General features: G+C 42.5%; 8 protein-coding genes across 22 annotated transcripts in view; 5 read left to right on the forward strand and 3 right to left on the reverse strand.

Moving 5' to 3' along the window:
- Positions 1–1,437: 1,437 nt before the first annotated feature.
- Positions 1,438–30,565, forward strand: jag1b (jagged canonical Notch ligand 1b). 4 transcript variants are annotated; one of them, XM_061689742.1, is made up of 26 exons: positions 1,438–1,801; positions 2,064–2,372; positions 10,140–10,191; positions 12,195–12,452; positions 12,909–12,969; positions 14,878–15,008; positions 15,100–15,219; positions 16,355–16,468; positions 16,871–16,984; positions 17,096–17,209; positions 17,596–17,642; positions 18,264–18,437; positions 18,798–18,948; positions 19,927–20,091; positions 20,184–20,297; positions 20,388–20,501; positions 20,670–20,783; positions 21,164–21,280; positions 24,124–24,151; positions 24,534–24,619; positions 25,198–25,311; positions 25,403–25,512; positions 26,342–26,578; positions 27,508–27,639; positions 27,840–27,981; positions 28,362–30,565. In XM_061689742.1, exons 1-26 carry the CDS (start codon positions 1,745–1,747, stop codon positions 28,847–28,849), a joined length of 3,663 nt encoding a protein of 1,220 aa, XP_061545726.1. In that variant the 5' UTR covers positions 1,438–1,744; the 3' UTR covers positions 28,850–30,565. The 4 variants fall into 4 exon arrangements, with proteins under 4 accessions (XP_061545726.1, XP_061545727.1, XP_061545728.1 ...); XM_061689743.1 differs by having other exon boundaries at positions 12,201–12,452; XM_061689744.1 differs by lacking the exon at positions 16,355–16,468.
- A 1,540-nt stretch (positions 30,566–32,105) lies between these two features.
- Positions 32,106–74,107, reverse strand: slx4ip (SLX4 interacting protein). Its single transcript, XM_061690693.1, has 8 exons — positions 74,056–74,107; positions 73,861–73,917; positions 64,007–64,096; positions 63,561–63,687; positions 46,237–46,314; positions 45,143–45,231; positions 33,061–33,167; positions 32,106–32,983 (listed from the first exon to the last, which is right to left on the reverse strand). Exons 2-8 carry the CDS (start codon positions 73,885–73,887, stop codon positions 32,221–32,223), a joined length of 1,281 nt encoding a protein of 426 aa, XP_061546677.1. The 5' UTR covers positions 73,888–73,917; positions 74,056–74,107; the 3' UTR covers positions 32,106–32,220.
- A 493-nt stretch (positions 74,108–74,600) lies between these two features.
- Positions 74,601–77,899, forward strand: mkks (MKKS centrosomal shuttling protein). Its single transcript, XM_061690757.1, has 4 exons — positions 74,601–75,600; positions 76,484–76,665; positions 76,764–76,874; positions 76,942–77,899. The coding sequence occupies exons 1-4, from the start codon at positions 74,616–74,618 to the stop codon at positions 77,371–77,373; spliced, it is 1,710 nt and encodes a 569-aa protein (XP_061546741.1). The 5' UTR covers positions 74,601–74,615; the 3' UTR covers positions 77,374–77,899.
- A 27-nt stretch (positions 77,900–77,926) lies between these two features.
- srd5a2b (steroid-5-alpha-reductase, alpha polypeptide 2b) lies at positions 77,927–85,328 on the reverse strand. The gene is made up of 4 exons (XM_061690758.1): positions 84,874–85,328; positions 81,564–81,724; positions 78,660–78,810; positions 77,927–78,578 (listed from the first exon to the last, which is right to left on the reverse strand). The coding sequence occupies exons 1-4, from the start codon at positions 85,146–85,148 to the stop codon at positions 78,512–78,514; spliced, it is 654 nt and encodes a 217-aa protein (XP_061546742.1). The 5' UTR covers positions 85,149–85,328; the 3' UTR covers positions 77,927–78,511.
- A 3,004-nt stretch (positions 85,329–88,332) lies between these two features.
- On the reverse strand, positions 88,333–102,923 carry memo1 (mediator of cell motility 1). Of its 2 annotated transcripts, XR_009769479.1 has the most exons (10): positions 102,528–102,923; positions 100,718–100,799; positions 100,561–100,629; positions 99,921–100,033; positions 99,573–99,684; positions 98,111–98,253; positions 97,939–98,015; positions 97,668–97,772; positions 93,944–94,070; positions 92,569–92,654 (listed from the first exon to the last, which is right to left on the reverse strand). XR_009769479.1 is itself a non-coding variant. In XM_061690572.1 (9 exons), exons 1-9 carry the CDS (start codon positions 102,586–102,588, stop codon positions 92,523–92,525), a joined length of 894 nt encoding a protein of 297 aa, XP_061546556.1. In that variant the 5' UTR covers positions 102,589–102,923; the 3' UTR covers positions 88,333–92,522. The 2 variants fall into 2 exon arrangements, 1 of the variants encoding a protein (XP_061546556.1); XM_061690572.1 differs by lacking the exon at positions 93,944–94,070 and having other exon boundaries at positions 88,333–92,654.
- A 2,046-nt stretch (positions 102,924–104,969) lies between these two features.
- On the forward strand, positions 104,970–111,817 carry spast (spastin). Of its 3 annotated transcripts, XM_061690508.1 has the most exons (16): positions 104,970–105,327; positions 105,410–105,493; positions 105,559–105,642; positions 106,838–107,004; positions 107,082–107,194; positions 107,270–107,363; positions 107,442–107,516; positions 107,645–107,716; positions 107,823–107,898; positions 107,996–108,087; positions 108,206–108,285; positions 108,365–108,407; positions 108,491–108,570; positions 108,653–108,723; positions 111,545–111,585; positions 111,661–111,817. In XM_061690508.1, exons 1-16 carry the CDS (start codon positions 105,210–105,212, stop codon positions 111,784–111,786), a joined length of 1,416 nt encoding a protein of 471 aa, XP_061546492.1. In that variant the 5' UTR covers positions 104,970–105,209; the 3' UTR covers positions 111,787–111,817. The 3 variants fall into 3 exon arrangements, with proteins under 3 accessions (XP_061546492.1, XP_061546493.1, XP_061546494.1); XM_061690509.1 differs by lacking the exon at positions 107,645–107,716; XM_061690510.1 differs by lacking the exon at positions 108,653–108,723 and having other exon boundaries at positions 111,661–111,749.
- A 16,201-nt stretch (positions 111,818–128,018) lies between these two features.
- On the forward strand, positions 128,019–134,692 carry opn6a (opsin 6, group member a). Its single transcript, XM_061690201.1, has 6 exons — positions 128,019–128,253; positions 128,990–129,195; positions 131,093–131,192; positions 131,946–132,050; positions 132,129–132,352; positions 134,092–134,692. The coding sequence occupies exons 1-6, from the start codon at positions 128,115–128,117 to the stop codon at positions 134,560–134,562; spliced, it is 1,245 nt and encodes a 414-aa protein (XP_061546185.1). The 5' UTR covers positions 128,019–128,114; the 3' UTR covers positions 134,563–134,692.
- A 4,417-nt stretch (positions 134,693–139,109) lies between these two features.
- Positions 139,110–143,665, forward strand: part of vit (vitrin) — a 30,668-nt gene continuing 26,112 nt past the window's right edge. For 3 of the 9 annotated variants that reach the window (XM_061689508.1, XM_061689506.1, XM_061689513.1), the window contains exon 1: positions 142,893–143,112. The gene's annotated coding sequence lies outside the window, so the exon portion shown is untranslated. The other 6 variants (XM_061689515.1, XM_061689511.1, XM_061689507.1 and 3 more) reach the window with 5 other exon arrangements.

A 143,665-nucleotide genomic window follows, 5' to 3' on the forward strand; every position in this document is an offset into this window, starting at 1 on the left:
CGCTCTTAACCAGTCGTCCACCGTGCCGCTTTGAAGGTACGTATGTTTATTAAAATCTTAAGTCTTTTAAACACTTGGCTCCATTTTCCTTTACCGCTTATCCTCACAAGGGTCGCTGGTATACTGAAGCCCTTCCCAGCTATCCTCGGGCGAGAGGCGGGGTACACCCTGAACTGGTTGCCAGCCAATCGCAGGGCACTTGGCTTTATTTTTTATTATTTATTTTTTTTTACAGTATAATAGAAAAGTAGTGGAGTTAACTGGTAACTTTGATTTACAAGAAACAAAAAGAAGACACGTACCTTTAAAGGGCTCCGCCAGTGACCTCAACTGGAAGGAGTTGCTGTTTTGTATTGCTGAGTGTGAAAGTGAAACTTATCAAGTTTTGACTTGTTTAGTTGGGCGGCTGTGGCTCAGTTGGTAGAGCGGGTCGTCCAGTGACCCAGGGGTCGCGGCTTTGGGCACTGTGATGGTGTAAATTGCTATATTAGGGCAGTCCATTTACACATTTTAACGGTGGCTGTTATGCTCGCAGCGGCACGGTGAGAGCGACTGGTTAGCACATCTGCCTCACAGTTCTGAGGACCGGGGTTCAAATCCCGGCCCCGCCTGTATGGAGTTTGCATGTTCTCCCCGTGCCTGCGTGGGTTTTCTCCGGGCACTCCGGTTTCCTCCCACACCCTAAAAACATGCATGGTAGGTTGATTGAAGACTAAATTGCCTTCAGGTGTGAATGTGTGTGGGAATGGTTGTTTGTTTCTATGTGCCCTGCGATTGGCTGGCGACCGGTTCAGACTGTACCCCGCCTATCCCAGATTGCTGGGATAGACTCCAGCACACCTGGTGAGGATAAGCGGAACGGATGATGACTGAATGTTATGCTCGAATTAAAATGTGAAATTTATGACGTTAAAACGGGGAATTTATCATGTTATAACGTGAAACCTTTCAAATGTATCTTGTTAAAACGTGAACTTTATCACATTAAAATGTGAAATTTGCCCCGTTAAACCATGACATTTGTCCCATTATAACATGATAGTGGACTTTTTTTTTTTTTTCTGGTGTGGAAGCAATATGCTTCCGTAGTTTCACATTTGTGAAGAATAAATCATAAATTAATCAATCATAAATTACTCAGCTGGTATTCAATACTCCCCCCCTACAAGTACTTACTCTTGCTGAAGTAATTATTTGGAGGACTACTTTTGACTTTACCGACAGTATTGTCACTTGAGCCCAAACTTTGGCCGCTGTGCCGATCTCCGCCGGTTTGTGACGTTCCTCGTGTTTGTTCCGAAAAGTTCAACCTCGGGCGTTTGATGAGCGCGGTGGTCCGAATGGTGGTGGGCGGGCTCTGCGACTCGCTCATGAATATGATGAAGGTGGAGGTGGGCCGTGCTGGGTTGCACACTCACAGGCGCAGACACTCCCTCTCGCTTGAACTTGTGCAGGCTGCCTCGCTCTTCATTCGCAGCAACTTCTCAGTCAGTCAGCAAAGGCGGACCGCCGCATGGCTTCAACTTTTCCTCACTAACAAGTGGAATCTTGTCTCCCTCCGTCCCTCCCACCCACCCCGACGAGGAAGGACAAAACCGCGGGGCACAGCTAGGGAAGAGGATCCGGTGCCCGGCTTGAATCGTGACGTCTTTCTGGCGTGTCGTGCATGTTTAAATCGGAGCGCCGTGGTGCCGAGTGTCGGCCAGACGAGTAGTTCGAGCAGCGGCCACCTCAGTCCGCAGGCATGACTTGGAGAAGGGCCGCCGTCCTTGCTGCCTTTCTACTCTCGCTTCTCCTAAAGGTACGCAATGGTGTTGGTGCTGGTGGGCGGCTGTTGCTGCTTATTATTATTTTTATTATTATTATTATTATTATTATTATTAAAAAAAATTGAGGGGGGAAGGGTCACGCGGTTCAAGCTGGGTTCATATACTTTGATTGTCGCCTTAATGCGGCTATGCTAACATGACATGTAGCGTGCAAGAAAAACCCCCACAACAAGTAGTTTTTCGTGTTTTTAGTACTGTGCTAACGCGGCGCTTTGACTGCTGTGTCGTCAACAGGTGTCAGACGGATCGGGACAGTTCGAGTTGCAAATGTTGTCGGCGCACAACGCCAACGGAGAGTTGCTGAGCGGCGCGTGCTGCCACGGCGCACGGAGCGCGGCGGACAGCAAGTGCAGCGCACGGGGAGAGTGTCGTACCTTTTTTAAAGTTTGCCTCAAGGAATACCAGTCAAGGGTTTCGGCGGCGGGGCCTTGCAGTTTCGGAATGGGATCTACGCCTGTCCTCGGAGGGAATACCTTTTCTTTTAGGGGCTCGGTCAGGAATGACAAGGCCAGGATAGTTTTGCCCTTCAGCTTCGCCTGGCCGGTAAGTTAGAACGTTTCATTTCTGAAAAGAAACTGCGCATTGTTTACAAGGCAATTGTGCGCAATTACTGTCGGTCAATCACTTGCTTTGCAAGAAAGCACAACAAAGTGAATGTGGTGAAGAAGGACCCCCCCTGGTCCCATTATCTGCACCAATTAACCAGGTGCAGCTGTATTTTGTTTTTTTTTCCCCCAGAAGGCCTCAGGCTGACAGGCTGCTGCTTCAAGGTTCATTTTAGATAGCAGTAAATTATGATTTCTGACAATTGCCTTTTGTGCCTAAAAAAAAAAAATTAGTTTTTCGACTTGATCTATGGATGAGTAATGGTGTCGCATTATGGGGATGGTTCTCAAATATTGGACTTTTTCTTGAATAAATAAATAAATAATACAATGATGTCCCCAAAGTTCATAGAACTTTTAATAGGACTCTCCCTTAAGCTCATGCTGCCGCCCAGCCTTTATTGAGCCAAGGCACATATTTGAAACAAAAAAGTCACATGGCCTGCCTCCCAAAAAAAATTGTGGCAAAATGTGGATACGCAGGTTATAGATTCTGCCATCTAGTGGAAGCACATTTAATTGTTCTGTCTGTCAATATATGTCACTGGCATAGATGAACAAACATACATTGTTTGGCATCAATCATTTTGACCCAATTAAGTGAAATTAGACACTTTCCTGTGGTACTATGTATTTCAGCTTGGTGTTCACGTGGGATTTCTATTGCATTGTAAAGCAACTTTCCAGAGTGCAAAAAAAAAAAAAAATGGCAGATGCTAAAATATACTGCGACGTGTAACCAGCGCTTTTTTTTGCCTGACATTTTGGCCACAGGTAGCATTTCTTTGCAATCACATGCAATTTGTAGTTAAAAGAACAACACTGGTTTTCCAGTGCCGTGTCAATCCTCTGCTTGCCTGGAAGCTGGTCATGTTCAAAACAGTGAAACCTCAATGCCTGGTTTCCTCAAGTGTCAGCTCTTTCTCACAGCTCGGCCTGTGGGAATGTTGTAGCTTTGTGCAAGATGATTTGCCATGGTGGAGTGCATTTGAATGTTGACTGCACAGACTGACTGGCCCCACAGCTTGGCCCGCAAACAACTTACACAGCCACAGACACACACACGCACGCACACACACACACACACAGCCTGATGGGTGAAAGGCCCAAAGGCGCTGTGTATGTGTCCAATGACATCAAAACTATTTTTGTCTCAATTGAGGTGGAACTGGGTTTAAAAAAAACAAAAAATTGTTGACTACTGTGAACATCATTGCCACATTGAGTGAAGTGGAAGACGGCATGATTCCCTCTCACATTGTACTTTTTAATGTGTGTTTCAGCAGCCAGTTATTACGTGAAGGCAGATAGACATTTGCTATGATCTAATAGTCAGTTAAACAATGTTCACAGCAGGGTTGCGTGCTATTTGATATCTTCTGGCGCCTAACAATTTTTTTCCCCCACCATCTGTGAAAGAATTATAGTTATCATGTTTAAAGCATGTTCCATCCTTACACCCTAGTTTCAGTCTAGTACCTTTTGACTGAATTTGTTAGATTGATCACACAAGCTACCACCAAGTACTAAAACTTCAATGTGGCATTTCAAGTCTTGGCTGACACACGGTTCCCGTTCATATACTATTGTTTGTTAACTTCGATAAGTATGGGTGATTAAGGACACAATATACTGTAAGTAGTTGATGGTACAGTTTAGTGGCCTTAGTGACATTTCATTATGACAACTCAGCAGTACTAAAGGTAAAAAGACAAACGTCTGTCTCTGTTTAGGATCCCTTCATGGTAACACTGAGGTAACGTGCAACTCAGTGCCAGATTAGTACTGTATTAGTGGTTGAAATTCAATTGTAGGGGCATTTGAAATGCATCTAGACAAAGGGAAGGTTCCTTGGGTTCTGTATTCAAATTGATGCCCTAAATGGTTTGAATTCCAGTGTATTTCCTCTTCGAATAAAGCGTTTTTGGGAATCAGGAGGAGGAACAGTTCAAAAGATAAGCGATTCTCTTGATAGCTTCTCTGATCCATCACTTCCAGTGTTTTACCTCAGTGCACATCAATTGTCAGCGTAGGTATGATATCACACTTTTCATCAGTTGATTGGCTGCTGTGAACGGATGGCAGTGTGGTGCAATCGAGTTGTTGGGAACCTCGGGTTCATGAAGCCCCCCCCCCCCCCCGACCCCTTCATTTTCTCTCAGAGCCGCATGAAGTTGGCCTCTTGTCCGTGCAGGGCTTTGTTTAAGTCACGCTCTGTTGGACCCCAGGCATTTCATCACTTTAACCTCGCCACCCACAGCAACTGCCGCACTTAATGAGGCTGCACACATGTGCTTGGATCAGGTAGGGTGAGAGCCAAGCATCCAGCTCCATGCCATCGGCTGGACATCTTTTAACAAGAGTTGCCACGCTGCCCTGTGTTGATTCGACCGTTTAACGCCGCACTTTCATTCAGCGTGTGAGCCCAGCCAGCCGGACCCTCGCTGTGTATATAGCCGTGAGACAATGGTGTGCCCTCGATGACTACAGTGAGGATTACAGAGCACAATGGCGACAGTGCAGTTCTAATGCCAGTGCAGGACAAGCAACAGGAAGCAGTTGTAGTGGACTCAGCAGTGATTGATATTGGCTCATAGGCGCACTGGAACCTTGTCTCTGAAATCTCTTTAGCATCTTGGACCATATCAATGAAGTACAGAAGATCTTTTAAATTGGATTTATCTGAGTGCAGCTGTTCAAATGGTTAGATTTAAAGGTACTGGTTTACCTACGTTTAGACATTTTCTGCTAGGGTCAAACTGTAGTGTACCTATGCCAAGGGTAATGGAAGAGATTTAAATGCTCATCCCTTGTTTGTATGTTGCCAGAATAATCCTATACATTGCCACAGAACTTTGTGGAGAAACCATGACATTTTAGTGCAAATACAGGAATTTATTTATTTGTTTTTGCTTTCCCCATCAATCAATCTGAAAACTTGGAAGACAAGCGAATATTCCAAATCTGTTACGATGACTTTGAGTAATCATGCTTTTAATTATAGCATAATTTTCTGCTGTATCGCAATGTCTCTGTCTTGTTTTGGCATTTCAGTGATTGATGAACTGGGACTAGTCAGTCAATAGTTGGCTCAACCTTGAGGGGTGACCACCTCTGGCAACTGGGGGGAGTAATGATATGTTTGTTTTCTATAGGCTGCTCTGATGTGTTGCGAAAGTGCAAATGACTCCAGTATAAGAGTAAAATCTTTCTTCAACTGGGCCATTTTTAAAGTGTGCTTGTGGTGTTGTGACGGTTACGCAATAGCCGCTTCACGGGGGGGCTTCAAACTGCATGGAAACGTGCATAGAAAACAACATGTTTAATTGGGTTCAGCTGTTTTTGTTTCTCTATAAGCCCAGTGACCCTCAAAGAGGACCAAGGGCCATGCTGCTTTTTTTTTTTTTGGTTAAATCATTTATATGGCTTTCATTCCTGCTCCTGGGTTCAGGGCTCAATGGCCTGGCGTTCCTTGCGGAGCATTTTTGCTTTTGTTGGCACAAGGAGAGATCCTTCTTTCTCCCAACTCAGTTGATATACATTTAAAGGGATGTTTAGTAAGCTGCTGAATTTACAACATTGTTTGTCTTCCTGCCAATTCCTTGTTGTGATGAAAATCTCCGTGTAAACTAAACGTTCCTTCCTGCCAGGCCGTCAGTGCCATCGTCGGCTTTGTGGGTGATTCTCTGAGTTGCCTTATCGTGACTGAGCCTGACTGTAATGACAAATACTGTGTGTTACTCAGTTGCCTCGATCATTGGTTGGATCTCCGGTTGATGCTTCTGAAGTGATTGACTCCGGAAAACCGATGGAAACGTTTAACATGTCTTTGTCACAACTGTTTACATTTCCTCTGAGGCAGGACGTGGCTAATCTGTTGCCTTTATTTGGTCCTTTAGCTGTGAGCAGTAAGTATTACCTTGCTTTTATTCCAATAAACTACCTTGGGAGAGTACATCAGCTAGATCCAAGAATGGTGTTAGCGTTGAGAAAAATCCCCTTCGTAGTGAGACTCTCGTTATATTTGTGGTTTGAACTGGAGTGATCTCGGCAGCTTACGGTATGTAACCTGTCTTGTTGGGTAGTGGCTGTTTGGACAGGAAAGATAAGGAGGACTCACTTTGCTCGGGAGTCTGCACGCTGCAGTTCAAAGAGGAGCTACGAGTCAGCTGGGTGTCTGGGAAAAGTGAACCTGGCAGTGGCAGACAAGCTGATAACGGCCCCGGAGTTACGGTGTGATGGAGTGAGGGCCTGGTCCCTATCTTGGTTTCAGCAAGCGTTTATTTGGTCTGCAATCACATTAATGGCAAAGCTACTTAAGATTAAGGTACTGCTGATGTTGTTCACACTGAACTTTGCCCATGTTTGTATACACATTATTATTGCTGTCCAATGGAAAGTATCTCCAGAAAAAATTCACCAAAAAAGTTATTTGGCTAAAAAACAACAGCAACCTTTGAATGAACAGCACATTTTGGAGACATGCTTTTAATTGGGCAGTGCAGACCGTTGCTAATGGATAACGTTGTAAATTTTTGAAAGAAAAAAAAAATCTGAATTCTGGAAAAAAAGAACAAATCCCTGAGATGTTGTCTAGGTATAAGCATCTAACTCAGTCATTTTTTTGGGAGATGTGTGCTTTTCATTGGACAGCGCTGGATAAATATTGTCAGTGTTTTGCTAAAATTGTAGTTAATCTTTTTAATTTTAACAATCTGTAAACCCAAATTTTATAAATTTTTTATTTTTTTATTTGAGTCAGAAAACGAAATCAAGTATAAAGGAAACGATAGAAATAGGGGGGAAAATAAGTCGTAAAGTTGTTTCTCAAATATAACTCCTCGCAAAAGTTGGAGGTGCATGCTTTTTCTGCCCTCAAGGGTGATTCTTGTTGCCTGTTGGAAGTGTTGGATCATCCTGGTGGAGCTTTGGCAAAGGCCCGATCACTTTATAAAGGCATCTGTTTTTAATTAATTATGTTACCTGCTGCCAGCCTATCCCAATCTTCTGTGAGGTGCAAACATAATGTTGGGTTACTTCAAAGTTTTGGCTTCAGTTTAGTTGAGATATTTTGGGTGTGTATTCCCAAACCTTTCAGCAATTAGTTGAATAGGGAGTTTAATTTTGCAGGTTTGTCATGTTTGCACAAGTGCCTTGAGTATATGTTTTTGTTTTGGACTCTCACGTCAAAGTGGTGGGAATTGATGGTGGCACAGCTCTCTTGCCTCCATGTTGAGGCAAGTCTTCAGTGGCGAAACAGAAAGGAAGGGTGTGTTGGCGAGCGGCCTTGAAAAGGAATTTCCCAGTAAAACATTAAACATTGTGCACCATGATGACAAGCCCCCTCAGTGTTTGTGTTGTTTTTATTCATTGGAAGTGTAACTAGGAAGTTTCTGTGTCGGGTTCATGTCCTGCACCCTCAGAAAAGATTTGGGTTTGGCCATTGTTGTGCTTTAGTAACACGATAGTCCTTCAAAACCAGATCCTAAGATTTGTTTCAGAACCACGTTAAGGTCAACTATAGAAAATCCAGCAGTCATTCCTGTTTTTTTATATCAACCACAGCTACGTCAATGAGGATGTCGCAACCATGACTGATGTTGATATTTTTGGGAGATGGGTGATCTTTGTGGTTTCTGTATTGATTTTTTTTTTTTTTTTTTTTTTTTTTTTTTTTTTTTTTTTTTATAAAGGAACACATTGACAAAACAGTATCACAAATATAAATGAAAGGGATAAAGCTTAGGAAGATGATTAGTTAACTAAGAACTACAATTGTTTGCACCTTGAGATGAATTCTAAGAGTCCTTTCTAAGGCTTGGCATAATATCTATTAATTGATCTTTAAGAATGATTCATTAATCTTTGAAGCGGTTGGGTCAAAAAGGAGTGCATACTTGGATGCAACCAAAAGAGGGGATAGGGATTTAATTATTGATGTTGAGTTTGAGTCTAAAGAACAACCTGACGTCAACTATAGGAAGTTGAGTGAAATCCGTGCAAAACTTTGCTATAGCTCAACAATTCAAGGCAGCATTTTTCTGCCCACCACTTGTATCAAAATAAGTATTCAGAACAATCAGATATTCTCTCACTAAATTAAATAAATAAAGTAAAGCTATTAATTGATTATTTTCCCAGTAGTCATCAAGGACATTTAAATGCCCATCCCTAGTACCTTGATGTATGAATCCATGTTTGGTTGTATAGAAGCATTGCTTCGATGCTCATTTATTGTTGAGTTGGATCGACGCAGAATGTCTCCTGTGGTGGAAAAAAAAAAAAAGAAGTTGTAGTCCAAGAGGCTAAGTGAGAACATATGAGGGGAACACCAAAGTAGCAACCCTGTTAAAATGTTAGTGGGGAGGGGAAGAGGACTAGGGGACCCTTGTTTCTATTAATGTAATGTAGCTACATGCTGGGCAGCAATATTTGTTGATTAGGTCTTGTATTTCCATTGTTGCTGCCTGTGTGTGTTGTGCTTGCAGCCAAGCTGTGAGTCAGAGTCTGCCATGCTTGGTGATGATGAGTGCTGTGTTTCAAATAATAGCCACTCTGATTGCAGGAGACGCTGGCACATGATGAGACAAATGTCTCCTGGAGAGATGGAAAGTTAAATGGCTGACAAAATGGGGCAAAGCAGTGAGAGAAAAAAAAGGGGTGGGTGGGTGACTCATTGCCACTCTCTCTCCGCTCAAAGCCGATCAGGAGTTTTCCTCAGAGCAGGTGTGTGCGCCATGAGGTCATCGTAGCGTCGGCGTGTGCCTCCAAGAAGAGTTGTCGGGGTGAAAATGTGAGAATTAAACCTTTGTGTATTTGTGATCACACCGTTGTGTGTTCCCTCGTGAATGTGGTGCAGGGTGGTGACTCGTGAGAAAGTGTAAGCTGATATTGGTGCGAGTGCTACCGATCCTGATCAGTCCTCGTGCTTTGGGAGTGCGGACAAGCCCGCCAGAATGCAGCATTCTTTTCCCCATATTCCTTCTTTAGTTATCATCCTCATTATTATTTCTTCTGCCTGTCTTTTTGTCACACTCATCTTTTTAAAAAAAAAAAAAAAAAAAAGTGTCACTTATAGGTGGTTCCCAGCCTTCGTAGCGCCACATTTTAAATTGGCATTAAATTGCAAATCTCATATAGACTGCAAAACAGACCTGCTTTCTCGGAGCTTTGGAAGTTATCCACTGACGTCTCTGGCCACATTTTGTAAACATGTGGAAAACTTTATTTTGGGGTGAAAATCAGTTTTCAAAAGCAAGCAAGCTTTCTGTGGCTGAGATGAAGACATATTTTTGGCATGGCCATCTATGTTATCCCTCTTTGTGTACTTTTTACTTTATTATGACTTGTTAAAGTCATTATTCTAAAGTCTGTGTCGTGTCATCTGGCTAGGTCATTTGCTGCTTTGGTTGCCGTGCATTAGACTCCCTCGTGCAGGGTTTGTCTGCTCATCTTTCCTGCCGTTTGTCTGCTTTGCCTCCCCCCACCCCCTCCCCCACACAAAAAAAATGTAATCTTATCCTGCCTTAATCAAATCAACAAAGTTGTTGTTAGATACACAGCTGGTTGCTTTGAAAGCTCTCAATGTGAGGTGAAACTTATTTTGTGACGTGTATTTTAATCATTGCTAGGAAACATTTTGACTGTGTTCATAGAGATATTTTTAAATGCTTTCTAACAATATAATTTTCTCTTTTTTCTACAGAGATCCTACACTTTGATAGTAGAAGCTTTGGACTTCAACAATGAAACCAGCGGTAAGATATGTTGAGCCCCACATTTCCTTCTTTGTAACTCTTATTCTTCATGGCGTCTGCGGGGTTAGGAATGGAAGTAAATATTTTTTCTGTGCCCCCTACCTACCCGCTTTCCACACAGTCTCTTGGGCGAGCACGTGTCTGAAAGAAGAAAGTGTGTTGACGGGTAGATGCAAGGAGCGAGAGCAGGAGATGGGCGAGCGAAAGGAGAAGAAATGAAGTGAAAATGTTTGCATTCTGCCTCGATGACTGATGGCAGGTGCTGCCCGCCAGGGTCCGGGTCACGCAGTCTCACTGTCACCGGGGCGTGAAACGCTGAGTTTATCCGGCTACCCCCTGGTCCGCCCCTACTGCCGGCATGCTCACTTAGAAGAGAAGGAGCAGGCAGTTGTCTTGATCAATATTACCAGCTTGTTGTTAGTCAAGGTAGGCTACAGAAAGGTGGACATGCAGTCAAGCATCACGTCGGTTGCTATTTACTGTCCCGACTGTTCGTACTCATTGGCGACGGTGGGTGTGGTGACCGCAGCTATAGTAGATTTTGAGCCCATGCTTGTTTGTCTCTCTCTGTGTGAGGTCAACAAGGTTTCGGTCTTTTCTGCCGTATTTGGCGCTTCTCAGAGAGCCATTAGGGCACTGGTGTGAAGAGCCCCGAATGTACATTCACTCAGTACTGGTGAAGCCCCTCTGCAAGCAGGTTACTTTCTTACATCAAACTTAGTCACTAGTAATTATTTCATTGGCAATCTTCAAATGGATTTCAATGAAGTATGTGGACAAAATAAGGTCCTGTTTGCTCTCAGAAGTTATCTTCTGAGTGCTGTGATGTTTTGTGTTGGAGTGTGGCCTCTACAAATTTGTCTGGTCCATTTTACGCTCTGCCTCGAGCGCGGCAACACTTAGCAAGGATGTGCTACCCCCAACACCGCAGGCCGCTGCTCAGTAGAGAAGTGCCACATAGCTGAAGCACCAGACTCCAAGCCCCTGCGAAATGTTGCCAGTCACTGTGATTCCAGTACTCAAACACCGCCTCCCTGCCATCCCATACACACCACTAACGTGGTAAATAAATGACAGCGAGCCACCCTTTCCACTCTGGTTCAGCTGCATTGCATCATACTGCACAGAGGAGCGACTCACCCCCTGGTCAACCCCCTCTGCTCGTGTGAGCGCAGTAAATAACATCTCGGACACATTTTTCATTCTCTCCCAGGTAAAAGATTCACAAGAATTGTGTACGTGCGTACAGTATAATCTCTGTGCTGCGCTCCAGTGGCTTAGCTTAGTTTAGAGTGTTTGCTATGGGGGGGGGGGTCGGTCGGTGTCGGTGTCGGTGTCCAGTCCAGTCCACTCCAGTGTCCTACCTCAGTCCTTGTCCTCTTGACAGAGCCATGACCCCCTCATGTTTGAACAAAAAGTCTGTGTGTGGTATCGGTGTAATGTTGTAAACAACATGGTCAGGCACTTGTTAGAGAATATTGGCAAAAAAGGTTGACATTAGACAATTTGAAAAATGTATGTGAGCTTGGGTAAAAAGTGCTGATGGGCACGTTGGCTTTTGCCCCAGCACTGAATGTGGCCTTGGTGTCTTTACACTGTAATTTTTGGCGACTGCGGATCTGTCCTGGCCCGAGCAGACGCAAAGGGCATCATGAAGCTGTGAACCTGAGTTGGAAACCAACTTGGGACAGTTGGTAAGGGAGTTTGACTGAACGGGGGGAAAAAATGTAGTTTAAAGTGCTCATTAAAAGCCGCCTTGTCTTTTTTGTATTTCCTGTAACCGCTCTTGCTCACCAGTACACATAGTTGCTTTGATTACATATAATCAGCTATCTTCTCGCGATTTGTGCTCAAGCATTTTCGGTTAGCCACTGCAATATCCCGTTGTACGCTTTGAAAATTCATGGTGCATTCCAGCGCTACTCTCACGGAATCGTGTTGGATTCCGTGCACCAAGAACCTTGCAGCTGGTGTTGATGCAGTAACTTGTTGTCGTGTTCAAGGTGCAGATGGGAAGGTGATAGAGAAATCTTCACACTCGGGCATGATCAACCCCAGCCCACACTGGCAGAAGCTGACTCACAATGGCCCCGTTGCTCAGTTTGAGTACCAGATCCGGGTCAGCTGTGATGAGCACTACTATGGCTTCGGCTGCAACAAGTTCTGTCGACCCAGGGATGAGTTCTTTGGGCATTACACATGTGACTACAACGGGAACAAGACTTGCCTGGAAGGCTGGTCGGGACCAGAGTGCAACACTGGTAAGAAGCCCGGAATTGTCCATGTGGACTAATGACTGATAGCACTCCACAATGTATTAACTGAACTCTAAAGAGAAGCTTGAGAAAGTCTAAATTATTTATGTGTTATGAAAGAAGCAGCCAGACTGCAGTATGACTCATGTTGATACATGGTTGCTGGGTCATTGCTACTGAATGGATGACTTTGTTTATATAAGTACTCCACCAATCCCCCCCCCTCCCCCCTTTCTATTTCCATTCAAATGTTGTCATCAGCATGACTAGATAAACTTCTCCTAATTTTCTGCTTTGTTTTCTGAGTCCAAAATGTTGTCACGTGAGGGATCTCTTGGAGAATAAATGTGTATACATGCTCAGAGACGAAAGTGCTAAACATACAACATAGCTAAGCTAAAGCTGATGAGTTTGTATTTTGTTGCCAGGCAACCAACATGAACTTTCTCCTCTCTCGTTTAGCAATATGCCGACAGGGCTGCAGCACCGAACATGGATCATGTCAGGAGCCAGGTGGATGCACGTAAGTGATCCAAACTGCCCAGTGCCATCTATTATTGTGTGACTGATATTTTCTTCACTGCATTGAAATAGATGATCATCTCACTTCACCGATCCGCTTATTATTGAGGTTGTATTGCATCACGCTGAGAGGCATTTGTAATATTGTGGTTACTTTATTTCCCTACCAGCTGGGACAAAATATTACAGAGTATGATGCAGCACAAAAGTACTAATATAATTATCTCTGATCAAAGCTTTTGATTGTGCAGGTGTTGTCTTTATAGTAGGGGAATTATGTGCATTGCTCAACGACACCAAGAGTGTGTGAGAAGTGAAATGGCATCTTTTTTTCACTAATTAACCAGAAAATTAAAAACCGAAAAGAAAACCGATTAAGTGACAAACACAGGTTGAGTTACTTGTAAACTCTGGGAATAGCCTGTTTGGGGAAAAACTGTTAAGTGCTAAGAATCCAAGTTGGAAATGTTTTTTTTTTTTTTTTTTCCCCCCCTCTGATTAGGCTGCCGTTATCAGTCAAATCATGTGTAACATTTGCGGTGGGCTTTTTTAAAAGCATATTGTTTGTGCAGCTAATGGCTTCCTAATGCTGTTTATGCACACAGCCAGAGGAAGAGCAAGGCACAGATTGGTATCGGTGCAGGAGCATTGTGTGCATCATCCTGTACGAGGCCCCCTGCTCCATCACGCTCTCCTTGCAGTCGGACATTAGTTGCTTTCTTAGTTGTCTGCTTTGGCTCCAAATCAAGTACAGGGAGTGTGGGGTTGGTTCACTTTCTGAACAAGCGTTGTTGTTTTTCCTCCAAGCTTTTGAACTCAATCAGGTTTCTTGTAAGTGCCTGTGTGGCCACTGGGTGAACAAGAGGTTGAAATGTTTTCCCACACAGGTGTGGCTGTTTTGCATTGAACATGCCTTCAGGGGCAGCCACCACCACTCATGACACTGTGGGAATCTTGTTGTCACAAAATGGATTGCTAACGTTGTAGCTGTAAACTCTGCTTTGCAAAGAATTAACTGTATTCTACCCATTTACTGTAAGTGCTCCATGTTCCCATGTTGAGTAGTGTGCGTCAGAAGTGCTGCACAAAGTAATGCTGCATTCCCCAGTAATTTAGCTGCGTAATAACGAAATAATTTAGGAGCCTGCTGGGGAATCCTCTCCCACTACTAATTGATAGATTAGCACACTTTTAAGAATTAGCCTCTTTAATCACAGAGTGAGGTTGACTTAACCACAGGTTTTTTTTTTACAGTCCTTTTCTGGAGGCTAATCACCATGCAGCTCTCCCAGAGAGGACAATCTGTGTCCTGTCGCTATAGCAAGCAGCCCCATCTCCACTCAGCCACCTTTTTAAGGAGTGCAGCTATCAGCCAGGTTTTATTATGGAGCCTTGGGAAGCAAAAATAGTGCAGCATTATCTGTGTAATTATGGACCTGGACATGTCAGCGGTCAGCAAGAAGGACTGCTTTTCTCCTCCTCCTCCTCTGGCCTGAGGCAAAAGCCTAACTCTTGACTCATGGGAACCAGGACCATGAAGAGTCTGGTGGGATCAACGCTGTTCTCTGGTGCTGCTGCCAAGACACAAGCACACTGTCAGTCAGGAGGATGTGTGTTGTGACACTGTTGTTAGCCATGGCAAAGGTCTTTGGAATTAAGTGTTTGGAACCAGGCAAAGCAGAGTTGTTGCATAAGAAGTATGCCATTTAAGTTGTGGCATTTTAAGATGCAGCAGTTGAGACTAATACTGCCTCTTTGTTTGCTGTGCAGCACTAGCTAAATCCAGATTATTGTTGCTTGTTAAGCAATGTGTTCTAAACAAACGATTAAACTACGGGTTTTAGATTTTGTTGTTGTTGCTTTCATGTGTGTGCATAGTGTCTGATAGCATGTGTTGTGGTTCCTGCAGGTGTTTGTATGGCTGGCAAGGCCAATACTGCGACAAGTGTATCCCCCACCCCGGCTGTGTACATGGCACCTGTGTGGAACCCTGGCAGTGCCTGTGCGACACCAACTGGGGTGGACATCTCTGCGACAAAGGTTCACATCTTGGATTGCAGCGCCCTGATTTAGAAACCTTTCATTTTGTGCCAGTACAAACTAAATCCCCGTGAACTCCCTCGTTTCCCAGATCTGAACTACTGCGGCACTCACCATCCGTGCATGAATGGAGGGACTTGCAGCAACACGGGACCGGACAAGTACCAGTGTTCGTGTGCTGAGGGCTACTCTGGAGCCAACTGTGAGAGAGGTGAGTGCCACGAGATTACTGCGGAGTGGAGCCATAATGGGAAAACTGTGCTCAGATGGTGTTTATAGTCTTGTGAGAAATTTCAAAGGCAATGCCAAAAGATGCTCTTTTTTTGTAACCGTAGTGACAGATCATTTGAATGGCTGCCACTCAGTGGAGTTTTAATTGTTGGGAGTAGTTTTTGTGTAATCCTGCTGGCAAGCAAACAACGGCAATGAAAGTATTTGGTCCCTGGTGGAGTTGATTGATTGATCTGATCTCATGTAGCTATGAGAAGGTTGAGGTGATGTCAGGTCTGAGGTGCTTGGAGTCTGCAATCGGATGACTCTGAGTCTGCAGTAATCCGTATCCACCCCTGCATAAGTGCCCCCTCCCAAATCAGGTAATCCACAGTGTGATCCTCTGGGGCCGATCATCACGTTTACCCCCCTTCCACATTAAAAGCAGACGGTAATGCTAATATTCAGCTGCTGCAAACACTTACCGTGGAGATGATGTTTCTTTGCTCATTAAATGTGAGCCTCGCGGGGTGCTGACAGCTTAACTGCAGACATGTGACGAAACCGTGCCCTCCGTGACGGGAGGTGTGCAGTGGAGGGGGGCGACGTCTATGTGTTGGACCAGAGAGGATGTGCTCTTACCTCCTCGTTGACTGATCAGCTTGATTGCCTCGTCGTTCCCTGACTAAATCATTCATTTGGGATTAATTTAGTGACTCGCTCATAATGAAGTAACTCAGGGGCAGATGCTCCCCACGCCCCTTTTTTTTCTTCTCCATTCTACTGGCCCCCCACCCTCTGCTTTGCTCTCTCCCCACTCTCATCTTGTGCCCCCACTCAGGAAGAGATCGGCAGGCAGTCACAGCGCATGAAAGATGATTTCCAGTTGTGCGGGTAATGAGTGTGAGATTTGAGGCAGGAGTTAGGTGATAAATAGAAGGTGTTCTGTTTGATTCAAGAGTCGCTGGCAAGAACTTTGCTGGTGTTTTGGCTGGAGTATTTGTTTTTAATTGAACGGTCCCATTCAAAGAAATGTCATTACAGAAAAGAACATTTTACTTGAAGGTGGGGGCAATGAGTCAGAAGGGTGTATTCTGCTTGTGCTTGATTGTGTAACCTGTCCTTTTGCTTTCTAGCGGAACATGCCTGTTTGTCCAATCCCTGCTCAAATGGCGGGAGCTGCTCAGAAACCAGTCACGGTTATGAATGTCATTGTGTGCCAGGCTGGAGCGGTCCTTCCTGCACTCTCAGTGAGTAAGACTGGCACTTGCAGCCTTGGCACCTGCGGCTCTAATAATAAATATGAAATACATGGACAAAGGTATTGGGACTCATTACACATACAGGATGTGAAACTGGAAGAAAAAAATACGGAGTTGGTCTCCCAATTTTGTAGCTAACAGCTGCCACTCTTTTGGGAAGACTGCCTGTGGGAAGGATTGCTCATTGTTCAGCTTAGAGGTCAGTGTTGTTGGACCTAAGAGACTGAATCAAAATGTCTGTTGTAGTTGCATTTCCAAAGTGTCTTTGGAAAATGAATTAAGATTCAGGCAGGACTACGGTGATAAATTACAGGGCGTGTCCCAAGACTTTTGTTCAAATATATATACCTATATCTTGCTATATAACCTGACTGCACTTCTCCCATGCAGACATTGATGACTGCTCTCCAAATCCTTGTAATCACGGAGGGACCTGCCAAGATCTTGTCAACAGCTACAAGTGTCTTTGTCCCTCACAGTGGACTGGGAAGACATGTTTGATAGGTGAGCCTCCCCCTGAAACTCTTTTTACTTCACTCCGCCTCTACATAGCTGTCAACTGCACATGTAAATACCGACCCAACGTCCTTCTCCCCCCCCCCAACCCCCCACTAGATGCCAACGAATGTGACGCCAAGCCCTGCATGAATGCCAACTCGTGCCGCAACCTGATTGGCGGCTACTTCTGCGAATGCATCCCCGGTTGGACGGGGCAGAACTGCAACGTCAGTAAGTTGTCAGCTGCAGCTGTGGACCCTACCGACAGCCCTGCCTTTTTTTAAAATCTCTTTCTGCTCCTGCCATAGTGGCTGAATAAAACTCCTGCCTTGTTCTAATAAGAAAGTCAAACAGTAACACAAAGGCAGTCGGTCTCTGCCGCACAAACGAAGCTGTGGTATTGCGATCAGGCCCTTGTGAGGCCCAGATCTGTGGTTTTAAAACAATCCCAGGACTAGTTTCGCTTGGCCACAGAAACGGATTGCTCAACACTCCATGCTGTCTGCAGCCACGTTGCGCTTCCTCACCCCAACAATTCCACAATATCTGGAACTCCTTTTCCCTTTATTCAATCTGGGCCTATTTAACGCTCCAAATGTTGTTTTTCCCCCACGTAGATATAAACGACTGCATGGACCAGTGCCAAAATGGGGGCATCTGCAAGGTATGTGCCAAAAACATCTTGAGAGTTACCATCTTGATATTTATGCTGAGTTTGCAAGATTGTTTTGATGTCACCACCACCTGCGAGGGAAATGTTTTGTGTGTGCAGTTTTTCAAAACGGTATATGAACGCACAAAGAGAGATGTGTGGGAGGGGCAGCATTAATGGTTTTGTACATGCAACCCCAGGAAGGTTTGCTTATGGGCAATTCATCAGCGCTTCGTGAGTTAAAAGTGGTCTCTAAGCCAACCAGTCCCATAATCTGTTTTTTGCATCTGGTGCATGTGCTAAACTCAAACTTTTGTGGCCCACTAAAGCAAATCAAGCATAACTAGAACTCATTATTTATATTTGGTTGTCACATTGTTCAATGACTTATGATTACAAATTCAGTTTGTCATATGTAAATTTATGTAACAATTGAATGCATCATGTTTTATACATAATGATACCGGTATAATTTCCACTGTCATAATGGACCTCTGAGGTCAACCATAACCACCATGTGAGCCCTGATTAAAATTAGTGGTGGTTCTTGAACCCGCGACCTTCTTAATTCAACCCCCTAGAATTCAACCTGTCAAAGCACTAAAAGATGGCGTGTATTGTTTATTCAAACAGGACTTGGTGAACGGGTATCGCTGCGTGTGTCCCCCTGGCTTCGCCGGTGAGCACTGCGAGAGGGACCTCGACGAGTGCTCAAGCTCGCCGTGTCTGAATGGCGGGCGCTGTCAGGACGAAGTTAACGGCTTCCAGTGTCTTTGTCTGGCCAGATTTTCGGGGAATCTCTGCCAGGTAAGACACAGCCGCCGTCATCTCTGTCCACACGCAGGCCCTTTCTCTGCCAGCGTTAAGGTGTCTTCCCACCCTCCTACATGGCTGCCCGGCAGTATTTTTTAAAGGGAATGCTTTGTTGAAGCTCCCCCTGGCTTAAGTGGGATGCATTCCTCAGTGCTGAAGCCCAGACTCTGAGGACGGCTCCTATGTCTATGGCTTGTTTTTCCCCTTCCTCCATGTACTTTGTGTGTGTGTGTATTGTTTCCTGGCACGGCCTGTAGGGAGGATGCTGTGGCTTTTTGCTCTGTTTAGTGTAGCCGAAACTGTCAGCTATCAGGTTAACTTTACTCTCTTTATTCTATACTTTTCCTGCCCTAGCTGGACATCGATTACTGCTCGCCCAACCCGTGTCAGAATGGAGCAGCCTGCTTCAACCTGGCCACAGACTACTACTGCGCTTGCCCGGAGGACTATGAGGGCAAGAACTGCTCCCACCTCAAAGACCACTGTCGCACCACCACGTGTAAAAGTACGTCCTCTGTCCTCCACAAAGGCTACACGCCTTTAGGCCTTTTTCCTGGAATTTCCTGTAAAGGGATACACTACACTTTTCTATACACTGAATAAGAGAAGATTGGAGCACTTTAACTATATTCTTCCCATGAGTGCGATACCCGTTTTTTTGTTTTTTGTTTTTTTTAGTTCCTGTGCTCAGTTTTCTTGGCCAAGGTGAGCACACCCCACCTCCATCTCCTCCGCAAAGCTTTTCCGTTGATTCCCCTCAGAGTTCCTGAAAATCTGGCAAAAGGCAGATCGTACTGTGTGTGTGTGTTCCTGGGAGGGACTTGGTGGGCGACCGCTTCTTTTTCCTACTCAATGAATCTGCACATTGTGTGTCCGTGTGTGTGTGTCTAATTGAGTGAGGGGACCAACCACGGAGTCAGATACCAGACGGTGAGATTCTTTCTGGTCTTGGCAAGAATTAAGTGATTACAGGGGAGCACATTCAGCCCACTCTCCTAACCTGATCAGACAAGGAGAAAGGAAAGGATTTCAGTGTAGAGTGGCCCAGATCACTGTGGAATTGTTTATGATAGCATAACAATTTATTGGTCTTTATTCTATTGTATCCTTTTCACATTGTGTGCTGAGAATGGATCGGAAAGAGACTTGGTAATTAACACTGTTATCCACACCGAACACCTACCTCGTATCTTAATCCAATCATACCTTTTTATGGACTCTCCACAAAGATGGAGACTAGCAGTTGACCCAAATTTCTGGAGTAAAGTGGAACTGAGGGGTTAAATGCAACTCCTGACTGATGAATCAATTTGAGTACCGGGACTTTAACTTTCTTTTTACACAATCCCGTGAAAAAACTTTGAATGAATGATTCTCCAATTTCAATATCAGTATGGAGCGGTAAGCCATCTTTTGTTGTTGTCTGTTTCGATTGTTGTCATAAAAGTAAGTCCCGAGTGTTTGTGCCTCCATCTCTGCGCAGTGATAGACAGTTGCACAGTTGCGGTGGCATCCAACAGTACGCCGGGAGGAGAGCGCTACATTTCGTCCAATGTGTGTGGACCTCATGGCCGGTGCCGGAGCCAAGCTGGTGGCCAGTTCAGCTGCGAATGTCAAGAAGGCTTCAGAGGAACCTACTGCCATGAGAGTGAGACCTCTTAGCTAACATTGACTGAAATGATATTCATTTTATTTCATTTGCATTAAGATTCATTCCAATGCTGTGTTTTCTCATATAAGATATCAATGACTGCGAGAGCAGCCCATGCCGCAATGGTGGCACCTGCATTGACAAAGTTAGTGTGTACCAGTGTATCTGCGCTGATGGCTGGGAGGGCGACCACTGTGAGATCAGTGAGTACATGACTGCATCATCAAAGACTGCTTAATGATGCTTTTGAGGTGCGGCGCATTCATTTCACCCGTCTCCCGTGCGGCACACAGACATTGACGACTGCAACACCAATCCCTGTCATAATGGTGGGACGTGTCAGGACCTGGTGACTGATTTCTTCTGCGAGTGCAAGAATGGCTGGAAGGGGAAAACGTGCCACTCCCGTAAGATCCCGCCCCGGTCCCTCCCGCCCCCTCCCTTTACATGCGTGTAGTCTGCCTGTGCAAGCTTGTTGTATGTGCTTATGGCTGCAGAAGTGCTCAGTCTACAATAGTTTTGTCTATTTGGTGGTAGGTACCTGCAACCTAACCATTTTGAAATGCTCCCTCCAGGCGAAAGTCAGTGCGATGAAGCAACTTGCAACAACGGAGGCACCTGCCATGATGAGGGCAACACGTTCCAGTGCAAGTGCCCCCCGGGTTGGGAGGGGACAACGTGCAATATAGGTGAGTCCCACCTTCACAGCAGTCTGGTGAAGACTCTTGTGTGCTAGAGGTCTGTCTTCTCTCACACACTAGTCAGATCCCAAAGCAGATTTTAGCCTTTCACTCTGTCAATGCGCTGTCTCTGCCCATTTTGCCCTCCCACGAGTGCTGAAAGACAGATGCTTAAACACCCTCATTGCACTGACAATACCCTTCAATGTTTTGAAATTCAGACTTCCCCCGGATCCCTGGCCAAAATAGTACAAACCAATAGCAATGTGCTGTGATGTTGAAGTCAGAATAGAGCACCCTGCGTAACTTAAGAGCACAGATTACTCTTCTGATAAACTTCTAAGTACTCCCAGACATAACTATATGCTTAATTTTTTGTTTTCCCACAGCAAAGAACTCCAGTTGTCTTCCAAACCCTTGTGAGAATGGAGGTACCTGCGTGGTGACAGGGGAGTCTTTCTCTTGCGTCTGCAAGGAGGGCTGGGAGGGTCCCACGTGCACCCAAAGTAAGTCAATGTTTTTACCATTTAACCTGTGAAAATGCATTTCTTTAATTATATCACTTATTTTTTTTATCTTCCTTTACTTACTGATCCGTACCATATTACCACTATAATTTCCATCTAAACATGGAAAACAGAGCTGAGTACGTGGGTATGAAATAAATACTGTACAATAATAACACCTCTCCAGCAAACTATACATTTACAGCGGCGCCCGCATATTCACGGATTCACCGGTTCGCAAGTGTTTTACCTTCTTTTTTTTTTTTTTTTTTCCTCCCATAATTGTTTTCCTTTCTTTTTTTCAACACCCCCACCCCCAAATGCTTATTGGCGGTTTATCCCCGCTTATTCAAGAATTTTTTGGGTTCAATTAAAAAAAAAAAATAAAAAAAAAAATAATTTTTAATAGCCGTCGGTTATCAGCAGATTTTCGCAATTCGCCGCCCGGCCCATATCCCCAGCGAATAGCAGGGGTCCATTGTACCACACCCAAAACTGTGTCCAACCTAGAGATACAGGTATTAATTAATTGTACATATCAAACACGAAACCCATGTTTCATTTTATTTTATTTGTCTTATCGACTCACTGGCATACAGAATGCAGCATTATTAGTTTTTGAAAGTCGTTGTGAACAGATTGTTTAACAAGGCTGTACTCTCAGTAAAACACACAAAGAACAAGGGGGGGGGGGCAATCAATCAAATCCAGAATTTGAGCAAAATAGTGGGTTCCTACATATGCATGACAAATTACAGTTGGTCTGTCTGACAGGAGAGAGTCGGTGTAACCGGAAAGTATTCACAGAGCCTAAAAATAAACCAAGAAATCACATGTACATAAGTATTCACAACCTTTGCTCTGTACTTTGTTGCTGCACCTTTGGCATCAATTTACAGCCTCAAACATTTTTGAATATGATGCCGCAAGCTTTGCACACCTATATTTGGGTGATTTCGCCCATCCCACTTTGCAGCGCCGCAAGCTCCCATCATGTTGGATGGGGGGCATCGGTGCACAGCCATTTTCCGTTGACTGGTCTTCGCATTCAAGTCGAGACTCTAGCTAAACTCAAGAACATTCACAGAGTTGGCCTTAAGGCGCTCCTTTGATAACTCGGTTGTGTGCTTAGGCTCGTTGTCCTGCTGAAAGATGATTTCATGTGGTCGCCCAGTCTGAGGTCAAGACTGCTTTGTTGTTGCTCTCCCAGTTCCTGCCGCTCAAAATATCCCCACAGCATGATTTTTGTCACCGCCATGCTTCAGTGTAGGGGTGTTATTGGTCAGGTGATGAACTGATTCTGGTTTCCTCCAACGAATGATGTCTCGCATTCACACCAAAGAGTTGAATCTTTTTGTTTTATGAAACCTTTATGAGAATTTGGTCTCTTAATGTCTGATGCCTTCAGGCAAGCGGTGGGCTGGCATGTGGCTTCTGTCTGGCCACTTCACCATACAGGCCCGATTGGTGGGTTGCGGAGATGGTTGTCCTCTTTCCACAGAGGAACGCTGGCTCTCTGACAGAGTGACAATCAGGTTCTTGGTCACCTCCCTGACTAAGGGCCTTCCGCCTCGATCTTTCAGTTTAGCCAGCAGTAAGGAAGAGTTTTGGTGGTTGCCAACTTCTTCCACTTCCCCAGAACTGTGACTCGAGAGAATCCTGTCTCGGAGGACTATAGACAAGTTCTTTAACTTCATGCTTCATGCTCTGACATGCACTGTCACCTGTGGGACCCTTCATACAGTGACGGGTTGTGTGCCTTTCCAAATCACGTCCAGTCAGTTGAAGTTATAGCAAGTGGCCTCCAATAAGCCGAATGATGATCAGTGGAAACGGGATGAAACGAAGTTCATTTTGAGCTTCATGATGAAGGCTGTGAAGATTTATCTACATGTGATTTCTTAGGTTTTTTTCTTTTTAATAATTTTCGCAAAAATCTCAAAGTTCACATTGTCATTGTGGGGTGTGAAGAGTTTAAGGAAAAGTGACTTAAGTGAAATGGAATTTTCTATTTTCAATTCAAATTCATGATCGGGTTCAAATCTGGATGAAACTTGGTTTGCCCAGCTGACCAGGTCAATAAAATATTACATTTATTAAAAACAAACAAGAATAGCTAGATTACAGTTTAGTTCTTCGGATACATAAATAATTGGGATATTATCAAGTGTGGAAGTGTGTGAAGTATCACTGAAATTCAATGGGAATCCTATAAATCTTAGTTGCTGTATTAAAAACTGTAGTGATGTAGAATTGGCACACAAACAAAGAGCAAACACCCAAATGGACAAACCCTGAGAGATGCAAGTCCTTTTTGGTGTTTATATAAATACAAAATCATAAATCGCCCCCTGGCTGCAGAGAGTAGAAAGAGGAGGGAGAGAGCGGGGCTCAAGCTTAGGAAAGTGGAGACAGATGTTTCTCCCCCTTGTCCAAATCACACCCCTCTCTCTCTTTCCTTGTTGCATTCCTGTCCAAACAGTGACATGTCTGCTTGTTCTGCAGCCCTGCTCTCTTTCACCGGCCGCCCTGCCCCTCAGCTCATGCACTCCAAAACAGAAATTCCCCGACATTTGAGGAAAAAAAACAAAAGGAGGCGAGGGGAAGAGTGTGGTTGTGAATCTGGGTGTGTGGAGTTGTTGTGGTGACGGTGGTGGAAGGGAGGGGTGAGCTCTCACTGTGTGGTTAATAAGATAGAACCGAAGGGCGGCGTGGGAGCCCGGACCCAATGTGCACACAAGCCCGGACGTGCTCTTTGCCATTTTGTATACCAAACACTCTTGCATGAGCAAAAGAACAAAAGACAACACAACACACTCATTACTTTCAACTCTCTCTTTCAGACACCAACGACTGCAGTCCCCACCCATGGTAAGTTGGCCCAGTACCAAATGATCTGTGGGCTGCGGCCCCGTACTGGTCCACAGCCACGTGGTTGAGGATCACTGGCCTAAACGAATAAGTATCGCCTTTACATAGATAACACTTTAATTGTGAGACAAAGCTCTATTGTATGTGTTAGCCTTAATAAGCGCTATTGAATGAAAACCTCGCTGACGGTGTCACCGAAAACTGCATTTTCCTAATTGGTCGATGTATTTGCTGTTCTTAGGGTATTACGTGATGTTGATTTGACTAACTTTGAGTCCCATGAGCACAATTTGGGTCTTGAACTGTAGTAGTTTGAGATACTCTTGTAGTAAATTGTTTAATATTGGAAACATGGAAAAATAACCTTCTGCCTCTTTTATAGCTACAACAGTGGAACCTGCGTCGACGGAGACAACTGGTACCGCTGCGAATGCGCTCCGGGCTTCGCAGGTCCAGACTGTCGGATCAGTGAGTATTTAAGCGCCGCATCCACCCGCCTCGCCAGTATCGCTCGTCCCTGATCCGCGTTTGAGCCGTCACGTACAGCGCAGGCGGCCGACGGGCCCGGTCCGAATGGCAGGTCTAGCCAGCCAATTATCTGGGCGTTGGGCTACAGGCCACGGCGAGCCATTTCGGTGTCACTACGCCAGGCCCCGCTGCTGTCTCGGGGGAAACCAGCTTAGTGTGCCAACAGCTAATCAGCCATGCTCTCTGACACTGATTACACAGATTGTTTTCCCTCTTAAAGGCTTTCAGATGGCCACATTCTTTCCCATTGCGAGCCCTTTGTTCCGTTAAGTCCAGCCTGTAACTCCTGCATACTAGCGAGCGTTGCTGCTTGCTGAATAAGATGTGTGTGTGTGTGGGGGGGTATTTTTAATTTATTTTTTTCCTTTTAACTATTGTGCTGCGTTGTTTGCTGTTGAAATGACACATGACCTTCGTGAACTAGAATTAGTTGTTTGTGGACTGATTAATCCAATGTTTTCATTCTGTCTGGAAGTCTTTATTCCACTAAGGAGCCTTTTCTTCGTTCTGTGCTGCAGATATCAATGAGTGCCAGTCCTCCCCATGTTCCTTTGGCTCGACCTGTGTTGATGAAATTAATGGCTACCGCTGTCTGTGCCCGCCAGACAGATGTGGAACGCACTGTCAAGAAGGTACTTCCTTCAAGATAATGGGCCCACCATCGAAACCAGTGCTCTATTTAGGCCACATAGTTATTGTTTTTTTTTTTTTTTTTCAATGCAGTGTCAAGAAAAGCCTGCTCAGTTAATGGACACGTGATCTCAGATGGGGTTAAATGGGAAGAAGACTGCAACACTTGCCACTGTTCCAAGGGGAAAGTCGTATGCACAAAGGTATGTGAAGCGCGGACCGCGTGCGTGTCACAGTGTTAATGTTGTCTATTGGGAGAATGTGTGTGAACAATGACAGGATTAGAAGCAAAGTCAGAGTGGGTGTGAGGCAGCATAAAAAGATCTTAGGCCAGGCCGCTAATATTCAGTCAGGTGGAGCAGCTTTGCTCTGCAATGTCACATTCTCGACTGCGATGATGTCGTTTGTTTTGAAAGGAAACACAATGGCACGGGTCATGTGCCAGTTTCACATCTCCCACGCTCGCGCTGGAGGAGGAGGAGGAGGAGTCATTTGATAACAGACGAGGCCTGAAGTGCCGTTCCCGTTCCCATCCGGGCATTAAAAGAAACAATGGTTCAATATCCCCTCCAGAGCAAAGGATCATGGGGTGAAAGTGATCTAGAGGGATAGGCGATGTCCTCATTAATAAGAGAAAATGTTCCTTTTTTGTAAACTACAAAATTGATTCACTTCATGATTGAACACACTCCATTTTACAACCAATTAATGAGCTTTCATGGCGAGAAAAGCGAGTTTGATGCCTTTTTACCATTTGAATCCAAGAGTAGAAAAAAAAATTGAGGTCTTGGTCTTGGTGCTTTTATCAAGAGCGTTATTAGCAGCATACTGACAAACTGCCGTTAAAAAGCCCGTGCAATATAATAGCTGTATCAAAAAACTGCCAATGCAAGATAATCGTGCTCAGTTCTGATGTAACACTTATTTTTTTTCAGCTTTAGAATCAGCCAAAGAAAAAAAACGATGAGACAATATGTATACCTAGTGTTGCTTTTGCTATTGTTGAATCGGGTGTCATTCTGTTCTCTCCAGATGTGGTGTGGTCCAGTGGCGTGCCACTTCGGTGCAAAAGGTCGAGGCGGGTGTCCTCCTGGCCAGAGTTGCATCCCCATCAGGGAGGGTCACTGTTTCGTCAAGCCCTGCCAAGGACTCGGGGAGTGCTGGCGCTCCAACCCGCTGCCAAGCCCCAAATGTCACCCCGGCGCCAGTTACCAGGACAACAGCTGCGCCAACATCACCTTCACCTTCAACAAGGACATCTTGTCTCGGGTGAGCTGCAGTATTAAGTCACACGTTAAATACAAAGTTTTTTTTTTTGACTGTCTTCTATTGATTGATCCGTTGTAGTAAAGCACAGTGGTACCTTGACTTACAAGTTTAAGTTGTGCAGTAACCAAGCTCGCAAGTCAATTTACTTGTATTTCAAATCCATTTTTCCTATTGAAATGCCATTAATCCATTCTAGCCCCCCAAAAACCACCAGTTAATAAAGAAAGCAAAGTATTGTGAAATACCAATATAAAACAAAAGAAATTAATAAACTGGTTTTATAAAGTGTAATTAAGATAAAAGTCACACCCACTTTAGTATTAGTGTTGACATACTTTATATCCCGATAATGATATATGTCCTCATATAATACTTAAAAAATTCCCATGAATCTCATTTAATTTTATTTTTTCTCCATGCATCTATAAAATACATATTTTATATAGATGACACAATTAAATGAGTACAAGATTAATTAAAATTAAACAAATATCCAGCGGCCAAATAACTAGCATTCTATATCTGGTAGTACCACTTTTCAAAGGAATGCAGTACAGAGAATTCAAATAAATACAATACTGTGCTTCAAATAACTTTTCAAGTATCATACGTTAGACGTTTTATATTGTATCTACGATATACTGTCTACGCTTGTATCGCACAGCTCTATGTTGACGTGTGCGTCTCAAGGGCCTTGCCGAGTGAGTGCTGTCGCACGACTCTCGCCACATGGGCTCATCACTCACAAGCATGACAGCACATACGTTTGTGCTCTCCAATCTCAACCAGCTAGCTTGTCGAACGTACTGCCAAAGCATGTGCCGGGCTCTTCCCTTCTTTCGCTCTCTTCCCCCCCCCCCCCCCCCCCCCCCTCTTTTTCTCTCACAATTTGCATTAACATTTGCTTCATTGTTCCTCCGGGTGTGCAGAGCTTGACTGTGGAGAATGTGTGTAACCAGCTGAGGCGCTTGTACGTCGTCAAGAATTTCTCCTTGGAGCATTCCATGTCCATAACCTGTGACCCGTCATTCTCTGCAAGCAACGAGATCCATGTCTGCATAGTGAGTAACTCCTCCCGCTTATCGTCAAACTTAAAGCGATTAGTCGTATTTGATTGACGGCACGCAGAGTCGGTGTGATGTCTTCAGGTTTAAACGTGTCGTGATAGCAATGATGCAATCAGACGCAGTTGGCCGGGAAGCGAAAACTAATTGTCTGTCTTGTTCCTTTTTTTTTTTTTTTTTTTTTTTTGCACGTGCAGTCAACAGAAGACCATCGTTTGGACCGGAGCCCGATAAAAGAGATCACAGAGCGGATAATTGACCTGGTTAGCAAACGCAACGGGAATAACACCATCATCGCCTCCATCGTGGAGGTGCGCGTGCCTAGCCCCAACAAAACTGGTACGAACCACCGACAGCAAAAAACACACATCCCCCTGAGGTTTTTGTCAGACGCGCACACACGTGCATTTGAAATAAAATGGGCAGCAGGAGCAGCCACACATTCCTGCCGCTGACTGCTACATCATGTTAGGTGTAATTGAGTTTGAAAAGAATGTAGTCCAAACGGGATGGAAAAAGCAGAGCTGCTTGGCTTTGCTGGGCTCGTAAGACTCCCACATGTCCGCCATTCATCAATGGGGTGACAGCAAAAATAATCCCCTCCCCCGCTCACGGCTCAGAGGTCAGGTTGCGCTGGCAGGAGCACTAATACATGAAAAGCCCCGTTATCCTTTTTCACTTTTGGATCTTACTGACCGTTAAATTTCTTCTGTCTCCAGACTACCTGGTGCCCCTCCTCAGCTCCATCTTCATCGTCCTCTGGGTCCTTCTGCTCATTTCCGTCTTGCTGTGGTGCATGCGTCGCCGGCGGAAACAGAGCAACCCTGGCGGCGGCGGCGGCGCCGGCGGCACGGCGGCGGCCGGCTCGGAGGACAACACCACCAACAACGTGCGCGAGCAGCTGAACCAGATCAAGAACCCCATCGAGAAGCACGTTGGCCTCTCTGTAGCTATCAAAGACTATGAAAACAAGAACTCCATCATCGCCAATATAAGGACAAATCACCCCGAGGGGGATGAGGACGACAAGGAGAGGCACCTCCAGAAGGGTCGCTTTGCCAAGCAGCCGGCGTACACGCTAGTGGAGCGGGATGAGAAGATCTCCAGCCCCAACTCCACATCCAAACACCCAAATTGGACTAATAAACAGGACAACAGAGACTTGGAGACGGCAAACAGCATAAACAGAATGGACTACATAGTATAGCAGACAGCTGTGTTGCTGTGCAACCGAGCCTTAAACGTCTTCACACCCCGGTGGTGGGTGAACCAGGGGAGCTTTGGCATGCCTAGTTGGTAAACTGTCATGTCATGTCACTCGTGACCCTGCAGTATTTTCCCCGTGTTAATTTAAGTTTTGACAAGCTGGCTTACACTGGCAGTGACGGTTGCTTTGGTTGGCTGGAAACACAAAGCACTGGTATACATTTCACTGTAGAATGTTGAGTTTACTCCACTACATTTCAATCCCACATCCAGCCTGCCCCGCCTCTTTTGTCTTTTTTTTCTTTTTTAATTTAGTGGACACATGGAATGGGCTCCTGTTGTAATTGTTGTACAATGACTAAAACAACCCTGTTGTGTTCAGCAGTAGGGCTAATCATTTTAGTGTGTGTTCTTTGAATTCTTTCTAGTACCGTTGTGGAGAAAGTGCCTTTTTCAGCTTTAGACTTTGCCACTGTCAAATGAGGAAAAAAGATCAACTTTATTATTTATTTTTATTTTGGGGTCAGGGGTGGGTTTGTCAGCAATTGCTGCCAATATGAAGAATTTATGTTGATTTAGAACATGTAGATATGTACATTTTTTTTTTTTTATTAATCATTGTGTATATTTGATTTATTAATTTAATAATCAAGAGCCTTAAGATATCATTCCTTTTTATTTATATGTTCTGTCTAGTTTGAAGGTTTTGATAGCTGTGGGAGCTCACCATTTCTTTCAATGACTGCTTCCTCCAATGCGCTCTATAAAGCCAAATGTCAGAATTTCAAAGACAAACAAACAGGCACTTTTGGCCTGAGACTTTTTGTTTGTTGTTTTTTTTTTTTTTTTAAATAAAACGCATTTGACATTTCATGAATTTTTTTTGCCAGGACATTGACAGAAGGCAAGTGTCGATCAATAAAGGCTGCGTCCTGTGAGGGATGGACTTTGTGGCAGACTTTGCTTGCCATCAGGCAGTAAATAATTAACGGAACAATAATGTCCTAAACAGCCTCCAAATTTTCACTCACATTTCAAAGGCTTTCGAGATCCACCGACGCAGGTCACACGGCCTACGACAAACGAGAATTCCCATCCGCATTAGTCGGCATGATATCTTGAAGCTTGACTGTGAGTACTTGAAGAGTAGATTGGCGATGGGAACACTGTAGAACCACATTAAATACTGCCTCCCTTGACAAAAGTCATTGTTTGCATCTTTTGTGCACATTTCTTTGTAACGAGGCTCTTAAAAGACAAACGTTTATCTCATTTGTTGACCCCTTTTGAGATCATGGCAACATTTTTGTCCATTTTTGACTTGTTTGAACTTGAGAACAATGTGTTGATCTGGCAATATATTTTTGAAAGTTGTATTTATTAAATATTTTGTATGAAAAGAGAATTCAAGATGTCTTTGTTCTGGGGAGTGTGTGACGAGCTTGAGTCTCTCTGGGATTTGGGGTTTAAATGCATTTACAGCACTGGAAAATATTAAGCGGTCACTCCAAATTTTCCTAAATGAGCATATCAAAAATAAATGGCTTCCATTCCACTGTCTGTTGCATTCCATTCCATTCTACAAACCACATTGTCTCACACCTACTGTGAAGTTTGTTGGAAGCTCTCTGACTTGGGGGATTTTTCACACTGGAATCAAACACTTGTCTCGACTCAAGCCGTATACAAAATTGTCCTCGGGGGCGGGGGGAAGCTTCCTAACTCATTTACTCATTTCTGAACTCTATGGTAAAACGTTGGTGTTACCTCAGTTAAAGATGAACTTGTTTTTGTATTTGAGATCTGAAACTGCACTGTAATATCAGTAGTATATATTATAGAAAGCTGCAATATAAATGGTAGAAACTGAGCATTTTGTAGTGGTCTCCTATTTTGTTCTCGAGCTGAATAACTATGTTGTTGTAAGACATCTTCCATTATAAGCCAGTTCGAAATAATATAATTCTTAAACAATGTTGTCATCGTTGGCTTGATTTAATAAAACCTCTCAGACTCGCGAGCTTGAAAGTCTTTAGGGAGTTCCTATGCTGCTGTAGATTCTTTTAGGGGTTAAAACCAAGGCGAGAGATTTTCACAACCTCTTGAGAACAATTTAAAACATAGAAAAGCTTCAAACACTTGGGTGACTTTCCTAAAAACACCACATTTGCTCTTTCTTCATACAAGATTTAGACTCTGTATGTTACCCAGCTCCAATTACATCAGCGCCTTCTGAGGAAGCCACCGCTGATCTGATGGTTAGTGTTGGACATACTTTCACTGTCAATGTGCTATGAGCATCGGGCGTCTGGACAGCATGAGCGAGACATTGAACAGATCTCTATCATATATCACCATGGTTGTTTTCCAATGACAACTGGACACTTTACGTGCCTGTGAAAGATGCGTTTTTCTAACCTGGGGAAAAGGAAAAGGAAAAGAAAAAAAAAAAGAAAAAAAAAAACAACATTTATTCAGATCATAAAATATCTGTCCAGTAAAACAAAGGTTTATTTAAAAGAGTATATTATAGGGTGACATGTCATCAAGTAGACCGTAGAGCATCGTAAGTTTTGAATTTGGACTGTCGTTGCTCTGCAGTCTATAGGGACGTGTGTCTCTTTGACAGAATCTTTGCTGGCAGTGTCAAATGCTCTGGTATTAGCAAATAAAATCAATAACATTTCAATACTTTGCATTTGCTGTGCACTTCTGCACCGTACAAAGACAACCGTAGGATACATGCAAATTTCAACCCAGGCTCGCTTTCTCATGCTGCGTAAAGACTGGTGAAGATACTGTACGTTTCATGTGCTTGGAATGTAAATACAGAAATGAGCATTCATGGGAATTATGCATGAATGAAAATGCTCTAAGAATTTCAAAAAGAAAAAACAGACCTGAAATAAATCTGGAAACAGCAATCAATCACAGCAGAGCTTCAGCAGGCAAAGCGGACAGTTTACAGACACTTGGGAGCCACTATTTCAGCCTAACAGCCATGACGTACTGCATGGCTCCTGCCTGTCTGAAATCCCCAATCTTTAACACAAAACCCGAGTCTAAACTCCAATTAAGGGTTTTTGACTTTCATTTGCAAGCCTCTCTTGACCACCACTACTTATGGGTGGAGGCGAAGTCTGTTTCAAGTATTTGACAAAACATAACTCAAAACCCTCATGTATCAATTATGTGTTCTGTATTGGATCTGCCTGTGTGGCTTTGTGTGAAAAGACTCACAATTGTAGTAAAAGGCCATTTGTGTGTATAAATGCGAGGGAGGGTGGCAGTGAGGGGGATCATGAGGCCTGACACAATTTCATTTCTGTCTCGATAGCGTCAGGCGTTTTCACTGTAGCTCCTCTGTCCCCCTCAGGACCTCTTCAGTCGTCGTAATCTCGAGGTTCTGGGCACATTTTTACTTCCCTCCTCCCCGCCTGTGGATCTGGAACTCATAGAGGATTCCGAGGATGCAAGCTTGACAGATAGGCCCTTTCGACTTGTGGCCAGCCTGTTTTGATTCGTCTGTGTTGTGTTATTGCTTGTGAGGGGGAGCCTCTGGTCCCGTTTCCCTGGAGTAAGCAGCTCTACTTCCACTGTGGTTTTCTTGTACTCTGAGACCGGGAAAGCCTCGGACCCTGCCTTGGTTTCGTCTAGAGGAAGGGGCGGCAGAGGAAGAGGGTCGTGTTTGGATATTTGTGTGAAGCACTCAGTGGAGTGAGTTTGCATTGTGGCTGGAGTTCCATCAAGGCTTGTCCTCTTGGCCTTCAGTGGCCGAGGGTCTTCTGAATCGCTGGGTTTAGTCCTCTTGCTCCGCCTGCTTCCTGGACTGATTTCATGTGGGCAGACACCTACTGAGGGCATGTTTGGCTTGATGCTCTCTAGAGGAGAATTATCAGTTTGCCTCTGAAAGGTCAGGCCCTGGTTCTGAATCACAGCATCGGGGCACGGTACCTCTTGCTCTATGTTTTTACGGGCCGTCCTTCCAGCACTAGAGACACTACCTAATGAGCTTGTGTCTGAGTGTTCATCTCCACGTTTCCCTCTTTGGTCTTCAACACAGGCTCTCTGCTCAATTTGCTGCTCGCCCACAATGGGACCCCGGTGCTCTTGCTGGACATTGGATTTTTTGGCTCTGAACAAGACAAGCAGATACTTGAGCATCCTGTCTGACTGGAGGGGTCGGAAAGTTCTGAATTAGATCATACTTACATCTTTTGAAGCACAGTTTTCTTTATTTTTGTGGTGCAGTTGAAAGACTCTTGGATTTCTCCCTCTCTGGAAAAATATTCTGATCTGCTTTGTTCGCACAGCTCTGTCTAGAGAGGACAAACAGAATCCGTGTAAACAAAAAATATTATCCCTGGCATCCTTTGGAAAGTTTTGGCTCCACTGCAGACAGCTGTCATCTTCTGGCAGTGTCAGACAACATTCAACAGAATGCAGTAAAAAAAAAAAAAAGAAAAATCTGAATGCAATTAGATCAAGTCAAACACAAAAGGCTGTATTGTGAAGGAGTATATTACTGAGGAACCTCGATCAAACAGACGCAGATATAACGGGTCTCGGATCAAACGGACTGAACAATGTGTCAAAAATACTTTCCATTTGTCACTTAAACTGCCATTGACAAAGTCTGTTAGTTCCAGAATTGCCCGCTGTTGTTTACTGGTGCTGTGGCTCAATGCAGGCAGAGAATGGGACCACTGACTACATGGCGGCCATGTTGAATGTGGGGCATTCACACGGCGGCCATGTGACGATGCTTCTATCTATTGTCTATTATACATGGGGCGAGTGAGAGCGGCATGGCAGAGCCATACAAAACACGTCTTTGGAGTCTGCAACATACTATTTTTGGTACAGTAACCAAGTTTGTTTTGTCAAGCCATTCGCCGTTGCCAATGGATTTGGAACTCGAAAGCGCACTAATTCCTTACGGCTCATGAAAGCGACTCACCTACATTGAGTATTGTATGTCAACAATGTCACCATGACCAAGGCCACTGGCGTAGTAAATTTGGATAAAATCTTAAATTTTCAAACATTTTCAAGCTTTTTTTTATATACTTATTTACAACTTTGTACTTTACTGGACATTTTAGGCTACGGAAAAAAACCCTACAAAACAATCATTTTGCACTGTACAGTAATATGGGTGCCTATGGCTTAAAAAAATGCTTCAATGTAACAGACAATCGGCTATATCGGATGCCCCTATTAGTCCGTTCTATCAAGGTTCCACTGTACTTACTCCAATTCAAAACATCTACATTTCAGATACCGTATGTAGTTTGACATATATTGCAGCCACAGACTCAGCATTAGAGGAAACTGTGATAAAGTCTCACAACAATGATTCCAATTATGTCTTTATGACAAAGTCATTGGATTGTGGAGCATAAATGAAAAATATAATTGGATAAAGAGCAACTAGTTGTGACATGACAGAAAATAAATTACAATAATGAAATAGTTGGTGCACTTATATTTAAATCACAAATTATTCTTTCTTTTTTTTTATATTTGTATTTAGTGAAGGGGTATCTTTTAGCTGGAAATGACAAGTGGCAAAAATCTTGCTTGCATTTTCAAAAAGAGCTCTCTGTCCAAAATTCTCCACAAAGGCACAGCCAGTGTTGAAATTTATATTTGATTAGAATCCTCTTAGGCGGCACAGTGGACGACCGGTTAGAGCGTCTGCCTCACAGTTCTGAGGAACGGGGTTCAAATCCCAGCCCCGCCTGTGTGGAGTTTGCATGTTCTCCCCGTGCCTGCGTGGGTTTTCTCCGGGTACTCCGATTTCCTCCCACCTCCCAAAAACATGCATGGTAGGTTAATTGAAGACTCTAAATTGCCCATAGGTGTGGATGTGTGCACGAATGGTTGTTTGTTTATATGTGCCCTGTGATTGGCTGGCGACCAGTTTGGGGTGTACCCCGCCTCTCGCCTGAAGATTGCTGGGATACGCTCCAGCAACCCCGCGACCCTTGTGAGGATAAAGCGGTACAGACAATGGATGGCTAGAATGCTCTTCATGCGCAAAGCAGCAAACTGCTATCGTAATGTACTCAACTTTTTAAATATATTAGTGACACTAAATGTCACTGGAACATGAAAGTCAGAATTGAAGCCTTGTGAACCATGAGTGTTTTAAAAAAAAAAAATGAAAGTACCAATGCAGTAGATTTTATTTTAAGGGTTCATAGATCATTAAAATTAATGCTGCCATTGCAAATGTCACAGTCACCCAGCGAACAGCCAATATTTAAAATTAGAACAAATGTGGCATCCACAAAAGCCACATTTGTGGATGTACTATACAATGACAATCCAATTACATGTTGACATAATTCTCTGTCCTCAAACCAAATAACACACTACGGTTAAAACATAATTTTTCAGATGATTGTTATTCTATGAAGTGGTTGGTAAATTGATCAATCCAATATGAGAAAAGCCAATGTGGTGAGTTCTGCCTTGGCAACAGTCTCCAAACACATCAGAGGAAAAATTATTTGTGACAGTTACATTTAATAGGGGAAGGAGTATGTGCATAAACAAAGTGGAGCATGGAGGCTTTGCCCGAAAGAGACTTAAACTGCGCTCTTATGTTTGTTTTGCGCTCGACTGGGTGTTGAGGAGACAGGGGGCGAGGAGTGGGAATGGTAATGGGGGAAGGTACGGACACCAAGAAACAAAGGGACAAGATAACACAGAATGAAATGGAAAAGTGAGATTGAGAAGAAGAAACTCCCAAAACAAAGGTACTCCCTGTACAAGCATGCCCGCAAACACAATGCTCACACTGGAAGTGTTTCACAGATTGCCTTTTGTATACACATTGGAGTGTAGGCAGAATGTCAGTCTTTTACACTTGTTCTGTTAGATACAGGGGTATGACCGCCTATGGATTGGGGATCCAAACACATGCCCACCAAACACACCAACAACAATTCAGAAAAAGGTGCGGGTGCAGTGAATTGCATTGCAATGCCTTGATATGTGCTTTCGTCCGTTTACTATGAATAAACGCCGTTTGAAAATAAACTTGAAAGAAAAATCAACAAGAAGCCAAAGGGAGGTTCTCGGAGAACATTTTGATGCCTGTCTGTTTCTGTCGGCGCACCTTCAAAAGAATGAAAGAAAGGAAGCAAAGACAGAAAGATGTTGGATATATATACAACCCCAATTCCAATGAAGTTGGGACATTGTATTAAACATAACTAAAAACAGAATACAATTATTTGCAAATCATGGTCAACCTATATTTAAGAATACACTACAAATACAAGATATTTAATGTTCAAACTGATAAACTTTGTTTTTAGAAAATAATAACAAACTTAGAATTTTATGGCTGCAACACAGTCCAAAAAAGCTGGGACAGGTGGCAAAAAAGACTGAGAAAGTTGAGGAATGCTCATCAAACACCTGTTTGGAACATCCCACAGGTGAACAGGCTAATTGGGAACAGGTGGGTGCCATGATTGGGTATAAAAGGAGCTTCCCTGAATTGCTCAATCATTCACAAGCAAAGATGGGGCGAGGTTCACCTCTTTGTGAACAAGTGCGTGAGAAAATAGTCTAACACTTTAAGGACAATGGTCCTCAACGTACAATTGCAAGGAATTTAGGGATTTCATCATCTACGGTCCATTATATCATCAAAAGGTTCAGAGAATCTGGAGAAATTGCTGCATGTAAGCGGCATAGCCGAAAACCAACATTGAATGCCCGTGACCTTCGATCCCTCAGGCGGCACGGCTTCAAAACCCGACATCAAAGGATATGTAAAGGATATCGCCACATGGGCTCAGGAACACTTCAGAAAACCAATGTCAGAAAATACAGTTCGGCGCTACATCCGTAAGTGCAACTTGAAACTCTACTATGCAAAGCAAAAGCCATTTATCAACAACAGCCATAAACCCCGCCGGTTTCTCTGGGCCCAAGCTCATCTAAGATGGACTGATGCAAAGTGGAAAGGCGTTCTGTGGTCCGACGAGTCTGCATTTCAAATTGTTTTTGGAAATTGTGGATGTCGCATCCTGCGGGCCAAAGAGGAAAAGAACCATCCGGACTGTTATGGACGCAAAGTTCAAAAGCCAGCATCTGTGATGGTATGGGGCTGTGTTAGTGCCAATGGCATGGGTAACTTACACATCTGTGAAGGCAGCATTAATGCTGAAAGGAACATACAGGTTTTGGAGAAACATATGCTGCCATCCAAGCAACGTCTTTTTCATGGACGCCCCTGCTTATTTCAGCAAGACAATGCCAAACCACATTCTGCACGTGTTACATCAGCGTGGCTTCGTAGTAAAAGAGTGCAGGTACTCGACTGGCCTGCCTGCAGTCCAGACCTGACTCCCATTGAAAATGTGTGGCGCATTATGAAGCGTAAAATACGATAACGGAGACCCCGGACAATTGAACAGCTGAAGCTGTACATCAAGCAAGAATGGGAAAGAAGATATTTACAGTACTACGTTAAAAGGCACGCGACAAGGCTAAAAATAAACTACCTTTTGGATTCAAATATACTGTGCACGGGGCAACGCGGAGTAAATGTCTTTTGCGGAGCCGATCAATGAAGTCATTGATCTCATCGGCAAATTATGACATTTAAGCCGATCAGCATAAAATTCTAAATATCGGCCGATACCGATCAGCCCGGTCAAATCGGTGTAAAGTCTAATATATATTATAGTAAAGAGAAAACCATCAACTGCGGTTACAAACGGGACATACAGCAGGAGGGCAAAATTGAAAAGTCTGGAAAAACAGCAAAGAGAACAGAAGGGAATGAATCACTATTTAAAAGGTGCTCCAGTAGATTCTTATAACTCTCGATTTCTTGAAACAACTTTAAAGAGGAAGCCAACAAGTGACCCCACAAATGGCATCTTAGATAAAGCTAGGAATAGAGATTACAGTATATTGCTTATCTCGTAATGTTGCTACACTACAAAGTAATGCACAAATAGGTAAATACTCCACTGATGCACAAAATGACTAAATGCCCTTGGTATTAAAACACATTGAATATGTATTATCTAAAACTATATATGTTTTTGCACGAGACATTCAACTTGTCAATATGAGTTTTTACAATACCTTACAAATGTCAGTTCGAATTGATCTTCAACACCCCTGAGGCTTGTTAATGCAAAGAAAAACTACTGGTAACTAAAGTCGGTATATCTTTGATAAAGATCATATAAAGCAGGCAAGGAGAATAACAGGAACCTGTCAAATACATACATATACACACACACACAAGTGCAATGAGTCAAACATATTGGAATGTTTTAATCCTTCATACAATTGGAGTTTTGAAATTAAATTATTGCTTTTCTTTCAAATGCTTAAGAGCGGAATGATCATGGCAAGTAAACAAAAAGCTTAAATTGGTACAAAGAATAATTAAAAAAAAACATTCAATGCTGGAGCAGAAATTATCCCCTGCAAAGAAATGAGTCCACGAACTCCGTTCCTCATCCTACTGAAGAAGAATGCCTTGTTAGTCTAAGCTCACCACATCTCCCCTGCAAAAAAAAAAAGAAGAACATGCACGGGCATGGACTTTGTGAAAATTGAAGACGGTTCTTATCCCTTCAACAATGAGATTTGTGGATACACCCATATTGTGAGGATTTACGTAAACCAAACAGTATGCGGTCATGCTGCGCAAAACAATCAAGGTAATCAAGTATATGGCATGAAACGGGACAGAACCACGTGTCATCTAGCCCTGCACTTGGCCCAGATGGAGAAGATCGCATGCTCCAGTCCCTTGGGAAAGTTATAGCGCTGGCTGTTGTGAGACAGGAACAACTGAGGCGTGCTGAGGTGATGAGTAAACACAAAGGGAGAGTGCAGAAGAAGTGTGTGTGTGTGTGTGTGTGGGGGGGGGGGGGGGTGCGGTGGGGAGGTGGGGGTTCTGGAAACACATCTGCTCTGCCTTTGATCCAAACTGCAGCCCAGCACGCCACTCACCTCCGCTGCCCACTCTGCGCCAGACTAGAAAACAACGGCCACAATCCTAAACACTTGCTCTTCCTTCCCATGCTGCCCTACCCACTGCTGGTGCTGACTCACCATAGGAGCAACTCTTTAAACAGGATTAGAGTGTAGAAAGGTCAAGGGAAACTCGTTTACTAAAGTCTGTGTCTTGAGTGTCCCAATAGCTGCACTTCTCAAGTGCTTTTAGATAGACTTTACACCGATGTAATCGGCCTGATCGGTATCGGCCGATAATTAGCATTTTATGCTGATCGGCTTTATTGTCATAATTCGCCGATCCGATCATTGACGTCATTGACATTTACTCCGTGTCGCCATCGTGGACAGTATATTTGAATCCAACAGCTGGTTATTTTTAGCCTTGTTGCATGTCTTTTGATGTAGTACTGTAAATATCTGACAGCCAAGAGAGTTATTAAAAGAAAAGAAAAAAAAAAAACATGTAAACGGTGTGAGACAGACAACACGTAAAGACAACAAGACAAATTTGGTTTCTCACGATTCCACTATGTTAGACTACTGGAATAAACTCATGTATCCGCATCCCATTTTTTACAATCACTGGGCTTTATCTTGTCAACCCAAATGGGACCGGATACACTCGTTACCATGGCTACGACAACAACAATGGATCGCGTCGTGTGTATTATAAGAACAAAATGGCGGAAAATGTGTGCTGGTGGTCACTGGTGCTCGGGAGAGGACTCTAATTCAAGGCTTGATTGAGGTATGTTCAAGTACTTATAATACGATACGGCTCGCAAGCAGGCAGCAAAACGCAATGTAGCCCAGTAAGCTAGTGCTAGCAATAAAGGCCTCTTAATACTTGCGCGGGCGGCGACCGTGCTGACGTCACTGCGGCTATCCCGCACGCAGTTTGCCTTTATACTCGAGCGCAACCCGCACGTGCAGTTTTGAAAATGTACTGCGGCTGGTATTGGCTAGGACACCACAGGATGGAGTTTCCGCTGCATATTTTGGCCATTTCCGGTAGCCGTTTTTCCTTTCCTTTCCGTAACAAGGAACAAAACAACAACAATGGCGACCGTGAAACAGTGTCTGCTAGAACAAATGGACCTAGATGACACGTTTAATTATGCTGCAAAATCGATCAAGAAGGCGGCGGCGTAAATGGTATGTAGAAGCAAGGGGCATGCTGAGTACGTCATCACAGCATTAAAACAGACCAATGACGAGAGATGATCTTTGCGGCGTTCTACACGCAGCAACAATTTTTAACGCATGCGCGCCAAGTGACGCAGAGGGGCCGTGCGGGCCAATTCGTCTGTCACGTGATGCAATGCGGGCGTTGTCGGCCGTGCGAGCGTGGGAGTATAAAGCGCCCTTAACGGTTGAACCGCCGTTCTGTCGAATCATGCTCTAAGGTTTAAATGTGTGTGAATTAATTTAATTACAATAAAGTAATTTAATTACAGTAAGTCAGCACCCATTATTTCTGTCATGTTGTAATGTTGGTTTGACCTGACTGATTAGAATACATGACCTGACAAGATATTTTTAAAGAAACTCGGTATGCAGTACACAAGTATATACAGTAAATGAACAAGTCATTTAAATAGACACATTGCTCCATCTTGTGATCGGATCGGTTATCGTTGTTTTTTTAAACTTGCTAATCGGCCCCAAAATTCCTGATCGTGTAAAGCCTACTTTTAGATGAATCCACCAAAATAGACTTCCCCCACAGAGGGGAAGTCTTTGACTTTCATGCATGGCACTGCAACTGCTGAAATCCCTGTCAAAGTGTGAAGCTCTCTTAATCAACGGCATTCTAAAATCTAAATTGATTGTCTCATTTGTCAGCCATTAACTAAGCTCAGACAGTGCTGCTGCTAGGGTTAGGCTAGATAACACATATTAGTTACTGTACTAACACAACATAGTTACTGTAACACATATTTGTGTTACAGTAACCTATAGCTATATCACTGTTCACTGCGGATTCAGTGCATCACAGATTTAAAAAAAAAAAAAAAATCACATTTATATTGCTGATAATTCACATTGTCACAGGATTTCCTTACTTAGTTTTTTAATTGTCATGGTAAAATAAGCTTTTTCTAGCCTTAAACATTAAAAAAAAAGAAAAGAAAGAAAAGTAATTAAAAAATATAAAGAATAAAATACCTGTACATAATGTACAATACAGTACAAGAGCGCAGTCGTGTTGAGCACTGACATTTCTGAGTCTTTGAACGCATCGCTGACAGAGGGTTATGGCTCACACTGTGAGCCTCACAGTACAGATAGAATGAATGTTTCATTACTTTGTCCATAAACGTGAGATAAATAGACTAACTTCTCGTCGTGTATCATTGGAAGACAATACAATATTTTATTTTAGTGATGCACCAAACCTTCGGCCGCCGAAATACAGCGTTTCGGCCCAAAATAGCATAAGAGTGCATTTTCGGTTTAGGAACGAAAGACTTGTCACCGAAAAAAACCCCGGCCAAAACCGGATTTTGTTAAGATGCAAGCTAAAGCCACAGCCAATGCACAGTCATATACACGATCTTGTAAAAATAAATACATAAAAAAACAGCACATCTACATTGAACAGTTGCCCAACCTTGCTGCTTTCCGCAGTTCGGGTACTAAGGGGAATCCTTGTTGCATGATAGTATGCGCCACCCCCAGCTACCTACGAGCTACAGCTAACACGGCTAAATACGATAGCGAGCTGCGGAGGCGAATGGGTGGAATGCTTGTTGTATGCTATATTGCAGCAAAATACGTTGCTGAGCCACGGAAACGAACGTTTGAATTGCTAAGCTATCGTCACATGTAGTCGTAAAAACAACAAAATAAGTGATTGGGTGATACAGTACACCTGTCACATTGCTCTGGCTGGAACCGCATTATAGTGTAGAGTAAACAACTTTGAAGAGCAGGCAAATTAACAAGTGTCGAGAGAGAAAATGCTGTAATACAAGGATAACACTAGACAGCCACACAGGGACCGGAACCAGAAATGAATTATCCATCCATTTCCTCATCACTCATCCTCACTAGGGTCGCCGGCGTGCTGGAGCCTAAGTCAGCTATCTTCGGGCGAGAGGCGGGGTACACCCTGAACTGGTCGCCAGCCAATCGCAGGGCACATAGAAACAACACACTGTGCCTCCAGAAATGAATTAGTACCAGAAAATGGGCCTATGAGGTTAAAAGTACATTAATATAATATTTACAATACAAGATATCCTTTATTAGGCGGCACGGTGACCGACTGGTTAGAGCGTCTGCCTCACAGTTCTGTGGACCGGGGTTCAAATCCCGACCCCGCCTGTGTGGAGTTTGCATGTTCTCCCTGTGCCTGCGTGGGTTTTCTCCGGGCATGCCGGTTTCCTCCCACATCCCAAAAACATGCATGCTAGGTTGATTCAAGACTCTAAATTGCCCGTAATGTGAGCGCGAATGGTTGTTCTGTGTGCCCTGCGATTGGCTGGCAACCAGTTCAGGGTGTATCCTGCCTCCAGCCCGAAGATAGCTAGGCCAGGCTCCAGCACGCTCGCGACCCTTGTGAGGAGAAGCGGCTCAGAAAATGGATGGATGGATATCCTTTATTAGTCCCATAATGGGGAAATTTGAATAATTTCAGCAGGAATAGTGGATACAGGAAATACAAAAAGAGCATGCAACAAGATATTTGGCTGCAAATGCATCAGCCATTACAAGGTTGATGTAATAAACACTTTAAAATAACAAATATTGAAGCCATAAGAGTATGGTCGAGGTTAATAATAGTGTGGTAAGATTAATAAGTGTGGGACTGGGGAGATTAAATAAAAAAAAAATTAAAAAAACATGGCCGTCACATCGTGGATTTTACTTATCATGGGGGTGGTCCAGAACCTAACTCCCGCAATAAATGAGGCATCACTGTAAAATAAAAACTTTGACTTAAATGTTGGCCAGTTTACCAAATCTTGGGCCAAACTGTACATTGTACAGTATACTGTATACTCCAAATTATGAATTTACTTTGTCAAATTCACACGCAGTTGGAGTTGTCTTGCAAGTGCACCTCGCCAGTGCAGTGTTGTTGTCTGTTCAAGGGCTTTACGGACTCCTTCAAACACAAGGCATCCTTTAGGATTGAACTGCCCAGAGATACCGTTGGATATAAAGACAACTTGTCTTGCTTTAACAAAGATATAGACCACAAAAAGACGATATTAATTTTAGACAGCACGACAAACAAGCCTTATAGCAACTCTAAATGTCCCTGAATTGTTTTCAACAAATATTTAACAACACTGAAAAGATACATGAGAAAACGGCTTGTGACATAAGCAATTGTTTTGACAACCATGTTGGAAGTTAGTTAAGTGCGAGGTCCACCACAAAACTCCTACTCTTCAATTCCACTGTATGTACTGTATCAGCCCAAGAACCACATCCTGGGGAGGGGAATGCCATCAAGAGCAATGCCTCCTTGAACTGAAAAATTGGTTACACACTGAACTTTTCACTGATGACTGTGCTCCACTAAAAATATTACAATCGCCGCTTTCATTGAAGGCCAAACTGCCGAGAGTGCAGAGACATTTCAAAGGGAAACAACAGAAAAAAAAGCTCACAGAAAGCAGCAGGCTGTTGGTCATGGAATGTAATGGGAGCGATGTCTGTCCTTGATGTGAGTGCCAAGGTGAGAAGCTACACCAGTAATTCTCAGAATACACTGGGGAGTTTGAGATCAAATGTGCACTGGCCAAAGGATTGCTATCCGTAATATGAATGGACAAGAAAGAACTTGAGGGGCTTATGATGTTGGCAAGAGTGCAACCATGCTGCATGCACTCCAACAGGAAAATACTGCAACCAAACCACATGATATCTCACTTCAGCCAATTTAATTTGCCAAATTCTTCTTTTAAAACAGACTACAGTATGTATTGTATATTCAAAACACAGATGACTTTTATAGGTCCCATGTATCCTGTATTCTGCTATGGATTATGACATTCATGGGGTGAATGGACAGTTGGCTATTACCGTGTATATTATGAAATGTCTTATGCATGTACACATGTAGGATAAATTGTTGGTACCCTTGCGTTAAAAAAGTCACTGAAATAACTTGAAACTGTCAAAAGTAATAAAAATAAATGTTCCTTCTTTATATGCTTCATTTTTGCATCTGTAAACATAGAGCTGATGTGATCTGTCAAAATGACATTTTCCCAGATGTTTTGTGGTATGTCAACCAGCATTTTGTCTCAGCAGTTTTAAGTTATTTTAGTGTTCATTTTCTTTCTTTTACAGATCATGATTCTCTTGAATCTGTACAAATCTCAAGGTATTCTGAAGCTAAATGTGCGGCCAAGATTGATTTCAGCTGCAGGTTATTTGTCCGCTCGTGTCTAACAGGATAAAGGCCCAAAACACACAGCGAAAAAACATCCAAAAGTAAGAAGAATATGATGAGCTCTAAATCTGATTAAAATCTCCAACTGCGGAGGGCACTGAAAATGCATGCATGAGGCAAAATACCTGTCAACCGGTGCAGATGTCTCAACTGACTGAAATCATCTGATTACAATGACTGCCTCAGCAGACTGTACAAAAGAATATTAACACATGGGTCCAATAATTTTTGCCCAGGCCAATTTCAAATTATTTCCGCACCCATTATTGTTTTTTCTTTGATTTTATTTTCCTCTTCTTGACTTGGAGAACATTATCATGTGTGAGATCTGCTCAAAATATGGAGCTTGGTTGCTGCGTAGATCCTTGCATTAAAGCACCCTCAACTGTTTGAGCTACAGTATGATAGTTTGCTTATTGTGTTCCCTTGTGTATGCATGTGTGTCTTGGGGTGAGTGCCTATATGATTGTAAAATAAAGCAAAAACACTGTGAAATGATATTTCCTCTTCTTCATGTATAACAGCCTTGCTGTTTCTTGCCACCGCTTTCTAAGCAGGGTGCAAATTCCTCAATCTTCATGTACACAGAGTCACTCCTAGGCAGAACTGTTTTCAATTAGCGTCATCCTCTTTTTCTGCGCAGTAATGTTGAGGTTTTGAATTTTAAAAAAAAAAAAAAAAAAAAAAGACAGGCACAGGTGATTGGCAGGAGGGACTTTTTTCAAACGTCTGACTCCAATTATCTGTCAATTTTACCCCCTGTCTAGATAGACCACGATATATAAAATGACAGCACTGCTTGGCAACTCGAGTTTTTTGTAGTATCTTCTGCCAGGCGCCTGAAAGAGAAAATATAGTATAAACAACACTCACTGTGGTTGAGCTTGGTTTTGTATATTGCACTGCGGCATCCTCTGGACGGCTTATACACACAACGTAGCGCTCAGGAAACACACGCAACTCTGCAGGCAAGGAAAGTAGTAACAGAAATCACAATAGTAAATACTGTGGTCCCAGCTTTAATCATGAGTCAATGTCAGACAGAAGGAATTGTGGTGGTAGGGACAAACCAATACTGGTTACTTTCCCTCAGAATAAATAGAAAATGACAGTGTATGGCTATAGCTGCAAAGTTTTATGAGCATGAAATATTAGCTTTCGAGAGTGATACTTTCCATCATTTAAAACTAAACTGTATTGCGACAACTACCTTAGATTTATTGTTTTTAGTTTAAAATAATTTTAATGTCTATTCATTTTGGATGAAGTTATTTGAGAATAACATTCATCTACAGTAAATCCTGGTTGTTTTATGCAAGTGACATGGAGTTTAAAAGGTCTCAAAATGATGTTTATGAACAAATATTTACATGACATCATAACATTACTTGTCTTCTGGTATATAATGAGAATAACTGGCTAAACAGACCTGTATAATGTCAGACAAAAAATGTAAATAACCTGACAACAATGTACCGTACATCATTGTGGGCCCAATTAGACAACTTATGACCCCAGAAGACTGACCAATTTGATGTGTAACAGACCTGCTGAGAAAGCCATCATCTCAGTCTGCAGCAGGTCAGTACTGTCTTTACATCCCCTCCCCGAGGGATCAGATATTAACTTTACTGACAGGAAGAGAGAGCTGTGTCGGTCCCATGAAAAGGTGGTTAAGGATCACAGACACTACATGGGCCATGAAGCTACATTTTCACTGCACTCAGATAATTTCTCTCGCTCTGACTCACAGTGGCCTCTCGCGGGAACCACTTAATGTCTGCTGGTTCCCAACATCACCCAGAGCAGGTAGAGACAGGACATAAAAATAAGTGAGGGGGAGAAACATCAACATGTAGAGCCCAAATGACTTGGTCTTTCTCTGGGAAATTGCACTGCACATTAGTCATTGAAAGGTCCATTTCTGATTCAGTGGAAATTGATTTGAAAACATATAGGTCACGTACCACCATGGTGCTGCTTGACGACACATCGAAGGTTGATGTGGCGCTTCAGAAAATTGGCCACTAGGTTGAAATGTTTCCCTAAAAGGAAAACAAAAAAAAAACAATCGCACTGAACACAAAGGGTCAAGTTAACATAACACAGATGATTTCATAGAACAGAAATAAGTATGGAAAATTTGAGTCACTTACGTTACATTATTTGTGGATGACTAACAGACTGAACAGCATAAGCACTACAGAACATGAATGAGTGGATGATTGCTTCATCCAGTGAAACTCAGCACACAGAACAGATTTTGGAATATGATTAAATAAGCCTGATCATCGGCAAATTTTTACATTTCGAAATGCGGGCACTGCTGCATACGAAAAGTGCTTAATTTGCAGCAGTGCCCGCAACCTAGTCAGCCAGCCACCAGGGGGCGAACGTTTATGGTTAAGGCTTTGTTAAGCACCGGCACCGCATTCCGGGCCAACTTCAAAGTTAAAGCCTAAAATGGAATTGATGTCTAATCTAGTAATATATGAAGCTTTTGAAGTTGGCCGTCTCAGCTAGTTCATTCATTTTGCACTGAAAACTGTTACATATTGTTTTTTAAAAAGTAGTTCAATAGAAATAAAGATTTTTCTCAAACATGAGGAATAATCGTGATTACAATATTGATCCAAATAATCAATTATTTTGGCCATAATTGTGCAGCACTACCCAACACCGAACTAAAAGTTGTATTCATATCATCCATCCATCCATTATTTGAGCCGCTTATCATCACAAGGGTCGCAGGAGTGCTAGAGCCTATCCCAGCTATCTTCGGGCTGGGGGCGGGGTACACCCTGAATGGTTGCCAGCCAATCGCAGGGCACACATAAACAAACAACCATTTGCACTCACATTCACACCTTTCGGCAATTTTGAGTCTTCAATTAACCTACCATGCATGTTTTTGGGATGTAGGAGGAAACCGGAGTGCCCGGAGAAAACCCACGCAGGCACGAGGAGAACATGCAGACTCCACACAGGCGGGGCCGGGATTTGAACCCCGGTCCTCAGAACTGTGAGGCAGACACTCTAACCAGTCGTCCACCGTGCCCCTATTCATATCATATTACATTAAAATATGTTCCCTTCATTTTTTACCATGCCAACCCTTCCACTTGAGAACTTTATTTCTAGGTTGGCTGCCCTGCATGTGTGCTGTCATAGATTTTTTTTCCCCCAGGAATACAAATGTAACATTTACTCAATTCAATATCAAGGGATACAACTGCTTCTGTTAGCGTAGACATGATTTTCCTGGTCAGGCAAAGGTGCATTAGACAACATAAAGATGATTCCAAATCAATGCATGTGGTGAGCTTCACAACTCCTACTTCCAGATTATTCATAGATGGTGCTTTCCCAGTATTATTACACCCCAGCAATATCCATCCCCTGCCCAGAACATTCTCTAATAATTGCTGAAACCTTTTGTTGTCATATAAACTGACCTAACTGGTAGGAGTGGGATTAGAAACCTTTTCCAGGGCCGCAGCTCTATTTCTCATGGAATGTTCCTCAAGGTATGCAAGATGCGCTGGGTAGAAACAGTGGCCTGTTGACTAATCTGGTTGGAATTTATTGACTAAAAGCAAGGGTTCAGCTAACACGCTATACAGTCGTTCTTTGTAAACTAGTCACCAGTTCTGGATAGCTAAGTATGCCAGCTCATCTCATGGAAAAGCCAAAGTACCTGAGTAAGTTAAGTGAGTTAAGCTTCTTTGTCCCTGGTTCTGTTCGTATGCTAGGGTTGGGCGATTAATCGAAATTTAATTGTGATTCCCATTTTGGCGTCTAACGATCATAAAAACGAGTAATGTGCCGCGAATGGTTGTCCGTGCCTATATGTGCCCTGCGACTGGCTGCCGACCAGTTCGGGTTGGAGTCCGCCTTTCGCCCGAAGTCAGCTGGGATAGGCTCCAGCGCCCCGCGACCCTAACCAGAATAAGCAGCGTTGAAAAGCGATGGATGGATTATTTCAATTGTTACTAAACTATTTTCTGGCTAGAAAGAGAGCCGTCCTGTGATTCTTCGGATAATAGTGGGCAATTACACAGATAGCATGCCACAAAACTGCCACAGGTGTACAGTTAAGTCCACTGTCTAGTGATAAATGGCAACTGTTTTTCTTTTCTTCTTATTCATGAGTATGTGGCAGAACTCAGAGTAGCCATTTAACAATGTCACGGATTAATCAACATTGACACTTAGATTGTGCACGTTTCCTTATTGACCGATCCTATACATCTTGTTTCCTCCCCAAATTTCATATTAAAGTGACAACCTTACACATACAGTATTTTCATTAAAATGTGATTGAGAGTATAGAAGTGAAAAATGTCACTACTTTAAGGGTTACCTCTACTGATGATAACTGTGATAATAATCATATCAATTGCTCTGATAGAATGAAACAATCCCTGATTCAAAAGGATAAGTAAGACACGAACACTAAACTCCTAATACTCTAATTGAGGAGGATGAGAATTCATGAAAGAACAAGTTGATTTTAAAATTTCTGTATACCATTAGAAAGACAAGAATAACTGCCATCACTATGCTTTTGTTTTCCCCAGGTAACAGTCTAGAACACGTCAAGTTACCCCTACTGGAATGTTTCTGATCACTTCAAAGTTTTGGGTGCAACTTACGCCTAGAGCTAAACTCGAAGTGGAAAGTTCTGTCAAGAGTTATGAACATACAATATTAGCCCCCAGAGACAGAATACTATTTCTTTGCTCAATTAAGATGAAATTCCCAAACCATCTTTGAAGATATGACAGGGGAAATAATTGTACGTAATACTTGTGTGTTTGTGGTAAATGATGACAGTGACAAAGCACTCAAATTCACACCTACGGGCAATTTAGAGTCTTCAATTAACCTACCATGCATGTTTTTGCGATGTGGGAGGAAACCCACGCAGGCAAGATGAGAACATGCAAACTCCACACAGGAGCGGCTGGATTTGAACCCGAGTTCTCAGAACTATGGGGCACGACCACCGTGCCGCTCATTCATTCATTCATTCATTAAATCATTCATTTTTCATACCACTTATCCTCACTAGGGTTGCGTGTGTGCTGGAGCCTATCCCAGCTAACTCCAGCCAAGAGGCAGGGTACACCCTGAACTGGTCGTCAGCCAATCGCAGGGCACATACAAACAACAAACCATTCGCACCCACATTCACACCTACGGGCAATTTGGAGTATAACCAGTCGGCCACCGTCCCGCCCATTCATTATCCCTCCAAATTAAATAATGACATATTATGTAAGTAATATTATTGTGCTCCCAAAAAGGGTGGCCTTTCAAGGTGGGGGCTACAATGACATAACAAAATGGAACATTTAGATTAATTTTCACAGCAGTGGCTAAATAAAATAATTACATGATCTCACATGTAATGAAAAAAAAAGTATACGATTCAGCTTCTGCCAAAATGATGGATGACCAGAAGTGACATCATCGTTGCCGGAAGTGTACCAGGCGTGACGTCACCACATGGTGCCGCGAGTGAGCCGGAAGTGACGTCGTTATCTGTTGCCGGAAGTGTATCGGAAGTGCCGTGATTGTTGCGGGACGTGGACCAGACATTGTGTTGCTGCCGGGAATCTAAACCGGAAATCGGAAGTGACGTTAGCTATATTACAATATTTAATCATTTTTCATGTTTATCAACTAACTAGGGTTGGGGCTTTTTTGACAGTTTATGCATATTTCCTACACAATTTACTGCATATACATGACTACTGCTGCATTTAAACCACTTTACTACAGTACGATCTTACATTATTTAAAATAAACAGATTACTGTTACATGATGCATCATATTGTAATAGACTGATTACTTTTTAAAAGTAAGTATTTCTGTACTTTTTTCTAGAGTCATATTTTGATTTTAGTAACATTCGATCACAAGTTTCTTCAGACCAATGAATTACTACAGCGGGATATTATCATCGTAAATATTGCCAAGGTAATGTATGCACACAACTTAGCCTCTTTATTTCTCGCAGTATGATTGTGTTAGTATCAAGGTGTTGCGTTGCTAAAGGTGTTAAAAAACAACAACAACCAAGAAAAACATTAACATCAACATGTTGTGATGGTGCTCTTCATATAAAACTGGTAAAGACCATATTCTTAAATTTGAAAAATACCCCACTTGCTGGCTAATCCATAGCATATGTATCTCGAAATGTTGTGATAATGTTTGCATTCTATCAATTCGTTTGAAACTCACCCGTGGTCAAATGGCTAAACCAATATGTCAACAGATTGTTTACAGGCGTGATGACTGAGTAACTTTTTATACTTGTATTCCATGTTCTTATAAAGCATAGCAAATAGCAAAATCATCTTAATTTTTCTACACGACCGGCCTCAAAGGCGTGTCTATGCATGCGCAGTCTTTAACCTATAGCACTGCTGACACAATATTTAGACATATTTATTTTCACGTTCTTTTGTTACTTTCAATGTATATATCTACACAATGTCATATACATTAATCCGGAAGCAATTATTCTGCTCACTTTACTCCAGTACGATATTCTTTTCATCCTTGTACTCTGTGTTCTTACAATCATAAATATAGTGACTTAAATTCTCTGGAGACCTCCAGGCTTCACTTCTGACAGAAAGAGTAATTATACGCCTGTGTGACGCGTCCTTTTTTCCACGCCACCTGGGTGGTCAATAAACGGACAAACAAGACAAGGTCTTGTCACACACTTGACTCAGGGTAAGGGATCCATTGAGTTTGGTCTTTTTTGGAACGAGGCTGTACACCACTAAGGCTGTGATGTTCAACGGGTGCGTGTGTGCGTGCGTGTGCGTGCGTCCCTCCCTCCCTTAGGATGAAAGTGAAGTCATGAGACTTTCATACATAAGCTTCCGAAATTCCAAGGTCTCCAACCCATCCCCCACCTGTGTACATTATAGCCAATATATTTCCAAGCTACTTCAAAAACCTGCTAAGGCTACTTATGCCATTAACTAGATTTTTAACATCAACATCAATATCATGTTTCAAAATGAGTAGGTTAATGCAGTACGTATAAATAGTCTAGCTAGCCTTAACCTAAGCGTAACAGATGTTCTCAAAACGGGGTTACGTCGATACAGTATGATCAAAAAGTTGTATTATGTTACGAATTGAAATTTCCTAGTTTTCTATGAAAATAAAACTCAATCAGTAATTAACATTTTACCTGTAGTTTTAAACACAGACTGTAAAGCAACAAATGAGTGGTTGAATCATCGTATTTATTAATGCAATTAGTACACATATGCTGACTTACTATAACACCCATGATTCAAGTTTTTACACGTTTTGACGGGATTGTTTTTCACACCTGAACTTCTAAAATCAGTATTTTATAATTTTAAATTGAAAAAATACAACTTCCATGTTACCTGCATCTGCAGAGTCTTAACAACACATCTGTTACATTAATGGCATTTAACAACAAATGTTTAGTTCATCATTTCAAGCTGAAATAAAATGCTAATTATCGAGCGATACCGATCAGGCCGATAAAATCGGTGTAAAGTCTACTATTGACCATTCTGAATGTCTATTCAACTACAATGCAGATTTATACTTCTGTGTAGTTTTCCCTGCCCATAAAGGCAACTGGAATGGTCGGGAAGCAAGTTTCTTTGCACATTCCTGTCTTTGTATGTTTTTCCGAAGCTTTAATTTAATCCATTAGTTTTATGTTTACTTCTACAACTATTTTCATTGCATTCCCCGGTGGGTTGAGTTTGCCAATTCCCAGGACAAGTTTGACGGGGATGTCTGGACACAGAGTTGGGAACCAGGGAAAAAGCATGGCCCGAGATATCAGCTGTTCCTCCAACTTCATAACGCTTTGCACATCACAGAATTGCCCTTGGCCCTCTGCCTGGGTTCTCTCATGCAAAGCTTACATTCATGTTTCCCTCCCACAAACACTTTCTTGGTCCCGCCTTTGACAATGTTAGGTCCCATTCTGTGGCAACGGTAGCCCACAGTGGTGAAGAATGCAAAAATGCAGAGCATAGCCTTTGTTTCATTTGTACTTTGATTAAAAAATGACAGTTGTTTAATTGTTTTGAAACCATGTACACAACAATATTATGCTGGGTTAATCAAACTGTAAGTAAGCCATCACGCCATGTTTTTAGTAATGTGGTAGATAATGTTGTAACCACTCCTATGGAAAGACTCCTGCCATGGTGTAATATACCACAGGACAAATACAGAAAGTCCACTGGTGCCAAGGCTTAAAGACTGTACTTGAGGCACACATACAGACAAACAAGCACAGATCCATGCAGCTTTCACCACTTCCTTGAAAAACAACCAGAGGAAAGAAAAGTCAACAAACCAAAAGCCAAACAGACTGATGAGGGCAATAAAATAAAATGGACATAACACAGAGGCACTCGTCCTCGGTCAAAAGCAAGGAACAAGATCAAACTTCATTTGCTTCAGTCATATCCGGATACATTTTAACGCAGTCACAGCATACTCTGTATGTCACCACGCTCATTCCTGCAAGATCCTGTTGCAGTTACAACTCATTCTGTGGGATAATCTGAACACAAGGTGTGGGTTTTTGAAGGTTCTTTTTAGTTGCCTGCTTGTCTGCTGGTTTGAGCTGTGTGCAGCACAATCAGTTTGAGTGAATCCTTTTCGAGACACCTATGTAGGCATGTCTTATGATCTACATAAAGCACCCTTTAAATAGCAGAATTTGTCCTTGTCTTGCACCAGTCACTGTTGGCAAATTTGGGGGGCAGGGGGGGAGTCAATGGCATAAATATTTTGCAATGCTGCAAGATACAATTGCACTACCAATGTGTCTGACCAAACATTATTTTGAGATCAACACGCCGATGAGTGCTGAGATGATAGCAACAGAAACGTGGGTGCTAGGCAGAAACTGGCGTAGTCATAGTGCTTGGCTCTAATGGCCTTTGTGCTGGCCACATGATTTTTCCTAACCTAGTTTAAACATTACATGGTTGTTGAGTAAAATCTGGTTGAGTCACATTCTATTAGCCATGTAAATGCCTACAGGCTCCCCAGATGAATGGTCACTAATAGCCATAGGAGAGGGCTTTTAAAATGAAGGTTTTTAAAATGATTATGTAGAAGAGCTAATGTGAATGATGAAAGTTCTGAAACTTGGCACATTCATAGCACTGCAAATAACACATATTTGACCTAATGGATTGGAACTAAAACAAATCGGTAAGATTTTTATAGGTGAAGATAACCATATAAATGCAGGCTTTAGATAGTTTGACTATGGAAAAGTAAGTTAAACATTTACATTTAATGAATGTTTCCAGTATGCATGAAAATGTTATGACATGTTGGGAAAACAAAATCATGTGCACTCCTTTATGAACAGGAGTTGACTCAGCAAGACAGTCAGACTTCAGCACCTAAGAATCCTGTTCTTTGACATATCAGCTTTGAAGTGGACCCCCTACCTCTGTCCTCAAGTATGGGTGGAGAGTTGCAGCTTAAGGCTTCTTTACACTCGCACGGACGGCGACCACACTGACGTCACTGCGGCTATCCCGCACGCAGTTTGGCTTTTTACTCGAGCGTAACCCACGCGGGCTGTTTTGAAAGTGTGCTGCAGTTCTCCTCCAACTCGGGGGTGTCGCTACGGCTGGTATTGGCTAGGACGCCACAGGGTGGAGTTTCCTCTGCATTTTTGGCCATTTCCGGTAGCCGTTTTTCCTTTCCTTTCCGTAACAAGGAACAAAGCAACAACAATGGCGACCGTGGAACAGATGCTGCTAGAACAAATGGACCTAGATGACCAGATGATACGTTTAATTATGCTGCAAAATAGATCGAGAAGGCGGCGGCGTAGGTGCTAAGTGGAACCAGGAGGAACGCTGATTACATCATCACAGCATGTGACTAAAACGGACCAATCATGAGAGATGATCTCCGCGGCATTCTACGAGCAGCAACAAATTTTGCCGTGTGCGCATCAAGCTACCCAGAGGGGCCACACGGGCCGATTCGGCGGTCACGTGATGCAATGTGGGCGTTGAGTATAAAGAGGTCTTTAGAGTGACTGAGAACCGATGGAGGGAAAGATGAGAGAACATGAGGAAGTTACCCACAAGGAAGTGGGGGCTTTCCTGGAAGGACATCACCCTCTGTGTGCAACTGTGCTGTAGCAGAGCACTCTGCCTTATCATCCTCCAACCACCTGAATCAATATTTGCACGAGTGCTCAATTTAACATTGGGATGACCGCCTTTGACACAGTTACAAAATACGCCCCAACATGGTGGCTCAGGCCAGCCCATAATGCAGCATGTGACCAAAGTAGTGGAGAGTATTTTGCAGCGTAAAACAATTTTAGAAAATAAAACTGTTTCTGTGATACATAATAGTAGTTTACCCCTCCTTGAGCTGTCACCTTATCGTGGTGGAGGGGTTTGTGTGGTCCAATGATCCGAGCAGCTAAGTTGTCTGGGGCTTTATGCCCCTGGCAGGGTCACCCATGGCAAACAGGTCCTAGGTGAGGGACCGGACAAAGCACAGCTCCAAAAACCCCTATGATGACAAACAATTCAGGAAGACTTTTTACCTTGCCCGGACGCTGGTCACCGGGTCCCCCTCTGGAGCCAGGCCTGGAGGTGGGGCTCGAAGGCGAGCGCCTGGTGGCCTGGCCTGCACAGTGGGGCCCGGCCGGGCACAGCCCGAAAGGGTAACGTGGGTCCCATGGGCTCACCACCAGTGGGAGGGGCCATAGGGGTCGGGTGAAATGTGAGCTGGGCGGTGGCCGGACGCGGGGACCTTGTCGAGGCGATCCCCGGCTACAGAAGCTGGCTTCAGGGACGTGGAATGTCACCTCTCTGGCAGGGAAGGAGCCCGAGGTGGTGTGTGAGGTCGAGAAGTTCCGTCTAGATATAGTCGGGCTCACCTCCACACAGGGCTTGGGCTCTGGTACCAGTCCTCTCGAGAGGGGTTGGACTCTCTTCCACTCTGGAGTTGCCCACAGTCAGAGGCGCCAAGCAGGTGTGGGTATACTTATTGCCCCCCGGCTCGGCGCCTGTACGTCGGGGTTCACCCCGGTGGACGAGAGGGTAGCCTCCCTCCGTGCTCATCACGGATTGTCCATAACAAACACCATTTTCATGCATAAGGGTGTCCACATGTGCACTTGGCACCAGGACACCCTAGGTCACAATTCAATGATCGACTTTGTAGTCGTGTCATCGGACTTGCGGCCGCATGTCTTGGACACTCGGGTGAAGAGAAGGGCGGAGCTGTCAACTGGTCACTACCTGGTGGTGAGTTGGCTCCGATGGTGCGGGAACATGCCGGTCCGACCTGGCAGGCCCAAACGTATTGTGAGGGTCTGCTAGGAACGTCTGGCAGAATCCACTGTCAGAAGGAGTTTCAACACCCACCTCCGGCAGAACTTCTCCCACGTCTCAGGGGAGGCGGGGGACATTGAGTCCGATTGGACCACGTTTTGCGCCTCTTTTGCCGAGGCGGCCGACCGGCGCTGCGGCCGTAAGGGATGTCATGGCGGCAAGCCCCAAACCCGTTGATGGACACCAACGGTGAGGGATCCCGTCAAGCTGAATCTCAGATTCAGGATCTCAGAGTAGAGCCGCTGCCCCTCCACATCGAGAGGAGCCAGATGAGGTGGCTGGGCCATCTGATTCGGATGCCTCCCGGACGCCTCCCTGGTGAGGTCTTCCGGGCACGTCCCATCGGGAGGAGACCCCGGGGACGACCCAGGACACGCTGGAGAGACTATGTCTCTCGGCTGGCCTGGGAACACCTCGGGATTTCCCCCTCCCCCCCCCCCAGGAAGAGCTGGATGTAGTGGCTGGGGTGTGGGAAGTTTGGCCGTCCCTCCTAAAGCTACTGCCCCCGCGACCCGACCTCGGATAAGCGGTAGAAAATGGATAGATGATGGATGGATGGATAATAGTAGTTTATATTGTGAAAGTTTGTACTACAACGATAAGGGAGGGAGGACTAATTTTGTGCAAAGACGTTGTGAGTTGAAGTGAGCTTAAATTATGCACGGTATTGCAAATTTGCAATTGAAAACTCATATCTAGGTGTTGTTGGATCAGGATGTCTCTTCTTGCTGGGTCCATTGTGAAACTGACTAACTGACTAAGGCTATGATTATTTAGTCCAGTGTTTCCCAACCATTAATGAGCCAAGGCACACATTACACACTTGAAAAAGCTCAAGGCATACTACCAAACAAATATGTCACAAAGGTACAGAATACATACTAAAATAATGATGATCTCGTCTCAATTTACTCACAAATTGACTTACTCCGCGTGAAATTGGAGAGTGTTTAATTGAACATAAATCTGATCTATGCGAAGGAAGCCATAACATTCTGTTGTATCACAGGCAACAGGTGACTCCAGTTTTATTGTACCTTCTGCCATCTAATGGAAGAGCATTCAATTATTTTGTCTGTCACTATTCAGTATCTCCCTGGCATAAATAGATGAACAAATATACATATTTGTAATTAAAAAAAAAGATCATTTTCTGACAAATTAAGTGAAATTAGTTTTTTAAATTTACCGCAGCACCGTGGTGATCTCTCTCTAACTTACGTTAGTTCAAAAGAGTGTGTGCAGTACTCCCAGATAGTTTGTGGTGAACAGTCACATGAATGTGATTCGTGCTATGGCTCAGGCTCTAATTATATGGGAAAAGAGTGTAGTGTGACAGCTATGGCAGGGATTGTGGTTATGTGCTAAGAAACTGCAGTTGACCCCATGCCTGAGGTTAAGAAGAAAAGTGAGAAAACTTAAAGTAAGGACAGGAGAGAACTTGGAAATATGACACTGACTAGGAGGAGAGGGTATGCCCAAAAAGCGCAAGTGGCAAAAAAGTGAACGGTGCATCAGAATATTCACTGGGAGTGGTCAACAATGGAGTCAGGCTATCCTTTTAAGAAAGACAGTGCACATACAGCCAAGTTTTTAAGAGCAACATCAACACCACATAGCAGTGGGAGGAGGGGGTTGACCAGCGGGGGCCAGAGACAGGAGGGTGAGCAGAAAGAAGGGAACGCACGCTGCAGCGGCTACGCTGATCAAGATCCATTTTGAGCCTAGGCCTTGGAATTCCTTTGTTCCTGTCACAGGTCTCTGTTTCACCCTTGCCTTAATCCCAGGCTGCCATGCGCCCAGAGCAAGGCAGGTAAATCTGCCACTGGCATGCTTCTCTATTTACAGACAAGTCCCTCACATTGCAGCCACTGACGTAAATAGTAAGAGTTTTGGTGGCTAAGGGAGAAACAATGAAGAACACAATCGGAAGAGCTGAGTCTTTATTCCCAAGAAAACAGACCTCCAGCACATAAACAATGTGGGTTACTCAACAGTTTGCTCTGTTTGTTTAAGGGATATAGAAGGGATCTGTTGGCCATGAAATGGGAGGCATCTTTTCTTTTTTTTTCTTTTTTTTTTAATTCACATAGAATAACAACACATGGGTGTGTGCGAAATGGTAATTTGTAACACATTTTCCATGAGTAAAGAAATCCAACAACACTTGTGCTTTTCCTACAATGACCATGGTCAGGCTGCCTTAAGCCCCCTTCATAGGGCTGCCAAGACAAGTCAGTGGTACACTGTGCAGCAGTCGCAAAGCCCTCTCCCACGGCTATTAGTGACCATTCATCTGGGGAGCCTGGGAAAATGCCTTTCTAGCCTGTAGTGACCATGGGGAAAGCGATTGGCAGGTGTTCCCTCCCCTCTAAGCCCTGGCACCTGTGCAGGAAGAGGAAGAAGTACCCAGGTCTGCCATGGGCTGAAATGAACTCTACTGTAAGTACCACCAAGAGTCATTGTCACACCTACTCTAGCACGGGTAGGACAGTTCTCAAACACAAGGTTACATGTAGAAAGAGGCCTTATGTTGGAAGACCACCTTTGGTACATCATCATATACTGGTATAGCAGACAAAATACATCTAGTAATGTGGTTGGCAGTTGGATATTTGCTAAATCTAAGTAGATGTGCCTTAGTAAGTTGTAATACCTGACTAAGTTTGTTAAGATGTGTAAATGGACTTGGTAGTCTCGTATCTACATCTACATGAGGATGGCTGTAAAAATCCCTCTCGTCCTTACAGATCATATAAGATAACGGAACTGTAATGCTTGCGGCACAGAGACCCCACTCATTACTGATATGCAATTACTTTAAAATAACTAAAATAATGACCAAAAACGTAATTACTAAAAATTGTTGTGTTCACTATGGTGCACCAAGGAGATCGATGGCCTCTCCCAGGATCTCATTTTCCTAGCCTTCTAAAGGTTTTGCATGTTCATTCTGCTTGCACAGAGCCAAATAGTTTGGTGGGAAAAGTTCCCTCTGTTCCTCTCTCTAAAAACATAAATAAATCACATCACTATGAGCTAATCACTGAGTCAAGTACCCTGAGTAAAAAAAAAAAAAAAAATTTTAAAAAAAAAAGGGGTAATGTTCCCCGAATACATGGACAGGCTCTTATCAGACACAATTTAGCTGCATACTCCGACAGAGTCAAATACAAGAAACAAAACATCAAAACGAGAGGATATAAGGGGGTTGCATATTGTTCAGATGAGTATAAAATGAATCTTTTGTCATTCCCAGATATTAACCAGTGATTGGGATCACTGTTTTTGACCTTATTTAACACAATTATCAAAGAAGGAGGACCTACTTTTGGAAGAATATTGCTCCATCCGATAAAGTTCCACGGAAAATGCAATGGAATCTGTGGTCAGAAGCATTAAAAAATTGTTTTTGTTTTTTGTTTAATTTTCTTTGAAACAGATTTTCTGCTGCTTATTTTCTTTTAGTATGTCATCTATCTAGATACTCTGACTAAGAAACTCTTGCACTGGAGGTCCTTGGAATGTTAAAAGCTGTTAATGGCTTATTTGAAGTGCCAACAGCTGAAGTTTTTACACTCCCCTTATAGCTGGCATTAGCTCAAATACTACAAGAACAACAACCCCACTTAATACCAACCTCTGTTGGACTATTGGCAAAGTGTAATTCCACTTGACACCTTTTCTATGTACAACAATGTACGTGCATGTCTTCTAGTATCGAGTATGTCATTCTAGCTGTTGTGCTCTCAAATAAATTTACTATAATCAGGCTCTGTGCAGAAAAAAAGATTTGTGCAGGAAACTAGCTTCCACTTGCAACAGACAACCTCGAAGGACTTATGTGAGCGGATTTGTAGGTTAGCATTTCACCTGTTTGCGGAATTGACGACCCAAAAACTTAATACCTACTCTGGGGTTAGGTTGGCTAAACCTAGTCTGTCCTCCCTTTTTATGACTCCTGCCTGCCTGCTCACTTCTCACAGCCTCTACCTTTACTGTTCAGCAACCTCTCTCACAAGGGACAATAAAAAGGGTAACAACGTCATTACGCTCACTTAATCATTTTTACATGCATATTTCAGTACTGACACACTATTAGTCCCCTTGTTCACACAATGAAGAGTGTGTTTTTGTGCCCGTTTGTTTTCAAGGCTTCTCCCTGTGATCTTCATCATTAGAGATGTCTGTCTCTCTTCAGTCTATCATGAGGAATATGAGTTTCAGTAACCTTACACTGTGAGTCTGTTCACACCTTGCCCAGTGGGAAGATAAACTGTAACTCTTTAACTCACTAGCACTGTCCCTTGGACTTGCAATTGTTCTGGTGAGCACACCCAAAGATGCATGCAAGTACATTTTAATCAGCGTACCGTTGCCTATTTAATGGATGTACTGTATATTGGCATAAAGTGGAACTTCCGAAATCAACTACAATCGATTAATCTGTCAATTTATTTTTCGATGAATCAATGATTCAGATAAAAATACATTTTAAAATGTCCATTCCTTATTACAAAAAGGCCATTATTTCAAATTGACAGTGCAGAAATAAAAACATAATTGATTCTGATTCAGTTATTGGGTTGGTTCAGGGATTTGGACAATTTATGGGGTATTATCAAGTGGAAAACGAGGGGCACCAGACCCAAAAACAAAGAAGAAATGACAGCAAGCATCAAGGAAATCTGGGCTTCCATAACTCCCAGGCAATGCCACGGGCTGATTGCCTCAATGCCACGGCGCATCGAGGCAGTGATTAAAGCAAAGGGATTCCCAACCAAGTACTGAAGATTAACATATCATTTTGAAAGCACCATATTATATATATTATCGTATAATTCAATGTGACCCTAATTTATTTTTTTTGCTCCACAAAAACTGAGAAGTAAATTGTGATTTCTGCACAGTATTCTAATTTTTTGAATTCCTGATTTTGAGTTTTATTAGCTGGAAGCCAAAATTAGGTAAACATAAACAAATAAATACTTGAATGTTTTAAATTGTGGGCCCTGAATCTATAATCTATGAAAGTTTAACTTTTTTGAATGGAATTATGGAAATAAATGAACTTTTCCATGATATTCAAATTTTTTGGAAAGGGTCTGTAGTTCATCCTTTATTTAACCAGTTAAAGCTTATTGAGAGATAAAATTATACAGGCAGCCGAAAATATAAAGTGCATACCACAACAACATTCATACAATGAATAAAAATAAAGACTTAAAAAAATAATGATATTAAAATGTATGACATCCGATTTAAAAGTAACAAAGCCCAAATGCTTTTGAGTACATACATGTTTTTTTTTGTTATTATTATTCATTCAAATTTGGAAGGCTTTAAGATATTTTGGGATCTCTTTAGTGGGTTAATGACTCTATACCTATGTGCCAAATGTAATGCGTAACGTCCGTCAGAAAATAGGCAAAAATATTGATCATTGTTTTATAAACGAAAAGCAGATGTTTGCGCATTTCTTATTTTGATTAAACACAAAGATATGCCGTCTGCTTTCATGGAGGTGTACAGAAATCTGACAATAGTTACTGTTGAGTGGCTGAAATCAGAGGATTTCAACGATTTTAAAACAATTCATCGATTATTAAAAGAGATGTTGATTAATTTGCTAATCGACTAGTTGTAAATTAATTGATTAATTGTTGCACGTCTAGTTGAGTATAATGTCATGTCTAGAAAAAGGGTCAAGTCATGAAGAGTAGCATGAGAGGCTGTGCTGTGGCCACAGAGCAACTTTATGGGCTGACTGCTCTATAATCCCACTCTCACAATTGGGGTTGGTCTGTTGAGTGAGCTCAGTTAAACTGCCCTTAACTGCTACCTGTGAAAACCCCGCCTGCAGTATAACATGCAGCTGGGGGAAATGGGTGGGATCCTCTGAAGGTAGTGGATCAAATATACAGGTATATGTGTGGTGGTTGGGAACTAGCACAGATGAATATGTAATTAGAGGTGCAACAATTAGTCGATGAATCAACAATTGATCAATTATCAAATTAAGCGATAATGAGTTTTGATAATCGATTAATTATTAAGAGACGTTTTTGAACTTAAAATTGTGTAAAAATAATAAAGCCGGAAATAATAAATAATGTTTTTTTCTGACATGTAAGTGAAATTATTGTGTTTTCTTTTCTAAGAATGTTTTGACTGTCCATTTCGTAATATTACCAATGAGTAACTTCTGATTTTTTTGACCACAGCATGAACATAAAAAAAAAAAATAATACAAAAAATTACAGAATAAAATGTGAATGTGCAATTTCTGATGTTGCTGTGTGTGCGCGGGTGCATGTGTGTGTGTGTGTGTGTGTGTGTGCACAACACATCTGCAATTTACTGCACGGTGTTTTCAAAAGTTATAAGTGAGCTGAAATATCCACGTTTGGGCAGACAGTGCCAGACAAATACTACAATACATGAAAGCTGTTGTTTTTGTTCATCTAAATGTAAACAAGAGGAGCGCACCGTTGCCTTCATGGTAATGATGACCATCCCAAAATGGTGGCCACTTAGGCACGACGATCAGCCGGGCTGGCTTATCGAGTGTTCATACCTATGTGCGGGAAGCCCAATAAAGATGACGTGTGAGGTCATGTGACTTTCTTGTGTCGTTTGATTGGTGAACTAGACAAAGGCCACTAGTGCTTAAATTGGATTGGCGCAAACAGCGTCCAATGCGGAAGTCAAAGTCGTAGTCTCGCTCGCGAAATAAGTTGATAAATCAGCAATAATTGATACGTAAAAGTAGCACGTGACATTTAGATCATTGCAACGGAGTAAAAGTACTGTTACTTCTTAGCAGCAGAAGCGGAGGAAGTGTTTTTTCTGGTCTCGTCAACTCCTGTGACGAGCGCACAGGCGGAACCTCAGGCCGATGCGCTCGCATATTAGTCAGCCGTGGAGTAATATTCAGAAATTACATCTGTGTGTGGATGGTGGATGTGTGGAATGGATCTAGCTGCCAGCGTTCAAGGAATTCGAGACAGCCTATGACGACACTGGAAAAACTCAGCGGATCCATACGATCCACGTGAATGGCCTATTTTGAGTTCAAAATGGAGAATTTCGCTGAAAGGAGACTGATTTGTATGTATCCACTACTACTAATTAACTACTAATTATATAATGAAGGAGACTTATTATCTTTGTGTTTAATCAAAATAAAACATTTGTAAACACTTTGCACTTTGGAAAACAATTATCCACATTTTTGGTTGTTTTCTGACATGTTACAGACCAAATCAGTAATTGAATCATAATAAATTTAACTAAGCATTATTACTTTGAAATAATGTCCTGTTTTTCAATAAAGGGATAGAAATTTAAAAATGTTTTTTATCGGAATTCATTGAAAAAAATAATCAACAGTTACACCAAGTATTCACTTTTTCTTTAGTTACAGTCCTATATTGAATACACATACACACATATATATATAATATTCTGACAAAACCTTGTTTATGAGGTTAACAGAAGCGTTCTTCTGCTGTCAAAGTCAGTCGAAGTCACCATGTGCGACATCGCCCCCTGGGGTCACTAATTCTGATGGGTCGCAGATTTTTCCTTAGTGTTTGGAGTTTTTTGAAAGAAAGAAAAAAAACTATTACACCACGATGGGACAGGCTCGTTGAGGAGAAACAAGCACAGGACCCCACTAATTATATTCAGTGTAAAGGCTGTGTTTTTATTGGTTTCTATGGCAGTTGTCAAAATGTCTCTACCTGAAACGAGTCCATGGCGCAAAAAGGTTGAGGACCGCTGCCATAATGGACAGAGAAGGCAATAAAATATGCAATGACAAGCATTTGACTGTTGCATTTGACTATTGCAATGTGGATAATAAAATGATTACCTTTTACAATAAAAGCTGAAGCAGGTGCTAGCTCCTTTTTGTGTTTTGGCTGTCTTCCTTTTTGAAAGGAGTCTGCGTACTGCTTAACTCTTTGCTCCACAGCATCACGAATCAGAGTCGTAACTTCCTACAAAGCAAGGACATTTCATTAGATCAAGCAACAAACATGCTGTAGGACTACTAAAAGACTGCATTTTATGATTGCACTTGTGGCTGTCCACTGCCACACTTGTGGACAGCCAGTGTGCAGGTCTGTAAAAAAGCTAGGTGAGGAACAATAAAGTCCACCCCACCGCCCCTACACTCCAAAAGAAGAACAGGCACAAGGCTCAAAGTCATTTTACATTCCACTCTACTGTTTTCCTTTAAAGGCCCCAAGCAGTAGAGAAGCTATATAGTCACTCACACACTTAATCACACGTACACCCTTTTCATTGTGCCTCTACCTCGATGTGTCTTGTAGTAAACCAGCTGGCGTCCTCTTGGCTGCCCAGGGGCAGGATGTGGAGATCCACCAGCACAGCAAAGTTCCCACACTGTAACACAAAGAGGAAGGACAGCCACAGGTTGCTGTGGGGCATTGAGCTCAGAGAACACAAAGGGAATCAGACTGTGAGTGATTGACAGTGAAACAAACCACAAACGACCCCTGGTGTACTCGAACATCACCCCGGGCCTTTCAAAGCAGTCCTTTCACTCCTCTTTCTCTGTCTGACGAGGCAGCCTCTAAACATTAATTATGGTGCTGTCTGCCAGCTTATGTTTTCTCTTTTACAGCATAAAATGTTGGCTTACGGTTTTACAACTCTGCAAAGATTTACAATTCAGTTCCTAAAGCAGTAAAGGCAGACATGCTGGAAACATATCCTGAAGATGCATCATTTAAATGCATATTTAACCAAATCAGAGGACAGTGCTGATTAACCTCCATGAAGATACATTAAAGCAGTGAGTGTGCCATCAGAGATCATCAGAAGCGCAGAGGGAAATTATCCATCCATCCATTTTCCATACCGCTTATCCTCACTAAGGTCGCAGGCATGCTTGGAGCCTATCTCAGCTGACTCTGGGTGAGAGGCGGCATACACCCCGAACTGGTCGCCAGCCAATCACAGGGCACATATAAACAAACAACCATTCACACTGACATCAATACCTACGGGCAATTTAGAGTTTTCAATTAACCTACCATGCATGCTTTTTGGGATGTGGGAGGAGGAAAGGAAACCGGACTTCTTCTTTTCCTTTCGGCTTGTCCCTTTAGGGGTCGCCACAGCGTGTCCTCCTTTTCCATGTAAGCCTATCTCCTGCATCCTCCTCTCGAACACCAACTGCCCTCACGTCTTCCCTCACGACATCCATCCAACTTCTCTTTGGTCTTCCTCTAGCTCTCTTGCCTAGCAGCTCCATCCTCATCGTCCTTCTACCAATATACTCACTATTTCTCCTCTGGACGTGTCCAAACCATCCAAGTCTGCTCTCTCTAACTTTGTCTCCAAAACATTGAACCTTGGCTGTCCCTCTGATGAGCTCATTTCTAATTTTATCCAACCTGGTCACTCCGAGAGCGAACCTCAACATCTTAATTTCCGCCATCTCCAGCTCTGCTTCCTCAGTGCCACTGTCTCTAATACGTACATCATGGCTGGCCTCACCACTGTTTTATAAACTTTGCCTTTCATCCTGGCAGAGACTCTTCTATCACATAACACACCTGACACCTTCCTCCACCCGTTCCAACCTGGTTGGACCCGTTTCTTCACTTCCCGACCACACTCACCATTGCTCTGGACGGTTGACCCCAAGTATTTGAAGTCCTCCACCCTCGCTATCTCTTCTCCCTGTAGCCTCACTCTTCCCGCACCACCCCTCTCATTCATGCACATATATTCTGTCTTACTTCGGCTAATCTTCATTTCTCTGCTTTCCAGTGCATGCCTCCATCTTTCTAACTGTTCCTCCCCCTGCTCCCTGCTTTCACTGCAGATCACAATGTCATCTGCAAACATCATGGTCCACGGCGATTCCAGTGCAACCTCATCTGTCAGCCTATCCATCACCACTGCAAACAGGAAGGGGCTCAGGGCTGATCCCTGAGTCCCACCTCCACCTTAAATTCGTCTGTCACACCTACAGCACACCTCACCGCTGTTCTGCTGCCATCGTACATCCATCCATCCATCCATCCATTTTCTGATCCGCTTATCCTTACAAGGGACACAGGAGTGCTGGAGCCTATCCATGCTTCTACCTCCGCTCTTGTAGGTCACCCTATGTTCCTGCCTCGTCTGGAAAAAAGTGTTCACTACAGCCATTTGCATCCTTTTTGCAAAGTCTACCACCATCTGTCCCTCCAAGTTCCTTTCCTGGATGCCGTACTTACCCATCACTTCTTCATCACCCCTGTTTCCTTCACCAACATGTCCATTAAAATCTGCACCAATCATGACTCTCTCTCTGTCTGGGATGCTCAGCACTACTTCGTCTAGCTCCTTCCAGAATTTCTCTTTCACCTCTAGGTCACATCCTACCTGTGGGGCATAGCCACTAATCACATTATACATAACACCCTCAATTTCAAGTTTCAGCCTCATCACTCGATCGGATACTCTTTTCACCTCCAAGACATTCTTAGCCAACTCTTCTTTTAAAATAACCCCGACTCCATTTCTCTTCCCAACTACACCATGGTAAAATAATTTCAACCCTGCCCCTAAACTTCTAGCCCCCACATTCAGTTCTAGGCTCAGTGCTTTCCTCTTCTCTTTTTGCCGAAGAACCCACTTTCCACCTCTTTGTCTTCTTCGACTTCGACCCACAGTAGCTGAATTTCCGCAGGCGCCCTGTAGGTTGACGGCCGACCGATCCGGTATGGAATTCTTTGGATGAACGCTCATATTTGTTTGGCAAAGTTTTAAGCCGAATGCTCTTCCTGACGCAACCCTCTGCATTTATCCGGGCTTGGGACCGGCCTACAGTTTGCCCTGGCTTGTGCCCCCCATAGGGCTGCATTAGGAAAGGAAACCGGACTATCCGGAGAAAACCTATGCAGGCACGGAGAGAACATGCAAACTCCACACAGGTGAGGCCAGATTTGAACCCGCGTCCTCAGAACCGTGAGGCACATGTGCTAACCAGTCATTCACCGCGCTGTCCGGAAATTAGCCAGTTTCCTTAATACTGTATGTTCAAAAAGTATTATTTATTACAAATATATCTATGTTTGTCGATCTATGTTAGCAACATGTAGTGAAAGGCAGAACAATTACAGTAAATGCTCTTCAATTAGATGGCAGATGGTACAATAAACCTGTGTATCCACCTGTTGCCATGCATAGAACAGAATAGGTCCTGGCTTTCTGCAAGTAATTCAACTATATGTTCTATTGAACAGGCCTAGATTTCACAGTACACCGAGTAAGTCAATTTGTGAGTTAATTGATATGAGATCGTAGATCATCATTAGTTCAGTATTTTTATTTGGTGGTGTGTCGTGAGATATTTTTTTTTTTTATGTAAAATGGGTGCTATGGCTTAATAAAGGATGGGAAACACTGCCAGCCAGAACAGACGCGGCTAGTTAACTTGCTGTTACATCTTTCTCAAGCTGGGCTGATTATGGTTTGCACATGAGTGCAAAATGTGCTCTAGAGAGCAAACTGACTATGGGTCTCGTGTGAACCTCACCTCTCTCTGGACAAAAGCAAGTCAAGGACTGAGACCACCCACAACATAAGACTGAGTAGCAACAAGTACTGCCCTATAACCAAGATGCGCGAAAATGCAGTGAACTGAAAAAAAAGGGCGAAACATAACAATTTACAGAAATAAACAGATTTCAACAACAACCCCACTTAATACCAGATTTCAGGCTTGTTGTGTGGAACAAGAAACCGCTATGTACACACAGAATACATTATTCATTGAATAAAATGGTACACTCAAAGCTTTGTTTTGAGCTTGGCAAATCCCCTGCGCTGAAGATGCAGACTGAATGACTGAACTCAACAACTCATAACTGTTTTGTCTCACAATGGACAAGTGCAGAGAATACTAAACTCTAAATCATAGTAGCATACTAGTTGATCACGAGGCAATTGCTAGACTGGCATGCACAGTGGTCAGCACGAAAAATAATGCTGGCTCACGAAGCAAGGTGCAGAAATGATGATTGAGGCCAGCCCAGTCCATCTATTTGTTCACAGATTTGGGCCAATTTGGGGTCATAGATCTTTTTTCAACAAGGCCTAGCAGCAAGCAGCATGTAATGACCAATAAAGTCTATTTCCGAATACACACACACCAATCCACACATCACACATACAGTATAACACGGTCCACAGTTCGTTCATGTGATGCCAGCACATTGCCTCTATCTGTTTAAATTTTAGTTCAAAATAAATCTCCATTCTGAACAAAAAGACCTCCCAAACCAGGCCCAGAGCGGAACCAATGAGCCCCACTTTGCAAAATGAGGCGCAGGAACAACACCATCCAGCAAACTATTTCTGATAAATTATCATCTGATAATGAACTTTGTGAAGATTCTCAAGAAGACTAATTCAAAATTATAAAAGCCATTCATACGGAGTTGACAAATGAAAATCGGAACTGACAAGTTGCCCCCCCCCCCAAAAAAAAAAAAAAAAACTATACTCTTTGTGCAAACAATGCTTGTGGAAAACAAAACACTGTAACAAAAAAGACAAAACACTAAAGCACCTGTTTTCCCAATGCTGAATTTCCATCCATCCATTTTTTATACCTGTTCAGTTTCGAGGGAACCTGGAGCATATCCCAGAGGACCAGGACGAAAGGCCGGATTTAACCGTTGACTGCTCGCCAGCCAATCCCAGGAATGCATTCAAATCTAGTGTTTAAATGTATGCATGCTGCCTATCAGTGTCAGCTCTTCTCTCCACATCAGTATTCTTTCCATCCCATGCTCTTTGTCTCTCAGCAGTCCATGGTTGACTGGTGGTCTCAGCTGACTGCCTCGAACAATTACAAGTGTGTGGGAAAACCTAGCAACAGAGGGTCAGGCCTTGTCCATCAAAGCTGACAGAAAGACAAGTGGGGGTTCCACAGTGACTTCTTGAGCTGCATTTGGAAGTGCTCAGCTGGTTTGGGTATCTAGCCTTAAACATTTCAGACCTTAACAGAAAAAGTATATACAAATCAAAATTCAAAACACTGCTATAGAGACTGTTGCAGTGCTGCAATGAATGCTGTAAATCTGTGTTGGATGACTCACTGACACTAGGTGCTGCATATTAAATCCTACCATGGATCACAAGATCTATCTATTAGATGCATGGCTTCATTTTAAACAACCTAGTATGAGCTCTAAAGAAGAGCACAAGGTTAATTTGATCAATATCTCAGGGGGAGCCTAAACAGCCAGATATTGAGCAAACGTTAGACTAACTTTCTTTTATCACATTAGAGGAATAGACAAGACCTGATGGAAAAGAGGCATTCATGATAAGCATCAGTCTTCCCTTTACTCAAAAACAGCATGTGATTTCTTTTCTGAGACTGGGGCACGACTGGAATGTAAACTAATGCAATCACACTAATGAGAAAACTGTTAATTTACCGAGCAAAGCTTTTCGGTGGAGGCACAGAATTCCCTTATTCGTGACAATGTTACATGATCGGCTTGAGATTTTACAAAATGACATTGTTGGTGAGTGTGACAGATAGTGTGACAGAACGAAGAGGGACACAAGTGACAGAATCAAATTTTACAAAAAGAGTTCCAATACATTTCCATCATGTGGTCTAAATTTGCCATCTCCCTACACAGTGACCAGTGAATCTCTGAGGTGAACTCTGACATGAACTATGACCTCCACTTGCGACCCCCTTTTTAGCGAGATATTCACAAGCAGCATGAGGCTTTAGTAAAGGCACACCGGAAAGAGGCCAAGATATTTGAGTATGATTGTTGAATGCCTGAACTTTAAAATGAGCCATCTCAGCCATTGTCGCCGCATATGCCTTGCTCGTACAACATTATTGGCCTTAGCCTGAAAGCATTTCATTATCCTGACATATTCATTAATCAAATGCATTAAGTATGTTTAACAATTTTAAGGCAATACTATGTGAGACGGTTTCACTTGTTGGAAAGAAAGCTTTGATAAAGGGCCAAGTTCTACAGGAAGTTCTCTATTCATGCATACTAAAGAGAGCCGGCACTGCTTTGTTCTCAGTCTTGCACAGACCTTTTTAGCATTATGGACATGGGCTGTAGGCTGAATGAGAAGCGGCAAAAGAAAAAAACCTCAACTTAATACAATCCTTTGTTGTGCCATCTTTTGTGTGTTCACACAATGTGCATGAATAGGAGTGCGTCTTCCTGCAGCCAAAGCTAAACTATCCTAATTCTCCCTGCTGCCAATCTTATAGCCATGACCTGTATAGAAAACAAAACAAAGACAACAGAAATATCTGAAACATAAGCTCACCGCTGTCCACCGCAGGCAAAACAAGATTCAAAACAACTCCATTATATTTTCTGCCCGTAAATAAACAATTCCTGTCACGAACCAACCCACTGATGATTCCCTTCTGTTCCACAGGGCTCTGGTCTATATCACTTTCAGTTCCAAAAACACTCTACCTTTCCTTATCTCCTTTCCAGACCGGGCTGTCCATTCTTGCTGCTACGAGTTGGGCACAGGGCCCGAACACTATGAGCAGCCTATCACCCGCCTCCCCACCTCGCTGCCCTTTGCCTTTGCTATCGCGGCATAAAAGAGCCAGACCTTCTCAGACTGCACTTAGCTCAGAGGCTAACACTAACCAGCCACAGATGTTTACATTAGATGAGAAGGGGCAGCACATGTGGTCTGATTCGGTAAAACTTGCATCTCTCCCTTTTTCTGACTTTCTTTCTCTTTCTGTAGTCTGAAAACAATCCGGGGGAGTGCACTACATTGGTGGGTGTGACAACTTTTCTTCAGGCTTTATTTGACTCATTATAAACTCTCTCTGTGAGTCACCTGGGTTTCCCCTTGAAAAAAAATAAACAAGGTTCTCCACTCCAATTTTGCAAACTGCCAGATACTGAGGGGTCAGTCTCAAGAATGTCTTATTATTATTAAGGCATGTGTGCGTGTGTGTGTGTGTGTGCGCGCGCAAAGCACTCTTCATACAGGTTAATGTTAGCACACCTGAGTCCTCTTTTTTTCTTATTGAAAAAAAAAAAAGAAAAAAGAGACACAACCCAGGAGTGGAATTCAAATAGCAAGAACACGCAGGAATATCTCTTGGAAACGTAGAGCAAACAAAGCTCAGGTAGACATTGCCTCCAGAAATTGGAGAATACAAATTGCTGGCTGGGAGGTGTTTGGTTTCTTTATGGAAAGTTCCCATACAGTATAAGGCAGTGCTAATTTGTTTTATTTTTATTTTTTAGCAATGTCACCTCTTTAAGAAGATTACCTTTGTTGGAAAACGTCAAAATATTTGCACTGATAGTGTACAGACACATGATGTGTGGTCCAAATGGGCTCATCTACAGAGTGACAACAACACTAAACAGTGTATAAACCTCTGACATAAAAATGTTCTGCGGTACCTCAAACATTTTCTACTGAAAAAACAACTGGGTTTCTTCCACCGCTTACTACATTAGATGTTTAGATGTCAGCTGTGTATTTTGCCAATAAAAGGCAGATTGCAGGGTTCTAGAGTGGTAATGTCCTGGCAGCCAGCACTTCAGTGGATCAGTGTTTTTGCCTGCAGGCCCTTTTCGGGAGGTCTATGAAGTGGCGGGTGCACCCCCTTCAGTTCTGCAGACGAGGGAGAGAGCTGCTTTGAAAAACCTAACGAAAAGGATCATAAAACTCACTGGTGAACAGCCTAGTAAACACGGCACTGTGAATCAGAGAACATGATGCATAAATGCTTTCATTATGCTTGCAAACTGCAATGGGGAAACTCTAACTTATATACATTCCTAAGTAAGTTTCCATGGAGAATGTTGTCCTAGAAGTTGATCCATTCATTAAAAGCAATGTGACAATGGTGTTGGTTTAGTGAAAGAGGAGCCAGTTGCAGTGCTTTGAATGCTATTGTTTAGCCTGATCCCTTCTTACATGCTTGTTTGTGGTTAGTTGGTTGAGTGTGGTTGAGGCTCTGAGCATTTTCTCAGGCAAAGTAACACAACTGTATCATTATGTGCCAGTGGGAAGGAACCCGCCGTGAACCTCTCGCTTTTTACTCTCCCACAAGCAAGTGATGGTGGGGGGTAACGGGATGGCTTATATGCAGGCATGCATATGAAACAAATAAAGGGGAGTGAATGCAATATCTGGTCAGCAGGGCACACATGGAATAGTGGAGGATGTGGAGATCAGTGCAAAATGTCTGAAGCCCTTGTTCAAAACTCTCAATAAATGAAACATCAACAAAAGAGGGATCAGCAGCTTTGCCTGCACTTAACAAAAACATCTGAGGTGCATTATTGCTAACAAAGAATCAGACAGAGGATGAACAACTCGGATTTTTTTTTAATTGGAGTTTCCTGCCTTGTATATAGTGACGTTCCCATTAACAAAGAACCAGGGGGAAGCGATCCAGGAACTCGAAATTGCACTGCCACGAACAAAACCATCAGTCCGTTATGACAAGACTGTTAAAACGTGTAGTAATACTTCCCTCTACTGGCAAAAGATTGTTACTACGAAAAAATACAATCAAAAGAATCTTACTGAAAACATATATTCAGATCAATATTTTCCCTCAGTTTCACAACAGAAATTTTATTGTTTCACTAGAAGCCATGGAAATGTATGTTGCTTCCTGGAAATAGTAGCTACAGACTTCAGAGTCTTTAGCATCCCATGTGAATATTATGTGAAAACATTTTGCAAATGGAAATAATGACTAGCTTTGTGGTTGGGAACGTGCGTCTGACACCTTCCATTATCAAAATACAGCAGATAGTGGACTTCTGAGGTCGGGGGTTTAAATCTCGGCTCTGGCCTTCCTGTGTGGAGTTTGCAGGTTTTCCCCGTGCTTGCGTGGGTTTTCCCCAGGTATTGCGAAAACATGCACGTTATATGTCAAACTCAGGCCCGGGGACCAAACTTGGCCCACAAGGTAATTATATTTGGCCCGCAAGACCATATCGAATGTGTATTAGAGCTGGTCCACCAGTATATAGCACATGCGCCACTAATATTACAAATCCCAGAATGCTTTGCTCGTGTGTCGGCCCATCAGTCTAGACCTGGCGAGCGCCCCTTCCCTTTCTGTTGCAGTCGTTAGCAACTATGCTACCAGTCTCCTCGAGCAAGTTCTGCAATCTGAGACTGTAGTGATTAGGAGATCCAGCAAAATCTCCTCAAATAATGAGCATCGCTGAAAATCAACAGTGATGCTGTGACCTCCAATCAGCCAATTGTTGTAAAATATATATACAGCTGCTTCTGAAAAGAAAAAAGGTTGACTTTCTGTATCATACAGCTTTATCGTGAGCATCTATCCATCCATTTTTGATACAGCTTGTCCTCATTAAACTCGCAGGTGAGCTGGAGCCTGCCTATACCAGCTGACTTTTATGGACGAGAGGCAGGATACAACCTTGGAATGGGGGCCGGCCAATCGCAGTGCACACAGAGTGTACAGACAAACAACCATTCACACTCACATTCACACCGCTGGAGTATGGACAAGTTAAAGTCTTCAATTAACCTGACATGCATGTTTTTAGAAAGTGAGAAGAAGCCGCAGTACCTGGACAAAACCCCACACAAGCACAGGGAGAACTTGCAAACTTCACCCAGGAAGACCGGAGTCGACAAGCCAACCCTGGACAGGAGAACTGTGAGACAAGCGTGCTAACCACTAGGACACGGTGCTGCAAAGCAATCATCTCTGGAAACCATATTTGAACTAAACATCTGAAAACAACTCAGAATCTACTTTTCAACTACACATATGGGCATTATTGTTTTATGTGCGATATTAGCCTTTATTTCAGATTAAACCCTTTCTGAAACAGCTGACATGAGCCTAACAAAGCGAAAAGAGGACAAGCAGATTTCTCAGGAAAAATGTGGTTCATCGTTGTTTTAATAAAAGTTTGCAAGTCCAGAAACCTACTTTTAAAAAAACATATATTGTACTTTACTATAATCATGGACGAGATAGATCCAGAAATCCTAGCAGAACAAAACACACTGTACGGTACCGTACTACAAAGTGTAAAAAATAAAATAAAATAAAAACTCCAACCGTATTAGAATGCTATACATATCGTTTACTGTATTCCCCTTCCACTTACCTTAATGACAAATTTTAGAGGCGCCATTGCAGTTAATCATGGAGTACAGTACTGCGTCTGAAATAATACAGTACACGATTAATTTCTACGAAATCGACCATTAAACCTGTCAACAGCTGTCTTCCTTTTCATACTTATTTCAGAGAAAACCACGCATAAATAAATAATTAGTTATAAAGGCATGCATCTACTTACTGTACAGTAAAATGTGACGGTAGATTCCCTACCGCCAGTAGTTTTGAAATTCTGTCCAGTGATTTGGCTGCTGAAGATGACGTCACACTCAGTGTCTAATCATGCGACCGGCGTAAACTCGCTCCTTTTTTAAGTTACTAAGAACGTGAACCTTAATCTTTCTTTATGTTTCTTATATCACTGTAAGTTTACACCGAAAATTAATTCATTCAAATTTTAACTGTAGCAGATTCGAAACATTTTCATTAATGCGACCACAAGACAAGTTGGACCAGCAGGACCTAACGCTTTGGCCATTGCTATGGAAACAAGTATTCCCGATAGAAGCCTGTATTGAATTTGAATAACGAAATATTTTAACTGATTGCATTTTACTTAAGTATGATCACCACTCAGTTAAATGCAATAAATATATAAGACACAAAATAGTTGATATCTCAACATTATTGAATTCACGTTTTTCCGTTGTATTTTTAATTACGATCAGGCAAAAGTGTAGCTCACCTCGCAACAATGAATTTGCCGAATTAGTTTTTCAAGTGAACATTTCGGGAAAGGCGATGTCTCGACTCGTTAAGAAATCACCAGCGCTTTGCACGGATCTACCACTGGAAAGTAGTGACATTTTGAACAAGCTTCATGTTATGGGTCAGCTTCTCAGATCTTGTTTTGGTCCATCGGGTAGACTGAAACAAATCCACAACAACATCGGAGGGCAAGTTGTGACCACCTCAACGTCATCGGTGCTACTTCCAGCCATTTATTCATCGACAGCGTTTCTAAATCTAATTTTAGCCTCCATTCGCAGTCACATTTCTCGTTTTAGTGACTGCGGGTTGTTTGCAGCAATTCTTTGTGTGACTCTTATTGAACAAGTCAAGCAGTCTGGTCTAAGAGGAAACGAGGCCATCAGGATATATAGACATCTGTTGGGTCTGTGCACTAATTATCTTCACCAAGAGGAATGTGGATGTAAAGTGAAGCTCGATTTTTGCAGTAGCCAAAACTTAATTACGTTGGCTGGCAGTATTCTCCGCAGCAAACCCGGCAGTTTGCTAACGGAGTACGAAGCGCTTCACATCAGCAAGTTGGCAGTGCAAGCCTTTTTACTGACTGTGCCGTCTAACAACACTGGTGTAGTAACCCTGGGCATGACAGTAATTGTGTCTATTGAGGGTCTTCCTGTAATGGAATCGGCAGTGTTTCCAGGATTATTAGTAGACATTCCTGATGGTTTTGAGGACTCTGAGGTGAGGAATAACTCCTCTAATCCCCTGCGGGTGCTATTGTTCAGTACATCCCTTGCTGGTGATCTTTCTGAAATAGGAGATGGACCGATTGAGGTCCACTATGGCGGTGACATGGACTCTCAGATCCTGGATCACCTCCTCCAGATTGGCAAACAGGCATTGAGAGATGATGTGAAGCTATGTGTTTGCCAGAAGGTCATCCATCCAGTTCTACAGCAATACTTGAGGAGTCACGGGATCATAGTTGTGGAGAGAGTTGGCATCAATCTCATGCAGCCTCTTGCTCAGCTCACAGGTAGCCACAACCTGAGACATCATTGCAAAGTCATGTTTCGTGTGAAACAATCATCAGAATCAGAATCATCTTTATTTGACAAGTATGGCCAAAAACACACAGGGAATTTGTCTCCGGCAGTTGGAGCCGCTCGAGTACGACAACAGACTTTTGAGATATAAAGACATTGACAAAAAGAGTCACTGGCAGTATTCTCCGCAGCAAACCCGGCTTTTGATTTATGGCCCCCAAATATCGCATATAAAATTGGTCTATTGCTGTAAATTAATGCATGAAATCAATGCTAGTTATATCCTAATTTGGGTTAAATGTTGAACACTTAAATCACCTTTTTTTTTTCAGGTTTAAAGGTCACGTATTTTGGCTATTTAGATAGACCTCAATAGAGTGACTCTCTACCATGGGCTTAGTATAAAAGTGTAAATTTCATTTCAAAACGCACCTTGGGTTTTGTCATACGAGTGTCCAGAAAAAGCCCCACTGAAGCTACTTCAGTTTGACCCAGTTTTGTATCCACTTTGTCCATATTTGGCTAAGACCGCACCCTTTCCTCTGATTGGTTGCCTCCGTGTAGAAGACTCACTTGTGAGAGCACACGTGTTTGTTACGTTGACAGAACTGGCTCGGGAGTCGAGATCTTCGCTAGTGACATAAATACCCACGAGAAATTCGAAGGACCTGGTTTCAGGCCTCGGCAGAAAAACATCTGGGACTCATGAATGCGTGTACGATTTTAATTCATATGTCACGTTTACAGAGGCACCACAGAGACAATATTACATCCCAAATACAAGAAAAAGTTGGTTTGGCAAAATATATCACCTTTAATGTGAATCGTGTCTAACTGTCACACCCTTTTTTTTTTTTTTTTTAACCTCTACAGGGGCCGAACCTGTGGCAACATTACACTGTACAATCCCTCTCAGGGCCTATGGAAAGGTGGGGAATGTCAATTCTAGACATTTTGGGTGCAAGACTATGCTGCATTTATATCCTGCGGAGGAGTGTGTGATTTGCACCGCAGTCCTCTGCCACAGGAATGAGACAATGTTAAATGAATTGAAGGTATGAATGTGTTATTTAAAAAAAAAAAAAAAAAAAAACCTTAATAGTTGATAAGCAGTAGTGCATGTTGTTTATTTTTTTCTGTGTGGCCATTAAAGGTGGCATACCAGAAGACCGAACACGTGTTACGACTTACCCTGAGAGAACCGTTCGCTTTACTTGGAGGCGGCTGCACTGAGACCCACTTAGCTGCTTACATCAGATACCAAGTAAGAGCAATAATATTCTTATTTGCTTTTACTATTTACTCCACTTAATTGTTTTATTTTATCCTAGAGTGACGCCACTGGAAGTACATCGGTGTTAGGCTGCTCACAAACAGAGTACCTGCTTGGCGTGGAGGCTTTCTGTAATTCGCTTGAGTCAGTGGCTGCAGCACTACAGCATGACAGTGGGGATTCGCTCATTGACCTGACGTTCGCCCACCACTGGACTCTTCCAAAAGATGTAATACAAGAGGACATGGAAGCTTCTGTGAGCAGGTGTGGCTGTGGACTGATGGAGAGTAGAAGAAAGAAGTGGTGTCACTTGAAAACTAAATATCCAGTGTTCTCACCTGCATCCCTGTCTAAAGATATTACTGTGCATGCGTGTGTGCTTGACTCCTTCACAGCAAAACTCAATGCTTTACAAGTTGCCATAGAAACTGTTAATGTTATCCTCGATATACGATATATAATAACTCAAAATGTTCAGAGTGGTCTGTGACAAGCAAGAAAAGGGGTACCCTGCCTCTCCCAGAATCAGCTTGGAGAGGCTCCAGCACACCCGCTACCCCCGTGAGGATAAGCGGTACGGAAAATGGATGGATGGATGGATTCCGTCCATCCATGGTATGAACTGCTCAGGGTTGCAGGGAGCTTAAGGTGACCTGGGGTGAAAGGCAGACTCCACTGTGGACTAGTCACCAGTCAATCACAGGGCACATATTGAGATTCAAACTAACAGTCACACGATCAGGGAGTGGCAATTGAACCCATGCTGCAGGCAATGAGTGTACCACTACAGGGTGACAAACTCATTGTCGCTCAAGGGCAACATACAGCTTAATTTGATTCAGGTGGCCCGCACCAGTAAAATCAAAGCATAATAAATATAACATTTTAATGCAAAGCAATACAAGTGCATGAGAAAATACATTTCATAAACTATCATTTTACAAAACCGTAAGAATGACGTGCAATTTGCTTCAGTTTATTATTTTTCAAGTTATTCTTTACAAGTGTGTGGTCACAGTGACTGTATATGGGGGGGGGGGGGGGGGGGGGGGGGGGTTAACATTTGCGGCATTTCAGTCTTCCTTGTTTCCCAGCCATCCCTGCATGTCATCTAACAGTCAAGGACAGGGAGTCTGTTACAATTTTGTTTTATTAGTTCATTTGATGATTGCCGCACCTTTTTCTGTTATGGTTTAGTGTCTGTGTGCTTTTTTTGGCCACTGTACATATGTATAATAAAATTATTTTTTTACATTAGTTAAGATTTCCTGATTGTATCTTATGTATCACTATTATGTATGTGACTGTCAAATGGCCAGGTCCTCATTGTAAATGACAATTGGTTCTCTACTGTTTTACCTGGTTAAATGAGGTTCATTGATCTTGGCCTTCTAGTCTTGCCAATTCCCTCCATAGTGTTCTGTATCCTGGTGGTTGACATGACTGAGCCACCACCAATGAAAGGTACTGCTAGAGAACATCTAATCGGATGTTTGAATCACCTCAAGTGAATCCTTAGGTCAGTAAACCTACTTTTGCACATGAACAAAATATAAGTAGCAAATGCATATATATGAATTCATGCGGGCCTGTCAGCCATTGTCTTCAGATCACAGTGGGATCTTTTCTCAAAGTAAAAATGGAATTACAGCCTTTCGAGACTTTGGGTAGTCCTTGAATTTCTCCTTGTAAAACCTAAAACACAAATGAGACACTGTCACTCTGTTGGTATGTGGTATAGTTTGTCCGTACTGATAAGGTTATAGTAATTGTCACCTGTGATGGTAAACAGCTCTTGGGCCTATGAAACATGTGGTAAACACAGCAAACGAGAGCGATGGAAGGCTCCAAGTTGCCATGGCGTAGCCAAACCACTCAAAAATCTCTCCAAAGTAATTTGGCGCAGATACATATTCAAAAAGGCCTCCTGGAGGAAAGATTAAAACACAACACAGGTGATTCCACACATAACTAATACCATATAGTTAACAGGGTATAAACTCAGTTTCTTACCTGTAGGGACCTTGTAAATCAATTCCCCCTTTTTCCTCAAGTTACGTAGATGATAATCACTGTATATATTGATTGCCATTCCGGTGTAAAATAGTAATAAACCTAAAATAAATTCTCATAAATTATTCATTGAAAATAATTTACAGTAGCTATAAAGTACACAGGTGGAAACATTGTTGGTACCCCTCTGTTAATGAAAGAAAAAAAAAATACAATTTTCACTAAAAATAACTTTAAACTGACAAATAGAAATTTACTGAAAATTAAGCAACAAAAATCACACATAACTTTTGAATTGTGGTTCAACAGAATTATTTAAAAGGAAACAGGCCTGTACAAAAGCGATGGTACCCTTTAGAAAAGATACAGATACAGATGAAAATATTTTGACTCTAGGTACATGTTAAACTAAGGCGTGTCCCCAAATTAACATCACAAACTTGCAAATGTTGCAGATGCTACTCAGGCACAAGAGTGGCCAGTATTGGTCAACGACAGATATGCAATTGAGCGTGTTCAGCTCCAGGTTGTGTCGGCCGCACCACAGCTCCAGTCGGTCCACTTCCTGTCGATACACAAACTCGTCACAGTCTTGATGAGGCCGATGACTGTGGTGTCGTTTGCAAACTTCAGGAGTTTGACAGCCGGGTGCGTTGAGGTGCAGTCGTTCGTGTATAGAGAGAAGAGAGGACACAACCTTGGGGCTCCCCAGTGCTGGTGGTCATTCAGACTCGAGATTGCAGGTTTCTTGTGGACTGGGATGATGGAGGTGTTGAAGTTGTCGGCTCGTCTTTTATTGTTCTCAGCTTGGGGGGGGTTGGTCGCTTGTAATTGGTTAGCGATTGTAATGCATGCCAGACTGATTTAGAGTCGTTAGTGGTAAACTGTTTTTCTAACTTCACTGCATAGTTTCTCCTTGCAATGTTAATTTCTTTAGTCACCTGGTTTCTAGCGCGATTATACAAGGCCCTATCCCCACTTTGATATGCATCCTCTTGAAACTTTCAGTAACTTTTTTTTTTTCATTAGAGGGCTACCAACAATTTTGTCCATGTGTATACGTGTCGTCCAGTTCATGTAAAGTGCCACCAGAAAGTATTCACACCTCTTTACATTTTCCAAATTTTGCTATTTTACAGACTTATTCTAAAGCTGATTTGAGTATAGTTTTCTTTAAAAAAAATAAATAAATCGACATAGAATATCCCATAACGACAAAGTCATTACTTTGAAGACCTCAATTCCACCGGCACACCTTCCCAAAGTAAAAACGTGTAAATTTATTTTTTTAAAAATGTAAACATTCAAACAACTGTACTCACACCCTTAGCTATTACGCTCAACCTTAAGCTCTGGTGCATCTGATTTCCATTGATCATCCTTGAGATGCTGCTACAACTTGAATGTAGTCCACCTGTGGTAAATTCAGTTGATTGAACATCATTTGGAAAGGCATACAGCTGTCCATATAAGGTCTCATAGTTGGCAGTGCATATCAGAGCAGAAACCAAGCAATGAAGTCTAAGGTATTGTCTGCAGACCTCCGAGACCGGATTGTGTCAAGGCACAAGCTGAGTAACCGGGGAAGAAGGGCCTTGGTCAGAGGTGAACAAGAACCCTGTGGTCACTACGGCGGAGCTCCAGTGTTCCCTTACGGAGATAGGAGAAACATCCAGAAGGTCAACCATTGCTACCGCACGCCACCAATCAGGCCTTTATGGTAGAGTGGCCAGACGGAAGCCACTTCTCACTAAAAGGCACATGGCAGCCGGCTGGGAGTTTGCCAAAGGGGACCTTAAAGATTCTCAGACCTGCAGAACCAAAATTCTCCGGACTTTTTGGCCTGAATTGCAAGCATCACATCTGGAGAAGAAGAGGTACTGCTCGTCACCTGGGTAACACCATCGCTACTGTGAATCATGGTGGTGGCATCATGCTGTGGGGCTGTTTTCTACTGCAGGAACTGGACGACTAGTCCACATAGAGGGTAAGATGACAGCTGCCAAATATAGAGAAATTCTTCAAGAGAACTTGCTCCAGAGTGCTCTGGAACTCAGACTAGGGTGTCAATTCACCTTCCAACACGACAATGGTCCAAAGCACACAGCCAAGATAAAGGAGTGGCTCCAGGAGCAGCCTGTGAATGTCCTTGAGTGGCCCAACCAGAGCCCGGACTTGAATCCAATCGAACATCTCTGGAAAGACCTAAAAATGGCTGTCCAACGACGCTGCCCATCTACCCTGACTGTCCCTGAGAGGATCTGCAGAGACGAATGGGAGAAAATGCCCCAAAACAGGTGTGCCAAGCTCGTAGATACATACCCAAGAAGACTTGAGGCTGGGATTGCTGCCAAAGGTGCTTCAACAAAATGTTAAGCCAAGGGTGTGAATACTTATGTACCTATTATGTTTAAATGTTTACATTTTCAAAAAAATTGCACAACTGTCTGACAATATGTTTTTTACTTTGTCATTATTGGATATTTTATTTAGATTTTTTTTTAAAGAAAACTATACTCAAATCAGCTTTAGGATAAGTCTGTAACAGCAAAATGTGGAAAAAGTGAAGGGGTGTGAATACTTTCTGGTGGCACTGTAAGTGAGGGATGCACTTCTTATGACATAATGTAGCCTATCTAAGAGCTGCAATGGCATTTTGATACCCACCAATTTTAAGCCGACAGTCAGTTTTCCACTCATCCAGCTGAGCACAATGCAACAGGTAGTGTCCCTGCAAGAATCCATTCACAGAGCAAATGATAACTGCTCCCACTATCACACTCAGTGGGTAAGGGTTTCCTCTGATCAGGAATGAATGGATGAATGTTCTGGGATCAAAAGAGGGTTCACAAAACAAGTTAAATATTTAGCTATGCAGATTCTGTGTTTGGTTTTGATTTGTTGTTGTTGTTGAAAATTTTAAACGTGGTAGAGGAAACGTGGCCCACGCCCACACTTTGAGTGGCCCCTAAATAAAACTTTCCTCTGACATGACATAGTGCAGTTTTAGGTTGTAATAACACTATTCCCTACGACAGAGCAGACATCACTTACTATAGTGAAGTCATGATGAAAATCAGCAGGAAGGGAGGGTAATCATATGTACGCTAGATTCGCCAGCGCGCTGCAGCTGCCCGACTAACCGACGTCCCTACGTGGCGGCCATGTTGAGGAGGTCAATGCCAAAACGTATGCTATCAACACACAACGTCTTTGGTTTTCTTGCCGTCCACACATGGAATGTACTGATGACAATGACCTCCCTAGCTTAGTGTCACCGTCGGCACGAAGCACAAAATGGGTGTGTCGGATCTACCAATACATGCCTGTGAGTAATGACGTAATGGCAAAAAGCTGCGGTAATGCCCAGATCAGACTACAGGTTTTAGCCCCGATTAGCTATCGCGGGTGATATCCCAGATCGGGCCAGACATATTTCGTCGGGAACGACAAAACTTCTTATACTGTGACATAATCCACGGCCTGCCATGAGCTGTGCCCTGGAGTTCTCTTGTTGGAGCTTGGGTGGCGCTTTACGCCCCTCTCGCCCTCTCTCTCTCGCCCTCTCTGTCTCTTTTCCCAGCAATCAGCACCACCTGTCATCAATCAGCAGTCTTCACCACCTGCATAAAAGCCTACCAGATACAAGACTTCACTGCCAGAGTATTAACGTTCTCCTGGGGTACAACGGCTCTCAATCCTACACGCAAGCTACGCCAGTCCTCGCTATCCTTCTGATCTCCGTGTTTTTCCTTGTGCCTCAGTGCTCCTTCCGTGTTCCCCGCCGAGTGACTTCTTCCATCACGCTGTCAAGCCATCATTGCCTGGCCTGTTCACGCCACCACCTGCCACACGTTCCCTGCCTCGACGACCCACCGGTACATCTCAAGGATCATCTCCATACCCTCTTTCAATAAACTTCATCACAAAGGTCTCAGCCTCCGCTTGCTTCTGGGTCCAGTCAAAATCGAATCGTGACACGACCAATGATTTGGCCCAACTATAGCCCTATGACTGACAAAATGAAAGGTCGAGCATGTTTGTTTTTTTCAGTTTTTTTCTTCTCTCTGTGTAGTGTGACATATCAACGACCACTCCCTGACAGTGCACCTTGAAGTCGACCAATAGGATTGCGTATTGTGACTGGCACATCGCCTCCCGTGCTTGCTGTTGTCAGCATACTTGGGTCATGCCGTCAACATTTATACACACACACACACACACAAACCAATGTTTACCGAAGCTTTAGAGCATGACTGGACAGAACGCCGGCTTGTTTACATACAAACGTTAGTGCTAGCACTAGCTTGCTAGGCTACATAACATTATGTTGCCTACTTGCGAGCCGTTTTGTATTAAAAGTACATGAACATACCTCAAGCTCTTCTTGAATAGACAGCCCACTACCGAGCAACGGTGACGACACCACACTTTTACTCTTTTTGTTCTTTTTTTCCATCGCAATACATTGGCAGGATCCATTGTTGATATTGTCACCATGGTAATGCCAATCCCTAATTTAGAGTATTCAATGAACCTAATGTGCACGTTTTACCGAACATGCATGTTTTTGGAGTGTGGGAGAAAGTTGGAGTACCTACAGAAAATTCACGCAAGCACGGGGAGAACATGCAAACTCCACACAGGAAGGCCAGAGCCTGGATTCGAAACCCCAGCCTATGAAATGGGAGACAAATGTGGCAACCACAAATCTGCTGTGCTGCCACAATACTATCACTGTACAATCCTTTGTCTAATTAAAGACAATACCATTGTGAATGGAGAAAGTGAGGAGGGACAGAATTATGTTTTTTTTTTTTAGTTTTTCTTCCACAACCTATATTTAATTGAATACACTACAAAGACAATATATTTAATGCTCAAACTTGATTGGTTTTAGCAAATAGTCATTAACCTAGAATTTTATGGCTGCAAAACGTTCCAAAAAAGCTGGTACGGGTGGCAAAAAAGTGAGAAAGTTGAGGAATGCTCATCAAACACCTGTTTGGAACATCCCACAGGTGAACAGGCTAATTGGGAACAGGTGGGTGCCATGATTGGGTATAAAAGAATTGCCCAGTCATTCACAAGCAAAGATGGGGTGAGGTTCACCACTTTGTAAACAAGTGCGTGAGAAAATAGTCGAACAGTTTGAGGACAATGTTCCTCAACATACAATTGCAAGGAATTTAGGGATTTCATCATCTACGGTCCATAATATCATTAAAAGGTTCAGAGAATCTGGAGAAATCACTGCAAGTAAGCGGCAAGGCCGAAAAACAACATTGAATGGCCGTGATCTTCGATCCCTGCAGTGCCGCCTACTAAAGTACTAGATTGGTCTGCCTGCAGTCCAGACCTGTCTCCCATTGAAAACGTGTGGCGCATTATGAAGCTTAAAATACGACAACGGTGACCCCGGACAGTTGAACAGCTGAAGCTGTACATCAAGGAAGAATGGGAAAGAATTCCACCTACAAAGCTTCAACAATTAAGTGTCCTGTTCCCAAACATTTATCGAATGTTGTTTAAAGAAAAGGTGATGTAACACAGTGGTAAACATGACCCTTCCCAGCTTTTTTGGTAATGATTATTTGCTAAAAACAATAAAGTTCATCAGTTTGAACATTAAATATCTTTGTAGTGTATTCAATTAAATATATATTGAACATGATTTGCAAATCATTGCATTCTGTTTTTATTTTTGTTTAACACAATGTCTCAACTTCATTGGAATTGGGGTTGTATAACAAATCCCTGTGGCACATTAGGATTTAGTAATTACATTTTGTATTTCATCGGTTGCTTTCAGTATGTCAGTCTCTCATTTTTGTTTAAACGGTCCTCTTCATGCACTGACATGCATGCATTCCTTATTTGTTTTTGCATGCATTCTTGCCAATAAAATCGTTATGTAATGATTGTCTCCGTTCATACTATTTGCAGACAGATCTTATCACAACTACCTTTTCTTTACCTGTGAAAATAGTGAAGGCAAAAGGTTCCAAGTAGTAGCATCTTTCCCACACTATAGGGTTTGTGCGGAGTGAACATCAGAAGTAATGGGACCAGAATAGCTGGTAACTCCTGGAGAAACCAAGCCAGGCGGGCTGGCACCAACCTGGTGTGACGATCGTGTACCATGTGGCGGCCATAGCTGGTTTGAGTTTTCCTATGGTGGTACAGATGCCATAGTCCTGCCATGATCATGCCGAAGCTGAGATAGTTGAGTAAGTTCTCATTGCAGTGCATCCTGTGTGCCTGTTTCCTTTCTTTCACTCTGGAGAAGTCTTCAAAAATGTTAAACCAGCCTCTGTGGAAACTCTCAAAAGAAAAAAGAGGTGTGTCTCTCGAGTTAATTGTGTGAATATACAAATGTGAATGAACATGATTTCCTCTTTGAAGACATTTGGAAAATTGCTGTCAACAACAATGTCATGGTATCTCATGTAATGCCATGATATCTGGCGTAATGTATGGGGTGCCGTTTGTAAAGCTGGTCATGCCAAAAATAACAGCAACATTTTGTCACATTTAGCTTCAAAACACATTTAGCTTCAAAACAAATGTGTGAATTTTCGAGTCACTTTTCTGCACACTTAGAACAATATTCGTCAAATTTATAGTAAATCCAAATATTAAGTGTTACACCTAAATCTCAAATCTAGATGTTGAATCTATATTTAAATGTTAAATATATACCTACATATAAATCTTAAATCCATCCATCCATCCATTTTCTGTACCGCTTATCCTCACCAGGGTCGCGGGCTTGCTGGGGGCAGTAGGCGGGGTACACCCTGAACTGGTTGCTAGCCAATCGCAGGGCACATTTAAACAAACAATCATTCGCACTCACATTCACACCTATGGGCAATTGGGAGTCTTCAATTAACCTACCATGCATGTTTTTGGGATGTGGGAGGAAAACGGAACACCCGGAGAAAACGCACGCAGGCACGTAGAGAACATGCAAACTCCACACAGGCGCCAATCTTAAATCTAAATGTTAAATATATAAATCTTAAATATACGTATATCTAAATCTTAAATGTAAATTTAAATATGAATCTTAAAACTAAATGTTTAATATATATGTTAATCTTAAATGTAAATATTAAAACAATCAAATACATATTTAAATATTAAATCTAATATTAAATATAAATGCTAAATCTAAATGTTTCAGGTCGAACTAAATATTTAGCTAATATGCAAATCCAGACTGCCGAGAAACGAAGGTTCCAAAATATAACCTATGTGTTTGTAGCGTTAAATAACAACACGAAAACATAAAATACAAAACACCTTATACATCTTAAAGACTCAAAGTTTCCATAACTGGTTTATTATTTCAGGTAGTGATCATCTATGTTCAAGGGTCCATTTCCCTCGATGTTTTTTTTATACATTCTTTAACACTACAAATTCACAGCTTTTATTTTGGTGCTTCCGTTACTTGGTGCTACTGCGGGGGTAGGAGAGTTAGCAGGGACACCCAGACTTCACTTCTTCATCCAGCTCTTCCGGGAGAATCCCGAGGCCAGCCGGGAGACAGTCTTTCTAGCATGTCCTGGGTCGTCCCCGGGGTCTCCTTCCGGTGGGACATGCCCGGAACACCTCACCAGGGAGGCGTCCAGGAGGCATCCTAATCAGATGTCCCAGCCACCTCATCTGGTCCCTCTCAATATGGAGGAGCAGCAGGTCTACTCTGAGCCCCTCCCAGATGACCGAGCTTCTCACCCTATCTCTAAGAGAGAGCCCAGACACCCTGCAGAGGAAACACATTTCGGCCGCTTGTATCCGGGATCTTGTTATTTCGGTCACGACCCACAGCTCGTGACCATAGGTGAGGTAAGCAAAATAGAGCGACCGGTAAATTGAGAGCTACGCTTTTCGGCTTAGCACCTTCTTCACCACAACGGACCGATACAAGGTCTGCATCACTGCAGACGCTGCACCGATCCGCCTGTCAATCTCCTGTTCCATTCTTCCCTCATTCGTGAACAAGACCCCAAGATACTTGAACTCCTCCACTTGGGACAGGATCTCATCCCCGACCTGGAGAGGGCACACCACCTTTTTCTGACTGAGGACCATGAGCTCAGATTTGGAGGTGCTGATTTTCATCCCAGCCGCTTCACACTCGACTGCGAACCGCTCCAGTGAGAGTTTTGAGATCACGGCTTGATGAAGCCAACATAACATAATCATCTGCAGAAAGCAGAGATGCAATACTGAGGCCACCAAACCAGACCCCATCTACGTCTTGGCTGCTCCTACAAATTCTGTCCATAAAAGTTATGAAAAGAATCGGTGACAAAGGGCAGTGTTGGCGGAGTCCAATCCTCACCGGAAACGAGTCCGACTTACTGCCAGCAATGCGGACCAAACTCTGACACCAGCCGTACTGGGGCCGAACACCCCGTATCAGGGGGTTCGATACCCCATACTTCCGAAGCACCCCCCACAAGACTCCCCGAGGACACGGTCGAACACCTTCTCCAAGTCCACAAAACACAAGTAGACTGGTTAGCGAACTCCCATGCACCCTCGAGGACCCTGCCGGGGGTGTAGAGCTGGTACAATGTTCCACGGCCAGGACGAAAACCACAATGCTCCTCCTGAATCTGAGATTCGACTTCCCGATGGAATCTCCTCTCCAGTACCCCTGAATAGACCGGTACAGCTTCATAAAAAGGGGGACCACCACCCCAGTTTGCCAATCCAGAGGCACTGTCCCCGTCGCCCATGCGACGTTGCAGAGGCGTGTCAACCAGGACAGCCCCACAACATCCAGAGCCTTTAGGAACTCCGGGCGGATATCATTCACCCCCCGGGCCTTGCCACCGAGGAGCTTTTTAACCACTTCGGTAACCTCAACCCCAGAGATAGGAGAGCCCTCCTCAGCGACCCCAGACTCTGCTTCCTCATGGGAAGGCGTGCTGGTGGCACCGAGGTCTTAAAAGTATTCACCCCACCGACTCACAGTGTCCCGAGTCGATGTCAGCAGCACCCCATCCCCACTATGCAGTGTTGATAGTGCACTGGTTCCCCCTCCTGAGACGCTGGATGGTGGAACAGAATTTCCTCAAAGCCGCCTGGAAGTCTTTCTCCATGGCCTCACCGAATTCCTCCCATGCCCGAGTTTTTGCTTCAGCGACCACCAAAGCTGCATTTTCAGCCGGGGCCCATCAGCTGAACTGGCCGCCAGCCAATCGCAGGTCACATGTAAACAACCAACCATACGCACTCACATTCACACCTACAGGCAATTTAGAGTCTTCAATTAACCTATCATGCATTCTTTTTGTGATGTGGGAGGAAACCTGAGTAAAACCCACGCAGGCACGGGGAGAACATGAAAACTCCACATAGGTGAAGCCAGATTTGAACCCGGGTACTCAGAACTGTCAGGCAGACCAGTCGCTCATCGTGCCGCCCTAATCATTCTGATGTTTATTGAAAATGCAGCTGGAAAGAAAAGGGTTTTAGGGGGTAGACCGAGAGACAGAACGGATAAGGGGAATAGGGGTGCGAGCCACAGCAGACAAATAGTTGAACAGTCGAGATATTTGACTACAAGTAACATTACAAAGTCAAATAAAAAATGCTTACTTTTCAAAGGAGGTGTGTTTTGGCACTGTATAAAAAGAATTACCTGGTCATTATAATGCAATTCATGCAAATCAACACTGTATAAAAATAATTTCCTGGTTACTATAATACAATTCGTACAATCAGTGCACATAGCTTTAAGGTAAAACATTTTGTACAAATATGAATAGTGTCTAACTATCCAGAAGATCCTACCCAATACATTGTACTTTTTACAAGCAGGTGATTTGGAAGCCGTTAGATGAAATTCTCTTACTGTATCAGAGAATTCAGTCAGCCTATGTTCACGAGAACCAATGACATTAGCAATTGTCTGTACTGTATGTCATTTGGAATAATTGAAATATAAGAAAACACAAGACAACAGACTTGCTTTTCAGTACATTTTACTTGCTTTGTAACATAAATCCTCTGCCTCGTCTGAATAATCTCTTGCGATGCTTTGCCAGTGGAACCTGAGATCAAAAAACTCCTTTTAGGGAGTAGTATATTTTTTCGGATAATGATGTGTGTAAGTTGTCATGTTTTAAGCAAGAAAAAAAAATACAAATAAAGATAATTAAAAACCAAAAGAACAGTGCTGAGGTTCAGGCTTTGTCTCTCTACAGGAATTAGGTGAGGTGGGGGGAAAAAAAGCAACCATCCCGCATCCCACCCAGCTGGAGAAAGTAGATGAGAAAACAGTTGATGCCTTTTGAGACCAACAGATTTTGGGGGACTCCACACACACTGAGCCCAGAGGTGGATTTTGTGGGCATGAGGTAAGGGAGGGCAGGGGTAGGGCCATACACATGGCGAAAGAAAGTGTACAACTTTCTAAATAAGACTATTTGTGAGAATATACTTGAAATGGATTTGTGCAACATTGATAAAAAAGGCACAATAACACATTGTGTCATGCTTTACGGGTTTGAAATCAACACCAGGCCAAGAGACTGGTGATGAAATTCTTGGTTTGTGCCCACACATTTCAAAACCTTTATTTGCTCTAAACTCTCTCATGGCGTTGAGGACAACAAACATGAAGAGGACTGCATCACTTACAGTGCTTGACATAAATGAGTACACAACACATTTTCTGAAGAAATGAATACAAAGATACATTTTCAAAGGGGGTTACAGTACTCATTTATGTTAAGCATTTGAGTGGAAACATCCAGTGGAGAAGCCCCTGTCAAAAGTAATAATACTCAAACGGTGGGATGATGGAAACTATGCGCTGCCTGAAATAGTGGTGGAAAAAAGTGTTAGCCCCCTTACTGATTTCTTGGTTTTTTGGCACGTTTGTCACACTTAAATGTTTCCCATCATCAAACAAATTTAAATATTAGTAGTAGTGAACCTTGCCAGGAGTGGCCGGCTGACCAAAATTACCCCAAGAGCGCAGCGACAACTCAGCCAAGAGGTCACAAAAGACCCCACATCAACATCCAAAGAACTGCAGGCCTCACCTCAGTTAAGGTCAGTGTTCATGACCTCCATAAGAAAGACACTGGGCAAAAATGGCCTGCATGGCAGAGTTCCAAGACGAAAACCACTGCCACTGAAGAGACAAAAGTTTAACTTTTTGGAAGGCAAAAGACACACGTCCCATTACATCTGGCGTAAAAGTAACACCGCGGTACAGAAAACGAACATCATACCAACATTAAATATGGTGATGGTAGTGTGATGGTCTGGGGCTGTTTTGGTACTTCAGGACCTGTACAGCTTTCTGTGATAAATAGAACCATGAATTCTGCAGTCTACCGAGGGAGAATGTCCGGCCATCTGTTTGTGACCTCAAGCTGAAACAAACTTGGGTTCTGCAGCAGGACAATGATTCAAAACACACCAGCAAGTCCACCTCTGAATGACTGAACAAAAACAAAATGAAGACTTTGGAGTGGCCTAAGTCTTGAACTGAATCCTATTGGGATGCTGTGGCATGACCTTATAAATGTGGTTCATGCTCAAAAACCCTCCAATGTGGCTGAATTACAACATCTCTGCAAAAATGCGAGGACCAACATTCCTCCACAGCACTGTAAGGGACTCATTGAAAGTTGTTGCAAACAATTGATTCCAGTTGTTGCTGCTAAGGGTGGCCCCTTATTAATATTATAGTTATTCCGTTTAGGGGGTCAATCACTTTTTCATACAGGGCCTCGTAGGTTTGGATTTTTTTCTCCCTTAATAAAAACCTTTGTTTAAAAACTGCATTTTGTGTTTACTTGTCTTGTCTTTGACTATTTAAATGTGGTTGATGATGGGAAACATTTAAGTGTGACCAACATGCACAAATAAATAAATAAATAAATAAATCACGAATGGGACAAACACTTTCACACCACTGTATATTGCCATTCGTCCATAATTCATAATTCAACTGCTGGCATTCCGTTTTTGTATGTACTTAACACCCTCATTATGATGTACATTTCATTTAGCAGTTATAAAGGTCAAAACTGCTAAATTCCAACTACAGCAAAGCATTACGGCTTTGTGCAGATTAAAAAATAATAATAATAAATTTTAAAAAATCGATACCATTCTGTGGTCAAATGTAATCATTCATGATGCCAGATTTTAAACTTCGTGTCAAAACAAAATAAATGCTGGTGACATGCTACAGGTTCCTACAGTAAATGTGTGTGTTGGTGGAGGGGGGGCGGTGGGCGGTGTGGTGGTGGGGGTGGGGGTATATTTTTCACAGCAGGAAAGGTCTGGGAATTTGCAGTTTCGGTTACTTTGGGGTAATGCACGCTCGTCGGAATTCGTATCGATAAAAGGACGAGGTACAACACATTATTGGAACTTCTTAGCTTTTTTGTGCCACTAGTTTACTGGGTAAATTATGTTGATGACTATAAAGCATCTGTGACAACACTGCTTGTGTCCAAATCCACACTGTACTCAGTAAATAACCACACCAACTAAAACTAGCTAAGGGATAAATAAGATTTTAAAAATGTGATTAAAATATGTTTAAGTATTATGAGCTATAACTGGTTTTGGTTTTGTAAAGCAGGGGGTTAGTGAACGCAACTGAATGCAGCCCTTTTGTTAGAAATTCCAACACACAGTCGAGTAGTTATTATCCATGAAACTGGTATCATAGTTACAAGTTGCTTGAAGCAGCAATTAAAAACACTTGTTTAGCTTTAGTCCTGCAACATGTAAATATTTCTGATTTCCATGATGATCTGCAGATTTATTTTAATTCCTTTTCTGAGGAAGATTACATGAGCACAAACCACCAAGTTATATAGCTTGCTTATCACAACTCAAAATCCATGATGAGGTCATAAGAGGGACATGGAGCGACTATGGCCCTTGCAAGAGCCCAAATAATATCCCTACATTAACTCCAAGCCATAATGTTAAACCCTAACAGCTCGTCCAAAGTTTTTCCGCCGACCTCATCTCAAAAATTCACTTGAAACTGAAATATTCCACCTGAAGCAAACTTGGAGGAGAGTGGAAAAAGACATTAGAGGTGGGAGGGTGACAAAGAGTAGGGGACTATTGGCTTGACGTGGCTAGGTCCTTCTTGCAAAAAGAAGGCGATGGTTTGGGGGGGGGGGGCGCTAAGGTAGGGGGAAGCGTGTAATAGTTGAGGCAGACATTTTTGGGGGATTCCCACCGGGTCCTGTGGGTCCTGCGGGATGGGAGGGAATTTCACTATTATTTAATGTCACAGGACTGGGAAAGAGCGGGAGCGAACGTCACCGGGAGTGGAAACCATGATGGGAGTTGAAAACATGCTCCCATCCATTCCCGATCACTTTCAAGATATTAATAAAAACAGAATACAGAACAGGATTGAAATAAAAAGGGGGCAAAAAAGGATGTGAGTGGGATTCTGTAAAATTTCGACATAGGATTGGGTCTAAACTCTCTGGGAGTGGAAGGGAGCGGGAGTCAAAATCCACTCTTATGTCAGCCTCTAGTGTATAGGTCAGATTATGGTGATAGATAATCAATGGCAGGGCTGCGATGCTGCAGTGACCCCTGCGATCGTCGACCTCAATGAACGATGAGCGCTCCCGCAGCGTAACTAACGGAGCTGTCCTGCCAGTTTCTGCACTCACTCGACTGAGCGTAGTTCAGAAAACTGAAGTTCATGTCAATACCGCTCTTCCTCAGCTCAGCTACAGCCTGAAAGACAAAACACACAACACTGACTAATCATTCATACAACATTGATACGCGAAAATGCACAAAAACCGTGTCGCTTCGTGACATGTTTTCTTTGATGTTAATTGACAGTTTGTGAAACCCACTTAATAATCTGACTTCACAAAGTAGTAACCATAATACATTTCAATTAGCGTATCATAGCCATCCATCCATTGTTTATACCACTTGTCAGACTGGACTGGTCACCAGTCAATCACATGGCGCATATAGACAAACAACCATTGACAATCACACCTACTAACAATTCAACCAACAATTAATGACATAGAAAAACATGCAGGTTTTTGGAATGTGGGAGGAAGTGGGAATATCCGGGGAAAACCAATGCAAGCAAAGAGAGGACATGCAAACTCCCCACAGGAATGCCAGAGCGGAGATTCGAACACCAAACCTGAATACTGTGAGGCAGATGTGCTGAGCACCAGGCAATGATGCTGCCCTAGGCGTAATTTACGAGGGGACACGGGGGACTTTTTCAGAGGGCAAGTTTGGTCTCCTACAGTTTTTTACCACCCAAAAACAAGGGAACATCACAATAAACGGTGACTTAATCACGAAAACCATGCGGAAAACCCACGCCAATTACAGCAGTGTATTGGTCAACTGTAAATGACTCTTGGCTGGCCCACGTCGCTTAGATGCTTTAACCACTAGGGTTGGGCATAGAGAATCGATTGGAACCGGGTATAACATTCCGATTCTTCCGGAATCGTTCCAATTTAAACATTTCGGTTCCCAGTTTTGATGCCTACAGTCCGCCCACTACGAAGAAGCGGCGAAACCCAACGAAGAAGAACGCGCACAAAGACGTGCTTGCGCCCAACGGCGGCGGCGAACAAAAGTGTGTCTTAACGTTGTTAAAATGACTGACCAGTCGCCTCAGTGCAACACTTGGATTAAGAGTATATTGTGCAAAGGAGGCTTTCACGATGTGTAGCATCTGACGCGCTCCGAGCCTCAGCCTACACCCAGCGGAGCTTCAGTGAAGTCAACTCTCAGTCAACTGGGTGATTGAAACAATAAAATACGTCTATGCCAACATTGACACAGCTAACAAGGTAAACGGTGGGTTGCACTTTTGCACTGATGGTTTTTAGCATTTATTTTAGTCTTCAAACCAACGTAAGACCCGATGACGGGAAAAAAAGCTTAACATTGAGCTAAAGCTTCACCGTAGCAACTTTACATCACAATGAATTAGGACAAATTTCACATAAACGTTGTCTCACAATATCATAAACACTAACCTTGTGCCTCATCGGTGGGTAAGGAAAGGAATCAACATTTTATAGCATTTGGTTCCATCCACTGAAAAATCACCGGTGCCGTGTGAAGTTACTTTTCGTGCCAAAATGCTGGGTTCCAGTGCGTACCCTTCAAAATAAAAGGCTACAAGCTTAAAACAGGAAGTCAAGTTAAAACTTGCACATATAAACCATTTGACATGATAAAACAGTTCCAAATAACAATTTTAACAATGCTGTATTTAACTTTTAGCTAAAACATTAATTAATGAATATTAAGTCAATTGGGTTAATTCAACACACACGCCTTTTAGTTCATAGGTTTGATATTAATACTAGTTATAAAGAACCCCAAGTCAAATTTTCGTTTTAGTCTATGCTGCGGGCTGCTAAGAAAACAGATGTTCATAATTTGGACACCCTTTATTTAAACCATGCAAGCTTTTTTGACCCAGCCCCCTAAAAGAATCGGAATCGAGAATCATTTGGAACCGGAATCGAAATAAGGAACTGGAATTGGGACCGGAATCTCTCAAATTAAAATGATGCCCAACCCTATTAACCACTCATGCCAGATTCCCAATTTTCCCCGTCGGCCAAGAGCAGTGCACTGTGCAAAGAGTCTCAAGGAAGCAAAATACTTGTTGCGTCCTCCTAAGACACGCACGTTTTCAAATCCCTGTGAGAAAATCTATGACATGTTCGTGAGACAGCCGCTACCACCTCGTAACGTTCCCCACAGTCCGGAGTCCACAGTTACTGAGAAACGGGTGGAGGAGGAGTAAAGAGCCAAGGAGTACAGGCAGTGACAGAGGACAGGGACAGCCATGGAGAGGGTGAGAGAGAGTCTACAAGGGGAAGCTGAAGAAATTTCACGTTATAGTTCTAAGCAGTGAGTTCATGAACAGGCACTTATGTCTGTGAAATATATGGCTATAACGTCTTTGTATTTAAAAGCCTCTAGGCCAGTGCTTCTCAAACGTTTTACCCCAATGACATGGTAAAGAAACTTGGCCCTCTCAGTCTAACCATTATGAACAACATTAAAATACAGTAGCGTAAATGAGGAACAGGTTTTATTCCTAAAAAGAATATTTAATATTGTAAATCATTGTAACATTATGTACTGTTGAAACATTAACGCTGTCCTTAAATGTAGAAAAAAAAAATTACTTAGTAATTCAATTAATATGTAGTGCACATGCAAGTTAAATAAAAATGTTACCTCAATAAAAGTTTGAAAACAAACATTTCTAAATGACTAAATGAAAATGTATTGTACTGGATTTAAAGAAAAATATTTTTTAAGCCACTGCAACATCATGCATAGTTTGAACATTTAATTCAGTGATTCTTTCACATACCACTAGAGCACAGGTGTCAAACTAAAGGCCCGGGGCCACATCCGGCCCACCACACCACTTTATGTAGCCCAGTAAAGCAATTAAAGTGTGTCCACTTCATGTTTCTTGCTAAAAGGGTATGTTCTTTTCATGCAATTTTTTATTCACTTTTAACAAATATTACAAGATTTTTAATCACTTAACACTTAATATTTGTGTGCCACAATTTTCTGACTTCTGACTTCAAATTTAATTAGTTGTTAACAATATATGTAACAATCAATTGCCAGAGCATACCACTGCTTGAAGCTGTTGTTTATTACATAGTTGTTATCCACAGGTGACCCTCAAGTACACCCGATTGATCCATTTAAAATTGGAGAGAAAAAAGCGTTGGGGTGGTGGGGTTTTTTGGGGCAAGGTTACGTCACTGTGTTCTAGCAGATCATATTTAGGATTTAATTCATGTAGGTTACTGAATTGTATATTACTAAAGTTATTATATCATAACCCAATGTAAGGTTGATGCTACAGCTGCCTTAAACTGACAGCTACGGGAATTACCAAGGCAACGTGATGGATGTATGTTACGTCCTCCCCATGCTTGTGTGAGTTTTCTACAGGCACTCCGGCTTCCTCCCACATTCCAAAAAAATGCTTTTTTGTTAATTGAAACTCTAAACTGCCTAGAGATGTGAATGTGAGTGGGAATGGTTGTTTGTCAATATGTGCACTGCGATTGACTGGCAACCAATGCAGGGTGTAGCCCACCTGTCGCTCAAAGTCAGCTGGGATAAACTCCAGTTACCCGATACCCTAATGAGGACAAGCAGTACAGAACACACATTGATGGATGGTAATCACCATTTTTTTTGTTTCTGTAATTAATACATCTGTATACAGTTCTTAAACAGAAATATTTTTAATGCTTGAATTGTTGTTAGCCATTAATTGTCAAATTTATTGTTTTTCAAAAAACTTTTACAGTGAGTTTATAGTAAATAGTAAACTTTAAACTTAAATACCTGGAGTAGTCACTTGCATTCCTGAACTGAAAAAAATATTTATATTGAATGATTTGATTTGATTAATTTCAGACTTCCCAGAGGCCAGTGAAATGGTTCAAGTTTGGGTATTAAAAGTAGAATTCATTTTGAAATTCGCTACTGTTCGAAAGGGTAAAACGTTAAATGCTCACTAAAAATGAAAGAGTCCGCATTATATCACTTCATGATGCGGATGGTCTCAGAATTTACAGTAATGGTAGCATTACATTTAATAAACACTGTCGACTGTATTGACCTACATAATGCCTGGATCAGACTACAAGACAAATTTGGTCTTTCATGATTGACTACTGCCATAACTCTTGCCGTATCTCAGTCAGACAGTGGCAACACTCCACGACATGTATTCCGATACTATCTTATACGATCAGTGGGATGTATCTTATCAAATCAAACACTGTCGGAGAGGCGGAAACAGAAAACGTGTCACCGGTCAACGCGACCAGATACACTCGTTACCATGGCGATGACAACAACAAAAGAAAGTGAGGGAAAAAGTGGTGGTCGTCACCAGTGCTCAGGAGAGGACGTTCATTCAAGGATTGCTTGAGGAGTGCTTTTAATACGATACAGCTCGCAGGCAGCTAACAAAACGTTACGTGGCCTAGCAAGCTAGTCCAAGCACTAACAGTTGTATGCAAACATGCCGGCGTTCTGTGGAATCATGCTGTAAAGTTTCGGTAAACATTGTTTTGTGTGTGTGAGTAAAGGTTGACAACGTCATGCAATTATGTTTTTTTATTTTGCGTTTTTGTTTTTCCTTTTTCATGCAAGTATGTTGACAACAGCAAGCACCGGGTGGGGGGGGCGCGATGCGCCGGTCACATTATGCAATCCTATTGGTCGACGTCAAGGTGCGCTGTTGGAGAGTTGTCGTTGATATGTCACACTACATGGAAGATATATCCCCCATAAAATTTAATCAAACACGCTATACTTTTTATTTTGGCGTCGTAGGGGCAAATCGTTGGTCGTGAATTATGTCACACTGCAAGAGGTTTTGCCATTCCAGACAAAATATGTCGGGCCCGACCGATCAGGGAAATCGCCCACAATAGCTAATCTGGCCAATATCTTGTAATAATATCTTGTAGTATGATCTAGGCATAACCCAACCCTTTCAGTATGCGATGCTGTGCAGCCCACACCACTCCAAAGGAGCATGTAGCACAGTTTAAGACATAAGTACATCCTGCAAGTATATAGGTAAGTCCTGTAAGTCCTGTGTGGGTCACTTTAAAGTTGACTGCTCCATTAAACTGAATGAAAGAAACAAATACATTTTTCACAATATAAATATTGCTGTACCATACTCACATTTAGTAGCACTCCAATCGGATGACGCCCACAGATGGTATTGCGGTACTTTTTCAAGTAGTTGGTAAAAGACATTGGATCCAACTGTTCTATAATGCCCATTCCCTTTAGAAACACAAATTGGTAAAACATGATCTTGGATTATGCTGGATGATATTCATCAAAAGGTAAACATGATCAATATTGTACTGAATGTCTATGAGGTGTTCTGTTATGGAAAACAATTATTTGAACAACTTTATAACACACTTGAGAAGCTGACAGTATTTACCATTTTATCAAGATGCTCAATTGACCTGTAGATTTCCCCTTGCGATTCATCGTAGTATGTGTATCGGAACCGCTGACCTTCAAACAAACGAATAAAGTGAACCTTTTTAAAAAGCACAATAGCTAACATGCCAGCATGTGTGCGATTGTCACTAATGTTCATCAGAACTGACCCCAGTGGCAGAAGTCGGATGAGATGATGAAAAGGTTGGAAGGGTCTACCAGGTACTTGCTGAGCAGCTTCCCGTACTCTTGTTCCTTGGACTCGCTCAGTGCGCCCACAAGCACGGGGACGATGCTAAATTCATCTTTGTGGCTGACAATAATTGGAATCAGTCAGTGAAATCACTCAAAATACAGTGATGCAAGGGTATTATTGCACCAATGTTAGTTACGTTTACAGCAGGTAAAGTCTGCTGATATAATAGTGTTTATATTAACTGACAATTACACCACTTTCAACAGACCCTTCAAGTGTGGTTGAAAACAGACCAGAACTGCAGTCATGGGTAAATTCTTATTTTCTGTTTTACGTATGAATTTTAAACTTTTATGTAAACTGTGACCTATTTTTATGTAATATTTCAATTCAAACACTTGTGCTTTTTTTTTTTACTGATGTATTGATTAATGTGCATTCCCCTAATCAAATAAATAAAATATACAAACAGAATACATCAAAAACCCACATGAACAGATTCCCAAAATGCAAGTAAACAACGACTCAAGTGACAACACCAGGCAGCAACAAGACAGATGATGATTAACAAAAAATACCAATATTAAATGTTATACGGTACACTATTTGCTTGGCCTAGCCCTAGACTGACTTACAATAATTGGTTTAAAATAAGGTAACGTTGGCTGTCAGCAACTGCATTATTTATTGGTCTGTGAACCATTTTATACCATTTATGCTTTTGCTATATTTTGGACATACTGCAGGTGTTTGTTTTTTGTACTGTGTAAACAACATTATGTATGCTGTTCGCCTGGACACCTGGACACCTGTATGTATACATTAAAGATTGGTGCATGTCGATGACGTCAGGCAGCCTCGCAGTGACAATGTATATCAGGTCTGTCTTTTTACACTGTAGTTATACTGCGGAAGTGGAGTCTGCACTCTGTAGCAGCTCGGTAGTTTGCCATTTGCTCCTCCTGCCGTCTCGCACAGGCGCACGTGCGTGCGTACGTACGTACGTACGTACGTACACACACACACACACACACACACACACACACACACACACACACACAAACCCTCTGTCCACACTTAAAGGCCTTTCTCTAACTTGTCGGCAGACAGGCAGTCATTGGTTGTGTACTGGCCTTTAATTTTTTTACTATTATTTTAATATCAGTACTATAAAACTGGTACTGTGCAACTTTTTATGTAAAAATACCTCGGTTCGATACTGGTATTGGTACTTGGTGCAACACTATTGGCAGCAATTCGATTCATATCGGATTTCCCTTTGGAAGAGGCCTGATTGTGATGAGGAGACCCCACTTTTTTCCCCTTATGCTGTCACAACACATGAAAATTATGCCACTTGGGAGCAAAACAAATCATCAGAATTGTGTCCATTGAACCATGTAGTAAAAATCCATCTTTAATGAAACATGCATTACCTTTCCATGGCTTTAGCAGTATAAGGCAAGTGCATTTCAATACTGTGCTCGTCTTCGTCTGTCTGCATGCTCATCCTCTCAAACAACCCTGTTTTCCAGAGGTCACTATAAACTGGAAATCAAAAGTTAATTTTAATTAGTGCACATTATAGCGTTTTTTCTCGGCTTCTTTTTTCTTTTTTTTTGGGGGGGGGGGGGCAATGCTTGATAATGAAAATGCTGTCAAAATGCTAAGATGGACATTTGAACAAAAGTTGTTTTCATCTTTTCTAACCACACTGGAGGAACAAGTAACAAAATCATTTTATAAAAAAATAAATAAAAATAAAAAACAGTAAGAATAAATACCCTTCTGGTCGATTCTCAGGTCATACAAAGGTGTTCTATAGACATCTGCTGATGATAGGGCACAGCGGGAAAGGGGCACATGGTGAGAGGGTCCCAGGATGAACACCCTACGACTGAAGGGTAACAGACACGTCACTCACAGTGGTGCTGGGAGGAAAAAATGTAGCGCGGAAATTCTAAATAGCAACCCGTAAATAGCAATGAGACAAGATTTGCGAAAAATTACTAAGTCTGTCAAAATGCTGAGTCTGGTTGGAATGGCCAACTTCAATCAGGGTACAATGCACCAAGACTGATCATCCCAGATGATTTAATTGTACACCGCGGACTGGTAGCCAGTCAAGGCACATATGAGCAATTCCCACTCACATTCACACCTATGGACAACTTAAGAGTTTTCAATGAACGTAACATGCCTGTTTTTGGAAAGCGGAAAAAAGCCAGAGTAGTCGGAGGAAAACGCTCAAGTAAAGGAAGAACATGCAAATTCTGCGCAGGAATACAAGAGCTGAGATTCAAACTCTGGACTTCAGAACTGTGAGGCAGACACACCCACTGTGCTAGTAAGGTCAACCTGCATCCCTGACCTCCATTTGACCGAAGACGGTACACTGTACTTTCAAACAAGTATGAGACTTACGTAACAGAAGGGTCAACCTGCTTGTAGGCATGCGCGGCACAAGCACCACAGTAGGTATACCCTGCATGCCTGCAGCAAAAAAAAAAACATGAAACACACAAATGAGATGGCTTAGAGGCCCAAATGACATTTCTCTTCGATGTTATAAAGTGATTACGGGGCTATGATGGCTCTGGCGGGTTTGATTGCAGACTGTGCTTGGGACAGCCAGCCCTCTAATTGTGCATTCAGCTGGGCTCCTGAAAGGAGAGAAGTAAAAGAACAAACAACAAGAGATGGTATATTTATTTAATTTCACTTCCGCTAACAATACTGTGAAATTGCTACTATATTGTATACATCCATCCAACCATCCATTCTCATACAGATGTTAATCTTGAGGAAATTGGACCTTTGTAATGAGGCATTCATGTCAAAACTCAGGAAGTTTCTGCTATGTTTTACCTCCCGTATCAAAGTTGGCTAATGTTATGTAAATGCAAATCAAATGCAAGATGACTTAAATACTATATATTATACCTTCATAATCTATCCCTCCATCCATTTTCTATATCGCTTGTCCATATTAGGATTGTGGGTGAGCTGGAGCATATCGCAGCAGACGAGACAAAAGGTTGGGTACAATCTTGATTGGTCATCAGTCAATCACAGGACACACACAGACAACCATTCACATTTTCAACATGCATGTTTTTGGAATGTGGGAGGAAGCCGGAGTACCTGAGGGGGAAAAACGTACGCAAGAAAACATGCAAAACATGTTAACGCCATCCAAAAAGGCCGGCGCTGAAACTCAAAGTCAGTACCTCAGAATTGTGAGGCAGACATCCTCACCACTATTACACCATGCTGCGCGATCACAAGTTTGAGAATTCATGGACTACTTTAAAATGGCTTTATAATGCTCTTTTGATTAACAGTGTCATAGGAATATTAATTGAAAATGTTTGTTACTGTGGCGCCGGCACAGTGGACGACTGGTTAGCACATATGCCTCACAGTTCTGGGGACAGGGGTTCCAATCCGGGCCACGCCTGTGTGGAGTTTGCATGTTCTTCCCGTGCCTGGGTGGGTTATCTCCGGGCACTCCGGTTTCCTCCCGCATCCCAAAAACATGCATGGTATGTTGATTGAAGACTCTAAAATTGCCCGTAGGTGTGAATGTGAGTGCGAATGGTTGTTTGTTTCTATGTGCCCTGTGATTGGTTGGCGACCGGTTTAGGGTGTACCGCGCCTCCCGCCCGAAGATAGCTGGGATAGGCTCCAGCAGCCCGCGACCCTAGTGAGGATAAGCGGTAAAGAAAATGGATGGATGGATGTTACTGTGGCTATAGTTCACAGAGGTGTAGAACTGTACTGCAAGAGACTGAGAGGCGTTTCTAATACTTAACCCCTCTCATGTAGTCAAATTAATAAACCAAACGAGAAAAACCTGTGTGTACACGGTTGCTCGGTGTTGTTGCTCAGCAAGGACCGTTTAATGGCATAACTAAAGCATTCCAGTCTCACATACAGCCATACAAGGACACAACACTGGCATCTTCAAAGAGTTGCTACCATGTTTCCGGAATGTTTTATCTAGCTGCTAGGCTAAGCAAGATATGCAACACTGGCCATTTGTTTTGATTTGACGGTTACAAAATGCTGAACTGTTTATACGTTTCTTGTTAAACACGAACGCGAGTAAACAGCAGAAACCGCAGAATGACAAGCGGCGAGCAAAACAAGCGATTTTGCTAACTGTTAGCGCTCTTATCTCCATCAGCTGAATTGCAAACCAAACGTTAGCTCGCGTTTCAAAGGCTCTTTAATAGCTTTTCGGGTTGCTGTCACTGGATATTACAGACGAAACAAAACGAAATGTTAACAGAGCCAAAATCATACGCTGCAGGGGGGGGGGGGGGGGGGTAGACATAGATAGCTAACACACGGTGTGCTAACACGGCCGGTGCTGTGTTGACTATTACCCGAAGCAGAGTACCAGCTCCCGGCGTGACTTGCTTCTCTGCACACCACTCGGTTGGACATCTTGGTTCCAAAGCCGCCTATTTTGGTGTAGTTGAATCTTGTCAGTTGGTTAAAATCAGACTGTGAGACAGTGTCAGTAAACAGAACTGGGGATTGGCGGCTGTGGCTAACTTGTTGGTAGAGAAGAGACAAAGAAAGAACAGTTGGGACTGGAGCAGCAGGCTAAAGTGTTCCGTCAGCTGTTTGTTGTTCGCCGGTTTGTCGCAAGGGAGAACCAACGTTCAGTCAGCGGCTCAATCTACTAAGTACAAAAACTGCAACACAGCAAACGCAATTAGGAAGAAGAACACTAGACTTTCAGATAGTTGTCACGGGCTACAATTCACAAATGAGGAAACTATTGGTTGGTTTGATTGACTAGCAAGTCGGCCAAGGGACGTCGCCGAAGTGGTCCTACTGGTGACTTTCAACAACTTTGATTGGTTGAGGCACATTAAAGAAAATGAAAGAACTCGTGGGGGGTCAAATGGGCGGAGGCTCGACCGTGACGTATGAATGCTGAGAACAAGTTCTAGTCCCAGTAAAATGAAAATTGTCATAAATTTCACACACCGCAGAGAAGAGTGTTGAGCCTGCCGGCCAAATTGAAATAAAAAGTATATAGCATATAAAATGTGGCTCTCAAATCATGAAAAATAGAGACCTCCTCCCAGCATCCGAATGCTGTGGGTGTGTCCGCTGATTACACTGAAAATACAAAAAGTCCAAAAGTCCCTGTGAAAAGGAATACGACCCTGTGTCAAGTTGAACGTATTTGCACAAATGATGCAACAAAAGATTTGTCGTGGCTGGACTGATTGCATTTTTTTTTTGTTAATTCCATATCACAGCGACGTAATTCCCCCCAAACCACCAAAAATGCCCAATTGACAATGAGTGGGGCGTCGTGTCAAAAAGTTCAACATCACTCCCATTCAACATTCAAAATGTTTAGCTTGTTCAATTAAGCTTAAGAACAATTTTTAACATTCCCAAAAAATCCCACAGACCAAAATTCCACATTTTTCCACGTTAAAATACCCACAAGAAGTACAACTTTAAGACATAGTCTACATTTTTGCCTTGTCCAACAGTTCTCACTTGATTTAAACCGTTCCAACTTTTACATGCTCAGCTCATTGAAGCATCCCGTGACCTTTTCTCATTCCCAAAATTCCCCAAATATTCAAAATAAAAGCCTTAATTTAAAATTTGTACCTCCAGTTTCCACATTGCTCAACCGATTCGAACCATTCCAACTTTAACGTGTTCAGCTCATTCCTCTGCAAAAAATTATCTAAATTTCAAAATGAAATCCGGAAATTACTTTTTGGGGGGATTTAGCTCCAATTTTAAAGATTTTTGACCGATTTAAACTGTTCCAACTTTAAAATGTTCAGCTCATTCCTCTGCATTTTCTTTTCAACATTTCCAAATAAAAGCGCAAAATTACATATTTGAGGGGATTTACTACTCATTTCCACTTTTTTTTTGGTCCGATTCAAACTGTTCCAACTTTAAACTGTTCAGCTCAAATAAAAGGCTTTGCAACTTTCAAGACTTAGCACATTTCCACTGGAATTTTCTAGTTATAATAATACTTATTATTATTACTATCCCTAATTATTATTAAAAATATTATTATTGTGGGTCACTTATGGTGTAGTGGTACACTCGCCTGACTTTGGTGCGGGCAGTGTGGGTTCAGTTCCCACTCAGTAACGGTGTGAATGTGAATGCGAATGGGAATGGTTGTCTGTGTTTATATGTGCTCTGTGACTGACTGGTGACCAGTTCAGGGTGTAGTTGACCTTTCACCCAAAGTCAGCTGGGATAAGCTCCAGTGCCCCGTGACCTTAAGCAGGATAAGAGGTGTTGAAAATGGATGGATGGATATTATTATTATGATATGGTTGTTTGTCTATATGTGCCCTGCGAATGGCCGGCGACCAGTTCAGGGTGTACCCCGCCTCTCGCCCAAAGTTAGCTAATATTATTATTATTATTATTATTATTATTATTATTATTATTATTATTATTATTATTATTATTATTATATACAATAATTGTAATTTTCACATTTGTAAGAGGGTGCATAATTTAACATTTGGTGAATTTTGAGTGTCTTGAACTGAGAGAACACAATGAGGGAAAACAGAAATGAGGAATTAATGATTATCATCATATAAATCAGTTATGCCCATATTAAACCCGTGTTTCGTTTTGGCATCATCTATGTGTCCTTTACAGCATACATAGATGAGGTCAAAGTACAGGAAATTGTATTTCCGACTCCAATATAAACGACAAGCATGATTTTATTTTGAGAATGTACACGGAAGTAGGTCTCCATCTGTTGCTGGGCTGCAGCAAGAGGGCGGGGCTTCAATGCGAATGCGGAAGTGAGGGATCGCGTTCGGAAGGACGTCCAAACAAACCGTAGCATAGCCCGCAGATAAACGCGAATATTTTCGGATCAGTTTTTACATGACTTGTACTATTGTAAATGTATTTATGCTGCTGCATTATAGAAGCCACACGTCGCATTGATTTGAATTTGGTATAATGGTGTAGTCCAACTTTACCGCAGCGTGTCAAATAATATGCTAAAGTCTGAACTGTAGAATTGTAACAAGGGACTGATGTCGGCAAAAACGAACACTAGCAAATATAAAGATAGCGGCGAAGTGGTTAAAAACTACCACAAGCAAGCGTTTGAGTATATATCCAAAGCACTACGGATTGACGAAGATGATACAGGTGTGTTTGCGATGCCCGTGGGTTACTGGTTTACGTGGTGCGGTCCTCTGACAACTTTGTAAGAACTCTTGTGTGGTGGCAGGAGAGAAGGATGAGGCTCTACAGTGGTACAAGAGGGGGATTGTTGAGCTCGAAAGCGGCATCGCAGTGACGATAACAGGACAAGGTATGAGCCGAGCAAACAGGACAGTACAGCCTTGTTTTGATGCTGATTCACCTGTTTGTCAACAGGAGAGCAGTATGAGCGGGCCAAGAGACTTCAGGATAAAATGATCACCAACCTCACCATGGCTAAAGACAGACTTGCTCTTTTAGGTAGGAGACAGTGATTTTGCCCCATATATTTCCCCTATGGGCAGCATGGTGAAATAGGGGTTAACACATCTGCCTCCCAGTTCTGAGGTTTGGGTTCAAATCCCGCCTTCAGTCTTCCTGTGTGGCGTTTGCTTGTTCTCCTTTCTCTCTACACCCTGGACTGGTAACCAGTCAACCACGGTGCAGGGATAGACAAACAAACATTCTCACTCGCATTCAAACCTATTGGCAATTTAAAATCTTAAATTAACCTTAAATGCATGTTTTTGGAATGAGGGTGGAAGCCAGCGTACCTGGTGTAAACCCACACAAGCACAGGTGTAATGTACAAACCCCACATACGAAGGCCGGACCGGAGAGGCAACCCTTCGGAACTGTGAGAAAGACATGATAACCACTATGGCGCCATGATGACCTTTTCACAATATAATGAGATAACATTGAAGAGTAGATAATGCTTGTTTTTTCATTGACACTGTCAGAGTGGTGATAATTTAAGATGTTTATTAGTGATGCACCCAAATTTCGGGCGCCGAAAACGGTGCGAGGTCACTGCCATCGTCGCTGACGTCATCAGAATCAGAATCAGAATCATCTTTATTTGCCAAGTATGTCCAAAACACACAAGGAATTTGTCTCCGGTAGTTGGAGCCGCTCTAGTACAACAAACAGTCAATTTACAGAACACTTTGGGGACATAAAGACATTGACAAAAAACAATTGTGCAAAAAGATGCAGAGTTCTCTAGCACTTAGAGCAGTTCGAACGACTAATATTGCAATAGTCCGGTGCAATGACCATTGTGCAAAGGGCGCTGAGACTTCAAGGAGTGTATGCGGTTTAAAGTGACGAGTAGTGCGATCATCTGGGACAATGTTGGTTGTGCAAATGTTACAGATACTCCACAATCAGTGTGCAAATGGAGCAGATGCTACTCTGGCATGAGTGGCCAGTATATGCAAATAGTGCAGCATGGCGAGACAACTACAGTAACTACAGTCATAGGCTGTTTTGTAGTCCTTGAAGGCTAGATCCATTCCACACATCCCCCATCCAGTAGTATTTTGCAGTAATATGCCATAACAATTCTTAAAGGAAACACAGGGTTTTGGTATCTCATTTATGTTGCTCTGTGTATCTTCTGTTTGCTTGAAAAAAAAATTGTTGATTATCATTACTGTTGCTGTTTGTGTAGAGGCCACATTGGCTTCTAAAGGCAGAGGTCAACCCCAAAATGCGTCAAATAATGCTCAGAAACAAACAAAACCGCTTCCTAAAAGCGAGCCTAAGGTCCGAGGGATGCCCAAAAATATCAGGCCCTCCACAGCAGGAAGACCACCTTGTAGAACCACTGATTCAAAGGTAAATGGCCCTCATAATCATTTGTCCTCTGAAAGTCCTGTTATAATGGAAGGTGACATGTTTTTGTTGTGACTAAGGTAACCCCACAGGTGATTAGACCTTCAAAACAGCCTCATAAGAGGGAGCTGAAAAATTTCAAGAATGTGGACAGCAAACTGGCAAACATGATCCTGAATGAAATTGTAGACACGTAAGTTGAAATAATGCACTGGACCTTTCGGAATGATTCATGGAGTATTTACATGTTTTCATGTGTTCATTTCAGTGCGGTGTCTGTAACATTTAATGATATTGCGGGCCAGGATCTGGCCAAACAAGCACTCCAGGAGATTGTCATTCTTCCCGCCTTAAGACCAGAGGTGAACGTCGAAAGAAAATATGTCATGGTCACTTTAATATGCACCACATTTAATGTCATGATTTGTCAATCTGTGTAGCTCTTCACTGGCTTGAGAGCTCCAGCACGAGGTTTGCTCTTATTTGGTCCACCTGGAAATGGGAAAACCATGCTGGTGAGCGAATGATATCACACCAATCTCGATTTTTTTTCCCCCATGCACAAGGAAGCATGGATGTGCTTGACTGCATGATGATGTTATTTATAATAAATTGAATCACAGCTTTTGCTACATCTTGCCAGGCTAAAGCAGTTGCAGCAGAGTCAAACAGCACATTCTTCAACATGAGCGCAGCCAGTTTGACATCTAAATTTGTAAACACAATCAATTTGTGCATGTGATCATCATATTTTACACATTTTTCACTGTTTCTGGTGTAAATTTAGTGCGATATGTTCATCATTTGTGATGTCTTCTCAGGTGGGAGAGAGCGAGAAGCTTGTCCGAGCATTGTTTGCAGCTGCCAGGGAATTACAGCCATCTGTCATCTTTATTGGTTTGTGTTGTACCCCTAGGATGGAACCTTAAGCCAATTTGGTCCCCTTTATATTTACACTTGAACCACCATATTCTGTTTTTGCATCCACATTTAGATGAAGTTGACAGCTTGCTTTCTGAAAGGCGGGAGGGTGAACAGGAGTTCTCCCGTCGTTTAAAAACTGAGTTCCTCATTGAATTTGATGGGGTAAAAGAAGTGTTGTGACTTTTTAGGACATTTAAAATGTTGCGTAATAACAGACACTGCATTTAGTCACTGTTATATCTGTGTGGTTATTTCCACATTGGTGTTTTTTGTGGGTCAGGTCCAATCTGGAGGAGATGACAGGGTGCTTGTCATGGGAGCCACAAACAGACCTCAGGAGCTAGATGAAGCAGTTTTAAGGTGCATACTTCATGCTGCACAATTATCACTGCTAGTATTTTTGTTCTTTCATCAAAGTGTTCGCTGATATATCCTACAGGCGCTTTGCAAAAAGGGTCTACGTGACATTACCTGATGAGAAGGTATTTGCTCTTCCCACCAAAATCACGTTTCTTTTTTGTATCAACCTTTAAATGTTAACGTTATATTTTGTATCCTTTTTTAGACGAGGTCCACGCTTCTGCAGCATCTTTTATCAAAGCATGGGAGTCCGCTGAGGAAAAATGAGCTGAGCTGTCTTGCAAAGTGAGTTTCTTATTATCTGCGTTCACAACTTCACTTCCCGGTTTCATGTTACATGTGCCACTCTTCCCGAATATATTGTTAGAGCAACTGCAGGATATTCTGGAAGTGATCTGACATCCTTAGCAAAAGATGCTGCACTTGGGCCAATTAGAGGTAAGAACCCTTCAGCAGATAATCAATGACATCTTGTCCCATGGCTAAAATCAACCCTGAATCCTCTATTAGTCTGAGAACAGAGTTGTTTACTTGCAGCAAATTTGACTGGCATTTGAATTTTTCCACTGCACTTGCTCAGTGTGAAAGGACGGCAATGACAACGGGGTTGCGGCTATCCCATATTAGGAAGTGGTGACGCAACAGTCTAGAAGGAAGTCGGGAGGCTTTCCCCGTTGAGTGGACCGCAACTTGCCAATATGTATTTGTCATTGTTGGAAAGAAAGCCCTAACTTTGGTTATTTTAAGGAGGAGGAGGTGACGCAGCAGCAAAAAAAAAGTTACTGGGAATATCCCATACTAATTTCACATTAGCATCTCGGAGTTCAAACTCGTGCGCCAGGAAGAGCGCTTAGAGGTGCATTTCAAGCTGAGCACGGAGCTTTGAAAGAGTGTTTGAAAGCCTCCTGCAGAGACAACCTGGTATGTTATTTTTATATTGGTTTAAAGTTCAGGATACTGGGACAATTTCTGCTCTTCTTTGTTTTTGTGAGATTACGTGTGATCATATGAGATTCCTGCCCCAGAGGACTTGTTTCTAGACTAGTGGTGGAACAGTATCTTTCTCTGTGTAGTGATCTGTGTTGAGATTATCAAAGCATGCCACACACAATATGATCAAAACTTTGAAATGCCAGATTATTATTATTTTTTTTAAATATATAAATCTTGTGTGTAGGGTACCCGGCCTAAGGTACACTGAGGACTAACGACACAATAAACAAGAGGGTAGTCACTGAATGCTCAAAAACATGAATATTCCACTAATGAAACCATTACTTCCGATGAGAATATATGTTTGAAATGTTCAGTCATTAAAAAGCATGCATAGGGAGCGGTTCATCACTGCATTTTGCGGTTTACTATCCCAATAATTGAGGAGCCAGTTTTGTCAACACACATTCAGATTGAATTAAGTTAATGTGTGTGGTGTGATGTACAGTTCTCTAAAAAAGTATTGGCCCCTCTTCTCAAATTCTTATAATTTTGCATAGTTTCCCCACTTTGTTTAAGATCGTCAGAAAAATGTAAATATCAGACGAATATAACCCAAGTTCACTTAAAATGCTGTTTTAAAATGTTGATTTCATTTTATAAGGGAAAAAAAAACTATTCAAAGTTATCTGGCACTGTGTGAAAAAGTAATTACCCCCCTTGTTAAATCATGAATTAATTGGAGCTCATCACAATTTTTGTTTACCGGTAATTTTAACTGATCACACCCAAGCCTGAATACCTCCAGACCTGTTCAAACAAGAAATGACTTAAACAGAATCTGTCCCTACAAAATACAGTCGGACATAAGATCTTAAAAAAAAAAAAAAAAAGCTGCAACAAAATGACACGATCCAAAGAAATTCCAGAACAGTCGGGAAATAAAGTAATTGACATCTATCAGTCTGGTAAGGGTTACAAAAGCCATTTCTAAAGCTTTAGGATTCTAGCAAACCATAGAGAGAGCCATTATCCTCACATAGAGAAAACATGGAACAGCGGTGAACCCTCCTAGGAGTGGCCGACCTACAAAGATTAACCCAAGAGAACAGCAATGACTCATCCAGGAGGCCAGAAAGGAACTCAGGATAACTTCCAAAGAACTGCAGGCCTCCCTTGCCTCAGTTAAGGTCAGTGTTCATGACACAACAGTAAGGAAGAGACTGGGCAAAAATGGCATACATGGCAGAGTTCCAAGGCAACAACCACTGCCGACCAAAAAGAACATAAAGGCTCGTCTTACTTTTCCAAAAAAAACAACAACATCTGAATGACTCCCAAGACCTTTGAGAGAATATTACATAGACTGACGAAATGAAAGTTGAGCTTTTTGGAAGGTGTGTGTGTCGTTACATCTGGCGTAAATGTAGCACAACATTTCAGAAAAACATCATACCAACAGTCAAACGTGGTGGTGGTAGTGTGACGGTCTTAGGCTGATTTGCTCCTTCAGGACCCGGACAACTTGCTGTGATTGATGGAACCATGATTTCTGCTGTTTAACAGAAAATCCTGAAGGAGAATGTTCAGCCATCAGTTTGTGACCTCAAGCTGAAGCACACTTGGGTTCTGCAGCAGGATAAGGATCCAAAACACACCAGCAAGTCAACTTCTGAATGACTTAAGAAAACAAAATGAAGGCTTTGGAGTGGCCTAGTCAAAGTTCAGACTTGAATCGGATTGAAATGCAGTGGCATGACCTTCAAAAGGCCATTCATGCACGAAAACCCTCCGTTTTTGCTGAATTCAAACAATTCTACAAGGAAGGGTGGGCCAAAATAGCTCCACATAAATGTTAAAAACTCGTCAGTTATAGAAAACACTTGATTTCAGTTGTTGCTGCTGAGGATGGCCCAACCAGTTATTAGGTTTAGGAGGGCCATTACTTTTCCACATAGGGCAAGGTAACTTTTTTCTTAATAAATGACATCACCATTTAAAAACGGCATTTTAATTTCACTTGGGTTATATTTCTCTGATATTTACATTTCTTTGATGATCTTAACGTGGGGAAACTATGCAAAAATATAAGAATTTGTGAAGGGGGCCGATACTTTTTTACAGCATTGTAGTCTCCCAAATCAGTTTGGGTAGGTATAATTGAAGTGAATGCTTAAATGAGAAATACATTTATATATATATATATATATTTTTTTCTCCTTTAGATCAATTATAGGTAAAGTGTCGTAAATCCTGTTTCCTAAATCTTTTATGTTATCATATAGTTTATCTGCATTATGTAATGTGAAAATCTTGTCTTACACAGAATTGGGACCAGAGCAAGTCCGGCACATGGTTGCTAGTCAGGTGAGTTCATGCTGTGACAGATGTTCCCTCTCGTTTGGAGGTTAACTTCCTAAAATGTCCTCCGCTCATTCACAGATGCGCAACATCAAGATGAAAGACTTTGAGGATTCCCTGAAGCGCATTAAGCCCAGCGTTAGCCCAGCAACTCTCAATATGTACAACCAATGGAACAAAGACTTCGGTGACACAACCGCATTTTGAATTTAGTTCAGTTATACATTAGAATGAAGGGTGGGAGGGGGGGACTTTCCTTGATAAATACAAGATGATACTAACAACTGTGATCGCTTGGCAAACCTTTCCTGTATAATAGCTATTTGACTTGAAACACTGTTTGAATTTCCAGTTTTTACGGGGAAACTGTGTTGATGCAATTTTCTATGAATTTCAAATGATGATTAATAAGCTTCACAGCACTGTTCTTGTATATTTTATTCCCAAGAATGTCCTGAAAATTCCCTTTTTTCCTGCCAGAAGAGGGCAGCACACTTATGTAATACCTTGAGTAGCTCAATTCCAGAACAGTACTAGCATGGTGTTTCATCCATTCATCCACCCATCCGTTTTTCGTACTGCTTATCCTCACTCGGGTCGCGGGCGTGCTGGAGCCTATGGCACTTTACTTGCATTAAATATGGCTGAATAAGTGCTCTCCACAACTAGTGGAAGTCGTTGAAAAATGTACTAGAATGTTTTTCTGTAACGAAATTTCTTTTTTTTCTCATTTTTACATCGAATGAAGTTTTTGCTTTGTTAAATTTTTCTTCTCTATATATATATATAGATATATATCTATATATCTATATATATATATTTTACAATTAGCGTTTATCAATTAACTGAATCAAATGTTCAGTCGTGTGTCCAACACAAACATTTTAGCATTGAAAATTAAATGATTGCATTGCTGGTTGAATCTGAGCTTCAGTGTTTTAGTGCGGGTGCTGCAGATATGTTTGGAGCTGTTCTCCAACTCTTCTCTGTGGTCTCGCTGCATCTGGAATCAACCCCATTTAACAAGCAGCCGCAGATGAGTGGAGTGCTGTGAAACTGAAAATAAATAGCCTCTGCTGCAATGTTGGCCATCACATTGAAGATTATGTGTCAAGAGTGTGGCGTGTGCAGGTTAATGCAGATACATATTATGTGTGAGTATTTTAAAGGACGGATTACAGTGGTGATAAGTGAAGTTATGCACCTCTTTGGCCGAGACCTCATGACCAGCCAAAAAGCTAACAACCAGTTTGGAGATAAAGGTGCTTGTTTGCTCGTTAAGTGTTGTGGAATATTTTACTGGGAAGTAATAAATGTGTGTGGTCATAGGTCTTTATTTTAGTGCTACTTTTCCCGTCTTAAAACGTCAACCAAATGTGACGTTATTCCCACAGGCCTTCCGCTGATCAGCCCGTGGTGTTACCTGTGGTTCGTGTGGTCCACAGCTGCATCGTCTTCTTTGCCGATGTTTAGTCACTGTGCAAAATGCAAACATTTTATTTTGCCTATTGATTTAGTTTCTGCGCGGCACGGTGGACGACTGGTCAGCACATCTGCCTCACAGTTCTGAGGACCAGGGTTCCAATCTCGGCCCCGCCTGTGTGGCGTTTGCATGTTCTCCCCGTGCCTGGGTGGATTTTCTCCTGCTACTCCGGTTCCCAACCACATCCCAAAAACATGCATGGTAGGTTGATTGCAAACTCAAAATTGCCCGTAGGTGTGATTGTGTGCGCGAATGGTTGTTTCTGTGTGCCCTGCGATTGGCTATCGACCAGTTCAGGGTGTACCTCGCCTTTCGCCCAAAGATAGCTGGGATAGGCTCCAGCACGCCCGTGACCCTAGTGAGGATAAAGCGGTACAGAAAATGGATGGGTAGGTGGATTTAGTTTCACAATGTCGTCATCAGATTAGTATTTGCACTCTTCTGTTGCTTGTCAAATGAATTCATGAATAAGCTCTCGACCGGGTTCCCCTTGTAGTGTTTTTTTTTTTTAATAAAACAAAACATGTCATCATGACTGAAGAGCTTCTTTCACAATGCCAGACCGGAATGGAGCATATTAGGGGCAGAGGATTTAGACATCACCTTTTTTTCCCCCGATTTCTTTTCACTGAGAGCGTCCTGCAAATCAAACACTTGGTCTTTAGTAAGTTCATGATGTTTTCGTCCATGTCTCCGGAAACAACACACAGGCGTACAGGTGGAGCTCTAGCTTGTGGCCCCAAACATTCCTGCAAATAAATGATGCACCAATAATCTTGTATCTATGCAGTCTGTTTGACCTGACACATGACACTGATTGGCTTAAGGCTCTCTCTAAGCAAATGCATTCACTGACGATGTAGTGGTTCACCTGCCTAAATTTGACCATGTGCAGGCAGCATGGGTGGGTACTTAATGAAACGTGTCCCGGTATAAAAGAAGAATGGATTTGTTAGTACGACAAAAAATAATATTTTATCTTCCGAAAACAATTCTACACAAGTCATTCTACAGACGGCGCTCGGTGGAGCATTCAATAACAAATGTTAGATTAACTAAAGTTTCTCAATTGCCCGTTGGTGGGAGTGTGAATTGGAGTCCATGTGTGCTCTACGATTGACTGGCGACCAGTTTGGGGTGTATACCGCCTCTGGCCTATAAAAGTTAGCTGGGATAGGCTGCAGCTCACTTCTGACCCTAGTAAGGATACGTGCCATAGAAAATGAATGAATAGTGCTGAACTCAAGCTCATCAAACACCTTTGGAATGAAGTAGAAGCCAGATTTTAAAGCAGCAGGCTGTCTCTCAGGTCCAACATTATCCATCTTCTGGATGAATGTACAAAACATTCTGACAGACCCACTCCAACATCTTGTGTAATATCTTTCATGTACAGTATAATGAACGCTGTTATAGATACACATAGTGTGACCAACTCCACATTTTATTCCACATTCCCTTCCAGATGTCCCTATACCTTTGTCCATACCCCTTCTGGGTGACTGACACCCTCTCTTCATAGTTGCCTGTCAGAGGCTTCCACCTCCACAGTGGCTTATTGATGCTTCGACCACAACATCCACTTGAGGGAAAACAGAATAGGTGATCATTTGATACCTCCAAGTGAAAGAGGCCACCCTGTCGACAGTAGAATAATAGTCTACACAGCATGAAGCCCTCACAGACTGTTTGTTCAAGCATTGAGTGTTTCTTCAAGTGGCTCCTTAAGAACGATGTGTGGTTGGGAGGGTTTGGTGAAATGTGTGCCTGTGCTTCGTTTTAACGCTTCAAGAGCTGCAGGGATTTATTTATGGTGGAGGCATTAATTACAGTGGAAAAAAATATGCTCTAGAAGTCGCACAAAACCGAGAGATCGAACAATCATCATTCAAGACATCACGAAAGAGGACTAAAAATTCCTGGGACTTCATTTGACCAGCACCATAGCATGGATTCTGGCTACTTTTGGACATTGTGTTAACTAGACATACTGTAAATTGTCGATAATCTGATACTGGATTCTTAGTAGACAGACAAGAAATCCTTCACTATAAATTGCCAAGAGAGATTTCTTAAATTCCGGGGCGCTTTTATCACCATAAATTGAAAGATGTGATTCAGGTTTAGCACAGTGAAGGGCCTTCAGGACTGAGTCGTATCCACTTTCCAGTACTGGTTGCTACTGTTCCAGCGGGCCTGCACCCCCAGTATATGCACTCATTTACCTTGCGACTGTTATTCTTCTGTCTCACGGGAGCCTAGAGGCCGAGTCTAATCGTGTATCCAATGGCAACATCTGTCTTTTATGAGCACATTTATTTTTCTTACTCTTACTTGTTTATTTATGGTATGCTCATATCTTTGGGTGTGTGACAGCGGAAAAATGGAGTGTTGCTATACAGATTCAAATATGAGCTGCACTTGTCTTAGAGGGTCAAATGTGAGCTCCTTAAAAAATGAGCCATTTCTGATCTAATTACTTGTTTTGATATAACTGAAATTACTGCTACACACGCCCGCGATCACTACATATTCTCTTGAGAAACTGCAGTTCAAAACCAACATGTGGTTTGTAGCTGTTGTCACTCTATGTCTACTAACCCGCAGCGACAAGCTCAGCGTGTTTCCTTTTCATTTTTGCCAAGCCAAGCTGGCTCTCAGGGCTGATATTGATGTTTTCATCTCAATGTCTGCATGAAAACAAATAAAACAATGTCCTGCAATGTTGGACTCTGTGTTTAATTAATACAATCATCATCAAAAAGGGATTTAAATGGCCCTACAGTCAGGATTAACACAGAAAGGCTTAGTCAACTGTTTCAAACATTAGAATACATTATAGGATTTCCAAAATTGACACTATTGTTTTATTGTTGCCCTATTTGTTCTCAAAGCTAGAGATTACTCAAACCACACAACAACAAATGGAAAATTCTAATTGAATGTTTGGTTTGTTATCGCTCATTATACCTCACCAGATTAGGTTGTAGTTTGATGTACGTACGTAGGACTTTCATACCACAAAGAAACAGAAGTCTCACCAAATTTCTATTTCTATTTTGTTTTGTCTAAAGTTACATTGCTGTACTCCCTAGGGGACATATTGTATGCATGTAAATGGCTGCTGGTGTGCAACGTGGTGCTTACTAGGGTCCACTGAGGATTCCATTGGGATTTTATCCAAATTCTTTTCGAAAGAATGTATAATTTATCTTTATTCCTTGGAGGGAATCAAGTTAAGTATACGTATTTTCTCTCCCATCAAAACCACAAAGCTGCAAAATGTGGTGGACACAAAGACTGAACACACTGTCATGCCCCCACATGCCTTGCAAAGCCATAATCTTGGTAACGTTTGAGAAATCATGTGGAGCCAAGTCATTGCAAGCTTTAACCTTTTGAGACACCATCACTTTTCATTGTGTAAATAGGGACTCCATTTGTTACGAGAAGGCCTTATTTGTGTGCATAACCTTTCCATATGATGCTGAGGATCCACATTTAAAATTGGTCAGAGATGTACGTGTTAGGACGAGGCCTTGATGCTCAGCGGAATGGGGCGCTTGTCATTTTGTGCTGCAGGCTACAGCGCGGTGCATTCCTTCAGCTCACACGCAGCCAAGACACTCCACGAAAAGTGAAAGCACTGCAAGGACTGAGCATTTTCTCAAGGTGAACTCCCCATCTGTAATTCAAAATTTTCTCTCACCTTTATGTTCCAATTTTTATTATCGCTTTGCTGTCCTTCCATCGTCATTCCTGCAAGGACAAGCTCCACCTCTGACCTCAGTCAGGTGAATTGTGCAGCGCATTCCCATGAAATAAAGCCACATATGCGAAATGAAATGAGCGTCATCTAACCATGATCGGGTGACTTCGGATAAAAGGCAGTGAGGTAATTATACCGTGGAAAGTCAGCATGTCGGAGGAGATGATGAACTTCAGATGCACTTAGTAAACTCTTGAAATGAAGGGGGTGGCCCTCTTTAAGCTTTTACAATTTGCAGATTACTGGAAGGTGTTGACATGTAGTCAAGTAAGCTAACACACCACCAGAGTCATTAGGATTTTATTGTCAAGAAAGCATAACCATGTGTCATTCCTTGGAATTTAAAGTCTGATTGTAATCTTGATATATCTTTTTTTTTATATATACGTTAAAAGCTCACACATATTCTACTTGTACAAGATGTGCTGGAGTCAATAAGTACGAGATAGTGAATATCTGTTTTGGTAAGTACTAAGAGAGTCAAGCAAACCTCACATTCCTGCCTTGGCATTAGGGTTAGGCCTCTGAAAGGACTTAGGCGGTTTTCAAACTTAGGACTTTGCAGATCTGAACATGTTGGCATACTGTGCTCACTGGTGTATCAGGCTGACTTATGAAATCAGACTTACATCTTATACATATAACATAAAAGAATAAGTTGTTTTGATGTCTCTATTCCCTGCCAACTCAATATAATCATTGTTTGTGTGGTTTATGTTTTAATGATGGATATCAAGCATTGTATAATGAGTCATTTGCTCACAGGGTCAGGTCTTTATGAGGAGAGTGACAGAGTTCCATTCCCACGGTGGTGAAGTGACTCGAATTTGTACACTAACTCATAATTACACTAAATATTTGTATGAAAAACACTTCTAGGCCATGAGTATAAAGCATCCATCAATCCATCCATCCATTGTCTTCCGCTTATCCGAGGTCGGGTCACGGGGGCAGGAGCCTCAGCAGGGAAGCCCAGACATCCCTCTCCCCAGCCACTTCATCCAGCTCTTCCGAGGGGATCCCGAGGCTTTCCCAGACAAGCCGAGAGACGTAGTCTCTCCAGCGTGTCCTGGGTTGTCGCCAGGGTCTCCTCCCGGTGCGATGTGCCCCCCTCACCCTATCTCTAAGGGAGAGCCCGAACACCCTGCGGAGGAAACTCATTTCGGCCGCTTGTATCCGGGATCTCGTTCTTTCAGTCACGACCCACAGCTCGTGACCGTAGGTGAGGGTAGGAACGTAGCAATAAAATAAAATAGAAAACAGTAAAAACAACAGTAATGAGATCATGATTTGATTTGCCGCACGACTACGTTTTATGTGGGTGTGCAAACTAGTTCATTGTACACTATTTGTTGCCTTGAAATGTTGTATAAGTACCAATAATCCCCTGCATTGTGAAGGATATCACAATCAAACTTTTAAACTCATGATGATGCTCCAAATTTAATCTTAATTAAGCCAACTGTCTTGGTTGCCCACTCATATATATATATATATATATATATATATATATATATATATATATATATATATATATATATATATAAACGCATGTTTTGGGGATGGCATTAATGCTAACAACACATTTAATTACATTCATAGTATTAATTAATTTACAGGTATCCAAAAGCATTCTGTTTAATCCACCGTTCCGGCCCTATGTGGAATTCATTAAGTAATTGTCCTGAGGCTTAACAGGGATCTTGAAGGGGCCACATACACATAAAGGTCTCAAGGGCATCTTCGTGTCGTCTTCTGAAATAGGCCAGGCATGCCTCTTGGGTCAGCACTTGTAGTCGGGGTGTCATCTTTGTGTATATGTTGATAACTGAGGGAGTAGTGCACTAACCACCCATCACACATGGGTCAGCTCAACGACCCCACTGGGACATCCGGCCATCTGAGGTGTTATTGATGGGGTCAGAGATTTTTAAATGGATTCGAAATGCATGCGCAATGCGACTTTGAACCTGACTGGAGGTGTCATGCTTGGTCAATCTTTTTGCACCACAGACGGAGGCAGCCTTGTGTTACCACGCATTACTTTGAGCGACGATGACCACAAGAACGCAGGGGTCACAAGGTGCGATCAGGCTCACGCAGCTGTAGAAGAGCAAGGACACTAATCTGCTCAATCCACAGACCGTCTGAGAAGAGGATCCAGAGGATAGTGTCACTTCATAAAGCTTTCGTTATGAGCCGCTAGGGCGACAAAGACATTCACATTGCTGCATGCAAAAGAACCACATCTGAGCAAGATGAAGGTTTCAGTCGCAAATTCCCCTTTCCGCATGGAAATCTCTCTATATTTTTGTTAAATATCCCCCTCGTGTCGAGAGCCATGTGCAGACCTCTAGGGAAAAGGTATGCTTTCCACCCTTAATTAGACCTCCTTACATAAGTAACCTGTTTAAGTAAACACCCTGCAAAAGAAATTTTCAAACCTGCCCAAATAAATGTTAGTATGTGGTTTTGGGCCGCAGAACCAACCCCTTCACCTATTGGGCTACGCACATGAGAGATGCTTTACAGTTTCCCTTTTCTTTCTCCAGTGAGGTTTATTATTATGTACCACACAAAGTAATTTTCAGACAACAGATAGGCCCTTTTGTCACAGATAAGAGCAAAAACACAAAGTGCTTCTTTCCTGCCTGCAATTTCAAGCAACTTAGCCTGCTTGAAAGACTGCGCCGAGCTCACAGATTTCAAGTAATTGTACGTGAAGGCGGTGGTCTCGACTTTTGGTGGCAAGTGAAAAACAATCGGCTGTTTGTACTTGAGGCTGAGTCACTGGCTGAACTGTGAGCCCCACACATGGAGGAGGAGCTTTAAAGGAACTGAGGAGCTCTCAGGGCGCATATCACATTCAGTGCAATATCCTGATTGCATCAACTGCAAGGCATTTGGGGAGAAACCTTGTCCATGTGAAACATGATTGTAAAGCGAATGACAAAAATGCAATGACTGTGCCCACCATCAATCTCTGACACAATTCCTCAGAGATTTGGGTTCCTTGAGGAGCTGCGAACATGCCGGGGTCAGGAAGTTGTGGTTTCTAGGTTTTTGTTATTGGACGCTTGCCATCCTCACCTGTAGACCTGCTGGGTGTCCATTGAAATTAGTTCAGCACTCCTCTCAGATCCCTGTGCAGAAGGAAGAATTACCTCTAATATTTCACCATTTCTTGGCAGTTTTCACTCGTGTTTATCATAGAAATTTCCCTAAGGGTGAAAGCGCAAATGCAAGTATATAGCCAATTTACTTGAAACCAATTCAAAGTGCAAATGTGGCTAAAAATTAAGATTGATTTTTTTGTTTAAAATGTATATATGAATTTTTCCAGCGGCACGGTGGACGACTGGTTAGCACATCTGCCTCACAGTTCTGACGACCGGGGTTGAAATCTGGTCTCGCCTGTGTGGAGTTTGCATGTTCTCCCTGTGCCTGCGTGGGTTTTCTCCGGGTACTCCAGTTTCCTCCCACATCCCAAAAACATGCATGATAGGTTAATTGAAGACTCTAAATTGCCCATAGGTGTGAATGATTGTTTGTTTATATGTGCCCTGCGATTGGCTGGCAAACAGTTCAGGGTGTACCCCGCCTCCTACCCGATGACAGTAGGGATAGGCTCCAGCGCGCCCGCGACCCTAGTGAGGAGAAGCGGCTCAGAAAATGGATTAGTTTTTCCCTTTTTTATCTGCATATTTATTTATGGTTTATGCCATGAGTGGTTATGTATAAAGGTACTGTATGTTGTTGTTTTTTAAATTGATGCATTACACACGCATCAAAATCCAAATGATAAAGTCCCGTCTGCCTATTCCCACTGTCCTACTTCATTCCATCATTCTCCATGATGCAGAAAGTAGCCTGATCATTAACAAATTGAGGGATACTGCGGCACAATTTTTACTCTTGCAAGAGGAATTAATTTTCTATTTCTGCCTCAGAATGCAGATGTACTGTAAATGTATTGTATATTTCCACTATCTTACCTCATTCCCGATAAAACAGTCCAGAAAGTAGCCTAATAAAAAGGCAATAAAAAATAAAGTGTGCCACATTTTGGGGGGGATTTTGCTATTTGGGGAAAAATGGAAGCATCCTCCTGCCCTAGAATTAGGAAATTATTTGGTCCTATCTGTCATCATACAAACACCTTTTTTCACCTTTGTTACAAGTTGTACCTCAGTGGCAGGTCTGGACTCCATTGAGTGACGCTCTATTTTCTTGCAGTGAAAGGCATGTAATGACATCTTACCAATATCGCACAAGGGCCAAGCCCAAATTGACAGACAGGCCACTGTGTGACAGCTCGAAACAAGCACTGTCTGTGTTGGAGCAGCCTCATTTGGAGACAAGGATAAAAAAAAAAAAAGTGTGTGGACCTTTTCAAGGAGATTCTGTATTGCTCTCTCGAGCGACTGTATGTCGCAGTGTGAAGAGAGACTTTGTTGCCCTTCCACAGTTTTTGCCCCTTTAACACACACCCATAATAGTATCTATGTCTGTGATTTTCCATTTGGAAAACTGTGAGTTTTTAACGTCACATCCTGGCCCTACGGTGACAGAGTAAACGAGAGAGAAAGTAATCATTTTAAACCCAAAGTTACAGTGGCTCACTGTTGGTGCACACCTTCGGTATCCAGGGGAAAAAAACACCTGATCTTTATCATTAGTATGTCCCGCCTTTTTGTACCTTAACAACAAAGTGAGCGATGATGGACTAACAACACATGCAGAGTACTTTAGTCATGTGCAGCACTTGCTGATTGCTGTTTTCTCTGTTGAACTAATACCTTTAATCTTAGCGGCAGTGTAATCTCGATCGCAGCTGTCCTTATCACCAACATGCAACACGCACTTTCACTGACATGCAGTTGCTACTTACCGTATACTGTCTCTCAGACATACTTCAGGTATTTTTGAATTTACTACACTTAAATATACAGTACTTTGTCAATCCTACGAGGCGATTTTATGTTTTCAGCTCAAGACCTGAATTAGAACTATGGATCCTCACTGGGACCCATCCATCCATTTTCTATACTGCCTAAGATTGCAGCTGACTGTGCGAGAGGCGGGGTACAGCCTGTACTGGTTGGCAGCCAATCACAAGGCACACACAGACTAAATAGTCACAGTCACGCCAATGGACAATTTAGAGCAGGGATGTCCAAACTAAGGCCCACATACCTCATAGGTGCGATGCAACTGACAACTACCACGATTAGTGCTACTATCCATGCAACCATCTTCTGTACCGCTTATCCTCACTAGGGTCGCGGGCATGCTTGCTGCAGCCTCTCCCAGCTATCTTTGGGCGAGAGGCGGGGTACACCCTGTACCGGTCGCCAGCCAATCGCAGGGCACATAGAAACAACCAACCATTCACACGCACATTCACAGGCAGATGTGCTAACCAGTTGTCTATCGTGCCACCCATACCGCTACTAATAATAACACATTGTTTTTTTAAAGTGATTTTTTTAGATACTATTTACAACTACAATAGTAACAACATTTATCTTTATAACTCTCTTTATATCCCGGGAGTAAAGAGAATTCCTTTTCAGAAGCAAAAACTTTTTCTTCCACTTTCTGCTCTGTGTCGTCTAAATTTGTGACCATATCACATTATTGATTAATTATGATCTGCATGTAAACATTGTTTTGAAGATTGTCATATTGCTCATTTTCATTCTGAATATGGCGATCTGATCAGGGAAGGGGCGACACTATTCTAGTGGGATACAGGGCCCGGAGCCACCCCAAAGTCATGAAAACAAAATAAAAATTTGATATATATATATATATATATATATATATATATATATTCATACTGGAACCTTGCTCCTGGTGCCAAAACGGTTTCCTACACAAACTTTGAAGGAATACTCATCTATTGGAGGAGCCAAGGGGTGAGGCGTGTTTTCCTTGTTGCCGGTAATTTTTCATTAAAGGGTACAGAACTTTGTGTCGCTTGTTGATCGTCGCTCGTCACGTGGGAACTGGTCATTCATCCCAAACTGTGTACCCTTCAGTTCCCGTCCTTTTGACTTTATGAAGACTTTCTGCTGGAAATGTTCAAATTTTGCAATGATTGGACGGGGATGATTCCCTGCTTGTGGTCCTCTAGTCTGTGTACTCGGTGGTAGGTAATGTTGGCGAGTGTCTCCTTCGGGATTTTCAGCTCTGTCGATATGAAGTTTTTTGCTTGAGCCTCTGGATTATCAGGTGTACTCTCAGAAATGCCGGAAAAGATGAGGTTATCCCCCATATTTCTTGACTTTCAGTCAAGCATTGTTTGTTTGAGTTTTTATTTGTTTTCTTTCTTGAAAACTTCAGCCTCAGTTGTCATCACTTTCATGGTTGAATGAAGTTGGGCATTGTCTTCTTTTAGCTCTTTGACTTGCTGGTGCGTGAACTCCAAGATGGTTTTGAGTTTCCTAATCTCCTGGTGCAATAAATCGAAAAGTGATATCTTTTTTGTCAATGGACGAGAGGACTTAAATATGGGCGTAGGGTGAGCTGAGTAGTAGATCTTCGGTGCTGGTGGACAAATTAGCCTTCCGTCTTTTCAGTGGGTTGCGACGGTCGTCGTGGTGGGATCCGCTAGCTTGCATGACGCGGCATTCGATGAAATCTTTGAGTGGCTCCACGATGGCATCTTGGCGTCAGCAGGGATTGGAATAAATGAGTTAATAATAATCAGTCCCACAAAAAGAGGGAAAAAAAGTGGATGAGGGGGAAATTAAGTCTCAGGGTTGCTCATCTTGTCTGGGAAATCTCGCTGTCTCTCGCGGTGTAAGAACATGTCAGTGTCAGCACCCCAACTTTACCATTCCTTATGGATTGAGCCCCCCCCCCACTACCACCAAAGAACACTGCACCAAAGAGGATCCTGACAGCGTATAAATCGAGCACATTAACATTTGGCACCAGGAGCAAGGTTCCAGTATGAAGCCATTATCACATTATTTAAATTGGAAGGTTCGTTTCTCCGGGGACTCAGACAAGGTTGTGACCCGGTGGTGCTGCACACAGTGATCAGTGCAGAGCTTGTTTGTCACGCTGTGTCTCTCGCTTGAAGGCGGGGGCCGAGCGATGACTGAGCTCTTGTGTTTGGTGCTGGATGGGTGACAGCTTGAGTCAGAGGTTCACTTTCCTCTTAGCTCCATCTCTCTCTCCCGACCTGCAGCAGCTCAAAGAAAGGATTTGATGGAGGGGACATCGGAAGCTACGAGGCGTCTGGCAGCAGCGGCGGCCTTCCTGTCCACATCCTGAGGGCCAGCAGAGCGGCTCTGTGGCGGCCAGGAGAGTGAAACAAGGTGCACACTGTGACTTCAACACAGAATGAACGGGGCGGGCCCCTCAGGCTACCGATTTTGCGACAGGAAGCCTGACTATGAGAAGGGATAACCACTCCCCATGGGGTGCTGTTTATAAAGCTGCTCACGCCAAAAGTAAGAACATTTTGTCACACTTCAAAAAGTGTTTAGAAAACTGCTGTGCATTTTCAAAAGTCACTTTTCTGCACATTGGGAACAACATTTGTTAACTTTCTAATGAAATCCAAATATTAAATGTTACACCAAAAATGTCTAAATCTATATTTAAATGCTAAATATATATCTAAATATAAATCTTTAATTTAAATATAAATATTAAAACTCAATTTTAACTATAAATCTAAATATAAATGTTAACTGCTAAACCTAAATGTTTCGAGTCGAACTAAATATTTATTTAAAGGTCAAAGGACAAAGATGTTCAAAACTTTCTTGATAATTCTACAACCCCTTCACAAACCCCATCTGCCATTTCGAAGTGATTATATAGCAGATATACAGCAGTTAAATCGATAAATATGATTCAGAATGCCGCCGCCTGCTTTTTGCATTTAGCGCCTTCCGGTCTTCGGCTCTAGTTGGTGCTGTGATGTCACACGAGTCAAACAGCCTGTTCATTCGCCGTTGTGTGCTATTGTTCCATGCTGTTATTCCTGTATATTTGTTGTCTATGATTTAACGATTTCATGATGGTTTATTGTGTGGGATTTGATTGTACTAATGGTTCAGGCAGTGGTAAGAGTTTTTTTTTTTTTGTCTTTCCAAAGTGAAAAAGGAATACGTGACCAGTGGATAGGGAAAGTCACTCGACAGGGGAAGAAACGTTGTCAGCTATGGGTGCCTAGCAAGCATTCCAAACTCTGTGCTGATCACTTCGAACCGGCGTGTTTTGAGAAAGAAATAGCAGAAAGGATTGGATACACAGGTGCAGTCAGGCAGAAGCTGAAACCAGCTGCGATGCCAACTATTTTTCCTATGGGCATCGGGACCTCAAACCCCAGTGAGAGAACTAAATCTCGCAGTCGCCACGGTGCAGCAGTACTGCATACTATGTAAAAGCTTGTGCCGTGTCACTGAAACATATATGAATATATAATACGTATAGTTGTGCCCAAAAATGTTGGCATTATTTCAAGCCATGACTGTATAAAAAGCCATGCTTTTGACATACCGTCACATCGACCCAGTGGCCTCTTCTTTTCGGTGTCTCGAGCTTCGGGTATGTTCAAGGAGTGCTCAATACGCAAAATAAAAACCTCATTTTTAGCTAAACTATAGTTGACAACTTGCTGGAAGTGATGTGCATGTTTTACATAGCATATAAACAACACAAATATGAATTTTAACTGACCCCATAAGATCTTTGTCCTCTGACCTTAAATATGCAAGTCCACACTGCCAAGAAACAGAAGTACCAAATAAAAGCTGTGTTTACAGCATCAAATAACAACATTAAAAGAAAAAAGTCTTAAAGAGGGAAATTGACTCTTGGAATTATATTATCATTCCCCTGAAATAAAAAAAACAGTTATGAAAAATGTATTTGACGAGTACTTTGAGTGTTTAGTGTCACCTTTTATGAAGAAGTGTCACGTGGAAGTTGAGGTGCAGGAGCCGGGGAAGCATGGGGAAGAAAAGAGAACCAGCCAGAGACCAGTGCTTCTCACTGGCCCGCCCGCCTCAGAGTGCTTGCTCGCCGGCCGGAAGAGAGCGGACGTCAGCCCCGCAGGTGGATTTGGAAAAGCAAGTGGCAAGGAGGGATGAGGGGAGAAAAAAGAACTGTTGCTGCTGCTGTGGTTCTTTTTTTCACCCGGGCAACACGACACTAAACACTCAAAGTAATCGTCAGATAAAGTTTCCCTAACTGGTTTCGTTATTTCAGGTAGTGATCTTGTATGTTCTAGGGTCCATTTCTCTGGATAAAATGTTTTTTTATACGTTATTTGACACGACAGTGTGGATTTGCACATTTGCTAAATATTTAGTGCAACCTGAAACATTTAGATTTAATAATTATATTTAACATTTGGTTTATATATATATATATATATAAATTTAACATTCTTATTTAGATATATATCCATCCATCCATCCATTTTCTACCCCGTCTATCCTCACTCGGGTCGCGGGCGTGCTGGCGCCTATCCCAGCTGGCACTGGGTGAGAGGCGGGGTACACTCTGAACTGGTTGCCAGCCAATCGCAGGGCACATAGAAACAAACAACCTTTCCCACTCACATTCACACCTACGGGCAATTTAGAGTCTTCAATTAACCTACCATGCATGCTTTTGGGATGTGGGAGGAAACCGCAGTGCCTGGAGAAAACCCACGCAGGCACGAGGAGAACATGCAAACTCCACACAGGCGAGGCTGGATCAGAACTGTGAGGCAGATGTGCTAACCAGTTGGCTAGCCTGCTGCAGATATATATTTACCATTTAAACATATATTTAGCATTTAGATTTGAGATTTAGGCGTAACATTTAATATTTGGATTTACAGTAAACGTAAAGTTGACAAATTGCGAGTGTGACGGGGCTCGCAGATGACCCCACCATCATCGATGCTCATCGAATCAGTCTGATTATCTTTGAGCACTACAATTGCATTGTAAGGGCAGCCACGCAAGTGTGGCGTAAGTCATCACACATCCCAACCTTGTCAAGTGGAAGTGATATCATCTCTCGCTGAAACCAGATGTATAAAAAAAAGGCTTTTAGTAATGGCTTGGACAGTGCTGAAATTATTGCCAGACCACACAACACAGTGTGAGACCTTTGTTCTGCAGTTCTGCTAATGACTTCCTCCATGCTCGGATGATGTCAAGTGACAAGATATTTTCCCAGTGCCTTTCTTTAGCATCTGTGTGGTTGCATGGCGGTGTCAGTTCAGCTGAAGGAACAGCTGCTTGTCTGCCTTGAGAAACGTGAGAGGATCTTCGCCGCTGTCACGTGTAAGCACAGGGACAGCAGGGCCAGCTGCGGGATGGCGTCCCTGTGTGAAGACTCCAAAAAGCGGCAAGCGGCAAGCTGCTTGCATGGCTTTGTTGTCTTAAGGGTTAAATCACTGATATTACTCCTCCTAGTTAATCCAAACAACCTGTAGGCTGCACGTTATGGGAAGTTAGGGTTGGCAGCTATGTAGTTAGTTTTTCTGTCTTTGCTGCTGGCTCCAACTTTATTATAGGACATATACAGTTCACAAACAGATTCCAAAGGTATACTCGTAACCCTGTCATGTCTCAGCAATAAATTCAACATTGTATTAAATTGTACATTTATTTAAAACTCTGCCGTGTATTTTGTTGCATACCACACAATGAGCCTGACCACACACATACAGGCATGCAGGGAAACTAGGGGCTTGGGTGCCTTGCTCAAGGGCACCATGAGCGTTTACCTCAGCAGATTTTGGCCACAGTCTATCGCTCCATCAATAAAATCTATTCGATTGTTATTTCGACCTTTGCCTGAAACACTACAAATAACAATTGTTGATATATTTAAGAAAAGTGAATTAGGGTCCAATAGGAAATATATGATAAGCTTTAACATAAAATGCAACTATTTATCTTCAAGTACATCCTGAATGCACATAAAGCCAATGGCCAGAATCTCTTCCACTTGCCTCCTCTGCCCAGTGAAAGTTCGAAATACTGGCTGCAAAAAAGAATCCTGTTGATTGACCAGACTATTATTCACCGTCGGGGAGGATTTCTTCCCAAAACCTCTATCTGCTTAGTTGTTAACAAATAGGCAGGATTAGCTCTACAATCGTCGGGACAGGGAGCGCTGAGGTATTAGTGGCCATGTCTAAGCTGGATTTAAAACGAACAGACCGGTCGTCTCGACTGGAGGATAACAGGAGTGTCCGGTGGAAGGAGAAGAGAGCGCAGCTAGAATACATGCCTTGGCATCAACACTCGTGCCATGGAAATAACACTGAAGGGGTTTCCTATGAAGGTTGTCAATATTCCATGGAGGAATAACAACCTGAGTAATCTGCATACAGAGCCTCCGCTGTCCGAACATGGCGAAACTATCATTGGAATCTACCTGCTGGTCTTAGGTAGGTCAGCTGTTACTTTTATGCTGATAAACATGACTTACTAGTCACAACCACGATTTTTTATATTTTTTTTTATTGAGAACATCCAGGCATTAATTTAAAGTACGACTGCAAAACTTATTATCCTACAGATGAAAAGTTTTTCAGTAATTCCACACTAATTTACACAGTCAACGGATTAACTGTGGTCTAAATTGAAATAAAACAGATTATCTCGGATGCTCATCCCGGTGACCTGTGCAAGCATTTGTACCATATTTGGTAATGTTGGTCTGCGTCCAAAAATGACCTTGACCGCCTCAATAAAAGGCAGAAGCACCATGTGATTTTCCCCAAGTAATCACTTGGGGAAAAATGATGTGAATCATGACCAATCTATAAGATAATCATCTAATGACACGTTATTTAAAAACATTTAAATATAATCATAAAAAGAAAAAAACATTAAAATAATAAGGGAGTGTTACCTGATTATTGTCTCAATAACTCATTCAAGTGTTTTGATGAGTTGCTTCTAAAAGGCCTAGTTTCACCTGTGTCATCATTAATTTAGCATGCACTTAAAAGATATGATAAATAAAATGCAGTACGCCGTCTTATCCAACCTTGCATTCTGATATCTACTTGATCTTCATGTCAGTATCACAGGGCAGTAAAAGACCCAAAGTGCATTCAAATGAATAATCTATGACTCCACTACACAATACAACTCCGCTAACCCCTTGTTCTTTAACAGGATGGCTGTCCTGGTTTGGAAACAGCCTAGTGATGTTTGTCCTATACCGACAAAGGGCTTCTCTACAACCTACCGATTTCCTCACTTTAAATCTCGCCATCTCGGATGCCAGCATCTCGGTGTTTGGCTACTCCCGAGGAATTTTGGAAATATTCAATATCTTCAAGGATGATGGCTTTCTAATCTCCTGGATTTGGACCTGTCAGGTAAATCGATCACGGTAATTCAAAAAGTCATTTGGTACCGCAGTCAGTTGAGCACCCTTACACAATCACTTTCTTAAGTGATGATGTCTATGTCTTTCTTCATTTCACCTATCCAAACACAGGAAGTAAATTAAAGAAATCTGTCACTGGCTGCACATGTGAATGTGTGTGTGTGTGTGTGTGTGTGTGTGTGTAATTATGTGGGATTATGTGCATACAGCATGCATGTGTGCTGAAGGTCAAATCTGTAATAAGATTACCAAACGTGGAGGCTTTTGCACGAGGGAACTCTCTAATCACAATGTCAACTGTTAACAACCAAAACACATCAAACATACTGAATAATTGAGGGATAACATTCCTGAAATATCTCTTGCAATCAAGTGATTATTGTGTCCGTGCATCCACCAAATGATCGATCAATGTAGCGTATGTAGAACATGCTGAAGCATGAACCCGCAAAATTAGACATTGGAGTGATCTCATCCCGTAGACATTCAACTGGGACAGAGGAATATTTGTATTGCTGTGCCTCGCTCTCTGTTTCCCCGAAGAGAGGAGGGCAGGGTTCAGCGACGGGAATAAAGGAAGGAAAGAGGTGAAAGACGAAGGCATGTGAGCGACATTACATCAAGCCGTGTGATGGGACGTGAACAGTAGCAAGATCCGCCTGATGCATGCGTTCTGCACTTTATTTCTGTCATCCTACAAATGGGTTAAAACAATTTGACTACTGCTTGAGATTTCAATGACTTAATGCTACAGGTGAAATCAAACGTAGGATCTGCACAGTGTGAGGGTGAAGGTAACGTGATGACGGACAGTAATAGGATTTACAACTGAGAGAGATCAAGAAAGGGATCAAGTAAGAGACCTCGCCTGGTTCGTGTCACCTGCAAATGGCACAACAGGGAGCATTGGGGTCTCACAACCAAAGCCCAGACAGAATCAAAGCAGTATCATTCCCTTTAAGGAGAGCCGGATTAAAAGATAATCAAACATTTGTCTCTCCAAACAGTGGTCTGATAGAAGTTAAAAAAAAAAAAAAAAAACATTCCTAAACCCAAACTACACAGACAGAAGATAGTGTGTTTCTTTGTTAAAGTTTTGTAGTGTGTCCAGCAGGCACATCAAAGTACATAAACAGAATTGTGAGGCAAAATTCGAGTGTGCCGCCGAACATTGCGTAGTCCTAGACAGTAATCATTCCTCTCATGCATTTGCATTGGTAACTTGGTGTTAAAGGCTCACCTGCACACAGCGGAGAAAAGACATGGAGAGCTGGCAGTAAAATAGTTGGTCAGACAAACACGCACTCACGAAATTGCAGCTACTTCAAAAACAGCACTAAAACAGTCAATTTGTCATATACAGTACATTGCCTCTAAAGGGATTTATGAGTTCCAACAGCCGTCTCTGAAATAATAAAAGAAGGACCATTTTTAAGGGGTGTTTTGAGAAGAAGAACATGAAAATATATACATATATACACCGCAAGTTGTATAGTTGTTGTGCGCCACCGTTTGCATCATCACTTGTTATCAAAGTTTGTTTTCCTGCTTTACTATTAACACTAATGATGTGATGTGTGATGAGCATCTGGAACGCGGCTTTCATTTCATTCTTCAAAGTTGGTCTTTTCTGTTGTTTTAACATTTTACAATGAACAGCTGTTTTTGTAATTGTCTGGCTATTTACCTAAAAAGACTTCCACATATATTTTTGAAAATGCGGTTCCATATCTGAACAAATCAGAAGCATCCCAAAAAGGAATCATGCTCAACCTTGGCGATTGCACAGTATGTTGGAATAGAAAAAAAAGCAATCATCTTTTTTCACCATCGCATCATCACTAAAATGTAAATCCTTCTTCTACCGTCTTTGTGCACCAATCCAGGTAGACGGTTTCTTCACATTGCTGTTTGGCCTGGCGAGCATCAACACCTTGACCGTAATCAGTGTCACCAGATATATCAAGGGATGCCACCCCCATAAAGGTCTGATTCTGATCTCCCAGTATACAAGCTTTTCACCCGTGTCCAGAGAACAGTCTTGACATTCCACCAGTTCCTGCATGAGAGAGGGGGCTACAAAAACCTTAATACCAACTTCAGTGGTGGAAAAAAACCACCACTTTTCCCCTGTGATTCCGCATGCCGACGTGACATTAAGTTCCTTAAAGTGACAGTTTCTATTTTCATGCTGGAGAATGTTTTAATTGTGTGAGTGCGTGTTTGTGGTCGTTCGTAAAAGACAAATCTGTCTTTTCACATCTGTGGTTACATCTGTGGTATAACAGTTCAGGTGTATCTCTGCGACTGTAATCCCCAAGCATTTTCATGGGTGCCCTGGGTGACTTGAAACTGTTCAACCAACTTGCAGTACTTGTTGCCTTGCAACACATAGCAACATCAACAAAAGGCACTGCAAACTTGAGTGTACATCACATGGTTTATTGACACGCGATAAAAGTGAGCGCAGCATGGAGAAGTGGTTTTCTTCCAAAGAACACAAAGCTGCGTGTACTTTGTCAACAGAGGTCTTTTCTTTTTAAAGTCTCTTGTGTTTGCTGAGGTTGTTATCATGAGAAACGGCCTAGTTGCTCGCTTATTGTCAAGTTGTGGAACTGGGACCCAAGCAAGAATTCTGTCTGTTATTTGTCATTTCTCTGATTTGTATTGGCAGCTTGTTGAAGGTAGGGTTGCATGATTCATTGTATTATTAATACAGTACTTTTAATCTGTTTGTAGGTTGCTGCATCAGCATGAACACCATTGCAATATCATTGATCTGCATCTGGACCGGAGCAGCATTTTGGTCCATTGCACCATTGCTGGGCTGGGGCAGTTACACAGGTCTGTAAAACGAGGGTACTTATTAACTTAAAAGAATATCGACTTGATGTATTAATATCCACGTGCCTGACACTGCAGATCGAGGATATGGAACCTGTGAGGTGGACTGGTCCAAAGCCAATTACTCCACTATCCACAAGTCCTACATCATCTCCATTCTCATCTTCTGCTTCTTCATCCCTGTGATGATCATGCTCTCCTCCTACATTTCCATCATCAACACTGTCAAAAGCACTAACGCCATGTCCGCCGAAGGTTACCTCACGTCCCGCCAAAGAAAGGTGGAGAGAGATGTCACTAGGGTACGCCAATAACACCCTTACCCCCCCCCCCCCCCCACACACACACACACGATCACCAAAAAAAAAAAAAAAAAAAAATCATGCTGTGTTTCAAATGTATTATTATTTTGTAATTAGGCCACACGCTAGCCTAGTGGTTAGCACGTCTGCCTCACATTTCTGAGGTTCTGGCCTTCCTGAGTGGAGTTTGTATGTTCTCCCCGTGCTTGTATGGGTTCTCCAGGTACTCAGGCTTCCTCCCACATTAAAAATACATACATCTTCGGTTTATTGATGAAATTGTTCTCAGGTGTGAGTTTGAATGGTTGTTATTCATGCTCTGCAGATGGCTGGCGACCAGACCGCAGTGTCAGCTGGGTTGTGGTCCGGCTCACCCGCAACTCAGCACAAGTAGAAAATGCATTGCTGTAGGCAATGTAGGGTTGTGGGCGACGATTAATCAATTCATCAACAACTAATTGATTATCAAATTTATCAAGTAATGATTTTTGATAATCGATGAATCGATCAAATCCTCAGATTTTCGACAGTAAATATTAATAAATATATTCATCGTAATATTAAAGCAGAGTGATTATCTTTGTGTTTCGTGAAAATAAAACATTTGCAAACATTTTTTACTTTGAAAAACAATTAGCAACATTTTTTGCCTATTTTCTGACGTTACGGATCGAACCAGTAACTGAATCATAATCAATTTATAATTGTGCATTTTCTGCACGGTCAATTTCAAATAATGTCCTGTTTTTGAATAAAGGAATGGAAATTAAAAAACATGTTTTAATCCGATTTATCGATTAATCGAAAAAAAATAAATAATAATTGACAGATTCATCGATTATGAAAATAATCGTCAGGTGTAGCCCCATATGGATTTTAGTGTGACGTCACACTTTTGAATATGAATGGATTTGAAAAGTGAACCTTGTGAACCCTTTGTCGACGATAAAATGCAAGGATTCGAGGAAGTGCCAAAACGCCATGTGATGCTGTAACCCCTTAACTGAAGGCTTTAAGAATAAGAGACGGGAAATCTATAGAAAAGGCAACTTAACAACAACGGTTGCGCAAGGAAATTGGGATTCATATGTGAAACATATCTCACTCCTGAATGTCAGCCGTAAACAAAGTCACGTTACTCAAAAGACACAAGTCGATATGTTAGAAAAAAATGTGTTTCAGTGAAGCAACACTAAATAGCTTGTAAACAAGAGGGGCCCCCAAAAGTCTAAATACATTTTTAAACATAATCGTTTACCTCAAGGTTCTGAGGTTTGGGGTTCAAATTTCACCTCCTTCCTTTGATGAGTTTACATGTTCTCCCTGTGCTTGTGTGGGTTTTCTGCAAGTACCCGATCTTTCTCCCACATTCCCAAACGTGCCTGTCTTGATGCTTCACTGTTCATAGGTGTGATTGTGCGTTTGAATGGCCGCTTGTTTATATGTGCCCTGCGACTGGCCTGGGTGTAACCCCGCCTCTCGTCCAAAGTCAACTGGAATAGGCTCCAGCTCACCGACGTCACAACTGAGAGGATAAGCACTATAGAACATGGATGGATGGATGTTTGCGTGGACATGGCCTGAGAGTTCTTTCATACAATTGTCTTATACAGTCTCCCCCTGCTGGCCATTAGAGAGGGGTCACCTTGCAATCACTTCATTTACTGTATACTTTGCAGCCAATTGTTTCTAATCTTTTCCTAATCCTGACGATTGTGCCGTCATGTTCCTCTCTCCAGATTTCCATTGTAATTTGCACAGCTTTCATCATGGCCTGGTCGCCGTACGCAGTCGTGTCCATGTGGTCTGCCTGGGGTTTCCATGTGCCGAGCACAACCAGCATCATCACCCGTCTCTTTGCCAAGTCGGCGAGCTTCTACAACCCGCTCATCTATTTCGGCATGAGCTCGAAATTTCGCAGGGACGTGTGCACCCTCCTGCCGTGCGCAGGGGAAAAAAGGGATGTGATCCGTCTGCAACGTTTTAAAAACATTAAGCTTAAGGCTGAGGCGACGCCCCCACCCGCAAAACTTCCTGTCCAGGTACTGGAGGCCAAATACACAGTGAAAGGAGTGATGCTATACAATCCTGGCAGTGACTCAGGAGTCAATAGCCCTCCACGGACTCCCCCATCTGACAGGCAAGAGATCTTCCATATTAATTTGCCCTCACATATCGAAACATCAGAGTATTGCTGTGATAGACTCTAAAGACTGAGCCATTCTACTTGAACCCATACTTGAATTATGAGGGAAGATTATGAGAGAATTTTCTATTTTTTGCTTTTGTCCATCTTAATAAAACAGGCAAAAGGCGTTAGTACTTTCAATAAATTATTTTCTTTGTCTGAAGAGTCACAATGTGCTGTCTTGAATCATTCTAACTCGAATTTTGACCTGATCTGAATTCATACATACATATTATAAATATGAGTATTGGGACACATGTCACAAACACATATTAAAAGTGAAAATGAGAGAAAATATACAGTTGGAAGACATGTTGCTGCGAGTCTGTGGGAATGTACTCCCTTCATTCTGAATTCCTGAGGTCAGTTCTTCCTCATTCAATTTAATCCAACCATGCCATGCGTCTGTGGACCTTGCTTTGCACAGGAGTCAGTCAGGTAAGACCTGAAAATCGCCATATTGTTCCCATAAAAAGGTATAATGAAGACAAAGTTGAGATACAGTGGTCGGACCGGAATGTCCACTGCTTTAACCAACGTTGCTCATTGGCACCAAAACATCTGGAAACTGTCTCCAACTCATCTCAAGCATGTGATGGCACTCACGCACGTAGTGCCTCTGGCTCCTCATGCTAACATACTTCGTACATCCCGCATTCTCAGAGGGACGCCAGTCTGTGTGGGCATGGTGTCTGCAGCACAGAGAAGAAGCTTTTATGAACACCATCAGGGGGTCTTTGTTTGACAGTGGTCCAGTCTTGTACTCACAACCAAAGACAGCCTGAATAGAGACAATACTCTCAATACAAGTGTAATATACAGCAGCAAATCACAACTGGATTATTCTCAAAGAACCTTTTATGTGTACCAGGTTTAAGACTTTATTCATAATAGGGACACAATAGTTCCCCACGTGAGCAATCACTACGGCAGAAATGGTGAGAAAAACACTCAGAACCAAGACTCAGTGTGTGAGGAGAGATAAAGACAGGAGAGTAGAGGTAGAGGATTGAAACAACAAATCATAAGACCATGCATTGCTACTCTTGCGGTGGCCACAAAATATGAACAAATGCACAATTGCAGTATATAAAAAAAACGTTTTTTTACAGAATTTGGATTCACACTGTCAGAAACGTATTCATTTATCATATCATATTTATCATTGTGGCTGTAATTTGCCGAGGTGCAGAATACGTTTCGAATTACTTCGGGTAATCTTCATTCCTCACCTTTCCAGTGCATGCCTCCACCTTTCTAACTCTTCCTCCACCTACTCCCTGCTTTCACTGCACATCACAATGTCCTCTGCGAACATCATGGTCCATGGGGACTCCAGTCTAACCTAATCTGTCAGCCTATCCATCACCACTGCAAACAGGAAGGGGCTCAGGGCTGATCCCTGAGGCAGTCCCACCTCCACCTTAAACTCCTTTGTCACATAGCACATCTCAGCACTGTTCTGCTGCCCTCATACACGTCCTGTATTATTCTAACATACTTCTCTGCCAGGCGGTGCGGTGGACGACTTGTTGGCATGTTTGCATGTTCTCCCCGTGCCTGCGTGGTTTTTCTCCGGGTCCTCCAGTTTCCTCCCACATTCCAAAAACATGCATGGTAGGTTGATTGAAGACTCTAAATTGTCCATAGGTGTGCATGTGAGTGTGAATGATTGTTTGTCTATACGTGCCCTGCGATTGGCTGCCGACCAGTTCAGGGTCTCCCACGCCTCTCGCTCAAAGATAGCTGGGATAGGCTTCAGCACGCCTGCGACCCTGGTGAGGATAAGCGGTTCGGAAAATGGATGGATGGATGGACTTCTCTGCCACTCCAGACTTCCACATGCAGTACCACAGTTTCTCTGTGGGTACTCTGTCATGGGCATTCTCTTGATCTACAAAGACACAATGTAGCGCCTTCTGACCTTCTCTGTACTCTTTCATCATCATCAACACCCTCAAGGCGAATAACGCATCTGTGTTACCCTTTCGAGGCATGAAACCATACTGTTGCTCGTAAATACATCTGTCCTGAGTCTAGCCTCCACTACTCTTTACTATAACTTCATTATGTGGCTCATCAACTTCATTCCACTATATTCACGCTTGTTCTTAAAAATGGGAACCAGCACACTTTTCCTCCATTCCTCAGGCATCTTCTCACCCGCTAGAATTCTGTTGAACAAGCTGGTCAAAAACTCCCCAGCCAGCTCTCCTAGATGCTTCCATACCTCCACAGGAATGTCATCAGGACCAATTGCCTCTCCATTTGTCATCTTCTTTAGTGCCTTTCTAACTTCCCTCTTACTAATCATTGCCACTTCCTGGTCCACCACACTTGTCTCTTCTACTTTTCCTTCTCTCTAATTTTCCTCATTCATCAACTCCTAAAAGTATTCTTTCCATATATCCAGCACACTACTGGGACCAGTAGTGATGACCTGATCACCTTGCCTGTAATAGTCCAGTTTTCTGGAAGCTCCTCCTGACCACCGAGAGCCTGTCTCGCCTCTTCTCTTCCTTTCTCAGCTTCCACCACATGGTTCTCTGCTCTGCCTTTGTCTTCTTAATCTTCCTCCCCACCACCAGAGTCATCTTACACATCACCATCATGTGCTGTCTAGCCACACTCTCCCCTACCTTACAGTCAGTAACCCCCTTCAGATTACATCGTCGGCACAAAATGTAATCCAGCTGTGTGCTTCTACCTCCGCTCTTGTAGGTCACCCTATGTTCCTGCCTCTTCTGGAAAAAAGTGTTCACTACAGCCATTTGCATCATTTTTGCAAAGTCTACCACCATCTGTCTCTCCAAGTTCCTTTCCTGGATGGCGAATTTACCCATCACTTCTTCATCACTCCTGTTTTCTTCACCAACATGCCCATTACAATCTGCACCAATCACAACTCTCACTCTGTCTGGGATGCTCAGAACTACTTCATCAAGCTCTTTCCAGAATTTCTCTTTCATCTCTAGGTCACAACCTACAGTACCTGTAGGGCACAGCCACTTGTCACATTATACATAACACTCTCAATTTCAAGTTTCAGCCTCATCACTCGATCTGACGCTCTTTTCACCTCCAAGACATTCTTACCTAACTCTTCCTTTAAAATAACCCCTACTCTGTTTCTCTTCCCATCTACACCATGGTAAAATAATTTGAACCCTGCCCCTAAACTTCTAGCATATACTGCCTTTACACCTGCTCTCCTGGACACACAATAAATCAACCTTTCTCCTAATCATCATGTCAACCAACTCCAAAGCTTTTCCAGTTTTAGTTCCAACATTCAAAGTCCCCACATTCAGTTCTAGGGTCTGTGCTTTCCTCTTCTCTTTCTGTAGAAGAACTTGTTTTTTTCACCTCCTTCGTCCTCGAGCCACAATAGCTGAATCTCCACCAGCGCCCGTAGGTTAACAGCGTCGGGGGCAGACGTCGTTAAGGCCACGACCGATCTGGTATGGAATTCTTTGGATGAACGCTCATATTTGTTTGGCAAAGTTTTAAGACAGATGCGCTTCCTGATGCATCCTTCTGCATTTATCCGGGCTTGGGACCGGCCTACAGTTTGTACTGGCTTGTGCCCCCCCCCCCCCCCCCCTCATAGGGCTGCATTATTATTACAATTATTCATTCATTCATTCATTTATCTTTCATTCCGCTTATGCTCACTAGGGTCGTGGGCACACTGGAGCCTATCCCAGCTATCTTCGGGCGAAAGGCGGGGTACACCCTGAAGTGGTCGCCACCCAATCGCAGGGCACATATAAACAAACCACCATTAGCACTCACATTCACACCAATGGGCAATTTAGAGACTCCAATTCATGCATGTTTTTGGGATGTGGGAGGAAGAAAACCCACGCAGGCACGGGGAGAACATGCAAACTCCACACAGGCGGGGCCGGGGATTGAACCCCTGATCACTCGTGCACCATGCTCCTATTATTATTATTATTATTATTATTATTATTATTATTACTCCATCCATCCAGCTTCTCAACTTCTTTTCTCTATATACTAATCATTAACGATGGTAAAAGTAATTGTTGGTAGTGGCGTAACACAACTTTGTTGTGTCAAATAAATCAACAGGCTTTCGCTGTTAGCACTGCGCGTGTGTGTGTTGTGTTCAGGGACGGCACATATACGTTGAGCTGGACCACTGCAGTCCTCGAAGTGAGCGTGGACATGAATGAATTGAAGGGTGTGTCAAACCGGTGTGGATTGGTTTGTACGTGTGTGTTTGTGTGGGAGAGGAGGCGTAAGGACGTCGGCGAAAGTGGACCAGGAGGCCAGGGCGCAGAGTAGATTCCAATACGGTTTCTCTCCAACACAACACAAAAAAAGTACAAGTTAAAGCACTACGGAGCTAACAAGAGGATGCTTGCGGTGCGCTGATGTGCTGCACGGCTGCAGTTGTTTTCGCGTTGACCACGCGAGCAGTTTGCGTGTCTCAAGTGGGACGGGCAAATGAGGAGAAACTCTGGCCCCATCCACTTCCCCGCTTTTAAGGAGCTGCTGCGATCACCACGAGTTAAAAAAAAAAAAAAAAAAAAAAAAAAAGCCCAGGTGGAGGCTTCACTCACTTGAATGGAGGCGTCAAACTAGCGCGCAAGGATTTACGTTCGCAACCCACACTGCTGCGGGATTACGTGAACTCGTCGGGTAGGTTTATTTTTCATTACTTGGTACATGAGAGCAAATCTGTAGCGCAAACAAGTAGTTCCACAACGTTTTTGGCTCTTGGCTGCTGCGTAAATGAAGGATCTACTTTCTGTGCGTAATTGACTCGAGTCCAGGCGGATTGTGGAACGGTGATCCGGTCTGTATTGACTTTAATCAACATGTGTAAAAAACAAAAACAAAGAACAAAACCTTTTTTAACTTTTTAAAAAAAGTTTTCATTTACATTTTAACATGATTTTTTTTCCATTCAAAGTTTGCAACATTCTCTTTTATTTTTTTCTCTCTTTTTTTTTCTCCACGTAAACTCCTCCTACTTTTCTGAATACCTTTTAAATAGAATGAATCAGGTTGCGTGAGGATGAGCGGCTCAGAAAATGGATGGATGGATGAATCAGTTTGCCCAAGGCAGCCAATTAAATAGATGGACCTCTCATGATTGGTGGTGATTGTTTTTCCCTCAAGCAGAATATTGAAAGGCTCAACTCTGAGAAGGATTTTTTTTTCCCTGTTCATGCATTGCATTTCTTGCCCTGCACCATATGTGACATGTGTGCAAAGTTTGCTGAAGGAAAAGTTGGCGTGTAAACAACATGTCCACCAGCAGACTGGAGCAGGCTGCGGCTTGCACGGAAAGCAGTGCCAAGTATTAAAGTATTCCAAGCTGTACTGGGTCTGATCACCAAACATGGCCCATGGGCAGTAGATTAAAGATAACCTTGTAGATTAGGTGGTCCCATACCCTCTTGTTTGTTTTTTTTGTTCCTAAACTTCCCTCAAATAAATCATGTACTGCTATAACATCCAGTATTAGCAGTTATGGTAATATTTATCACTACTGTCTATCAGTATGTGTGATAAAGCCCCGGGAAAAGTACTAAAAGGGTGAAATAGCTTGAATTCAGTTTATGTTCAATTACATATTAATGTGAAAGATCTTAAACTAAAGATGAAAGTCCGCACTTCCGTCGAATCTTTTTGGAAAATTTCAAAACCACTACTGCGGTGCATAAAGGCGACATAAGAAAAACCTGGTCATGGTCCAAATACTTCTGGAAATAACGGTATAAGATGAAAGCTACAAAAACACACATTATACATGAACAAAAAACACCCATGTGTAGCTAATGTGTTAATGACCAATAAAATAAAGGAGAACATTTTGCCCAATGACAAATCACTGAGCCAATAAAAGTATGTTTGGGCAGCGCTGTTATTGAGACATGATCCCACGATGCTCTCCTTTGGCTTGTTGATTCAGCACTTGGCACATCGAACATGCTCACAATACAACTGTGACACCAGTGAATGCTGGGATTTAGCACTGCCTGCACATCCCTGGTGTCTTTGTGTGTGTTTGTCTGTCTATGTCATCTCCACCTAAATGATGAGTATACAGTCGTGTGCAATGTTAAGTTACCAGAGCACTTGAGTAACTTTATTTAGACTGGCAACACCAGGCAAGAAAAGTGGGTCAGCGCAGGACAAAGTGCACTTTTGCGGTTTCTGTGCCTTTTGACTGTGAGGCTTGAGTATTTGTTTAAGGAGCGGGGAACATGTACAGTAAGTACAATGCAGGTGTTTGCAGGCTGCTAGCCTTTTGACTGTGTTGCTCTTTGAAAAAGGGCATGTGCAGCTTCCCTACATCCTGTTTGCAGACAGTGTACACCTGAGATACCCCTGCCAGGTGTCCCTTATCGTGCACAATCCGATTCCTGCTGATAATGGATCATCCCTGCAGCAAGTTTTATGCAAAAATATCGTGCATTACGCAAGAAAGCGTGGGAAGAGAGCTCAAGTCTGTTTTGCGCATGTAATCCACTTTGTGGCGAGGGGTTACCCTGAATTGTGCTATAATTCCTCCAACTATGTGGCCTGTCTGAACTGACAGCTTTACTACAAAATGAGTGAGAACCGTTCCGCAGAACCTTTCACCTTCTGCCATTGATGTGGAAATGACTCTTTCATTTCTGTTCCGTTCTTCCCCATGAATGGATCGATGGATAGGAAGGATGACTGCTAAAGTGTTATGTGACTTATAAAAAGCTTAACACAAATGGGTAACAGCGCCACTGTCGGTACGCATCTGGTTTTTGATTTACAGTGGCCCAAGTATGCAAATCTTCATTGCTCGCTCCAGTTTGCTTTTTTTGTTTTTTGTTAAATGTGTGTCACAGAGATAGAGTGAGAGCTTGTGTCTCTGCAGATTATCTACCGTACAGGAAACTCCCCGCAGTGTTTCCGACGTTATTGTAATTAATTTGTTCATGTCAATGGTATGCAAACCGTGAGGAGAGCTCCACTGTGGAATGCAAAAGACTTTGACAAGTGGCATGCAGTAGTGGGCTTCACTGAGCAAAGTGTGATGACTTGTCCCTCCGCTACCAATGCAGGCCTGCCATTTAGTACCAGAGGTGCACTTATCTGCCCCAGCTCGCTCAGCTCCCCTCATCCATGAGGGAATTGTCTATTCCTGTCGATGCAGAAGAAGTCATCAGACTTCCATGTCAAAACGCAATGCAGTGGAAAAAGGAAGGCCATGAATGTGAGCTCAAAATGTTGGGCTGTATCAGACATTTCTTACTGCTGTCGAATACAAAGTATTCACTGTATAAGAAGTTACACAGTAAGAATGCCCTTAGCAAAAACTATGCAGATTAAGAGGGCTTCACTTTAGGGCTTGGCCATTGTCAATAACAGGAGCACGGTTAACGAAACCTAATTTTGTAAAATATACTTGCATTTCTTACTGTACATAGGTTGATATTAAGCGTGGAAGCAGAATTTAATGATTTGACATCATTACATTTGCGTAGGTGTACCTAATACAGTGTCCAGTGACGGTTTTCTTATAGTACATCGCACAAGCTGTCGAGTGGGCGGCCAAGCCACACATAAAAGCGATGGTACAAAAGGTTGTAATTGGCTTATGTGGCTGGGCTCATGTGATTGAGTTTAGCCCCAGTTTCAATTCCTGGTTCAACCACCAGAGGCTGCCAAACCAAATTTAGGTTTCAATTCCTGGTTCAACCACCAGAGGTCGACAAAGCAAAATGAGATCATAAAGTAAGAGTCGCCAGGTCAAGCATAAGTCTTCTTATATATATCAATACTATTAAAACCCCTTGTCATAGTAAACAAACACATACTGAGGTCAACTGCTTATATAATCAATTGCTTGATTTTATATCCTTGAGATAATTTTGATGTTCTCTGTGATGTTCTTTTGGAAATCATTGATAAAAAGTACATCAAGCCTAATAAGGCTGTCATATATTATTCTTATTTTTGTATTACTATTATACAATGCTGTGGAACAGCTTTTATGCAAAGACTGTAACCTGTGTAAGGTTGTCTCTCTCAGGCAACGAAGCACACGAATGCTCTATGAAGTAAGCACGGACCTGTTGAAATGCATGAGAGAATTGTATTCACATGAATGTATATACATTTAACTGACAAATAACATATACACATGTATTGCAGAATGCTTAGAGATTAACGTGATGTGATGAAGTGTATTGGTTGTGTTCAAGACATATGAAATATGCTTGTAGTCGATTGTATTTACTGTGAACCTATTTTGGGTGAGCAAAAGGGAGGTCAAAGTCAGGACACTGAATGAGTAAGGGAGAAATAGGTGCTTTCCACTCAGGCCAAAGCCAGGACACTGAATGAGTAAGGGAGAAATAGGTGCTTTCCACTCAGGTCAAAAGTCAGGACACTGAAAGGCTGGAACCGAGGTTATAAGAACTCCTCACACTGACAAACGGGGCTCCTTATTCTCTCGAGGTAGGGACACACACACGTTCTTTTTTCCATCGCAATGATCAGGGACAGGCTGGCAGGAGGACTTCATTTTTGAATCTTCTTATTTAATTGGGTAAGACTAAAAGGATATTATAATAAGGTAAATAATAGAACCGCTATTGACATTGCGTGAATAAGGGAAAAGAGCAAGTCAGCTGTTCAGGTATTCTTATGTCCAAATTATCTTATTATGAATTGGCATTACGGCTCCGTAGGACTTGATCACTCCTTAAAGCTCACTCAAAAGGTAAATACTTGTTTTATGACTTATTACTTTTAAACTACTTCTACTTCTTTCCATTTTTATTATTCTTATTATTGTTCATATTATATTACAAACCCATACTGTCATATTATCAATTTAACCTTATGTAATCACTGAAATAAATACCTTGCTTTAATTCTATTCTATCTTTGTCATTCTTATAATGAGAATTAATCTCAATCTTAACACTCAACCTCTTATAAGTGATTGAACGTCGACGATACCAATACCACCGGATCGTATTACTATTCCTAAAAGAGTAACTCGTCTAAATTACTTCGGCTTCATACAAAAACAAATCCGTACGGTCCTAACAAGGACTGTTAAATCTACTAGGTCTTTAACAAGTGCAAACGATTTT

This window comes from Phycodurus eques, chromosome 11 (assembly GCF_024500275.1).
Source record: "Phycodurus eques isolate BA_2022a chromosome 11, UOR_Pequ_1.1, whole genome shotgun sequence".
NCBI lineage: Eukaryota > Metazoa > Chordata > Actinopteri > Syngnathiformes > Syngnathidae > Phycodurus > Phycodurus eques.

Coding starts and splice junctions, on each gene's coding strand:
- jag1b (XM_061689742.1), top strand. CDS start 1,745: ATGACTTGGAGAAGGGCCGCCGTCCTTGCTGCCTTTCTACTCTCGCTT. Junction 18,438..18,797: donor TTTCGGGGAATCTCTGCCAG/GTAAGACACAGC, acceptor TTCCTGCCCTAG/CTGGACATCGATTACTGCTC. Junction 20,092..20,183: donor AGGAACCTACTGCCATGAGA/GTGAGACCTCTT, acceptor TTCTCATATAAG/ATATCAATGACTGCGAGAGC.
- slx4ip (XM_061690693.1), bottom strand. CDS start 73,887: ATGGCGCCTCTAAAATTTGTCATTAAG. Junction 45,232..46,236: donor CGTCAAGCAGCACCATGGTG/GTACGTGACCTA, acceptor CCTTGCCTGCAG/AGTTGCGTGTGTTTCCTGAG. Junction 33,168..45,142: donor CAAAACCAAGCTCAACCACA/GTGAGTGTTGTT, acceptor TGTCCTCTCTAG/ACAGAGCTGTGCGAACAAAG.
- mkks (XM_061690757.1), top strand. CDS start 74,616: ATGTCTCGACTCGTTAAGAAATCACCAGCGCTTTGCACGGATCTACCA. Junction 75,601..76,483: donor GCCTCTTGCTCAGCTCACAG/GTAGCCACAACC, acceptor TAACCTCTACAG/GGGCCGAACCTGTGGCAACA. Junction 76,666..76,763: donor CAATGTTAAATGAATTGAAG/GTATGAATGTGT, acceptor TGGCCATTAAAG/GTGGCATACCAGAAGACCGA.
- srd5a2b (XM_061690758.1), bottom strand. CDS start 85,148: ATGCACTGCAATGAGAACTTACTCAACTATCTCAGCTTCGGCATGATC. Junction 81,725..84,873: donor TGCCTTCACTATTTTCACAG/GTAAAGAAAAGG, acceptor TTTTGATCCCAG/AACATTCATCCATTCATTCC. Junction 78,579..78,659: donor AGAGCTGTTTACCATCACAG/GTGACAATTACT, acceptor TTTGTGTTTTAG/GTTTTACAAGGAGAAATTCA.
- memo1 (XM_061690572.1), bottom strand. CDS start 102,588: ATGTCCAACCGAGTGGTGTGCAGAGAAGCAAGTCACGCCGGGAGCTGG. Junction 99,685..99,920: donor CCTGAGAATCGACCAGAAGG/GTATTTATTCTT, acceptor TTTGATTTCCAG/TTTATAGTGACCTCTGGAAA. Junction 98,016..98,110: donor ATCCGACTTCTGCCACTGGG/GTCAGTTCTGAT, acceptor GTTTGTTTGAAG/GTCAGCGGTTCCGATACACA.
- spast (XM_061690508.1), top strand. CDS start 105,210: ATGTCGGCAAAAACGAACACTAGCAAATATAAAGATAGCGGCGAAGTG. Junction 105,643..106,837: donor AGACAGACTTGCTCTTTTAG/GTAGGAGACAGT, acceptor CTGTTTGTGTAG/AGGCCACATTGGCTTCTAAA. Junction 107,717..107,822: donor CCAGTTTGACATCTAAATTT/GTAAACACAATC, acceptor ATGTCTTCTCAG/GTGGGAGAGAGCGAGAAGCT.
- opn6a (XM_061690201.1), top strand. CDS start 128,115: ATGGAAATAACACTGAAGGGGTTTCCTATGAAGGTTGTCAATATTCCA. Junction 128,254..128,989: donor AATCTACCTGCTGGTCTTAG/GTAGGTCAGCTG, acceptor GTTCTTTAACAG/GATGGCTGTCCTGGTTTGGA. Junction 132,353..134,091: donor TGGAGAGAGATGTCACTAGG/GTACGCCAATAA, acceptor TCCTCTCTCCAG/ATTTCCATTGTAATTTGCAC.